Genomic DNA, 134499 nt, shown 5'->3' with positions numbered 1-134499 from the left:
CATTGGTATTATTTTCAGTAGTAGTAGTAGTAGTAGTAGTAGTAGTAGTGGTAGTAATAGTAACAAGAGAGGTCGTAGCAGCATTATCAGGAGCTATTAGTGTAAGTACTCTATTTCTTATATAATTTTTGTTGTTAATGTCCTAGTCAACATTGTAATTATCATCAGGGTGTCGGCGGTCGTCTCGGCATTAGCGTTTAATCCCTTAAAGGAGAATGGCTTCTTTATGAGCCTCTTCCTAATGAGAGTAAAGCAGCCCAGAAAAGTACGCTGTGAGGATGTGTGTGTGTGTGTGTGTGTGTGTGTGTGTGTGTGTGTGTGTGTGTGTGTGTGCGTGTGTGTGTGTGTGTGTGTGTCTCTCTCTCTCTCTCCCATCCCCCCGCGGCCAGCTGGTCCCTGCGAGGCGGCCACTTGTTGATAAAACACGCTTCCTGCACCGTCCACTAACACACCATTTTTTGGGCGTGCATTTTTTAACTCGCTATTTCGGGCCTGACCTATTTTACCACGTGTCCGCCGCCGCCTCCCGCCCGTCTGTGCAAAACATCCCCGCCGCTTCCTTTCGTCCGTCGCTGTTGCTTAGTAGCGAATGTGTTGCTTGTTTTCTAATCTTTTTTTAGAACCGACTTTATTTTCCGCTAGTTTTTTGCTTAGTTGTTGATGTTATTTGTGTCTCATGGTTCAGTTAATGCAGTTTTATCGTATTGCTGTTTTTTATATGTATGTGTTTTAATTTGAACGTTTGATGCTGCAGAGTTTTTTTATGGCACTGTATCTTATGTTTATTTCGGTGGAGGGCTCAGTTAATACAAGTTTCCGTTTTTTTCATAATATTATATACCTCACTTGCTAGAAATTGATCAAGTTATTAATTTATTCATTTTCCATTATGTGTTTATTGGGACAAATTTAAGTGTCTTTATTTCCTTCCTTTCACGTTCTACATCAGCTATTGTAAGCTTTGAAATAATGTTTTTCTTTGATTTACTGTTATTTTTAATTTTTATGGAGTTATTGTACCATGAGCACTTATTTTACTTCGGACACCTGCTGCTATAAATGTCTCGTGTAATTATTTTTTTTAGTCTGAGCGTCAGGCAATACAAGTTTCGTTTTCTTATCATAAGTACCCGATTTTACTTTGGATTCTATAAATAGCTCGTGTGATTATTTCCTCTGTGCTTTTGTCTCGTTTCATTAGTACTTTATATTTACTTCGGAACATGATACTATAAATACCTCGTGTAATTACTGTCTTTCGTCTGAGCGTCAGCTAATTCAAGTTTGTTTCATCAGTCCTGTTCCGGAGTAAGCCTGCCGCCCCTTCCTCATCCCCGCTGGCTGCTGGCTGGTCCGGCCCGCCTCAGCCTCCGCCTCCTCGCTAATATATCATAATGCCATTAAGGGTTTACTCCGCGGCCCCTATGGCCAGATAAGGTGGAGTCTCCTCTCAAGCTTCTCCATGTTCTATGATTTCTATTAATAATGTGAGTTTTGGGAGAAGTCTCGTGTTGGAAATAAATATTATAGGATAAAAATGTATGGTCAAAATGTTCCCTCTCGATGAAAAGTGAAGATTAATCGCTGGGTTACTTTCCCTATGATGCTAACTTTTCCTATGATGTTCCTACTGCATTGGCTACACTGACAAGGGTGGACCATAACCCTGTAAAGTCAGCCTCGCTACTACAATCCACTCCGCCTTCATTTCCGCGTCGCCTCACTCTCTTCTCCTTTATACAATATTCAAGACAAACATAAATATCCAACAGAGTCAAGAGTAGCCATATATACACAGCCGCCTTGGAGAACCCCGCCCAGGCAAACATTACACTGCTCTCTTATCGTCCCGGAGCCCCGCACACACACGCACACACACACACACGTACACACACACACACACACACACACACACACACACACACACACACACACACACACACACACACACACACTCCGCCACTCCAGCATCTTTCCTGCTATATATAATTCTATGCCTCCGCTGCCTCATCAGTACAATCTCTCCCTCGTGAATACACAGCGTGACCCGGCGCAGCCAAATCCCGGTTGTTAAACAGTCTAGTTTAATTAGCACACGGAAGTGAGGATGTGACCTGTCCCGGGTAATTAGATTAATTTGACATTCATTAGGAGAGATTATTTCCATACAACCCTGGAATAGCGGACTGCGGGGCTCCGTGTGTCTCTGCAGTACGAGGTGGGAAGGAGAGAAGGAGAGAGGGTTAAGGATGGGCAAGGATGTGAGGGAGGGATGAGACCGTGACCTTGGAGGGAAAGAGTAAAAAATGCTATAAAAAAAAATTGAAGGCCAAAGCAAAAAATATTCCAAGTACTTAAAGAGATAAAACAGCTAGCCAAAGGGTTATTGCAAGACTGTAGATAAGGGTTAAGGAGTGGTTTGGGCAAGGGTGTGAGGGAGGGATGAGTCAGTGACCTTGGAGGGAAAGGGTAAAAAGTGCTATAAAGAAACACTTGATGGTCCAAAGCAAAAAAATATTCCAAGTACTTAAAGGTAAAAAAATAGCTAGACTGAAGGTTAATGCAAGACTGTAGGTAAGGGTTAAGGGGTGGCTTGGGCAAGGGTGTGAGGCAGGGATGAGACCGTGACCTTGGAGAGGAAGGTAAAAAAAAAATGGTATATACGCTTGAGGGTCGAAAACAAAAAATATTCCAAGTACCTAAAAGGATAAAATTGCTAAAGAAGACGATTGAATGATTTGCAAGACTGTAGCTAAGGGTTAAGGAGTGGCTTGGGCAAGGGTGTGAGGGAGGGATGATGCGTCTGGGACCTTGGAGGGGAAGAGTAAAAAATATTATGAAGAAACGCTGAGGGACGAAGCAAGACCGACCCGAGATATTTAAAGAGAATGAATGGCAGGAGGATTGTTATTAGGGAACAAGACTAAAGAGGGCAATTGAACGGTCAAGAATGTTATAAAGAAACGCTGAGTCAGAGCTAAACCGATCCTCAGTACCTGAATAGAAATAAATTGACTAGGGAACTGCTATGGATGTACACTGAAGGCAAGACTGCAAAAGAGGACTGAGAGGGAGAAATTAAAGGCAAACGACACATCTAAATATACAAAGACAAACACGGAGACCCAGAGCAAAACCTATCCGGGGTACTTAAAGGAAAGAAAAGGCTAGATATTTGCTCTGAAGAAACACTCAAGGCTATTGCAAGACTGTAGAGGAAAATGAAAGGAAAATAGACGCCACCTACACATCTTAAACGGCTATAGAATTATTATGAAGGAACACTATAGAGTATTGCAAGACTGTAAAGGAGGGTTGTGAGGGAGAAATAAAACGCCAACCACACATCTTAATATACAACGGCTTGACTAGATGTATACTTCTTAAGGAATACTGAAAGGATGATAAAGACAACACTTGCTAATAGAAAAATGAGTCTTGGCAAGAGTATTCATTTCAGGAACACTCAAGAGATATAGCAAGATTGTCCTGAAGAGTTGAAAGGAAGGCAAAAAAAACAGCTAATACACATATGCGGCGGCTTGGCAAGGGAGGAGGAGGAGGAGGGAGCACGGATAGACACTTCCTAATATAAGTATGAGGGCTTGGCAAGAGTTATCCATTACAGGAACGCTCAAGAGGTATAGCAAGACTGTCCTGAAGAGTTGAAAGGGAGGGAAAAAATCACATATGCGACGGCTTGGCAAGGGAGAAGGAGGGAGGAGCACAGATAGACACTTCCTAATATAAGTATGAGGGCTTGGCAAGAGAGGAGGAGGGAGGAGCACGGATAGACGGGCAAGAAAAGTGGTGGTCAAGGACTCTACAACCCACAGCGACGGACATTTTTTTGTGTGTGTGTAAGGAATTGAAACTTAATGTAAAACCACGTGATTCGGTTACATATTCCTTCCCTCTTAGACCGTTCTTGATGTTGCTTTAGAAAATGAAGATTGGTATGGAGGACTGATGAGTTGATAGCTGGAGAAATGAAGACAAATTGCAAGACTCAACTCTCCGCCTAACATACATACTCTTTCACTCTTCGTCCGCTCTTGATCTTACGTTAGAGGCTGAAGACTGACATAGAGGAGAGATAGAGATAGAAACTGAGGGTCAAGATTGATATGGATGGAGGACAGGAAGACTTGAAAGTTAGAGAAATACGGTGAAGAAAAAATGGATTGCAAGACTCCACCTCACAGCCTCAAACACTCACTCCGTTTTTTATGTTACTATAGAGAGTGAAGATTGATATAGAGGAAAGCCAGAGTTAGAAGCTGAGGCTGAAGATTCATATGGACGGCGGAGAGGTTGAGTTAGAAGCTTTAGAAATACGACGAGAAAGAAAACGGATAGCAAGACTCCGGTTCCCCGCCTCAGCACTCCAGCGATATTGTCCCTCGCCGTTACGGGCTAGAAACTCAGCCAATAACCACGGCCTCGGCAGACTCCGCGCCCGCCAATAACTGGGAGACGAGCGCCGCCGAGACACTTTGATTCCTCTTATTGAATTATGATGAGTCTCCGCAGAAAAGTGCCATCTTTACCCACGACGGCACATTATATTGGCGCGGGAAACAGGAGAGTCTACCTATCGCCCGTTCTTTTCTCTCTCTCTCTCTTACACACACGCACACACAGAGACACAGACATACACGAGGCTCCACTACGCTGCCGGTCGTTCTGTCGTTGTGTTACGGAAGGAAAGTTTCATCAAAGCCCCCACAGAGATTTTCGCAACGTTAAATATCAGTCACATTCCGCGGCTCGGCAGGGCGTTGTAAATATGAAGAAGGCCATTCCGGCGTCTAATCATCTGGCGGTGGAGCCTAAACACGCCCCCAACGACACCCGCCGACAATATGCTCTATGAATTACGCCGGAGAGGAGGCAAAAAGTCCGCGAAAAATGGGGACATCACGGCGGCCGCAGACATAAATTTCTCTAATGAAAAACATAAATTTGATGCAACTGGGGCCTGAGCGGAGCGGCCACCTACTATCTGCTGGCAGTTTATGCTTTATGAGCGTCACCGGCTGCTACGCCCTCAGCTGTTGGGGAGTGGAAAAAAAATTAAATATATCTTACTGCCCATACGAAGCTAAACATAAAAAAAAGGTAAAATCAAAAGGGCAAGGAGTATTTCATTTCGCACAGAGAGGTAGGAAAAAAGTATAAGGATGTATGTACTATTTGAAGAGGGGAAAAAAAGACAAATAATTCCCATTCAAACCCATAATGCCCATAATGCCCATACAAGCCCTGGTATCAAAAAGGTAAAATCAAAAGAGCAAAAACTATTGTATATTGCAGAAAGAGGCAGCAAAGCGTAAAGAAATATGAGCCTTTTGATTGCGAAAAAAATATATACTTAAATATTTCTTACTGACCATACAAGCATTAGCATAAAAAAGGTAGGATCAAAAGAGCAAAAATTATTGTATATTGCAGAAAGAGGCAGCAATGTATAAGAAATATGAGCTTTTTGACTGCGAAAAAAAATATATACTTAAATATTTCTTACCGTCCATACAAACTTTGACATCAATAAACGGTGAGATCAAAGTAGTTATTTAATTTCACAGAGAGAGGAAGCAAAATATAAGAAAGCATCAGTCTGTTTGAAAGGGAAAACATACTTAATCATTCTTACTGCCCCTAAAAAATTATTACTCAGAAAAGTTAAAATCAAAAGAGCAAGGAGTATGTATTTCATTTCCCAGAGAGAGAGAGACGACAAAATCTGATGAAGTACCGTACGACCTTTTTGAGAGAGGAAAACACTTGATTACTTCTTACTTCCCTTACAAACCCTTCCACAAGAAACGTTAAAATCAAAAGAGCAAGGACTAGGTAGCTATTTCATTTCCCAGAGCGAGCGAAGGAGAGAGGCAACAAAATATAATGAAATGCGACCTTTTTGAGAGAGGAAACGTTAAAATCAAAAGAGCAAGGACTCGGTAGCTATTTCATTTCCCAGAGAGAGAGAGAGAGAGAGACAAAATCTGATGAAGTACCGTACGACCTTTTTGAGAGAGGAAAACACGATTACTTCTTACTTCCCTTACAAACCCTTCCACAAGAAACGTTAAAATCAAAAGAGCAAGGAGTACGCATTTCATTTCCCAGAGAGAGAGACGGTCGGGCGAAATATGAGGGAGCACGCGAGTGAATTATGAGAAGATCGTCCATAATACTATCAGGTCGGGGGTGACACTCGCTATGGCTATTAATACGAGCCCGGAGACAACACTTACATATATACCATTCCCGCTTCAGTGCAACATTAATACATTACCTGGCTTATTGCGAAGCACGGCACAATACTAGCGAGGCGGGGCGAGGCGAGGAGCTGCGTCTGTGCCTACTTGCTCTTACTCTGCTATCTGTCGCTTCCCACGTGTCCCTCACTATGGTAACTTAAGGGACAGTAGAGGATAGTGCGTGGATAGTGTAGCATAGTGGTATGGTAGTAGAGTAATGGTGTATAAAGATGGTGTGGTGTGTGTTTGAGGGAGAGGGGCTGTGTGTGTGTGTGTGTGTGTGTGTGTGTGTGTGTGTGTGTGTGTGTGTGTGTGTGTGTGTGTAAACGCGCACTTTCTGCTATATTGTTTCTACATGAACATATGAATACAAACATACATACATATACATACATCCAAGCAAACATACATACATACATACATACATGCATACGTACACAAGCATATAAAGCATAGGCAGATGTGTGTGTGTGTGTGTGTGTGTGTGTGTGTGTGTGTGTGTGTGTGTGTGTGTGTGTGTGTGTGTGTGTGTGTGTGCACGCGCGCAAGCTGCAGCAAGGCATAGCTTTGATATTCCCACGACGGATAAGTCAAACTGGCACCTGGAGAATGTTGTAGAAGGTGGGGGAAGGGAAGGGGGCAGGGGGAGGAGCAGGGAGGGAGAGGAAGGGGCCGAGGAGAGGCAGGGAGAGGCAAGGAGGGGCGGCCCATCACTCATCACAACCTCCCTCCGTCTCCCTCCCTCTCCTCCCTCTCGCCCAAGCACCCGCTCCGGCGTTTCTGCAGTGTTCCACGTTTATAATTCTAGCAATTGTCTAAGTACGTGATGCTCCGATTACTCCCAAGGCACGTTCATAATAGTCAGTTTATGCATTTTGTCACGCGCACGGATACGACGCATTGGCACGAGCTCCTATTCAATTACTTTTCACATTTTACTTATTTTCTGCTTGTTTCCTTGTGTGTTCTAGGTCGGTGTTGTAAGATGTGTTCGCTTCTTACATCAGCTATTTCTAAAGGTCAAAGAGGGGGGTCAGCCGAGTTCTAATAAGTCTTTCTTCAGGTTCATGGTACAGAAGAAGGGTCAAACTACCACTAGGGTCATAAAACTACTCCTGGAAATGCCCACAACTCTTACGACAGCCTTGTCAAATACGTATTCTTGGGCGGCGAAATATCTTTTAATACGACCCTACAAAAGCCCGTATTTTTAAACGTATCCGCGCCTCAGTTCGCCTGTTTTAAAAGCCGCTATTTGAAGTTGCTTGGGGGGGGGCGGAGGTTCATGGACTGTTTTGTGATGCCAGTGATAGTTCTACATGACTTCTGCACTTTGAGCGGGAATATCACCTATTAAAACCCGGTTATTCTTCTCTATGGCCTTGGAAAACTATTCGCAATGGGAGTCCGATACGTTTAATAATATGAACGTAAGTTATTTATTACCCCCTGCCCCTCTACTTCTATGATCTATGTTGTTTCGTCCTCTTTCTACTTCTCTCATCACTCACATTTATCATTCTCTCTCTATGATGAGGTCCTACGATAAGTCCTGCAGCGGGAGGCCTTCTTGTCATTGTTTTGCTTCTACGATAAACACTACTTTGATTTGCGTGTCACTTTCCGTTTGCGATCGAGTGTATGCCTTGTCTAGGATGAGGAAAAAACACATATTTCTGGCAATAATTACGCAATGATCTCTTATGCTCAGTCCTACAACCCGTTTTCATTACATTGGAGCCGACACACAAACATTCCAGTGTCATCAACATTCCGTTCGCAAGAGAAATTTATACTTTGTCTAAGAGCAGAAAAACACCCTCAGGAAATAATTACGCAATGATCTCTTATGCTCAGTCCAACAAGCCGTTTTCATTACATTGGAACCGACACCCAAACATTCCGGAGCCATCAACCTTCCGTTCGCAAGAGAAATTTATACTTTGTCTAGGAGCAAAAAAACACCCTCTGGAAATAATTACGCAATGATCTCTTATGCTCAGTCCGACAAGCCGTTTTCATTACATTAGGACCAACACACAAACGCATTCTGGTGCCAGCTGTCTTGCACAAATCAAAGGGTGTGGCACTAGAAACATTTCACGTCCATGGAGATCAAACCCAAACTATTCCTCCTGCTTCTTGGAATCTGCCAGGCTGCCACGAAGTGCTACCCAAGGCGGGGAAAAAATGTGCATCGCTATTGTAACGCTGCAGCTTCTCGAGTGATCAGGCCCCAGGCGCCTTTGAGGAAGAGAAAAGCTTGTCTCTCACTCCCTTGCTTACGTGAGGGAAACTGTGTTGCCTCTGTGCGTGTCTGGGGGTAGGGGGATTGAGTGTGTGTGTGTGTGTGTTTGGAGGGGGACGAGTGAGTGAGTGTGTGGTGGGTGGGTGAGTAAGTGTGTGAGGGGGGAGGGTGTGTGTGTGTGTGTGTGTGTGTGTGTGTGTGTGTGTGTGTGTGTGTGTGTGTTTGTGTGTGTGTGTGTGTGTGTGTGTGTGTGTGTGTGTGTGTGTGTGTGTGTGTGTGTGTGTGTCTGGGGGAGGGGGGAGGAGTGTGGGGGAGGGGGAGGAGTGTGCAAGGGGGGAGTTGAGTGTGTGTGTGTGTGTGTGTGTGTGTGTGTGTGTGTGTGTGTGTGTGTGTGTGTGTCTGGGGGGGGCGGGGGGGAGTGAGTGAGTGTGGGGGGGAGGGGGAGTGAGTGTGCAAAGGGGGGGTTAGGAGTTGAGTGTGTGTGTGTGTGTGTGTGTGTGTGTGGGTGCACACACACACACACACACACACACACACACACACACACACACACGCAAGGGAGGCGGCGGCGGCGCGGCGCTGAACGCTGTGCAAGTGTTGGCAAGTTGTGAGGCAAAGTTCAAGCGAAAAAATACCGTCTGGCTCTTTGTGATGGACTGGCATTAGGGTTGATAATAACAAAAAAATAAATAAAGCGCAACGATAATGATAAAATGTTAATGATGATGTCAATAACAATAATTACTACAGCAACACATACACCCACATAATGTTTATATTTATTATCATCATCAGTTGTATTAGTAGTAGTAGAAGTAGTAGCTACGATTATGATAAAATATTCATACTAATTACCAACGATTATATAATACTAATGATGCTGACAAAACTATTATTATTATTACTATTAGACTACTATTATTTTTATTTACTATTATCATTATTACTGTTTAGTATAATAATCATCAACATAATTTAGTCGTGTAAGGTAAGTCAGCTCTCTAGGGGTCCAGGTCAGGCAGCGTGTCCGGGACGTCCCATTACTGCTCATTACAACGTGCTGATCAATACCCAATAGTTACTAATCCCAGGGACGATCACAGTCTCGGATGGAGCTGCCGGTCGAGAGCAACAACAAAAACCACGTGTGCCCGCAGCCTCGACCTTGCTCTGCTCTGCTTCGCCGCATTTGCTATTATTGCACTTTTTTTCTCCCCCATCTTTAAAGCTCAGGTGAAATGCCACTCGCACGGCCGAGCCAAAAATACTTTCTGAAATCTCTTTTTCCCCGCCGCGCGCTCCGTGTCAGTGGGTCAAAATAAAACCGCCTTGTTGTCATTAGGAAAATTCGACGCCACTATTAAAACCGTTTAGCGAGGATCTTTTTCAGGGCGGAGCAGCGGCAGGCGGAACGCGATGTGATTTATACGCCACGCCGCGGACACTCATTCTTTGTTGGTGTTGTTTTGTGGTTGTGTTCGTAGTGGCGGGTCGCTGTTCGACGTAGTGGCCGCGTGTGGGGATGTTACCTGTTGTTTTTAAGGTGGTGGTCTATGTACAGGTGTATGGGCGGGAGGGTGTTGCGGCGTGAGGTAATAAAGTCTGCGGGGTTTTTACTCCCTATAATGAGGCGGAGCTGCATTGGTACACTTAACTGTGATTAGTGGATTGAAATTTTATCCTTTTTATGCTTCCTCTTCAGATGATTTCTTCAATTAACAAAGACTGAATAGTTTTGATATGTAAACTCCCACAACTATCAATTGTTGCTAAATATCTTAATGAAACTATTTCCTGTCTTGAAACTCTTAATAAAATTCAATGCAGACTTATTTCTGTCAACTAAATGCTGCCAACCGAACAGCCGTGCCATGCAGTATCCAAAAAAGATATTTAGCAGCTACAAAGGCAATTATCAGTAACAAGTTTATTTAGCATTTTGCATTCGAACTCATAGCAGCAAACTTAACACAAGAAACTGCAATGAAAAATATATATTACTGAGACAATAAATAAAACACAAATAGTAACTGAATATTTAAGTATATTTGTATGACTGAAATTTTCATGAGCTGCTAAAACGTCTAAAGCCTAACCCCCCAATAAAAGTAATTGATACCCTGAGAAAGATGATGCAGTTATTAAAGTAAAAAATACTCCTAAATAAATTGAAATACTCCTGAATACTACAAAATACTCCTAAATACTCATAAATGCTCCTAAATAAATTAAATTACATTAAATACTCCTAAATAAATTAAAATACTCCTAAATACTCGTAAATACTCATAAATATTCCTAAATACTCCTAAATAAATTAAATAAAAAAAATACTCCTAAGATTATTCAAAACAAAAATTTATATACCAATTAAATATTCTTGCCGCAAAAATTTAACCAACGAACAGCGCATGATAAATTTAGCACTGGACAGAAAGGAACATGACTTTCTTGCGTGTACTACAAAAAAAAATATTGATGGAGGCAAAACATACTCTAGGATAATTTTTTTTTTTATTACTTGAATCATCACGTAAAATCTAAATACTATCTCTTGTATACTTTATTTACTTGAGTCGATAGTCAATTAGGCAGCAATTTAATTCGTGCTTAAATTACTTCATTTGTTTTCATTTATTTGTGTATTTTTACCTATATATATTTTATTCATATATTTATTTATCCATTTTTATTTTTACTTATGTTTATAAAAGAAGTGACGTTATGAAAGGAGTAAGTGCGCGATGAAAGGCAAATGAGAGAGAGAGAGAGAGAGAGAGAGAGAGAGAGAGAGAGAGAGAGAGAGAGAGAGAGAGAGAGAGAGAGAGAGAGAGAGAGAGAGAGAGAGAGAGAGAGAGAGAGAGAGAGAGAGAGAGAGAGAGAGAGAGAGAGAGAGAGAGAGAGAGAGAGAGAGAGAGAGAGAGTAAGGTAAGGTAAGGTAAGGTGAGGTGAGGTGAGGTAAGGTAAGGTTAAGTTAAGTTAGGTTAGATAAGGTGAAGTGAGGTGAGGTTAGATTATGTCAGGTGAGGTGAGGAGAGGAGGGAGGGAGGCACAGGTAAGGTGAAGTGAGGTGAGGTGTGTCAGTCATCTCGGGAGGCACCAACTTACGTCACGGCAGTAAAACATCGCGAACCATAACTGTACTTGTTTGCGGCGCCGTGTGGAAGGTCAGCTCCACTTTACGCCATTTTTCGCCAGCATCAACTGACTATAATGAGACTCAGCCAGACTAGGTGGACGGGCGCTCTCCCTGCCTCCCTCTACCCTCCTCCCTCCCTCACTCGCTCACCTCTTGTCTGTTTTAATTCCTCAATCACTCCTTCACTCAATCAGTTCTTTGGCTCTCATTCATTCCCTCAGTCAGTTCTTTTCTCCCTTTTCCTTCCACACTCATCAGCCTTCCTCCCTTCCTTCCTTCCCCACTTAACTCTCCCTTCCTCATCCCTGCCGTCCCTCCCACACTCATTCATTCACCTCTCTCATACTCACTCACTCAGCTCTTCCTTTTCTTTTCCACTTATTCATTCACTCACATCTAACTCCCTTCCTCTCTCACTCACTCCCTCTCTCCCTCTTATGCTCCCTCAAGGTCATTCATATTTCTTCAGGAGTGTTTCAATATATTTTTTTTTTTTATTGTTCAGCCGCTACTCAGCATCTTGTATGTCTTATTGGCTATGAGACTAAAAATTTTGATGTGAGGGGCGTGGTCAAGCATAGGATTTGTTAGTGGGTTAGAATAGCATGTGATTAAAAATGGTGGTGGTAGTAGTAGTAGTAGTAGTAGTAGTAGTAGTAACAGTTGCATAATGATAAGAATAGCAACAATAATGGTAATAACAATAATAATAATAACAATAATAACAATAACAATAATGACAATAATCCTCCAATACTCCATACTATTATCACCATCACAATCTTATTCACGTAGAGACAATTGTATTTAGCGTGTATCCCTTTACATAACGCGTCGCAATACCAGAACACGACGGAACGGAGGCTGCTGAACACGAGATACTTTTTTCAAGGCAATATCCGCCACCCAGTATATGATGGCAAGAGGGATCGTATCAGGCATAGTTAAGCAAGCAATATATACCTAACACACACACACACACACACACACACACACACACACACACACACACACACACACACACAGAGAAGCCGTATAACACATCACAGTCCGCCGCGATTCTCTAACATATGAACCACTGCCTCGGGAACGCCGGCCTCGTACAGAGTGACTGAAAGCCTTAATTACAAAAGCAGAACATGACTCGCTACAAATAATGAACACTTTGCTACGGCTAATAGGAATGGATGGCGCGTCTTAGCTGTACAGAACACCTCCAGCGGGAAACACACAACACAACACACTCACCTCGGCCCAGCAACACGCCGGACAACACTCCCACCGAGAGAAAGCAACTCCCAGTCAGTTGAAAACATTCTTTCCACCCCCCCGTCACCCCGCCACCCATCTATCCATCCTGCTTTCTTCTTTACCCTTCAGGCCCCCAACCCTTCCTCCCCCTGTAAGCACTAACATGCCCACCCCAGGTAGTGCCTCTCCTCCTCCCTCCCTACATCCCTCCCTTCCTGTGGGAAATGCCCATATACCCAGGCAGTCCCTCCCTCCTGCCCTCCCTGTTGTCTGCCTGCCTCCCTCTCTCTCCCTCGGTTTTCCTTATCCCGTAAACAGTCGCCTCTTAACACAGTCGACGGTTGTTGTGCCCACAGGCCTGTTTCCCCGCGCTGCTCGCCCGCCCTGCCATATTTTAAACTATCACGTCGAGGCTTGAAGCTCAAATCTGTTCAAGCAGCGTTTTTCCATCCGCATCACGCCCCTGATTGTGCTTCTCCGGCCACCGCTGTGTTTGTTGCCTGCCTCCCGCCCTCCTCCTCCTCCTCCGTATTAGGTATGTGCGTGTATGTGCATAGTTTTGCGTTACATCTTCCTCGCTCGGTGGCAAAAGTTCATATTGCAACCAAAAAGAACAAGGTAAAAAAGATTCCCTGGTTTTGTGACACTTGCATCTCATTATACGGAATGCATGAATGTGCTGTACGATTAACCTAAAACCATTTCCTTGCTCTAGATGTTTGGGGCTTCTTGCATTCCGTTAGCTAGGAGAAAAATAGTATGTGAATGTGTGTGTTTTTATCATTCCATTCTCCTCACCTCTTAATACAATTTCCGCATTAATAAAACATGTGGGAGCCAACAAACCAGTCCGGGGTCCTTCCTACATAACTTCTGAATCAAAAGGACTTGAGCGATAAAGTTTTGTTTGTGCGAGTTTTTCCTTAGAGTTGATCACGACGGATGCGAAAAGTTGAGCTCCTGAGGATTTTACGCCAACCTCTGGCAGACGCGGCGGGAGGGCGAGCCAACTTGAGGCCTCGGTAACAGCAAAGTGGGACGATTGAGAGCTCTTTATGGGGTCCTGGGCGCTGCATCATCTCGTTGTTATTCATAGCTTTTTCACGGTCGTTGATTTCAGCTTAAAATAGAGAAAAAAATTGCCTCATATTGCCGAATTCATCTTAAAATATTGTCTGAGTAGGCGGTTTCGTGGTCTTCCTCTTCCTCTAGATACACCCATTTTTGTAATTCATGTCGTTGGTTTCAGCCTAAAATAAAATAAAAAGTAACATATCCCCGACTTCATCTTAAAATATGTCCGAATGTTCGGCTTCGTATTCTTCTTCTTCCTCCAAATTCACGCATTTTTGTCATCCACGTCATTGGTTTCAGCCTAAAATAAAAAAAAAGTGACTCATATCCCCGAATTCATCCTAAAATAATGTCTGAGTGGGCGGCTTCTTGGTCTTCCTCCGTTTTTTTATCATCGTCATTGGTTTTCAAATATAAATATAAAGTAAAAGCCATATTGCCAAAGTCATCTTAAAATAATGTCTGAGTGTTCGGCTTCGTGGTCTTCCTCCTCCTCCAGATTCACACACTTTTGTCATTCACGTCAACGCTGGAGGAAGATTTTTTTTTCTAAGTCCCACCGCGGTATTACACACGCCGAAGTTTGTAATGGGCCGCAATTATTTTCTTTTGGTTCCCCGTAAATTACAACCCCGTGCGGAGGAAGGCGTCGACAAATGATGCCATAAATATTTAACACGTGAAGGTGGGTAGGCAGGCAGGCGGGAACTAGATAACTTGATAGCGAATGTAGCCTTAGCATGACAAGCAGGTGTGACTCTCAGGTGTGTGTGTGGCTGTGTTTCCCCTTTCTTTTACTTCCTTCTTTCCCTTAATCTCACGCCAAACCGATATTCATCTACAAAAAAAAAATACGAGACATCCATCACGGCAGCCACTATAAAAAAAATTCGCCTGCTCCACTAACGAACTGGGGTCATCGAAGAGATCCCTAAGAGAGCCTACCAGGGCTATAGACAACACCTAAAAAAAAAACATTAAGTCACACATCTCGATTGCCACTATAAATAAAATTCGCCTGCTCCAATAACAGGCTGGGGTCGTCCAAGAGGCCCCTCAAGAAAACCTACCAGCGCTATGGACACCATCTAAAAAAACAAACAAAAAAAAGCACTCCACACACATAGCCGCTTGCCGTAGCCTCACTAACCATCGCATAACCTCTATGGCTATTAGTGCCAAATTACCACCGTCGGAGCGAGCGTCAATTCACTCGGATTACGCCAACAGGTGAGGTCGGGGCCAATTACGCCGCGGGAAAAATGACGCTACGGCGATGATCTTATTTTATCCCGTGCCCGACGCGCCTTGGAGTTTGCCCCGTGCCCGCTCCACCTCCTCCTCCGCTCCCGCCGCGCAAAACTCTACGGGGAAAAGCTCCTTGTGTCACAGGCGGCGATCAAAGGACTCGTCTATTATAAACACGAACTTTTGCTTCTGGCGCTGAGGCGGAGGAGGTGGCGGTGGTGGTGGTGGTGGTCGGGCCGCTAGATGCTCCGATGCCGCCCGCACCGACCGACACCGATGCCGATCCCCGCTATATTCTCTCACTCTCTATCTCTCACTCTCACTCTCTCTCTCTCTCTCTCTCTCTCTCTCTCTCTCTCTCTCTCTCTCTCTCTCACCCACACCCATACATACACCCACACACTCCTCCCTCACCACCTACACACACGCACACAGGCACGCACACACACACAGGTAGCCAGGTGAAAAGAAACTAATTAAAACATGTAATAAATAGGACAGCCGATGAGCGTGACGTCACTCGCGTGCATGACATTTAAAGCTGACCTGCCCGATGACGCCATAAGTAGCTCCGGCCAGCGAGTAGGCTCTTTTACCTGTGGCTTGTGTGTGTGTGTGTGTGTGTGTGTGTGTGTGTGTGTGTGTGTGTGTGTGTGTGTGTGTGTGTGTGTGTGTGTGTGTCTCTCTCTCTCTTTCTCTCTCAGCTGGTCATTTTCCGTTTTTGTCGGCCTGTTTGTCTGCATTTCCGCCTTCCTGTCTGTCTGTAATTATGTATGTATGTATGTATGTGTGTGTGTGTGTGTGTGTGTGTGTGTGTGTGTGTAAGTATGTATGTATTTATGAATGTACGTATGTATGTATGTGAATATGCAAAATTGAATAGATGAATGAAAAGAAGGATATCATTACTGCCTACTGTTGTTTACCTCTCTCTCTCTCTCTCTCTCTCTCTCTCTCTCTCTCTCTCTCGCCGCGGCAATGAGCACAGGCCTGGACCCAAGCACAAGGAGGCCAGGCTCATAACACACACGCACACACACTCGTCACCAACCTCAGCTCGGCGTCGTCCTCGCCTCCGCCGCCCTCGTCTCAGGCAACGCGATAGACAAAGCACCAGGGGAAAAAAATGGCGGGAATCTCGTTCAACTTGACGCTAAAATAATCCTCCGCCATTTGCACATCGTCAAGATCCCGTGCAAACGCCTCCGCCATTTCGCCGTCCTTCTTCAGGTGTGAATTTGGCGCGAATTCCTCCCAAAACGCTCGGTTAGGACCACAAGCACAACATGACTGCGTGTTAAAGGGCTGCCTGCCTTCATCATGCAAGCAGAAAGGGTTGAAGAGCGAGGGGGAGGGAGGGAGGTAGGGTAGAACAGGTTTTTATTGCCGGCGATCATTCAGTGGAGTGGGGACGGGGCGATGGGTGGTGGCCGCCCAGCTGCGTCTCACCCGCCTGCACGCTGCTCGCCGCCTCACCTCCTGCTTTCCCCGACGTCTACCTGGCCCTGTCACCTCCCGCGCCTCGGATCTTTGCCCCGTCGCGTCTCAGGAGGCGAGAACAGCCCCAAAAGAGCCCGGCGACTAACTGAGAGAGAAAGAAACACCATGAGGAGTGTAAGTCTGGCAGCAAGAGAGAGAGGGCCGGGAGACACCCCGCACAGGAGGGGACTGCAGGGAGAGAGAGAGAGAGCGAGGGAGAGCGAGAGAGGAAGAGAGAGGAACGATTCGAGTTTTTAATCCTCAGTTTTCTATTTTTCGTTCAGGCCAGCGTGCTTGGTTAGTGTAAGCTCAATTGCACGGGTTTAAGGCTTTTATTAGGGACTCAGTGGCTGGCCGATGCTTGTTTTTTATTGACTGCGCATACGACGACGAGGCGAGCATTAGTCACGAGCGTCCATACAATAAAATGAGGCTATCGATCCGGCGTGCGTGTGTGCGTGTGTGCGTGTGTGTGAATGCAACCGTGTGCGTGTGTGTGTGTGTGTGTGTGTGTGTGTGTGTGTGTGTGTCCCGTCGCTGTCTGATGAGAGGCTTTTATCAATCAACGTTTAGCCTTAATGTATTTCGCCGTATTGATCTCAGCATCCCGACCTCTCTTATTAAGCTTCTAAAGGATGCTCGAGGGGGGGACTCAAGGCGATGACGGTTCTTTTGCGAATACTTCCAACCACGCGGGGTAAAAAGTGCATAGTAGCCACGTGAACAAAAGAGGCAGGCGGTGGATCACTCGGGTGGAGGGGAGGGACCTCGCGCCGAAAGGGTGGATGGTTAGGGTGGAGAAGGCAAAAGGGGCGGAGAGAAGGGTGGAGAGTTGAGAAGGAAAGAGAGTGGGAGAAGAGAGAGAAGAGAGACACAAACAGACAGAGAGAGGGAGAGAGGAAAGGAGGGACGAGGGAAGGAAGGGAAGGGACCAGCAGCAGCAGCAGCAGTGAGAGATAGAAACGGGCCATGGACGGAGAGGAGGAGGAGGAAGCCGCTACTGCCGCTGCTGCCGAGTACAATAATAATCGATAATGTGCAGGAGGAGGAGGAAATTTGAAGACATAACAGACAGACCAGACGACGGCAGCCTCGGGTGTGTACACAGTTCACGAGGGAGACAAGCAGTGGAAAGTGTGCGACGATATTATTCCGGAAAGCGTCTCTCCTCCTCGAGTGTATATTGGCAGGCAAATGGGATTGGGCGGCGTCGGTGCTCCACCAGCCACTTCCCGCTGAGCCTCGCCTTACACAGCGCTGCCGGCGATGCTCACTGAAGACTTGGCGCGACGTGGAAAATAAATAGACATGCATATACGTATACGTGTAGAATATACGGCTGCAGCTCAACACGCTTAGTGGTCTAGAGTCGCTGAAAAATAAACGCATGTACGCAAACGTTTATATATCTAATTGCAGGATCTGGTGGTCTAGAGTCGATGAAAAATAAACGCATGTACGCAAACGTTTATATATCTAATTGCAGGATCTGGTGGTCTAGAGTCGATGAAAAATAAACGCATATACGTCTACATTTACATATCTAATTGGTGGTTCATAGAGGCTCTGTTGTCTACGCGTTTCGTCTTGAGGTTCATGTTAGTGGTGGACATAAATGACTCGACCAAATGAATGAACTGTGACGAGCCTCTGTAAATGGAAAGAAAGTAATGAATGTGTTTGTGTGTCTGTGTGCGCGTGTGAAATGGAGAAAATATTGCATCGTCTCGCAAGGCATATACAAAGCGAACTATGATGATACCAAACGAAGTAAAAGTATAAATAAATGATGTTTCCGCAAATAACAAAACCGCATCACATTCTTCCCTCGTCTATACATTTCCCTCCCTTCCGGAACCAAAGAAAAATCACGTGATCTCTCAATCTAGATCAAAATAGTTAGGACACAGCGGGAAAAAGAGCGACAGCCTCTAACTAATATAACATCACCATCACCTACTTCGCCTTTTCCGTCTCGCCTACAGAGAAAAAACAAGTCATCTCTCAGCGCATATTAAAAAATCGTTCGTTCCAACAGACAGCGGCGAAAAATAGTGAAGAACGATGTAGTTTCCTTCACTAACATAACTTCAGCATCATGTCTCCTCGCCTTTTCCTGCCTCGCCTTCAGAACGGAGAAAAAAATCCCAGTCTCTCCAGGCACATAAAACAACTATTTAGGAGAGACGGCGCACAAAAGAGAGAGGGACATAGTTTCATTCAGTAACATAACCTCAGCGACATGTTCCTTCGCCCTGCCCTTCCTTGCATCCAGAGCGAGGGAAAAAAAATCGCATCGTCTTTCCGAGCATCAAATAAAGAGCAATTCTGGTAAAGAGCGGAGAAAAAAGAAAATGTAGTCCGGTGCAGTCACATCACATAGGCATAATCTTCCTTCGCCTTCCTCCGCCTTGTCTCCAGAACTGTGCCTCCGTATTTTCAGACGCTTGCGACTCTCATTACCTATTTCCAAAGGCTGTAAAGGAGATCAATCGGGTTATAATGAGTGTTTTTGAGGTTCACGGTACAGAAGAAGAGTCATACTACCATCTGGGTCCTAAAACTACCCTTGGCAATGCTCACAACTCCTACGAAAGCGTAGAAATGTTTAAGAATATGAACACTGGCTGGGACTCGGGCGAAGGCGAAGACGAGGAGGTAGCGACGGGCCAACGCGGGGTAGGTAGCGGCTGGCGGCGGGTCGGCACACAGCGGACAGGACAGCCGATGACGTCACTTCTCAGCCGGCCATTATCGATTTTAATGACAACCACTTCCAGCCGCAAGTGACCGAGCCGCGGCTAATGCCCCACTCACACCGCCGCCGCGCCCTCCACACGCCGGCAAAAAAAATAACGCAAAAAAGCTGAGCGTCACGTGGCGGGCCTGCACGAGTCTTACATTTGATATCTTTTTTGCTCCGTTGTTTCCGCCGCGTCGGGCATCACTGAAGCTTCCCGCGCACTACCAAGCGACACGCGATGCTGCCGCTGCTTCTGTTGTTCTTGCTCCACACACACACACAAATTGGTAGTTTTTTTTGTGTAGCCTTTACGTGTGTGCGTGAGAGTATGTGTGTGCGTACGTGCATGCGACCTTTTGAAAACTATACGTCGAAATTAATTGATGTTTTTATGTGTTTATGAACTACACGCATACGCCGATTTAAATAAGTTACCCAAAATTATATATCCTTTGTTTTTTTTTTGTTTTTTAAGTGGCTGTTGCTCCACACACATGAATTGGTAGCGGGGTTTCTATTTTTTGTATATCCTTTACGTGTGTCTGTGTGTGTGTGTGTGTGTGTGTGTGTGTGTGTGTGTGTGTGTGCGACCTTTTTGAAACTGCCTTTCTAAATATTGCGTCAAAATTTAAGATTTTTTTCATATATAATTCTACGAACTGACTCAAATAAGTCCACCAATTCAAAAGTGTATAAATATTGTGTAGAAACTAATTGACGTTTTATACATTAGACGAACTACACACAAACAAACAAACAAACATCGATTCATATATGTCTCACCCAAAAAAAGAGATATACCAATTCTTTTCTTCCTTTCTTTCTTTTTCTTTTTTTCTTTTTTGACGTTATTTTATATTAGACGAAGTACACACAAACAAACAAACACCGATTCATATAAGCCCACCACCTCCCCCCAAAAAAGGTATACCAACACTTTTTCTCTTTTTTTCTTTTTCTTTTTTCACGTTATTATATTAGAAGAACAACACAAATAAACACCGATTCATATAAGTCCCCCACCCCCCCAAAAAAAGGTATATCAACTCTTTTTCTTTCTTTCTTTCTTTCTTTCTTTCTTTTTTCTTTTTTGACGTTATTATATATTAGACGAACTACACACGAACAAACAAACACCGATTCATACAAGTCCCCCCTCCAAACAATATACCAATTCTTTCTTTCTTTTTTTTCTTCTTTCTTTTAAGTGGTCCGCGGAACGCATAAGTCTGGCGCGCCGTCAAGATGAAGATTCGTATTTACGCGGCCGCTCGTTAAGTCGCCGTAACGAGCCGCGCCGCCCCGAGCCCGCGTCAGGGTCGGCGGTGTTTTGCTGCAGCTTAGTTAGTCGCCGTGCATTTGTTTGATACATAAACCCCAACTAAACCACAAACAACATCCGGGACTCTGTGCGTGTGAGAGGGGGAGGGGGGTGACGGTGGTGGTGGTGGTGGTGGTAGTGGTGGTGGCGATATCGAGGTGAGATGAGGCAACAATAACAACAACAACAACAACAACGACAACAACAACAACAACGACAACAACAACAACAACAACAACTAGTAAACCCCATCACCACCGCTACCACCACCACCACCACTACCACAAAAATCACCACCATATACAATGACATTTACATAAAAAAACACTAACACCACCACTATTACCACCACCACCACCACCACCACTACCACCACCACAAAAATCACCACCATAAACAGCAGTAACAACAACTATTAATATTACATCAAAAACATCACCACCACCACCACCACCATTACCACTTCAACCACCACCACCACCACCACCAACAACAACAACAACAACAACAGCAATAGTAACATACATCAGCCCCTCACCACTCGCATCCCCTAAGACCACTACCACCACCTCCGTCTCCTCAGCCCTTTCATCAGTCCATCCACAGAGTTTAAGTAGTCTCATCCTGACCAAAAATTTAAAGGTACCCCCACACGCCAAACTACACACAAAAAAACATCAAAAAAAATTAAGAAGTCGCCCAAATCCTTTTCCGAAACCCAATCCTTTTCCGACAACCAACCAACCCAATCCCTCTCCGTCGTAAATAAATCCCCCTTTTCGCCAACCCAAATACTAAATCCCTTTTACGTAACAAATTTAATTAGAGTTTGAGAACGTCTTACTTAGTCATTGCAAAATTCATCATAGGCAACACCTCCTCCTCTTCCTCTTGGTCACCCTCCACCTCCTGCTGCTGTCCCTCCTACTGGTCTTCCCCCTCCTCCTCCTCCTGCTGCTGCCTCCGGTCCTGCTACACTCCGGGCGGCACTAACAACCTTCGTGTGATGGCCGCCGCTGTCATGAGGTAGAGCGGGCCCCGGTGTAGCCTTTGTCTGCTGGCGCTCAGGTCTAACATTCATTACGGAAGCCCGACAGATGTTGCGTTCAGGCCGGGCGCAGTATCTGTGTCCAGGATCTATTGTGAATGCATGAAAGCAAGACTGTTCACTCACTCCCCAGCTGCTGAGGCCCAGGAAAGACATGTTCGGCCTAACGAAAATACTGGGGTTTTATTTTTCGTTGTCACTGTCAGTATAAAAAATGGTCAGAAATTCTCTTTTAGTTATTGCAAGTTGAAGGTTCGCTCATATTTTACATCTTCCTCTCCATAAAATATAATCTTTTTCATTTTTCCTTGTAATGTTGCTTCAAAATCACTCTAACTTCCTTGGTGTCTAAAGCTGAAGTTTCAATCCCTCTTTCTATCTGCATTAAAACATCTTTTTTTTTTCAATTAGCTACAAAGTCACTCAAACTCCCTTCCTAGTTATATCGAGTCTAACCTTCACACAGTCCCTTTCTATGCTTGAATACAAATCGTGTCCATCATTATATTTATTCCTTTCAATCACTAACATTGCATCGGATTCATTTAAACACCTCTAGTTATCATAAGTTCAAGGTTCATTCACACCTTCTCTTAACCTATACTCACCCGTACACACCTATATTCCCATACACCCCTCCATCGTCTCTTCATTTCATTCCGTCATTAACCATGTATCAAAATCACCTACACATATATCCTATTTACTTAAGTCAAAGGTTCACTCACTCTCACTCAACCCATACACACCTTCATCGTCTTTACATTCTATTCTGTTTCGTCACTAAAGTTGCATCAGAATCACCTACACATTCCTAGTTACTCAAGTCAAAGGTTCACCCACACCCTCACTCTACCTGCACATACCATCGTCTTTACATTTCATTCCGTTCCATAACTAAAGTTGCATCAGAATCACCTACACATTCCTAGTTACTCAAGTCAAAGGTTCACCCACACCCTCACTCTACATGTACATATTTGAGCCCCTCCATCATGCTTGTGCTATGTAACGTGAACTCATTAGTGAGGAAGCAACTTTGTCATTAATAAGGAAGCAATCTGACAGCTCCAACTTATGTGGCGCTTTGCATGATACGTGACTTCGATGTTTTTAGGGTTTTTTTTTTATGCCAACCTTAACGGAAGAGAGGAAAGGGAACGAAACTTAACAACTTCGAAACACAACTAACTTTTTATTGTTTTTCACGCCGTTATTTTGTTGCTATTATTATTCTTGATGTTATTTTTTTTTTGTTCTTCGTCGTCATCGTTCTTGTTATCGCTGTTATTACTGTTATTATTGCCGTTTCCGATGCATTAGCTGTTGATTTCACTAGAGTTGTTAATGTTCTGGTTGTACATAATGCTAATAATGATGATATGGATGTTACTAGTATATCCCCTAATCATATATCATCGCTCATTCATCATCATTCATCACTCATATTCATCGTTTAAATCATCATCATCACCATCATCTTAATCATCACCCTCATCATACTCACATAATCAGACTAAGTATTTCTCTCTCTTCTCTCTCTCTCCTCTCTCTCCGTCTCTCTTCCGCGCGTAAATAAGCGACGTTTTCATTCCGGGGAAGCAAAACAAAACAAGCAAAGCCGCGGCGATTATGCGCGCCAGAAATATGAGGCCGCGATTCATTGCCGTAATATGTGGGTCGCCGAGTGGGCCGGAGGTAAGCAGCGGTAGACACACACGGAGCGAGGCGATGTTTTGAAAAGGCCACGAGGCACAAATCACTGACTGCATAGAGACTTAACTTAGCATAAACATCCTCCCAGCAGTTACCAGTCAATGAGGTGCTTGTGGCTTGATGCAGAGGGTAATGTGATGCTCTTGTTTAGCTTTTGAAATTTGTGGATGAGAGGAATTTAATGTTTTTTGCTTAGTTGTTTATGATATTTCGCAAATGAGGTAAACTGAGTGGGGGATGTGATGTCCTTGTTTAGCTTTTGAAATTTGTGAATGAGAGGAATTTAATGTTTTTTGCTTAGATTTCATGAGATTTCGTGACTATAGGTAAAATGAGTGAAGAATTTGATGTTCTTGCTAAGCTTTTGAAATTTATGAATGAGGATAATTTAATGTATTTTGCTTAGTTTTTATGAGATTTCGCGACTATAGGTAAAATGAGTGAATAATTTGATGTTCTTTCTTAGCTTTTGAAATTTATGAATAAGGAGAATTTAATGTTTTATTGCTTAGCTTTTATGATATTTCGCGTCTGAGGTAAAATTATGTAGTGGATAATTTGATGTTTGTCTCTCAGTTTTTTTGGTATTTGTTAACTGAGGTAAAATGAGTGAAGAATTTGATGTTCTTGTTCAGCATTTGACATTTTAGTAATTGAAGTTTAATATGAGAAGAATTTGATATTTTTTCTCAGTTCTTAGTATTAGTTAACTTACGTAAAACAAGGAGAATTTTAATGTTCTTGCTTAATTCTCGACATTTAATAAAGAGGATAATTCAATGTCCCTGCTTAGCATTTGTGATATTTATTAACCAAGGATACAATACTTGCCACCCTCGATATATTTTAAGTCTTGTCTATTGTCGTCTAGCATAATTTCATACCTATCCATTTAATTATTACTATGTTTACTACTTAGAAACACAACTAACTTTTTACTGTTCTTCACGACTGTTGATTTCACTATAGTTTTTAATGTTCTGGTTGTACATATTTAATTTTTTATAACAAAGGAGACGGCTCAGGGGCAACAAAGAGAGTGTGGAAAAAAAAGCCCGCTACAACAGACGATGGTATAGAGGTCAAAACGAGAGGTCAATTACGGGTGGAGAGGTGACTTGATATACTGCTAATAATGACGATATGGATGTTAATAGTATACTTCCTAATGATATGTCATCGTTCGTTCATCATCATTCCTATTTATCGCTTATATCATCACCATCATCATCTTAATACTCATCTAGTTTAATTTACTTATGACATCTATATGAATTTAAATCGTGTCAATCATTATATTTATTCCTTTCAGTCACTAACATTGCAGCAGATTTCTTAGATTTGGTTATTTTTATCATTTACTTCCATTTAATTTATTTAGCTATTTATTTTACTTATTTCACTTAGTTTGTTTTATAACCAGTTTAGATTACTAGTTCAGTTTACCCTCGCCCTCAAATAACGCCTTTTCTAAGTATCAAACAGTTCCCAGAAAATTCCATATCGATAACTCCGAAAATTATACGTATCACATTCTCCTCAAAAACTGGCCTGATGTTTGTATAGCAACTCATTATTTGTTCTAAGTATGTTTCGTCATCTGCTGTTTATCCACTGACGATTAAATATACCAGGTAATATTATTTGCTGTAATTCGCTTCTTCACTATAATTGTCATCCCTTGCCTATAATTTCTATTAAACCTGTCATCAGTCACACTGGTTTATGATTTCCCTAATTGAACAAAATCCCTGAGTTCACGATTAGTTAAATGTCTATTATTGCAACTCCTTATATAACCTTTCCTGCAGCTTATTTGTAAGTGTTGAGGTGGTGAACCTAATTTGACACACGGCTTGGAGGCAACTGTTACATTTCACTGCCATTCTTGCAGAGATATTTATTAATTGATTGACTGATTGATTGTGGTGTGCAGTCATGGGCATATTGAGTGAAAATTCATCCTCTCAGCCCTTAGTGAGTTAGGTACAGAAAGCTTTTAATCCTGTTTTAAAAAGGTTAATATACACGAGAGATGTAAAAATTAGTACCAGATTTCAGAGGAGTATTAGGAAGAGAAAAAGGAGTGGAGGAGGAAAAGGATGATAAGCAGAAAGGGAAAGAGAATAAGGAGGAGGAGAAGGATAAGGAGGAAAAGGAGTAAGGAAGAAGAGGAAGGGTAGAAGGACTGAAGGAGGAAAATGGTGATAAGAAGTAGTAGAAAGAGGAGGAAAATGAAAAGGAAGAGGACAAGAATAAAAAGGAGAAAGAGAATTATGATAAGGAGTGGAGAAGGAAAATAATAATAATAATAATAATAATAATAATAATAATAATAATAATAATAATAATAATAATAATAATAATAATAATAATAATAATAATAATAATAATAATAATAATAATAATAATAATGAGAAAGAGAAGGAGGAGGAAGAGGATATGGATAAAACAGAGGAAGAAGAAGAAGAGAAAGATGATAAAGAGTGAAGGAGAAAAATTATTATAAGAAGGATAAAGAGAAGAAGGATATGGATAAAAAAAAAAGAGGAAGGGAAGTAAATGAGAAAAAAAAATTTATATAAAGCCTAAAATCACCTCACATATCAGGCTTCCAAAAAATAAATCTCTCCCTCACACCTGTTAATCAATGCAGTACCGGCCTCACCTCGACGAAAAAGATACCGGCCTGACACTCGCTCGAAAAAGATCCGCCCTACACCCAGGCCGCCAAGACAAGCCCTTTACTGATTCATTAGACTGATGGACGATTCGGCGCCGACAACGTCACCGGAAAAATCTTTATGTTCGTCCCTCAATTCTCGTCTGAAAAAAAATCATGCAGGTGAAGAGTTATATGGACGGTCTTGCCCCTCGCTCATCTATAAGTAAAGGAAAAAAAAAGCGTTAGAGGGAAAAGAGTGAATCCACTGTTCTGTTTTGCTCTTTGTAACTCAGACCTAACTCTTCTTCCTCCTCCTCCTTTTTTCTTCCTTTTTTCTCCATATGCTTCTCCTTCTTATTCTTTTTTTTCCCTCTTCTTCTTTTACAGTACCTCTTCCTCCTCCTCCTTTTTTCTTCCTTCTTTCTCCATATGCTTCTCCTTCTTATTCTTTTTTTTCCCTCTTCTTCTTTTACAGTACCTCTTCCTCCTCCTCCTTTTTTCTTCCTTTTTTCTCCATATGCTTCTCCTTCTTTTTTTTCCCTCTTCTTCTTTTACAGTACCTCTTCCTCCTCCTCCTTTTTTCTTCCTTCTTTCTCCATATGCTTCTCCTTCTTATTCTTTTTTTCCCTCGTCTTCTTTTATATTACCTCTTCCTCCTCCTCCTCCTCCTCCTCCATCTTCTTCGCGAATCCACTGCTTTGTTTTACTCTTATTAACTCCTAACTCTCTACTCTCCTACTTCCTCCTTCCTTCTTTCTCCTTTTCTTCTCCTAATCTTCCTCCTTATTCTTTTTTCCTCCCTCTTCTCCTTTTACACCTCCTCCTCCTCCTCCTCCTCCCACCTCCCAATTCCTCTCCTTCTTCCTCCTTCTTTCTCATTTTCTTCTCCTAATCTTCCTCCTTATACTTTTTTTCTCCCTCTTCTCCTTTTACGCCTCCTCCTCCTCCTCCTCCTCCCACCTCCCAATTCCTCTCCTTCTTCCTCCTTCTTTCTCATTTTCTTCTCCTAATCTTCCTCCTTATTCTTTCTCTCTCCCTCTTCTCCTTTTACGCCTCCTCCTCCTCCTGCTCCTCCCACCTCCCAACTCCTCTTCTTCTTCCTCCTTCTGTCTCCTTTTTTTTCTTTTCTTCCTTTCTTTCTAATTCCTTTTTTACTCCCTCTTCTTCTTTTGCGTCACCTCCTCCTCCTCCCACCTCCCACTCCTCTCCTTCTTCCTCCCTTCTTCCTCCTTTCTTTCTCCTTATCCTCTTCCTCCCTATTTTTTCTCCCCCTCTCTTTAACACCACCTCCTGCTCCTCCACCTCCTCCTACTCCTTACTATTACAAAGCCCCATATTCTCAGACATTCCAGGGCCTACACAGCCAAATTTGGACAAGCTTACGCAGAGGTTGTTGTGTATAGGTATTCCCTTGGGTAGTTTTATGAGCCTAGTAGCAGTTTGACAAGGCTTCCACACCAAGAATCTAAAAAACAATCCTGAGATCCAGTTCCTAATCACACCGAGAGTCAGTTTAACCTCATCACACTGCCTCTATTCACCCATCACATTGACAGTCTATTCCTCACAACAGTGTAGGGAGAGAGCTCATTCTTTGCCTCGACATATCAACACACACACACACACAGGTCCCTCTCACAGGACACGACGCCTTCGAGAGCACGGCTGAAGAGGCTCAACACACGCCCAACACGCGACACCCAAAGACCAAACCACCGGGAATGTTTGTCGCTCGCCTCTTCGTTGTGGTGAGAGCAGGCAATCAAAGGACCCACGAGCACCGACTGGGAGGATTGAGGAGGAGCAAAATAGCGTTGGAAAAGGAGTCTTGGATATCAGTAGAGGAGGAAAGACGTAAGGGATTTGTTTTATGGGGGACCAGAGAGCAATATTACGTTAGAAAATAGTCTTAGATATCAATAGAAGGAGAAGACATAAGGGATTAGTTTTATTGTGTATCAGAGAGCAAAATAGCGTTGAAAAAGTAGTCTTAGATATCAGTAGAGGAGGAAAGACATAAGGGAATTGTTTTATGGAGGATCAAAGACCAAAATTACGTTAGAAAATAGTCTTAGATATCAATAGAAGGCGAAGACATAAGGGATTAGTTTTATTGTGTATCAGAGAGCAAAAGAGCGTTAAAAAAGGAGTCTTAGAAGAGGAGAGACGTAAGGGAGTTCTTTTATGGAGGATCAGAGAGCAAAATTACGTTAGAAAATAGTCTTAGATATCAATAGAAAGAGAAGACATAAGGGATTAGTTTTTTGTGTATAAGAGAGCAAAATAGCGTTAGAAAAGGAGTCTTAGATATCAGTAGAAGAGGAAAGACGTTAGGGAAATGTTTTATGGGGGACCAGAGAGCAAAATTACGTTAGAAAATAGTCTTAGATATCAATAGAAAGAGAAGACATAAGGGATTAGTTTTATTGTGTATCAGAGAGCAAAAGAGCGTTAGAAAAGGAGTCTTAGGAGAGGAAAGCCGTAAGGAAATTGTTTTATGTAGGATCAGAGGGCAAAATAGCGTTAAAATTTAGTCTTAGATATCAATAGAAAGGGGACGACGTAAGGGATTAGTTTTATTGTGTATCTGAGAGCAAAAGAGCGTTAGAAAAGGAGTCTTAGGAGAGGAAAGCCGTAAGGGAATTGTTTTATGTAGGATCAGAGGGCAAAATAGCGTTAAAATTTAGTCTTAGATATCAATAGAAAGGGGACGACGTAAGGGAATTCTTTATCGCTTATCAAGGAGCGAATCAGCGTTAGAAAAAGTCTTAGATATCAATAAAAAGGGTAAAACTTAAAGGTATTGTTTTATGGAGTATCAGAGAGCAAAGTAGCGTTAGAAAAGACTTAGATATTAATAGAAAGAGAAAACGTAAAGGTAAAAGGGATCAGGGAGATAAATACCGTTGAAATCACCCTTAGACATAATTTAGAGAGTACGAATGCAAGTGTGTTATGCTATAGTGGTTCTAGGAGCATAATTAATATTGAAAACAGTCTTAGATACCATTTAGCAAGTAAGGGAAAGTAAGGTAACATACGAACACCTTTTGGGGTTTTTTTACGGTATTTTGTATTTCATTTTAGTTTACTTTTATTTGACTTTTTTGGCTAATATAGACAGTACGAATGCATGGGTGTTATGCTATAGTGGTTCAAGGAGCATAATTAACATTGAAAATAGTCTTAGATACCATTTAGCAAGTAAGGGAAAGTAAGGTGACATACGAATACCTTTTGGGGGGTTTCTTACGGTATTTTTTTATTTCATTTTATTTTACCTTTTTTTTTTACAGCAGAGGAAACAGCTCAAAGGCAAAAAAGGAAACAGTAATGAAAAAAAGACCGCTACTCGCTGCTCCTATAAAATATTTCAGAGTGGCGGAAAGATAGGTCAATTTCGGGAGGAGAGGCGTCATGATACCTGGTTATTTTTTTTATTTTTTCTACAACAAAGGAGACAGCTCTGTATGAAGTCTGTATGAAGTAAAAGTCCGCTAAATAATACTCGTAGGAGAAAAATAGAAAAACCTAAAGAAGAAATGTGGAAGTCATGTCAAAATTTCCACCACAGAGACACAAAGACACACACACAGACACACACACACACACACAGACACACACACACACGTCATTCCCATCATCCGTCAAAGGCTACAGATTCTCAACAACATGACTCAGGCAACAACAACAAGCAGCAACAACAAGAACCAGACAGCGAGCATCACCCCAGCACAGCGCGTCAGAGAGTAAGGCTTCCAAACGAGGGCTCTATAACCCTCTTACGACCTGCCCAGCTGACGGCGGGACAACCTGCTGTAACTGATAGTCTCCTTTGAACGCACGACACTGGGACCTATATACGCCAGCACCTACGTAAGCTAAAGCCACGCACAAGGGTAACTACCGCCCGTCGACACCAGGACACAGGCTTCTCTTGTCCCCTAAAACACTTGATCATATTAGAGAGTCTTAGAGGTACGGTAAAGGAAAGCTGCCCGCCATAATGAACATAAATCGCTACGGAATAGAAAAAATAGCACGGATACTTTTGTTTACGGGAAAATTATTAGATCGTCATATCAACAGGAAAGAAATATTGTCAGTCACAGTGAAAATAAATCGCAATACTTCAACGATTTCATTCATGTACAGTAAAAGGAAACGTCCAAAGGGCTAGAAGATTTAAAAATGTCCCAGGTTTTCAAAGTGTCCTATACAGAAGACGAGGTTCACAGTGTCCTATAGATATGAAGACAGGTTCCAAAACTGTTCTATAAAGGTGACGATAGGTTCCAAAACTGTCCTATAAAAATAAAAACAGGTTCCAAAGTGTCCTAAGATCACAAATTTATAATGAAACAAAACAAACCCACTTTCAGCGTAAAACAGATCAGGACCGTACCTTCAACACTCTACCAAAATATGTACTAGTCAGCAAGGGGAGGACCTGTGTTTCTCTAACTAACTCTATGCTCATTTTTCTCCCTCTTTACGGAAGGAACAAAAGCGTGATCCACACACCCCACGTAGAGACTATAGGGTCGTTTTATAAGACATTAGGCCGCCCAAGAACACATATTTGACAAGGCTTTCGCAGGCGTTGTGGGCATTTCCAGGAGTAGTTTTATGACCCTGGTGGTAATTTGACCCTTCTTCTGTAGCATGAACCTAAAACAAACACTCATTAGTACCCGATTGATCCCCCCTTTGACTTTTAGAAATTGCTGATGTGAAAAGCGAGTGTCTTGTAATACCAGCCTTAGTTTTGTATGAAGAAGCTCGTTACGTCTAATAGCAGTGCATGGCGTGATAATTATAAGCCGTAAGAATACACCGCCGAGGGACTGTATGATGAGAAGGTAGACACATGATACATACCCTGCTGTTATTAAGGGTACTCGACTCTACCTCATTTTTGTGACTGAAGAAGATATGAAAGCACGCAACCTCACACTGTCTACAATTACCTGTTTTCTTATGGTAGTTACTGGTAGATAGTTAGATAGTTAGTTAGTTAGTTAGTCAGTTTACTCTCCACACAGCAAACTTTACAGTAAAACTAGATAAAATTTGGTCCAGCACAGACGTGAACTTGAAACCTGGCAATATAATCATGTAAAAAATAGTTATTCAATAGTTAGTTAGTTAGTTAACCAGTTTACTTGGCACACATAAACCACAGCAAACAATATAGCGGGTTAGAATTTATTCCATCACAAATGTAGAAGTGAAAACTGAACACCCAATAACATACAAAACATTAGTCAGTTAGTCAGATAAACAGTTTACTCCACACAGAAAAAAGTACAGCAATAGAACAACGAATTAAAAACAGAAGTAGTGTTGTATATGGGAGGAATGAAACGAAGAAAGGAGAAGGAAGAGAGAATGAAAGGAGTGGGGAATGAAGGAGGAAGGAATGAAGGAGGGAGGAGGAAGAGACAGACAGAGGCACAGATCACGCGGCAGGAATGCATGAAAAGGAGGGCATTCAAGAACAAGAAAGAACATACCCCAAAAAACAGAAGCAATACAAAAAACTCAAAATCCAGTTACACCAAAAACACACATAACTCAAAATCACGACTACCACCTAACATGAGCACCCGCCTAAGATAGCTAACACGCACACAGGTGGAGGGCGGGTCCGTGCGTGCCCAGGTGAGCGGCGAGGCTTGTGTACACACCTGCTGATGCTGCATTCAGTGTCTTATGGCAGCTGAATATACATGAGTCACGCCACCTCACATCCCTTGCCGAGTGGAGGGCTGTGTGTGTCTGTCTCGATCTGTCTCTGTGTGTCTGTTTCTGTCTATGTTTGCCTTTTTCTCCTCTGTATCTGTCTTTCTATCTCTCTCTGTCTCTGTCTACCTCCTTCTCTGCCTCTTTTTATCTCTGTTTCTCTGTCTAAATATGTCTGTCTGTCTCTATCTCTGTCTCTGTGTCTGTTTCTGTCTATGTTTGCCTTTTTCTCCTCTGTATCTGTCTTTCTATCTCTGTCTGTCTCTGTCTACCTCTTTCTCTGTCTCTTTTTATCTCTGTTTCTCTGTCTAAATATGTCTATCTGTCTCTATCTCTGTCTCTGTGTCTGTTTCTGTCTGTGTTTGCCTCTTTCTCTTTCTCTGTCTGTCTTTATGTCTCTGTCTCTGTCTACCTCTTTCTCTGTCTCTCTATTTGTCTCTGCTTCTGTCTCTGTCTCTGTCTATCATCTCTATTATATCTATCTCTTTCTATTTATTTTCCTTATCTATTTCACGTGAACCTTAGCTAATTTCATGTCTCTCTCTTACCCCTCATTACCTCTCTTTCTCTCCCTTCCTCATGCTAGTCAACTTGCTTCGTGATCATTTCCCTCCTCGTCCTCCTCCTCTTCATACTGCCTCATGAGAACCTGTCTTAACCTCTTCTTCTTCTATTATTGACTCATGCATCCTTTCTTTCACCTCTCTCTTTCTCCGTCTCTTATGACCATCTCTCCTCTCTTTTATTTCTTCCTACAGCATGATCTCTCTTTCTATCGTCTCCATTCATTCAATTCTCGCACCTCCCTTCCTTTATTCTATCTCCCCTCTCCCTTCCTTCTTTCCTTCCTCCCTGATACACCACTCTTATCCTTCTTTCCTTCCACCTCCTTCATTCATCCCTTTCTCTTCCCCTTCATTCCTCTTCTCCTTCCTCTATTCCTCGCTTTCACCATCGCCTCGTCCTTCCATACACCTTCTCTTCCTCATGGCAATCCCCTTTCTCCTCTTCCTCCTCCTCCTCTTCCCCGTCCTCCCTCCCTACCTCATGACTACCACCTGCTCCCTCCCCCTCCCCTCTCATACCCCCTTGTTTAATCATGTGACAGCGCCTCCTACTAACGCCTGGGCCTAACAGGATTACCTAACTGCAGTTGGTGTAATTGGACATATTACCTCTAGTTACGAGCTCTCAGGGGAGACGCGACCCACTGGAGGTTCAAGTAAGGCTTAAATGGATCTGAACCGATGATCGTGGTATTAATTGATAATTAACTCCAAAAGCCATGTTATGTATATTTTTTGCCTCCCTCCTTCTCCCTCTCAATGTCGTGACAACGTAAATAGTTTTGAAGATTATTTGATTATGGATGTACGGAAAAACTAACCACCGATACCACGTTACTTTAGCCAGAGAGAAGAGAGAGAGCAGGAAGGGACGGTAAATAAAAGCTCTTGTTGACGCTTAAAGCAGGACAGGAACAGGAAAAGCTCTCACTGGAATTTCAAAGCAGGGTGAAAACAGAAAAAGCACTCATTGAACACTTAAGCCTACGAGGAAACAGAAAAATCTCTCCTTGAACGTTCAAAACAAATCATATATAAAAAAATTATCACTGAACGTTTAAAACAGAAATGAATATAATAAAAGCTCTCACTGAACGTTTTAAAGCTATAAGGAAGCAGAAAACGCTCTCATATGGGTTTCAAAGCAAGGAGAAAACAGAAAAAAAGCTTCTCATTGGACGTTTATAGAAGAGAAAACAGAAATAAGCTTTAATTCTACGTTTAAAGCAGAGAGAAAACAGAAAAATAAATCCCACGTAAATTTCAAAGCAGAATGAAAATAAAAAAAGAGCTTTCATTGGAGTTTCGAGGCAAGGAAGAAACAGAAGAAGCTCTCGTTGGACGTTTAAGAGCGGGATGGCAGCAGAAAAAATTATAATACGAGTTTCAAAGCAGAAATAAAAAACAGGAAAAAGCTCCCACGGAAATTTAAAAGCAAGATGAAAGGAAAAAAAAAAAGCTCTCATTGAACGTTTAAATCAAAGGGAAAAAACGGAAAAAGCTCTCATTGAACGTTCAGAGAAGCAAAAAAAAAACTATCATTAGAAGTTAGAGAAAAAAAAATATATTGACTTTAGAAGAGGAATTTTGCAGGACATATTTCCCGAACGTTCAGAGAAGCAAAACAAAAACAAAAAAAAACTATCATTAGAAGTTAGAGAAAAAAAATATACTGACCTTACAAGATCAATTTTTTAGGACATTTCCCCCTTATTTTCAGTTCTCGTTTTTATTCATTTTTACTTTTTTTACAATACAAAAGAAACGCCTCAACATTGCATACAAGGGAGGGGAGAAAAACAAATCAATCCCGGGCGCAGCATTTTCTCCCTGGCCGTGATGTCAACCCTCCAAGACAAGGCGATGCGTGGAGATTTTTTTCTGTCCCCCCAAAAAATGAATATGAAAACGTGAGGTGATGCTGGTCATATAGGAGGCGCGGATCAGGTGTGTCGAGGTGACGAGTAGATGTGTGGAGCAGGTGTGTGGTGACATGTGGAAGACGAGGTAGAGGCAGGTATGAGGCAGGGGGGCTTGAGTGAGTGAGAGGAAGATTAGATTGAATATGTGGAGGTGTGGAATAGGTGTGTGGTTTGTAGTGGAAGGAGTAATAGAGCTGCAGATATGAGACAGGTGGTTGGGAGTGTGAGGAATCTATCTATGTATCTATCCCTCTCTGTCTCTATCTATCTCTATTTTTATCTATCTTTCTTTTTATCTATTTTCTAATCTATTTTACGGGAACAAACCAACCTTAGCTAATTTCATGTCTCTCCCTCACCTCTCATCACCTCTCTCACTCTCTCCCTCATGCTAGTCTCCCTGAAAATGAGAAGTGAGATAGATATAAGGATGGCATGTGGCAGACGTGAAGTAGACAGGAGATAGATGAGGCAGGTATAGGTGGGTTTGAGTGTGAAAGGGATTGAACAGTGTGTAAGGAGATGCTGTCTAGAGGTAAAGTAAAATATAAATAAATAGAAAGTGCTTTACAAAATTGATAGGTTCAGTAGAGGAAGCAATAGATGAAATAAAATAGCATCCATCTTTGGGGGAATCTTATGAGAAATTAGGAATGATTATGAAGGCTAGGGACCAGTGAAATATTAGTTTTGCGATGTAAAGAACAGACATGAGAAGAGGAGTGGAGGTATTCGTAGCAAAACTTTTCATCCATGGCTTGATAAAAGTTCCATCCATTCAGTTTCAACTATACGTCCATCTTCCTATCTACCTTCCTCTCTAATAAAAAGATCAAGACCCAAAAGTTCATACATATACTTATATGACTCGTGCTTCGTTCTTCAAACTGAACACTTGAGGTCAATGTAATGACTATTGTCAGACCTTCGACATCCCCATGCAGGGCCGGACAAGAACCATGCTTCAAAAAAGACACGGAAACATCCTCCTCCACGGTGCTTCGCCCACGGCGCGAGAGTGAAGTGTGCCGTGTAAAACAGTACTTGTTGACATGAGGCCGTGCACCAGACAACACTTGAAAATGGATGAAAGTTGCCGTGATCCTCAAGGTTGGCCTGTGAACCCTCCAGCTGGCCTCGTGCAGGCACCGGAGGGCCGCCGGGACGCACCGCCAAATAAAGGTGCAGAGTCAACACTCACCGGTGTTGCGCACTCCGGCAAAATCCCCAGTTGATTTTGGAACTGAGTGTCACGAGTAAACTCTAATTTCCTCAACGCCGGGTCCGGGGCGCCGCGCAGAGCTTTGGCGGGGCCGCTGGGGGCGCCGCAACGTGTGTACCGCCGCCGCGGCCCGGCGCCACATTCATAGATTCCTTTCATCCTCAAGGTTACTTTACAGGAGCTTAATCAGATTCAGGGAAGTTAGAAGCCGACCGGAGCCACGGATGCAAATGGGAAAGGCTTCTCTAAGACTTTCAAGTCAGCCGCCCTCCCGCGTGCACGCCTCGCCCTGCCGCACGCCTTGGCACACTCCGCACCCAACACATTTCTGGGAGGCATTTCTTGTTGACCGGTACACAGATTGACACTGACACCAAGCCAATGAAACGAAAATTAAATATTTTTTTTTTACAACCCTTGCTTTCTTTACAGGACCAGTATGTAGCGGGGATTGTGATTTTTTTTTTCTCTCGCTCTCCATTGTTCAGTCATTCTTTTGCCAGTACTCAACACAAACAAAACATTGAAAGAAAAGTATCTAAAACCTTTATTACGGAAGCTAATGAGTGAGTTCACGCGCCCCGAAAGATACCAGTCATCACACTTTGGATGACCTAACTAACCTTCGTCTTCGTGAGTGATGCTGCTACACGAGAATATGAATAACTCATCGGAATACATAGAAATCAAAGGAAATTTAGGGAAGAGACGCTGAGCTGGCCGTGCTGTGCTGATCAAAGACGTTACGTTAAATACAGCGAATCACCTTTACTTTATTTTACTATTACAGGAGATTATGACGTTACAAATAAGGAAAATGGAAAACAAATGACCATCGCACACGTAACATCGGACCACATCTTCATTCATTCATTCATACATTCATTCATTTCCCATTCAAGTCCCCAAAATTTCGAGCCTCCACCTCACAGTTCAGGGCCCGGCAACTAGGGTCACTTTGTATCCCTGGGGCAGCCGTGGCCAGTCAAAAATGGGTGCAGCCCTGTCGCGTGCTCCATCTAATAAATTTCTTATTTTCTGTTCCGCCATTGGACAGTTTATTTGCTCCTCGTAACTTCCTCGGCCCGCATGCCCGCTTTCCTTTACGCCAAGTCTTCTCGCAAAGCCTCGCCTCCACGCCGCCCAGGGAGCCGTTCTCTATGTCTGCCTCTTTGGTTTCACTACACAACGGCATCTCTGACTTTTAAGAACGCAGGAGTGAATTAAGGAAGAGATGAAAGCAAGGAGAAAGAAAGCAGGGATTACAAGTCCATCAAAACTTACGACATGTAGTGCAGGAGACCCCATAACAACCAAGAGACAAGCTTCATGAAGGAGTTGGATACATTATAATTACAGCGGTCCTCTCTTGATTCGTTTCCTCACTCTAGCAACCATTAGTGTACGTTTTTAATCCGCCTCCTTTACATGCCATTCAGGTTGTCCTTACCTCTTTCTGACACCTTCATCCTCAGTTCTTAGCAACGTCTCGAGCTTACGATGATCCCCAACCGGCCTCTTGCAGACTCCTTACGTTCTTATGTTCTTTTCGATTTCGTCTTATCGCCACTGTCCGTGTAGACCTTTATGATTTAGCCACACTATAGCTCAGAGCAACGTTGCCAGATTATCGTACTCAGCCTCTTATATTTACCGATTTCCGACCCAAAAACTGTCTCCTGGGCCTCAATAACGAGATCCATTCATAGTTATCGTTAAAATAGTAAATTCCTGATGTTTCCTGGCAATAGTTATGCGTGAAAAAACGGTAAATACTATGATCTGAATACGATAATTTAACCACGCTTTAGCTCAGAGGTTCCCAACTTAGGGTAATTTGGTCTTTTCTGTGGGGTAATGAAGAAACTGAGGGAGACCAAGAAAAAAGATATAAGTAAAATCATGCCCACTGTGCTGAGCTTTAGATTGGAACAAGCTGAATCTGTCCTTTTCTGTCATTTTTATTCAGAAGTTATTTACTCATCTGCATAACATACCAAATACAAGTTTACTGATACATTTTCAAAGCATGGGCGAGCAATGAGAGGTAATGAATGATGGGAGGCGTGGGAAACAGAATTGACCTCTCTTTTGGCCACTCCTCTGAACCCTTTATATAGGAGCAGTGATTAGCGGGCTTTTTTTTCATTAGTTTCTTTTTTTTTGCCCTTGAGCTGTTTCCTTTGCTGTAAAAAAAATGTAAATAATGGTTGGGAGCCTTGCTTTGGACTCTCACGTGACCTTTTTAGACTCTCACGTGACCTTTTAAGTCCGTGTACTCAGACGCTCTCGGTTCTCACAACATTTCCCAAGACCTCAAAGGAGATTAGTCGGGTTCTCATAAATGTTTCTCACACTCGTGGTGAATACTAACTAACACTAAAACAACCTCTACGAAAGCCTTATCAAACTATCACTGGGCTCAAGAAAGTTACTACCCATGGAAATACTCACACAACCTCTACGAAAGCCTTATCAAACTATCACTGGGCTCAAGAAACTACCCATGGAAATACTAACACAACCTCTACGAAAGCCTTATCAAACTATCACTGGGCTCAAGAAACTACCCATGGAAATACTAACACAACCTCTACGAAAGCCTTATCAAACTCTCACTGGGCTCAAGAAAGTTACTACCCATGGAAATACTCACACAACCTCTACGAAAGCCTTATCAAACTATCACTGGGCTCAAGAAACTACCCATGGAAATACTAACACAACCTCTACGAAACCTTATCAAATGCAAGGTGTCAAATATGTAACGATCCACACTTTCTCTCTTCGTGTCATTATCCTCGCTAACATTTCCGAAAAACTTTATACTTAATCACCTCACACACTCCCGCTCCCACACTCCACCTTTCCCGTCCTCCAACGTTCCTCTCACTCTCCAACTTTATCGTCTTTGTAACCTCTCAAGACGTGCAATGTTTCCAGTTCTCACACTCGCAACACCGCCTCTGCAGCACCTCATATGCCTTACAGCTCCCACATCACAGCACCGTCTTCGTAATACCCCAAGACGTGTGTGATGCTTTTCGTTTCCTCTCTCTCAACCCCGCATCTTTTATCTCCACTTGCTTATTATCACGGTGTTAACTTGTACTGTCGTCGCAAAAAGACGTTAGCATGTATTACGTTAGGCCATTAATGTATACCAACTTCCTTTATCCCCAGTTGTAACTATGAGTTTGAATAATATATAGTACTATGGGATGGGCATCAGGAAATGGGGGAGTGGGTTGTTTTCGAGAGCAATTCAACACCTGACTTTAAGCACCTAAGACTTGCTTCTCACCTGCGCTACCTTTCCTCTCGCTACCTGTCTTATTAAAATGCCTTGACTCCCTATATTTTGCCTCTCGTTTCTTCTCTCTACCTAATCCCTTCTTACTATGCATGCCACTGAATAAGACCCCATACTGGCAGGCGAAAGATGGACTACTTTACCAAACAGTTCTATTCTTCCTTCAAGCCACATTAGATAGCGGCCGTGTCCACCGAAGCCACTAAGTAAATTGTATGTCTTTCGTCTGCCAGTGTGGGTTTCCTTCACATCAAGATCAAGTCAGTCTGCTCACCCCAGTCAGTCTATACATGTTCCTTGTGGCTGGCAATACTACATATGTTCTTCTTTTTCCCCTATTTCATACTATGTCTTTCTTTTCTCTCTGTATTTCACTGTATTTATTTTACCGTCTCATGCCTTGTAAATCATTTTCCTCGCTCATTATCACTACGTCACTATCTCTGAAACGCCTCAAGACTCCCAATAATCTCTATACTATCATTATTGTATTCTATATTATCATTATTGCGTTGTATTATTTGCCTGCTATTTAAGTCATACGTGCATTATAAAGAAGAAAAAAACAGCCTCTCGGTAGATCCCGGCTTTTGAGAATCCCGTCACCCTAACATTATTCATTACAACATTATTTAGAACGCGCCTAATGAAGTCTGCGGTAAAAACTTTAAGCTAACTTAATTTTCGCATAAGCAGGGATTAGTCTTGGCACACCTCCATAATCAAGTCGGCAACTTTTAATTAATTCCACCCCGAAGTCGTGTTCCCATGAAGCCGCCGACAAGTTGACCAAGTCCTCGGCGACCGCAGGAAAATAATATCATAATAGGAAATGTTAAAACGGCTCAGCCTCATCAATAATGCGAGCGAGCCGGCGATATTTCACCTTCATAATATATTTACATTCACTTAAGTCCGCGACAACCACGTGTGCAGAGGACGCGATGTTTCTTCACCCGAAATCATTACGCGTTCAATACCGAGTGTGTTCGTGACGTGACATCAAAGCCTCGGGAGCAGTCTTCAGGTCGTTAGGCGTCTTGGTAATTATTGCAGGAACTCGCCGTGAAATCACTTTATTTACCCAGCAAGCGAGAGAGGAGAGAGAGATTCACTTCTAAGGAGGGTGACTAATTAGGGTTCTTATCTGTGGTATAACTGAAGCAATTATTTCTACACAGACACTGATCAGAACAGAAAAGAAGACATAATACTAACTACATGTGGCACAGCAAGTTATGTCTGTATCCTGATGTTGTGAAGCAGGTAGATACGATTGACAGGTGTGTGTGTGGGGGGGAGGGCGTGGTGATGGTGATGGTAGTGGTGAAGGAGAGCAGCAGTGGTGGTTGTAGTGGTTATGGTGATGATGGTAGTGGTGATAATGGTGACAGTAAGGTGAAGGAGAGAGAAAGAGCAGTGGTTGTAGTGGTTATGGTGGTGGTGGTAGGGGTGTATGTCTGTTTGTGTGTGTGAGGGATGGGGGATATGAGTGTGTGTGTGTGTGTGTGTGTCCGTGCGTGCGTGCCCTCTGAGTTATATCACTTCGGGCAGGACACGGACAGGTGGCAGGGTGGGCAGGGAGGGCAGGGTGGGCAGGGGGCGACACGTGAAGGTAATGGTGATGAACGGAGTGGTCACAGCGGCGCTAGTTAAGATCTGGGCGCCGCGTCCCCAGCACTTAGGCTCCTGCTGCGGCCTGAAGGACGGGATGGGAACAAGGCCGCGTCGGGACACTAACAAATTCAGGTAAATTTATGGAGTGCGGCCAACTGGGATGAATTCTCCTCAGCGCTGGGAGGCGGCCATCAAATAAATCAGACAAGAGCGCGTGTGTTTTCATTTTGAGAACTTTGCCGCGTGTGTAAGTACAGGCGCTTGTATTTCAAAATTAATTGGAACTAAGAGCAATCCATTTGTTGAAATATCACCTTATATATCAGATTGCCAGTTAGGAATCCTCTTTGTTCTTGCTTTGTGAATATGAAGGATACAGTCAGAAAACCGCTTTGAATTCTAAGTCCATTTTTGCTGCCGCTCCGGCGATTATTTCCTGCAACACTCACGCCAGAGCGCCTGAGAAGGTTGCCGGGATGTGGGCGCGAGAAGGGCGGCGTGGGTTTGCCCGGCCCTAGTGAGTCTTGGTGCGCCCCGACCTCCCAGTGTGTGCCCCTTGGTGGTTCCGCTGCCGCCTGGACTGCTGAAGAGGGTCATGTGGTGCGGTTTTTTTTTTTTTTTTTTTTACATCAAAGGTCACGGCTCAAGGGCAACAAAAAGAGTACAATAAAAAGCCCTCTACTCGCTGTTGTTGTTTTCTATAATCACTCCTTGTGCTGGTTGGTTTTCCTTCGCTGTTAGATTTTCATTTCTTCCTCGCTTCCTTTTTTTTTCTTTCTTTCTTTTGGTCATTCCTTCTTTCCTTTCACTGTTGGCGATGTTGTTATTCTTGACGTTGTTATTCTTGATGTTGTTATCCTTGTGGTTGGTGCTGATGATGTTGATGTTGATAGCAGTGATACCGTCTCCGTTACATGACAAAGTACAGCCTGTTTATGAAGATACTACCGTTGTGTTCGTTTTAGCTTCCCCTGTTGTTGATGATGTTTCCTAGTCTCACTTTACCGTTGATGTTATTACTCTTGCTGATGTTCTCCTTGTGTTTGCTAATGATGGTGATGAATGTATTGCAGAAGTGGTGGAGGTGGGAGGAGACTATTTTTTTTTATAGTGGCGGTGATTCTAGTAATGGTAGTAGTATAACATCAACCCAACATTATTATGGGGGCGCGATGTCTCCAGCGTCCCAGCCAGGTATTGACCAGACGCCTGAAGATCGGAAATACATACTACGTTAGAAATTCACTGGCGACAGAGAGGAATAGAGAGTCCAGAGGCAAGCGAAGGAAAGGGAGAGAGAGAGTGTGTCCTTAGGCAAACGAAGGAGAGGAAGAGAGACAGTCCTTAGGCAAACGAAGGAGAGGAAGAGAAAGACAATCCTAATGCAAACGAAGGAGAGGAAGAGAGAGAGAGTCCAGAAGCAAGCGAAGGAGAGGAAAAGAGAGATAGAGTCCTATAAGGCAAACACACTTATACAACCCTCCAGATCTTCAACGAAACGAGTTCAACCTACTACGCTTTCAGACCAAACACACAAACCGGTCCATAGCATAAGCCTCTACCAAGCACACACACACACACACCAGCCCATATCACCCATACCCTCCATAGCATAGCATTAGTCACTATCAGACCGACCAGGCAGGATAGAGGAGCCCGGGTAGCCTGGAACACAATGCAGAGGCCCCGGGAGTCTACGAACAGCTTCCTGGCGGGTGCAGGTTAAGCCTCCCGCCGCTCCTCCGCCTCCCACTAAGCCCTCTGTTCACGATGGGTTTCAGGCACTAATTCTTCACCCCGGAGCGGTTCCCCGACTGCAGCTAAAGGAAGTTCTGCCTTTTAGCGGAATTAAATGTGGCCCTATATTTCAAAGCGAAGTATTCATTCTCCTGAACGTGCATGTATCTACGCAAACACACACACACGCACACACACACAAGTATCAGAGTGGTGGTGGTGGTGAGGGAGGGAGGGGAGGTGGGGGGAAGGGGGGTAGTGGTAAGTTCACATTCAAATAATTATTTATCGAAAGGAAAGCTGGAATCACACACAGACCAGAACGCAGGAGAAAGCCTCACTCTCTCTCTCTCTCTCTCTCTCTCTCTCTCTCTCTCTCTCTCTCTCTCTCTCTCTCTCTCTCTCTCTCTCTCTCTCTCTCTCTCTCTCTCTCTCTCTCTCTCTCTCTCTCTCTCTCTCTCTCTCTCTCTCTCTCTCTCTCTCTCTCTCTCTCTCTCTCTCTCTCTCTCTCGTTCCTGCCTTCCTTCCTTCCTTTTTTCCTTCCTTTCTTTTTTTTCCTTTTTCTTTCCTTCTTTTCTTTCTTTCTTTTATTCTCTCTCTCTCTCTCTCTCTCTCTCTCTCTCTCTCTCTCTCTCTCTCTCTCTCTCTCTCTCTCTCTCTCTCTCTCTCTCTCTCTCTCTCTCTCTCTCTCTCTCTCTCTCTCTCTCTCACGTTTTGTCAAGTTTTTGTTACTTCGTTTGTTTATTGTTAGTTAGTAGGTTGGTTAGTTAGTCTCTCTCTCTCTCTCTCTCTCTCTCTCTCTCTCTCTCTCTCTCTCTCTCTCTCTCTCTCTCTCTCTCTCTCTCTCTCTCTCTCTCTCTCTCTCTCTCTCTCTCTCTCTCTCTCTCTCGCCGCCGCCGCTGCAACAATATAATAAACTGACACACGATTAACTGGTCTTGTATAACGTCGGGCGTCTCTCACAAGTAATCAGACGCGTAACTCAACATGATCGTAAATATGTGGAAGCCCGAGTAATTACATGAACCTCTTTTTGTATATCCACTCCCACTCCACACCTTTCCCACCTGACTCCATTCCACCTTCATCATTCCCCCATTTCCACTTTACTCCCCCACTTCTCTCACTTCACCTTCCTTTCCATTCCAAACCACCTCCTTCCCCCACTTCACTTCCCTCCACTTTCCTTCTTCCATTTTCACTTCCCTCCACTTTGCTCCCCCCCCTCTCACTTCACCTTCCTTCCCCTCCCCCTCATTCCACCTTCCTCCACTTCACTTCCCTCCACTTTCCTTCTTCCATTTTCACTTCCCTCCACTTTACTCCCCCCCTCTCACTTCACCTTCCTTCCCCTCACCCTCATTCCACCTTCCTCCACTTCACTTCCCTCCACCTTCCTTCTTCCATTTCCACTTCACCTTCCTCCGCCTCCTTCCATTTCACTCCATCTTCTTCCTCTCATTCACTCCTCTCCCAAGTTAGACCATGCGCGGACCACTCTCCCCACGAACAAGAGATGGTGGAACGCCTCCCACCTTCCCATCCTTCCACCTAATATCCTTGGCTTCTTCTCCCTTCCACTATAATTCCCCACTTCCAAGGATAACGAAGTAACTCCTTACCTCCCTCTCCTTCCCCTCCCATTCCCCCTTCCATGAACCCCTTCTCACAGACGAGACAAGAGGAACGACCCCTTACCTTCATCTCCTTTCACATATTCCCTTTTCCGCGTCCCTCTCCTCCCCAGCCATTTCCCTATCCACGTAGATTTCCCACATATAACAAAACTAACAAGCACCTCCTTCCCTTCCCCTCTCCATTAGTCACCCCTTCCACGGACAGCAGAACTAATGACCCCCGCTTACCTCTCCCTCCCTTCCTCTCCCACGTACGTAAGAACATGCACACCGGCCACTCGCTACGAACAACAACGGAGCGAAACAAGTATGAGGCCAGGCACACGACCCACCCCGCCCCTTCCGTCCCTTCCCCACCGTGCCCCTGCCTCCCTCCCCGGCCGGCCCACCTGTCGGGGAAACAATTAACACAGGAGTGGTCTTGACGTCTCGCATTCAAGCTCCAAAGGCAGCCGGAGGGGTTCTCAGGCCCTGGAAATGTATAAATTGTGCATCTGATTCTCTTCTCACGAGCGGCTGTACCTGTTTACGCTGATTGGCTGGGTTGTTATTAAGGTAAGGTAAGGTGAGTGATCCAGGTATATGTCCCCCCGTGAAGGTTCCGTTTATTGTTGGGTTAATTGTCGAAGGAAAAATGGAGGTGTGTTGCGAAGAAGTTGTAACCTTTCATACATTTTGCAGAGTAATTATCTGAGGAAAAATGAAGTAAAGAAAAAGTGAGCTTGCAAATGTTGTAGGATAATAAGGAAGATAAAATAAGCGAGGAAAATGTTAGCTTTCATGTGTATTGTTTAGTGATAATTATCTGAGGAAAAATAAAGTTAAGAAAAAGTGAGCTTGCAGATGTTGTAGGGTAATAAGGAACATAAACTAAGCGAGGAAAATGTTAGCTTCCATGTGTATTGTTTAGTGATAATTATCTGAGGAAAAATAAAGTTAAGAAAAAGGAGCTTGCAGACCACTACCCAACGTGTACCTCCTTCACTATAACCACAACAATAACAACCATATTACAACCATAGCATTACAACCACCACCACTATGACTGCCCTCAACATCTCCACCCATATATAAACACAACAACCACCACTTTTTTTACAGTAAAGGAAGCAGCTCAAGGACAAAAATAAATAAACACAAAAAAGCCCTCTAGCAATAATCCTATAAAAGAGAAAGCATAGTGGCCAAAAGAGAGATCAATTTCGGATGGGGAGGTGTCTTGATATTGCCACCATTAATATTATGCTTGTGGAAGAAATGAGGAATGGGAACAGGAAACATGCAGCACCCAAGACCATTCTATACGAACCTCACCTGCGTATAAAAGCTTCAGAGAGTTTAGGTGCAGGCAAAAAAAGGGGGAGAGTTGTGGTGCTTACCTTCCCACCACGGCCAGCAGGAGCGGCGAAAAAAACAGGAGGCAGACGCGAATAATACGAACAGCAAAATAAAGCCACAACGATGCAGGAAAAAGAGATTACCGATACGTTTGTTGTGTACGAATAGGAGTGAGTATGTGTATGTGTATTTGTATGTATGTGTGTAAGCTTTCTGTTTTGTTTTTTTACGTTTGAATGACTTTGGGAAGCTGGTAAAGGCGTAGAGGTTTGCTTGGTAAGATATAAATCGTAGACTGGGGGAAGTGTTCTGTCTTTTAGTCTGTTATATGAAGAGCAGTGCGTATGTGAGATGTTATTGACGCAAAAACTCGTCCCATTCTACATTCACAAGGATAAACAAGAATATAAGAGGTGTTATTAACCCAAAAACTCGTCCCATTCTACATTCACAAGGATACACAAGGATAAAAGAGGTGTTATTCACAAGGATACACAAGGATATAAGAGGTGTTATTAACGCAAAAACACGTCCCATTCTACATTCACAAGGATACACAAAGATATAAGAGATGTTATTAATGCAAAAACTCGTCCCATTCTACATTCACAAGGATACACAAGGATATAAGGAGACTACAAGAAGCCATACGCCCTACACAAGGCAGCTCCTGAAGATGGGTGGCTCGTCAAAGTCCCTTCTAGTCTCTGTTTAAAGGTTTCAGTTGTGTTTGTCTCGACGCCATACCCACTAAGTTTGTTCCACTCATTCACCACCTTATTAGCGAGCAGTTACCCGTTACTGTTGTGTACGGAAGTCTACCAAACACATGATCGTCTTATGAGCTTCTTCCCAGGATGTCAGCAAGGTTAGCAAAGAAGAAATAGCATCATATATAATCCCTGGCTGTTGTACAAAGCAAAAAGACACGCCCGTTAACCATGCAAGCAACAAGAAAGCATCCTGAAGAACCAAACGAAAAAGTAGGAAAAAATCATGATAACATTTTTATACTGAATGTAAAGATAAAACTATACAGTAAAACTCATGGAAACTGACAGAATGAGTTGCCCCACAAATACCTAACATACTTTCAATACATTTTTTACTGAATTGACACAGGCTGCAATTTTTCCTATCAGTGACCTCATAGTCCTGATAAATCAACTCTTTTTAATGTCCAACAGGCAAGTACATACGTAGCTTTGAATCTTTAACAGGACTCTACTAATGTCACTGATGGATGTTTTCAATGATCGTAGAATTCCGTATTGATGCATATCCAGACAAAAGTTAGTGTTCTCTTTTGGCTACATGAGTGCGTGTGTGTGAGAGAGAAAAGTGGCGGCGCAAAGGGCGGTCTCTATCAGTCATAACGAAAGGTGAGATCAATCCGTGAGCAGCAACAAACGGCAGCATGCACACCGTCAAAGCCCGAGACATGAATGGGCAGATAACACGAAGAGCAGAAAGAGAGTATGACGGGGGGCGGTACGGTGGAGGGAGGGAGAAGAGGAGAGGAGGAAGAGTGGAGGAAAAGAAAGACGGGGGGAGGGAGAGAGGGAGAGACGGAGGGACACAGTGGGGGTCAAGGGAGGGGCTCGTAGTAAAAAGAGAGCTCATACACACACACACGCACACACAAACACACACTCACGCTCGGTCACTACATAAAACTGCATCGCTTCCGGAAAAGGTAAACTGTAATGACGGGAAATTTACTTTAATCAGGTGTGGTAAACAGGTGTGCAAGGCGGGCCAGGTAAGGACTTACGTTACCTGGTGCTCCTACGGCCACGGAGGAGAGGCGGGAGATGATGACAGCGGTGATTTATGATGATGCTCGGCTGGTGCTTAATGAGTGACGGATGAGACCTGGCAGCTTCCTTTGTTATTGTCTGACGTCACAGCCACGTCACGAGAGAAGTCAATATGGCCGCCGTTACTACGTTTTGCTCGCGTGCTGACTCGTTGGTTTTTTGTTTTTCCCGGCGGCGTTTCTTTTTAGTTTTACGCGCGTACGGGAGACTCGCCCCCCCATACCCCCGCTTCCCCCCCCGCCCCTTCTCCTCCCGTTGTCTCCCCCTCTCGGTAGTAAAATCTATGACCTCCTGTTGGTGGTTGCTCTCATGAGTCGCTCCCTCTGCATTACATTATCCCTTCCACAGCATCATAGCAATTCACCAACGAGCGTTTAACTCATCTATCTCCTCCTCTTTCTTTCCCTTGTTGATGGTACGTACTGATCATGTTACGTACTGACGCACTGCCCTTCGGAAATGTATTATAAATCAGCAGAGTCCAGCACCACTACCAAGCACTCCTCCCATCACTACGCTGACGCACTGCCCTTCGGAAATGTATTATAAATCAGCAGAGTCCAGCACCACTACCAAGCACTCCTCCCATCACTACGCTGACGCACTGCCCTTCGGAGATGTATTATAAATCAGCAGAGTCCAGCACCACTACCAAGCACCCCTCCCATCACTACGCTGACGCACTGCCCTTATAAAAATTGTTAAACCTCAGCAAAGAATCCAGCACCACGACCAAGTACTGTTCATATTACCTCCCTGACTCACTGATCTCCTAAAAGTTGTTATATATCAGCAAGTAATCCAGCACCACAGCCAAGCACTGTTCAAGTTATACACTGACGCACTCCCCTTCTAAAAATTGCTATAAATCAGCAAAGAATCCAGAATCCCAACCCTTGGATTCTCACGTGTAAGAGAAGGCTTCAATTTTTCAAGCTCTTTCCAATTAGCTGCAGCAGGAGGTCACGTGCCACGCCCACTCCCCCGCCAAGCCCGCGACACCGATCCGTCGTTGCGCAAATCTTACTTCACTGGAAACACGTTCATACACAATGACCATGATGACGACGACAAAGGCAACGACGGCGAAGTTGATAGTAATAATAATAATAATAATAATAATAATAATAATAATAATAATAATAATAATAATAATAATAATAATAATAATAATAATAATAATAGTAATAATAATAATAATAATAATAATAATAATAATAATAATAATAATAATAATAATAATAATAATAGCAATAGTAATAATAACGATATTGTATATTGTCACTGACCTTGTTCTTGCCGATGATGCAGTAATCCTTGCGGAGTCGCTGAAGGTTCTGCATGGTGCTGTCTCTCAAGACACTACACGAGGAGGCGAAGGCCTTGGGACTCCAGGTCTCCTGGGCGAAAACCAGGGTAAAGGTGTCTGGAGGCTTGCTGGATGAGACAGTATAGTCTGTCCATGCGTGTGGCGAGGACATTGTATCTTGGAAAATTTCGCATATATTGATAACGTAGAGCAGAACAACTGCGGATCTCGTCAAGAAGTCTTACGGCGGATCGGCTTGGCCCTACGTTATGGACTCGCTCTGCGCGAGTATATGGCGTTGTCGATACCTGTGCAGAACAAAGATCCGGATCTTCAAGTCGCTTGTGCTCCCTGTCTTACTCTCTATATATGGCTGCAAGACATGGACACTGCATAGAGGCGAACTGATGCCTTTGGCAATAAATGCTTATGCAGAATCATTGGATATCGCTGGAATGACTTTGTCAAATCGGCTATTACTCCGAGACCAAAGACTGGCACGCTACCAGGAGTGGCGGAAGCCAAGTGGACGCCCACAAAGTTCGTGACTTGAACAAGTCGATGAATCTTGCTATGAGGGATGAGAAAGGGGCCATGCAAGGAGACTTGCTTGAAGGAAGCCCCGGGTTTGGCGTCGTAGGGTGGGCGAGGCGACGTCCCCCTCCCCACGGGCGTATGCCCCGACTGATTGATTGTCAATAACATCCTAGCACCGGGTATATAAAATATGTAATATTTCTCGAACGGCAAATATAAATGAAAAAGTAATATATTATTATTCAGACAGGTTTAGCGAAGGAGTGGGAAGTAGAGGCAGCTGATGAAAGAGGTTTAGCATCAGGCAAAAAATTAGTGACTTAAAGAATAATACACAAACCTTGACTGAGAGCACTCCCCTTGCAACGCGATTGTGATGTATTGCAACAAGGCTGTGACCTGGAACCTGGACCTCGGGAGTCAGTGCAACACCATTGACGTGGCTTGCAGCCTCACGTCAGTCAGGCACACTCCTTGTTGCCGCACTGGTACAAGTCAACCCAGAAAGCCTTACCTGTTGAAAAATGAAAAGAAAAGTATGCATTAACACAAAATATTGACAGCAAAGTGAAGATATTTTGCTACATCAGTATCCTTACTGTTAATCTTATACAAATCATTCCAGAAACTAGAGAGTCATGCTGTATACCAGCTTCGTGTTAGTCTAGCTTAATCCTGTTGGCTGAAACTGTACGAAGAAAGCCAAGAATGAGTGACGCATCATACCAGTTTTTTTTGTTACTCGGGACATGATATACACAAACACATATTAGTGACGAGATATACGTATCCCTTTGTAATATTTTTTTCTTCTCTGTATGAAAATGTATCTGCCGCTCATCTCTACCTCCTTTTACACGCACAGTGCTTAGCGGGCATTTTTTTTATATTCATTCATGCTTACCTTTCAGCTACTTCCTTTACTGAAAAATAATGAACTGACCCTGCAGCATCGCCTCCACATGATCAGGACCTTTTTCGAGCATCACCAACCCTATATATTGTGTCGATGGCGATTGTCTAAAATGGGACCTTCTTGTATAGTCATTTTTTTTCTATACTGAAGTTGTCATGAGTTCCCTGCACACGGATTCTGATAATGGCTTGCCTAGAAATGTGAATAATGAGGAGAAAAATTATGGAAAGTAGAGAAAGATAAGAATGAAGAGAAATATGTATAATGTGAAGAGAAAAATAATAAAAAATGGAGACAGAAAAGGGTGAAGAGAAAGAGAAATAATGAGAAAAAAAACGATAGAAAATTGAGAAAGAGAGAAAAAGGGGGGAAGAAAAATGAATGAGCGTAAGTGCGTGTGCGTGTGCGTGTGTGTGTGTGTGTGTGTGTGTGTGTGTGTGTGTGTGTGTGTGTGTGTGCTTGCGTGCGCACTCCGGCAGCCTCGTGTGTTAAATGAGTTGCTCGTAATGGCCGTTAATTAACCTTTCTGAGGCTTCTTTAATTTTTCCTCCACTCTGAGGGCACGCCATCCCCCCCCCCTCCCCCCCCTAGCTGTGAGTGCAGGTCGTGGGATACTTACATTCTTAAACCCAAATAATAAAAAGGAAACATGAGTGAGGTGCGACTTATATTCTTTCTTACATTCTTACATTCTTTAACCCAAATTGACCCCTCTTTCGGCCACCTCTTTAGATTCTTTTTAGGAGCAGCGAGTAGCGGGCTTTTTTTATTATTGTTTCCTTTTCTTGTGCCCTTGAGCTGTCTCCTTTGTTGTAAAAATAATAATAATAATAATAATAATAATAATAATAATAATAATAATAATAATAATAATAATAATAATAATAATAATAATAAGGAAACATAACTAAGGTGGGACATACAACACACACACTCACGCACATTCATTCTCTTCCACCTTCCTCTATATATTTTCTTACAATTTTTCTTCTCAATATTCTACTCTTTACTTTTTATCTATCTTCCTATCTTCCTATTTTTCTATTTTTACTGTTTTCTTTCTCATTATATTCATCTTTATTGGCAGGTCACTATTATAATCTGTGTGCAGGGACCTCATGACTACTTCAGTACAAAATAATTCAATAACAACGTCCTCTCACTAATCACCATCGACACCCCTCCCTCCCTCCCTTCTTCCTCTACATCTCTCCCTCTCTACCTTCCTCTTCCTCCCAACCTTCTCTCTCTTCCTTTCAACCTTCTATCTCCATCTCTTCCTCCGTGCCTTCCATCTCTTCCTTCCAACCTTCTATCTCTTCCTTTCAACCTTCTATCTCCTTCTTCAAACCCTCCATCTCTTCCTCCGTGCCTTCCATCTCTTCCTTCCAGCCTTTCATTCAATATGTAAAGTTAGTAATGCATGGGAAAGGTCGCTGGATCATGTGGAGGCGATATAGATACATCTGCCTCTGAATAAGTCAATGGATAGCTACTCTCAATGCCTTGTAACGGAAAACCAAACATAAGTAATTCATGACACACAAAACAGGTCATTTTTCTCATAATTTCCTCACTGTGGGCCAATAGGTACTTACATTCTTAATTACGTATAAGAAAAAAGATATTGTAGCCCAAATAACACAGGTATCTTCCCTCGTACCTGTCTCTGATTAAGCCAATGGAGTCTAGTATTCTCGAGGATTCTTGCATTCTTAACTACGTATAAGAAAAAATAAATATTGTAGCCCAAATAACACAGGTATCTTCCCTCATACCTGTCTCTGATTAAGCCAATGGAGTCTAGTATTCTCGAGGACTGGATAGTGACCAAAAACAGATTCATATTTCCTTAAAACTACCTCCAAAAGTGCCAGTGGAGACCAAGAAATTCCTACTCCTTATGTCTAAAAGAAGATAACTAATACATTTTTATAGGCATATGCTACTTATGTATATTGAAGGCAAACTTGAAAATATGTGAGTTAGGGGTACAAATTTATATTCTCCAGCAACTTATTTCTCCTTAAATATATGGGGCAGGGCAAGAGATATGGATAAACAGATCAATGAAAACGGTACTTATTTTATAGTCATATGCTACTTGTGTATATTGAAGGCAAACTTGAAAATATGTTATGGGTTAGAGGTACAAATATATATTCTCCAGCAACTTATTTCACCTTAAATATATGGGGCAGGGCAAGAGATATGGATAAACAGATCAATGAAAACGGTACTTATTTTATAGTAGACAAGCAGTTCTGATGTTTTTGTTTTTGTTTTGTTTTTTACAGCAAGGGAGATAGACAGCTCAAAGGCAAAAAAAAAAACTGCAACAAAAAAGCTCGGTAATCTCAACTCTGTATGTCTAAAACCAAACATAATTAAGTATAGTAACAAAATAACACCGGTAACGTTACTTGTAGACGCCTTGGTGGAAATTGTGTTTTTTCTTAATAATCTTCTATGCTCTCATTTTCCTTTCTTTCTTCCTTTCTTTCTCGCCTATTCTCACTTCACCCTCTTCGTCTCACTTCCATCCTCCTTCCTTCATCTTCTTCCTTGTTCCCTACCATTCTCTTCTTCCTTCATCCTCTTCCTTCTCCCCTTCCATTCTCTTCCCAAATATCTTCTTCCTTGCCCCTTCTATTTTCTTTACTTTATCTTCTTCCAAGCGTGTCCCATTCCATTCCCTTTCCTTCATCTTCCTCCTCGTCTCCTTCCATCTTCTTCCCCTCATCTTCCTTCTTGTCCCCTTCTATCCTCTTCTTCCTTGTCCCCTTCCATTCTCCTTCCTTTATCTTCCTTATCCCCTTTTCATCATCCTTCCTACATCTTCTGCTTTGTCCCCTTCTATCCTCTCTCCTCCATCTTCCTCGTCCCCGTATATGTCCCTCCCAGCTTCTCATGACAACCCCCTGCCCTCAAACCACCGTCCAGCACCTAGGGGGAATGTGTGCGCCAGAGACAGAGACCCCCGGATAGCGAATAGCCGTCCACCGATGCCAAGGTCTGCTACAAGTTCCCTAAAGGAGGATTTCACGGTCACTGGTGTCAAAGGCCTCGCGAAGGTGAACGTGAGCCCCAGAGTTTGGCCGGACCGCGTCTCTCGGGGCTCCTGCGGCCGAGAGTGAAGTCGTTAAGGGAGGTGAGGAGTTCGTAGTGCAAATAGACTAGAGACGCTTTCAGTTTTAGTATTAAGAAGTTGAGTTAGTTGCTTGAGGTTAAACTGAGAAGTGAATTAGTTAGTGATAAGTGTGTCCGGGATATTTAAGGGCAGGAGGAGGTGTTAAGAGGAGTTCCCAAAAAGAATAGATACATTTTGAATTTTGATATTAAGAAGTTGAGTTGGATGTCTGAGGTTACATTGGAAGGTGGATTGGTTAGTGATAAGTGTCAGGGATATTTAATAAGAGAAAGAGGAGTTCCCAGTGCAAATAGACTAGCGACAATTTGAGTTTTATTATTACGAAGTTTTTGTTTTAAGAAGTTAAGTTCCCTGTCTTAGGTTATCTGAGTGTGGATTGGTCAGTGAGATGTGTCTGTGATATGCTAAGGTTAATCTAAGGACAGCCTCTCCAACCGATATTGAACCGATTTTGAATTTTGAATATCGATCTTCTAGTTTTCACTTTTCCGGAGCAGCGACACACCGGGCATATTCCTGTATCTATTCCTTTTTCCCTTGCGCAGCTTCCTTTGCTGGAAAATTATAACCAAGACAATGGCGAACAGTTACTTACTTCTCCACCAGTGTTCTATTAAGACATATTGTGGGTGTTAACATGAAGTCTGCAGGAAGAAATACTTAATGGTGAATTGGCTATGGCTGTACTGTACTAATATATGGTTACTCATTTCTGGCATCGTCGTCTGTCTATCTTAATGGAAGGATCGTGATGCAGATTTTTTTCCTACATAGTTTAATCTCTTGGTCAGTCTTCTTTAACAAAAAAATGCTATGGGTACCTGAGAATGCTGAAAAAAATAAACGTATGCTTTGCCTTCCGTTGTATTGAAGCATATTTTGTGCTAAGGAATCACAACACGATCATTCTTCATCCACATATGCCTCCTCAGTAATGAGTCTTTCTGTCTTACAAAGTGAGCTCTTCCTTGGTTGATTTTTACAATAAACTATTATATGTCTTGTGTGTGAAGAGACCTTTAACCTTACCTAGCTATAACCCAAACAGTACCTATATATATAGTTGTGTACTCAGTAAATTCATATATGTTTCCTGAGTAATAAGACTTTCTATCTAACTTGCACACTGGATCTTATTATCAGCATTTTAGTGCCCGTGGGTTCAACAATATATTTCAGCCTATTTTGAATTTCGAAACTATAACATTAAAACAGCGACCTAATATTTTTGGGCACTACTATCAAGTACTTGCACATTGGGTCTAATTATTAGCATCTTAGTGTCAGTATAGAGTCCAAAACACATATCAACCTACTTTGAATATTAAAACTATAACATTAAGACAGTGATCTAATATATTTGGGCACTACTATCAAGTACTTACACATTGAGTCTAATTATTAGCATCTTAGTGCCCGTATAGGACCCAAGACACATATCAACCTACTTTGAATTCTGAAACTATAACATTAAAACAGCGACCTAATATTTTTGGGCACTACTATCAAGTACTTGCACATTGGGTCTAATTATTAGCATCTTAGTGCCCGTATAGGATCCAAGACACATATCAACCTTCTTTGAATTCTGAAACTATAACATTAAAACAGTGACCTAATATTTCTGGCACTGCTATCAATTAAACAATCCGAAACAGCACTACTTTTTATGTGTGGTCTACCCAGGCGAGAGTATCAATATATTACTGATTTTCATGGCGAAGCGAAGAATAGCGCGGTAAAGACAAGACAGGCACATCATCCAGGCCGCCAGGTGTGCAGGCGCCAGGCGTGCCTTGAGTGGCAGGTGTCGGCGCCAGCCATGATAAACCCTAATTAATTAGTTGTGAACTACATAACATATTATTGAAATTTGCATTTTGCTGTGGCGTGTTGTGTGTGCCAGTAATTATTTCAGAATCAATACATCAAGCGTTCATTGTTTTCGCTTCAAAGACACATCAACACGGAAGATGCTCTGATATGTGGGAGCCATGAGCAACGGAAGGCGTCCCAACCTTGCTTGTGCTCCCCTTCCTTTCCCAAACATTACTCTCTTGGTGTACACTTAACTACATGACGAGCGTTTCTGGACACTTTTTATCACAGCTTGAGTGATGACATAATGAAGAGGTGGATCAATTTTCAATAGTAATATATGGGGACTTTTATGCCAGAGCATGGACCAAAACTGATAGTTGAACGGCACATGAGGGTGGTGGAAAATACATATGGAGAGACAGCACGGAGACCATTGACCTCCACAAGAAGAGCAAGCCAATTCCACTAAAGGAGGTGTCAGGCAACTTTCTTCTGAACGTATAAGTAATGAAGTTAAACACAATAACGCATGTCTCCTCTGTTCTCTATTGTTCTTCCTCTGCTCCTTGGTGGCCGTCATTGGTAACTTTACGGTGAACATCTTACACGGCCCAGGCCTTTCTTTAGTCGTTGTTTTAGTTAAAGTGAGTAATGATATTAATACGAATGAACAGAGCGTTGAAACAATAAATAATTATAATAATAGTAGCAATTATTATATTAATAATAATATCAGTTATGGTTATCATAAATACTGTTTATTTTTGCTATTATAATTTTATTATTATTATTATTATTATTATTATTATTATTATTATTATTATTATTATTATTATTATTATTTTTATCATTACCAATATAATTATTATTATTTTTATAATTATTATTATCACTATCTTATAATTATTATTATTATTATTATTATTATTATTATTATTATTATTACTATTATCAATATAACTATTATTACTGTTATTATTATTATTATTATTATTATTATTATTATTATTATTATTATTATTATTATTATTATTATTATTATCTTCATTATCAATTCCGTCATCACTATGGTTATTCCCCGAATAATTATCATATATATATATATATATATATATATATATATATATATATATATATATATATATATATATATATATATATATATATATATATATATATATATATATATATATATATATATATATATATATATATATATATATATATATATATATATATATATATATATATATATATATATATATATATATATATATATATATATATATATATATATATATATATATATATATATATATATATATATATATATATATATATATATATATATATATATATATATATATATATATATATATATATATATATATATATATATATATATATATATATATATATATATATATATATATATATATATATATATATATATATATATATATATATATATATATATATATATATATATATATATATATATATATATATTCGTATATCTCTCTGCCTTGGCTCAGTATTAAGGGCGGCGGGTGAGTGCGTCTGAAGGCCTTGCCGGCCGCCGGGCGTGCGTGGGGCGGAGCGTCGCGGGCCGTTCAGATGTGGTTCTGGAGATGCGGCTCAAAACTCTGCCTGATCAGAGCTTCTAACTAGGTGAGCGAGTGATCGTTATATTGAGGGATGGTAATAAGCAGTTCGGAATGTAATTTGGCTCTCTTGCTTGGTGCAGTCAACAACGTATTGCAGACTGGAGGCTGCGTCTGCCGGCCAGCACGCGCCCACGCTCCATTTCTTCCATTTTCTTTCGCCCTTCCTGCATTATGCTCCGTCCCAGGAGGCCGGCGTCTTGCAGGCCAGATCGGTGCCCCTGCAGGCCGCGTCCCCATCCTGGCGGCACCAACGGGCAGGATATTGGTCCCCAGCTGCAGGAGGGGCGGCGGGGAGGGCAGCCTAGCGGGTTATGAGGTAGAGGATGAGGATCACGAGTAATCCCGTTCTTGGGTGAGCGAGAGTCATTGCAATAATACCCGTGTGTTGCTCCCCGGCCCTCCGTCCCCTCAGCATTCTGTACTTCAAAGCGCTGTTACTTGCTTGCTCTGCTTTTCTCAGAATGCTTCGTTCCCTTCTGTTAACCTTCGCGCCGGACGGACATTTCGGCAGTGGAGAATTAAGGCATAGATTTGAGTTATCGGGTAATTCAGCGCCCTGCCTTGGTCTGCCTGTGCTGCCCTATAACTTCCGCACGAGCAATAATCTGGGCGCTGCATTTTACGAAGGTTCTAGGCGCGGATATTACAGCATTTCCAAGCCCGCCCGCGTAACAAGGTAGTTTCGGCCTCTCTTCTACATATCCAGCAGCGGTTATTATTACACGACTCCGGCAGAAGTGAGAACATTACGCGCAGGAGCCGGGAAGACTTTGAGCCGTCCGTCCGAGGCGCTGAAGCCCCGCCAAGTATCCTCTGTGAACAATTATTTACTGTGATTGAGCGAAATTATGTAGCTTCTCCCCTGCCGGACATTTGTATTACGGGGGAACGACGCGAGGTACCTTTGCATTCTGTTCCGTTTCAGTTTAGTTCAGGCGACTTCTCCTCCTCCTCCTCCTGGATACTGGATTCTCTTCCCGGAGCGAGGAAGGTCACATTATAAATCCTGGTTCCTCCCCAATACAGGCCGGGTATTGTGGCGGCCTCATCGCCCCCGCACGCCATCAAGAAGAACGTGAGCCTCGCCAAGGAAAAGATTGAATGATAATGTGTAAAAAAGCCAAGCACTGTGGTCGGAAGTACGGCTCAGACGCCTCACTCGGGTCCTCCGGGATGCTAAATGACTTCACGAACTTCTATCTATCTTCCAGCCTCGTTTTAAGGCCAGAAATTCGCCTCTGCACAACCCACGACACGAAATTTCCCCGGACGAAGATATCATTTCCCCAGGACCTTATATGTAGGGTCCAGACGGGTGACTCGGGTGCTCATGGAAGCTAAATGACTTCACGAACTTCTATCTATCTTCCAGCCTCGTTTGAAGCCTAAAATTCACCTCTCCACAACCCAAGGCAAGATATTTCCTCGGACCAAGATATAATATTCCCTGGAAGACCTCATACGTGCACCTCTCAAGACCCAACGCTTTAGAAATACTTCCGATTTTTTCGTCTTCCTTTAAATGTTCATCATGTTAGGCGTTTTTATCGTGCCTGTAAATTCAAAACCCTTATATTCCCTTAATTTGATATCACCCTACACCAAAGACACATACACATAAAGCTATATAATACAAACATCTCAGGGTGAAATTACAGACTGGATCAAACTTTATGAACCCAAGCAACTAGAAGAAGATATTAAGTGAAAAAAAAAACTGTATCTTTATTTTAATCCAAGACTCACCCATGTTAAAGGCTAAGTAACGAGAGAAAAAACACGCTGAAATTACATAAATGGACCGAACTTTATCCTCAACCCAAGAAAAGAAAAACTAACCCAAGAAACTAGAAGAAAACATACATTAACATTCTTTTTCTTTATTGTTTTGGTTTGTTTCTGCCCATCATGAGCTCTCGCCTATACCGTAATAAAAAAAAATAATAATAGAAATAAAATGGAAAAACTCAGTAATATTCTTTTTTCTCCTTTGTTTTCTTTTTTGTTGTTTTTTGGTTTGTTTGTTTGTTTGTTTGTGTTGTTTGTTTTTGCCCTTGAGCTGTTTCCTATACCGTAAAAAAAAAAAAAAAAATCTAACACAAATCCGTCTTCAACCAACCCCAAAAAAAGGAGAGGGGGAGAGAGGGGGGGACCGAGGGGGAGGGGGGGTAAGCCAACGAAACAAACCAAAGCCTTTAAAGCAATAACAAAAAATAAAGGAAAATCTAACATATCAGTCCGTCTTCAACCACCCCATTAAAAAGGAGGAGGGGTGGAGAGGGGGGAGCGAGGGATGGGGGGGAGCCAATGCAACAACGAGGCCTCTAAAACAATAACAAAAAAAAGGAAAATCTAACATGTCAGTCCGTCTTCAACCCCCCCCCCCATTAAAAAAGGAGAGGGGGGAGGGGTGGGGACCGAGGAGAGGGGGGGGGGGAGCCAGCGCAACAGAACGAAGCCTCTGAAACAATAAAGCTTTCGTCTCATATTCAAGACCTCATCGGAGAGCCGCACACGTCCCTCCATCGATTACCTCCAGGAAGCGGCTTTTAATTGATTCCTCTATAAAGAACAAGAGCCATCATTTATTGCCGCTGCTCTCTCGCGCCCTCACGCTGCCAAGGACCCTCAGAGAATATCCCGTGGCGTCCTATCACACTCCTCCTTTTCCCTTTGTCTCACATATCTTGGCTCTTCACCTCTCTCTCTCTCTCTCTCTATCTATCTCTCGAGCCTCGTCCGTCGCTCTTCAGAGGCTCGGCAAGACACCAGCACAGCGTCAAAACATCGAAGTAAACAACATCACCGAGGCACAGCGGCTCAGACGACGCCTCAGCCTCCCAACATGAGCACTCGACGGCTTGAGAACACTTCAGGTTTTCGCGAGGGAGGCCAGCCCGCTCGTATAAATATCTTAAGACAGGATGCAGTGTTCCCGAAATTGAATAAACATTGCTATTCATGAACTGCTTAGCGACTGTGACCGAAATGATACCGAGGGAAAAAATGGGCTTGGAAACTTGATCAAGACATCCAATCACACGATAGGAGGGGGCGGGGCCTCACGCGCGCCGCTCCCGCCTGCCACACACACCTGTCTGCACCTTTACCTGGCCTGTTTGCACGCACGGAGACTGACTAAAAACCCAGCAAAACACATTACCGTGCCCCGATATGCCGTCATAGGTACTTCAGGGTAAACAAAAGGGGACACTTCGGCCATATAAGGAAAAACAGACATATTCCCTAGCTGGTAACTGCGCGCCCAATCAGAGGGCAGCTGTAGGCCTAGTGACAGGGCTGAAACAGTGTACACAAAAACACTAGAGCATGTTGAGGCATTCTGTCAACCTAGCAGTACTTGTATCTGTGTAAGAAATTTATTGAGCAGTATCCATTATGAGGTGTTCATCTGCATAGCACCTTCTTCCTGCGCGGCGGCCAGACCAGTCGGGACCGAACCAGCGACAAAAACCCGGCGGGAGGGAGGGAGAGAGAGAGAGAGGGAGGAAGCCGGAGCGGGCGAGGCGAGGGGGAGCAGAGCCGCGCACTGCAACTTGCCGACGTGCACCAACTTCAAGAAAAACGCTCATCGGAACACTCTATTAACATTAAAGGATAACTTAATATAATTGGCGCTCTTTATCACAAGACTTCGTGATTATCCAGTACAGCAAGAACAGCAAATTAACACGACGCTGCTTAATTAACAACATCCAGACGCCCCCACCCAGCCAGCCAGCCAGCAGCGGACCAGGGACAAGAGACGCCACCTGATTACTTCCCCGAGCCGCTCCATGATTTTGACACAGCTGAGCCTCACATGACCTCCGCCGTGACGTCACATAAGACACGCCTCTGATTGGCCAGGTGTCCGCTAGAGGGAGGAAATCGGCAGGTGCAAGGGACGGAGGCGGCGGCGGCGGTGTCGGCGAAGGCCCCTCCCGCTGCCGCCCCGCCGCCGCCCGTCTTGCGCCTCCCCGCCGGCCGCTCCACGTCTCCTATATTCATTGCGACTTTTCTTCCCTGATAATTCCCGCACTATTTTTCTCGGCGTGTTTGGTTCAACAATGTATTCATGCATTCATGGTTTTATTCACTGACCTGAGTGTGTGTGTGTGTGTGTGTGTGTGTAAGAAACAAATAGAGAATATATCTATAATATGTATGAGTGTATGTATGTAGTATATTTGTTTGTTTGAATGGTGTGTGTGTGTGTGTGTGTGTGTGTGTGTGATATATATATATATATATATATATATATATATATATATATATATATATATATATATATATATATATATATATATATATATATATATATAGTTTAATAGTGAGAGCCAAGTAAGCACGTGCAATAAGGGAATGATCTTTGCTAACAATACTCGTAAAAACTCCTCCCATCTGATGGACACGTTTCATCCACTCCACTCACTCCCCGATACACTCGATGGACGGGGCTGTGCACACACTCCGCTGACGGAGTGGAGTGCATGTGTTTGGGTCACTTAGTCCATCGTGGGCGGGCGGCGGCCTACCCAAACACAACTTCCCTTTAAAGTCACGGCCAACAAGTGGCTCCCTTTAAAAAAAGAACCAAAATAACCAGCCCAACACGGCCCGCGTGGAGCAGCCTCGGCTGTTTACCAACACAGCCCGGCACGCCGCTGACGAGGACGACCAGGAATATAATGGATATCAAAACTGCGCTGCTGAACCCATTAGGAAATATTTATAGTTAATAAGACGCCTCAAGACACTCAGGTACACGTCGGTATCATTAGCAAGAAAGATGGCCTCAATAACAGGGGACATGAGGTTACCGGCGGCGTGTGTCCTCTCCTCCGCGGGGTTCATGACCTGATTTAAAGAAGCTAATGTGGAAGGGAAAAAATATGAAATCTGCCTGGCGCTCTCTTTTTAAAAACGAACGTTCCTTCCCCTTTAATGCCGTACTGTAATGACTCCCCCTCCCCCCTCACCCCCACCTCCCTTCTCTCTCCCCCTCCTCCCCCTCCTCCCCCTCTTTCCCCCCTCCCGTCCCCCGCTCCACCCTCACAACAGCTGACTGGCCGAAAGAAACAAAAATAAATATCTACTTCACAAGTGAGCTTTAAAAATCTCTCTCTCTCTCTCTCTCTCTCTCTCTCTCTCTCTCTCTCTCTCTCTCTCTCTCTCTCTCTCTCTCTCTCTCTCTCTCTCTCTCTCTCTAAAACTCTCTCTCTCTCTCTCTCTCTCTCTCTCTCATAATGCGACACTTCACGCCGTTCACTGTGCGTGTACGAAGGGAAGGGAGGGACTGCGCATGCGTGTGTGTGTGTGTGTGTGTGTGTGTGTGTTGACTGCAAAATATACAATCACGCAAGTCAATTAGAGTCAGCTGATGTAATTTCTTTCATTACTAGAGCAAATTTTCACTCCTCTTCCGCTTACTTCTAAAATTGTCGTACACTTCCTTGTTCTTAAGGCATAGCAAATAAACCTCAAACAAGTAGAACAGAAAAATTAATGCTAAGTCTTTTTGGGTGTGTTTATTTATTTATACATTTATTAATCCATCTATATCTTATCTAGTATGTTATCCTATCTCATTTTATTTTATTTTTATTTTTCTACTCAATCCAAAAGTCAGAGATCCCTTAATGGAGATAATTATAAGATGCTGTTTACCTGCCCCACACCTGTAGTTTCTTCTATATAACTAATACACGGTAACCTGAGATCCCTTAATGGAGATAATTATAAGATGCTGTTTACCTGCTCCACACCTGTAGTTTCGTCTATTTAATACACGGTAACCTGAGATCCCTTGATGGAGATAATTATAAGATGCTGTTTACCTGCCCCACACCTGTAGTTTCGTTAATCTAATACACGGTAACCTGCTAACCCCTTCTATATCAGAGCTCACGCAGTCGTTTTGCATCACGTTATAGAGAGACAGACGTGGCAGCTGCTTCGAAGGGTGACTGTGAAATTATCTTAACCCGGTAGCTGCGGGGATCATGTATCTTAAAGGCCCCTCGAAGCGAATTAATGAGAAAAATCATCACTCACGCAAACCATTTCATAATATATACCAACGCATTTGTGGTCAGTTTATGTATCATCTATTTTGGGGGGTTTATATCATGGCAAAAATTTGGCCCATCGCTGGTACACGGTAAACCCACAAATTTGGCCCGTCGCTGCTACCAGGTTCAAGAGTTTCGTATATGTACAATTTTCCAGACTGATTATATAGGTACCAAGGCTATAGGACTACAACCATATCAGCTACCATAGGAATTAGTAGCAGTGAAGGTAGTGATGGTGATATTGATGATAGTGATTGTATATTATTATTTTCATTATCATCATTTCCCATATCATTATACCGATACTCTCCACAGTTTTCAAAATCCTCGTTCTTACTAAAATCCCTCCCTTTCAAACCCCTTTCCTCGCACCACAACGACAGATTGACAAGGCAGACAGACAGGATGGAGAGCGGGAAGGAGGAAGGAGGCGGGCAGTGGGAGGCGAGAGGATACTTAGAACAGGATGCAGAAGCTGGTTTGAAGAGAAAGAGGTAGGTATTCTCAGACGCTTCCGCCTCCACATGCATCAACTATTTCCAAAGGCCAAGAAGGAGATCAGTCGGGTTGTACTGAGTGTGTTTTGAGGTTGATGATACAGAAGAAGCGTCAGGCTACCACATGGGTCATAAAACTACCCCTGGAAGTACATACAACTCCCAGGAATACCTTGTCAAATATGTGTGTGGGTTATTTTGAGGTTCACGATATAGAAGAAAATTTAAAATACCACTAGAAGCTTAAAACATACCCCTGGAAATGCTCACAACGCCTACGAAAACCTTGTCAAATATGTCTGTATGGGCTATTTGAGGTTCATGGTATAGAAGAAGGCTCAAACTACCACTAGAAGCATAAAATTACCCCTGGAAATGCCCACAACTCCTATAAGAAAACCTTGTCAAATATGTATGTATGTTTTTTTTTTTTTTTTTAGATTCATGGTACAAAAGAAACCTCAAACTACCACTAGAGTCATAAAACTACTCTTGGAAATGCCCACAACTCCAAGAAAAACTTTGTCAGATATGTGTGTATGGGTTATTTTGAGGTTCATGGTACAAAAGAAGCTTCAGACTACCACTAGAAGCATAAAACTACCCTGGAAATGCATACAACTCCAAGGAAAACCTTGTCAAACATGTAGGCTATGTATGTTGTTGTTTTTTGAGGTTCATGGTACAAAAGAAGCCTCAAACTACCACTAGAGGCATAAAACTACTCTTGGAAATGCCCACAGCTTCTAGGAAAACCTTGTGCATATGGGAGACGAAAAGTTTAAGAATATATGACCCGGAGAGAGAAAGACCGAGACTGAGAGAGAGGAAGGCGCGGCACAAAACTCCCCCGAACAGTTAAGTATTGGTGCCTGCAGCTTTCCTCGAGGCTTGAAAGATCCGCCTTTTCCGTGGTGGCTCCCGAGACCCCGCAGGGAAAATTCCGCGGGAGGCTCCTGGCTGCAAAAGGCTTTGTCATTACTGAGAACGAACCGGGAATTCCTAAGTGAAAATAAAGATTCAAATTACACAAGAAGAGAAAAAACTGGCCAGTACCTACACTCCCCCTCCTCCTCTTGATCCTCCTCCTCCTCCTCCTGCTTCCTTCCTTCCCTCTCCTGCCTTACCCTTTCTCTCGCTACCTCCCTCCCTCTTGGTCCCTCTCCCCGTCCTTCCCTTCTTTCCACCGGTCCCATCCTCCTGCTTGCACTAACACCTGCATCCCTTCTCCCTTTTTCCTCCGTCCCTCCCTCCCTCTACCCCGCCTGAACCTTTTCCCCCGCGTCAATCTGGCTGCATCACTAGACTGCATTGCGTGATCCCTCCTCGCCGCCGCCGCTGCTGCCCGGCCTGAGAGCGTTCGTTACTTGCTTGGGAAGAATGTTGGAGATGTTATGATTTGGGTGTTTCTTTTATACTTATAGGCGAGGGAGTGTTTTGCGGCTTTCTTTGGCTCAAGTTTGGATGAGGTTGTTTTTCTGGTGTTTTTTTTCATTTGTTTGTTTTTCTTTTTCTTCTTCTCTTACTTCTCCTATTTCTTTTCCTCCTCTTCTTTCTCCTCCTTCTTTTTCATCTTCCTGTTTTATTTTCTTCTTTTCCTTCTTTTTATTTCGTTTCTTCCTACTTTTCCTCACCTTCTTCATCCTCCTCCTTCTCTCCCTCCTCCTTCTCCTCTTCTTCTGCCTCCTCTTCCTCTTCCTTTTTCATCTTCCTCTTAATCTTGTTTTCTTCCTCTTTCTTTATCTCGTCGTCCTCCTCCTCCTCCTCCTTCTCTCTCATACATTTCTTCTTCTTCTTCTTCTTCTTCTTCCAATTCTTATACTGCTATTTCTACTTCTTTTTCCATTTCTTCTACTGCTAATTCTGCTTCCTCCTCCTCCTCCTCCTCCTCCGCACACACCTTCACAAGGGCCGCAGAATCGTAATGTTTGTATTCGTGCATCAATTTATGGGACCTTCACCCCAACGGCTCCGGCGGCGGGCGGGGAGGAGCGATGACAAAAAAACTAATCTATCTGCCCCTCGTCTCTCTCTCTCTCTCTCTCTCTCTCTCTCTCTCTCTCTCTCTCTCTCTCTCTCTCTCTCTCTCTCTCTCTCTCTCTCTCTCTCTCTCTCTCTCTCTCTCTCTCTCTCGTTCCTGCCTTCCTTCCTTCCTGCCTGCCTTTTTTCTTTATTTCCTTTCTTTCTTTTCTTTATTTCTTTTATTCTTTCTTTCTTTCTTTCTTCCATCTCTCTCTCTCTCTCTCTCTCTCTCTCTCTCTCTCTCTCTCTCTCTCTCTCTCTCTCTCTCTCTCTCTCTCTCTCTCTCTCTCTCTCTCTCTCTCTCTGTATCTATCTTTCTTTGCATTTATCTATTTATTTATCTATCTATCCATCTAGTTACCTCACTATCATTACCTCCATTATCACTGTCATCCCCCATCATCATCACCATCATCAGTATAAACGCGTATCACTTACTATTCTCACCGTCGTCATTATCACCAGCTCCATTATTACTCTTATTCCTCCAAGGCTCTCAACACCAGCAGGAAGCCAACGTAATGACACACACAATGGAGAACGTGTTGCTGGTGCCTTGGTGCTGGGCGTAGAGGAAGGGGCAGGGAGCGAGGTGGGAAAAGGGGCACTGGGAGGGGATGCATTAAGGGGGTCTTCTAGCCAGCCTCCACACAGCCACATCAACAGAGCAACGGTATACTTCAAATAGGTTTAGGCTCTTTCATCTACGTTGCCTTTTTTAGATCGTGGTTGAGAGTGAATTGCTTAAGATGTGTTTTGTATTTTTGTTTGTCAGGTTGTTAGTCAGTCAGGTTGTCAGTCAGTCAGTCATCCCCCTTTAAGTCAGTCAGTCAGTCAGTCACTCAGTTAGCTATTAAGTCAGTCAGGCAGTCGCTTAATTAGTACCCTGTCAGTCAGTTTACTCAGTCAGGAAGTCAGTCAGTCAACCGCTTAATCAGTACATTGTCAGTCTGTTAGTCATTTAGTCAGTCACTCAGGTAGTCAGTCAATCGTTTAATCAGCACATTGTCAGTCAGTCAGTCAGTCAGTTAGCCAGTCATCTAGTCATTTATTTAGCTTATATCTTTCAACATCATTCACTAGTTAATTACCCTCTCTTCTCTGTTTATATATCAATTTATATATTCATTTATCTATTTAGTCTTTGTTGCAAGTTATCGCCATGGGAGTAACACTTGTTTAATCTAATTACTAACCAAAACCTCACTCACGGCATTATACTTAAGGGTGTCACAATCAACAACACAACAGATGAGACGAACTTGCATGCTTTCTTTCTTTACGTCTATACCGGTGGTTCAGTTACCTGGCCGGACGGTATACGGTAACACAGGGTAGGTGGGTAGGTGGGTAGGTGGGTGGCACGTGGAAGAAAGCATAACGAGAAAACGACGGAACTTGCGCCAAAACTCAGTTACCGATTCTTTTCAACAGGGATTCAAGGCAGATGTCCACGCCGGCCCCGCACTTTCGACGTCTATATAATAAAGGAATTTTCATATGCAGCGTTTTTTTGTGGCAGAAGTCCCATAAGCATAGTTTTCCGCTGGCTGGGAAGTGGGATATTGAGCACGGGGGTAAAAAGACGCCTAACATATGAAAAGCATCGAAATTGAATCTGTGAGCGGCGGAAAAAGATGAGAGACACAAGACTTTTGGCGCCATGAAGTCTGCAATATGCCTTCCCGAGCCCCGGTCTGATCAGCGACGGGACACTTGTAACATAATATTGCTGGAGTTGAGGAGGTAATTCAACCGAGCGAAAAAATAATAATAGCGATAAAAATAGAAATGGAAATGTTTGTTGAGAGTAAGCTGTGAGAAATGAAGAGAGAGACATCAAGAGAGATAATGTTATATTTAATCCAGACTTTAATCCAGACGAAAAATATGTTTGATAAATGTGAAGTATATATGAAGAATGAGTGATGAAGCTACACGCGCACACACACACACACACACACACACACAACCTCCCCCCCACACACACCTCACATAAGCCAATAAACAGTGCACCTAATCGACCCATCCATGCACGCACTAAATACCACACAAACAAAAACACCCAAAAAAACACATATATAATCAATAATAAGAAAGCAAAAGTTCGCACGAGAGACACTCCAGCAAATCTTCCTCTCTTCAGTAATGGAAGTGGATGCAAAAATGGACCAAATCCCAGAATCCAACAATCGCTCGATGCTGCAATGTTTTTCCTAGGCACCAGAGGGCAGCACCGGGACCCCCAGGAGGACACGAAACACAAGCCTCTCTCTATACATTAACATCCACTCGTGTTCTCCCTTACCCTGCACACCTATCGCAGTGCTTACGCCAAGGGCAGATTTTTCACCCCCGGCGGAAGCGAAGATAAAAATGCGTCATGTAAAGCTCACGGGCTGAAGCAAGGCGGGCCAAGAGGAGGAGGAGGAAGGGGTAGCGAGGGTAAAGAGGCTTAGAGCGCGCCTCTCTGCTGAATAATTCACCTTCAATAATGGCGGCAGGAGAGGCGGCGGACAGAAACGTGAACAATAAATTGACAGGTAGAGAAGAGACGTAGAGAGACGAGAGAGAGAGAGAGAGAGAGAGAGAGAGAGAGAGAGAGAGAGAGAGAGAGAGAGAGAGAGAGAGAGAGAGAGAGAGAGAGAGAGAGAGAGAGAGAGAGAGAGAGAGAGAGAGAGAGAGAGAGAGAGAGAGAGAGAGAGAGAGAGAGAGAGAGAGAGAGAGAATGTAAAGAAAAAGAGAAACACAGACAAACAGGAAGAAAGTGGAGAAAAAAATAGACACAAAGAAAGAAAAAGAAAGAAAGACAGAAAAAGAAAGTAAGAAAAAATAGAAAAACAGAGACAGACAAACAGGAATAAGATAAACACCGATAGGCAGATGAGAGAAAGTAATTAAGCAAAAGAAAAATAACATCACTAACAAATTAAGTCACGCGAAGCCGTATAACAATAACATCAAGCAAACAACATCCATTACAATATATATAACACTGCCCAGTCCACTCGAAGTCCACTCTAGTCCACAGTCGGCCAGTCACAAAACTCACGACCGCCAACCCTCGGGAGATCACGCCACGCACTCTGTCCTGAAAGAGCACAATGTATATATATTTCGTTCGACACTAAGACCTCACTCTACTGTTTTCGATGATTTCAGTCATGGCAAGCAAACAAGCAAGCACTGTTCGTTCATTCGTTCGTTCGCCTTGTCCCCGGTGAAAGTTTAGGGAAATGCATGAAGCTCTGATACTCTTCCTCTCATGCAGGCCCTTCATTGCCTCTCCTAACAATACCACAGCGGTAGAAAATATACTCCTTATCATTCTACAGCTTCTTCCTCACAGTATACCATAACAACTGATTTCTTATTCCTTCTCAATCCTTCACAGCCACCCCCAAAAACATCACTGTAGTAGAAAGTGAAATATGTTTGCTGTTTATCATCTTAAAGGAACACACCAGTAGAATAACCTCTTACTCTTCCTCTCACCCTCTCACAAAGCATCTCCCAGCAGCATCACAGCGATAGAAAGTGATCTCCTTATACTGTTTATCTCCCTCTTACAGGTTCTCCCCATGCACAGTACCACACCAGCAAGCCGATATGTTGTTCTCTCTCACCTTCTCATGGCTCCTTCCCATAGTACCACAGCAACTGACTGATCTCTTATACTCGTTCTAACCCTCCCACAGTCTCTCCACACAGTATCACAGCAGCAAGGACATAATCACATCACATGCAGCCTTTGCCAGCATCAAGACAAAAGAAGAAACAGATCAGCCTTAAAGTATTGTACAGCTGCAGACTGATCTCTCTTACCCCCTCACATCATCCCAACATATCCCTCACAGTAATAAAGCAGCAAAGACGTATAACTTCACATCTGCCTCACAACATCAACATCAACAGGTCCCTCACTCCTCACTCAGCCCCTCCCAGCCACTCTCCACAACAACTCAGACACAGACACGGATCACTAATACATCACTGCACTTTCAAGACTCAGGCACCGACAGGAAGTGGTTTTAAGCAAGGGGTTAGATTACACGAAGGGGATGTTACGCCTCTGCAGATTCTGGACAAGTATATAATGGATGGAAAGTTCAGTCTTGTTTAATATCAACGACTCAGCGACAGATAAAAGGAAGTTTAATATTTTCCTTTTTACTTTTAGGTCTCCTGCTTCACGACCCTTTGCTGTTACGAAGGGAAAGAAGAATGGACACGACACCTCAAGCCTCAACACTGCATGGTGGAGGAAGACATGGATGCCCTTATGACCAAACCAAACTGGGAGGATCTTACAGACATTCAGGAGAGTAATTTCACCACCACCACCACCACCACCACTACCCACACAAATATATCCGTCATACTAATGCAAAAAAGTTAACCAGTATACTCTCACTCATTCATCCATCTCACTGGCATACACTTTAGAAGCCTCCCTGATATTGTTTTCCTATACGAGATGTCATTTATTACCAACTCAAAAAACAACGTCACCTTCTAAACTGTTTTCACCTCCTAGTTGCACATAATTCCCTTCCCGTTACTAATTTTTCTTGACACACTTACGCCACGCTATTCCTAACAGAGAGAATGAATGTTGAATATAGTCATAAGCCCAGTTACTTATACGCCATGCTATTACTTATAACAGAGAAAATGAATGTTGGATGTAGTCATTAGCCCACAGAAAGGGTTCACAAAAAGCTCGAAGGGAAAAAGATATGAAATTGGGTCGTATTTTAAAACATTTCGTCGCCCAAGTTCACATATTTGGCAAGGCTTTCGCAGGAGTTTTGAACATTTCCAGGGGTAGTTATATAACCCTGATGGTAGCTTGACCCTTCTTCAGTAGCATGAACCTAACAAAACACTCATTAGAACCTGACTGACCCCCTCTTTGACCTTTAGAAATAGCTGATGTGAGAACCCAAAGTGCCTTATAATACCGGCCATTGTTAGAACCGATGCTAAAGGAAAGAATATTGTTAGAACTGATACGAAGGGAATGGATTAGAGTTTATAATATGGGTTTTAGGATATTTCATGGAGTGTTGCTATCCACCTTAAGCTAACAAATCTCTTCTCAAGGTAAATTTAATCATGTCAGGCGTCATCCTCAGTGTCTTGGTCTTTTTAATGGCGCAGCGTGTTTTGGTCATTTTTCCTTCACCCTGTTTATCCCTCGGAGCGTCTGATGAACCACAAAAAGAAACGGCCTTGTAAAATTCTTCACTTCCCTTGTACTTTTTTTTTTTTAGGAGCAGCATGTCGCGAGCGTTTCTTTTCGTCCTTTCCTTTCCCTCTCGATCTGCCACCTTTTCCACACACACACACACACACACACACACACACACACACACCTATACACGCCCTGCACAACACAGCCTCGCCAGCCATTACGACGCCAACGCACAGTCGCCATCGTATCTCCGGCGCTGAATATTCATCGAGTAATTGGAAGGATTATATAGATGGACAATGGAGGAATAGAATCGTTCGGGCGGGGATCACGGAACTGCCAACCCCGCATCCGTCTTCAGAAGAACGAGGAAGCAGTCGCATGAGGATTATCCACAACAGTAAGAGATAAACAAAACGAGTACAGTGTGTCTTCCCGGTTACCTTAGCAGCGAAGAAAAGGTGGAAGCATTGCATGTCTAGTGTCTTGCGTCTAAGCCTGGTCTCTTGTTACAGGTGGGAGCATTGTTCACCTGGTAATTAAAGTTTGAAGGAGTAGAATTTGAGTTAATAAGAGTGAGTGTCTTGCGTCATTGTCTGGTAGCTAATGACAGGTGGGAGCATTGTTCACCTGGTAATTAAAGCCTGAAGGAGTGGAATTTGAGCTAAAAAGAAAAGGTGAAAGTCTTGTTTAGTTTCTTGCGTTTGTATCTGGTCCTTAATTACAGGTGGCAGCATTGTTCACCTGGTAATTAAAGTCTGAAGGAGTGGAATTTGAGCTAATAAGAAAATGTGAAAGTCTTGTTTAGTGAGTGTCTTGCGTCTTAGCCTGGTCTCTTGTTACAGGTAGGAGCATTGTTCACCTAATAATTGAAGTCTAAAGGAGCGGAATTTGTAATTAAGAGATGAAATATGGTCTAATAGTATACCACGTAAGATGTCCGCCTCTTTTTACTTAGGATCCCAAACTCTTACACTCCCCTTCCTTAAGTAATGAAGCAGTAGTAGCAGGAGCTTAAACTCTTTCAACAATATGTATGGCTGTCTTTATTAGGACTTCCCTTCCTAAACCAGTAAAGCAAAAACTGCAGAAAATAACTTCCCTCTCCCGTCTTTTAACATCGCTACCTGTCAACAACCTGTCCCCTCAACAGTACCCTTGAATAGCGGTGGAAGGCAGTGACGCAGTGACGGAGAGAAGGGAATCCAACGCCCTAACCTAACCTCAACCATACTTAACATATCCCTTAACAGTGTCGTACATGGAAGGCAGTGACGGAGGGAAGGGAATCCAGTACCCTAACCTAACCTCAACCATACTTAGCATATCCCTTAACATTGTCGTAGATGGAAGGCAGTGACGGAGTGAAGGGAATCCAGTACCCTAACCTAACCTCAACCATCCCTCAACAGTGTCCTCGATGGAATTCAATGACAGAAGGACTAAGCGAAGGGAATCCAGTGTCACCATGCAGCCTTCCAAGCCCCAACAAAATCCCTAACTTGGCCCATCACGGCAGCCACAACTCAAGAACACGAAGAAAGAAATCGGCGCACGGCATTAGGCGCAGCAGATACACGCCGCCGCGATGTATAGATTCGCACTTTGCAGGGAAAAACGCCGCAACTTTCCGGATTATGTTGACCTTTTGTTGGCCACACGCTGCGTTCGTCTGGACAGTTCGCGCGGGAAAGTCACTCCGGCTAAGGTTGTGGTAAACTTTGTCGCGGTTTTTATTTCGCACGGAACATTAGCCCAAAAAGTTGGTTCCTTGCTGGTGGTCTGGAGTGGCAAGGAAAGTGGAGGTGGTGGCGGCGGTGCTGGTGATGCAGTGGTGATGATGATGATGATGATGATGGTGAGGAGGAGGAGGAGAAGGAGGAGGAAGAGGAGGAGGATGGTGGCGATGGTGGCAGTAATCACACCTAATAAATTTCTAGTATTCCTTTTTTTGTGATGTTTTCCTTCTCTCTTTCCCTACAGAGTAATAATAATCGTTACCATACCAACCTAATCAATGTCCAGTATTTTATTATTATTTTTATTTTCTCTTTTCCTATTGAGTAAAGACTGAATTTCCATCACTTGTTTTACCTCTGGCCTGTTACCATCTGTGTAAATAAAAATACTTAAACCGTAAGACAGCGTTTCTTATAACCACAGGGGCCGAAACTAATCTTAGGCTGGTAATAGACTTCACCAGAACAGTTAACGAACCTACATCATACAACTGTACACTCCTGTCTTTCCTTACCCACCTGTACCTTCACCACTAACCCACTTCCTCTTCTTACTATACCATTGATAAAAAAAATATATACTTCAATCAGGCACAATGATGTATGTTATTTGGACACTCTATACTAATCGCTATATATATGAGAGCAACAGTTACCGGGATTATTTTATTTTTTTACATCTTCTTTTTGTTGCCTTGAGTTGCTCTATGTGCTGTAAAAAAAAAAAAAAAAAAAAAAAAAAAGTAGTTTATATTTATCCATGGCGTCGCTTCAGGAGGCGTGACTTTCTGAAGTATATCATAAAGGTAAAGTTGGGGGCATATACGCTATAGCTGCTCATGGCCTTGGTGCTCATCTCCGTCTCACTAGCCCATCAGCCTATTGCCAATACATTATTATATTTTGCTGATTGATGAGGTCATAGATCACTTATTTCTACGGAATGAACAAAGCTAATCATCAAGCATCATTATCTTATACTTATGGGGCTCCAGCACATGTAGTATTTGTGACTAAATTATAGGGGACGCTGATCAACCTAACGCTGATTCAATGGGTGATGGACTGCTAACACCTCAGTCAGTGTCTCTTAACCTGGAGTGCTAGAACCTCCAGGGGGTGCTGAAACCAAATTGAGGGGTGCTGGGAAATGCTGCGTGTATGGCGGCACAATGGCAGTGTTCCTAGTAAGGCATAATGGATATGGGGCAACAGTCTCGAAAGGGCGGATTTTCCATGCTCTTTACCCCTCTCTTGGAATAATTAACAAAATCAATTATCAGGCAGTCCTTCACATTACTAACCGTCCCGTTTCTGGCTCCAATCGTGAGGCAGTTCGCGCAGATGTCACACGGTTCCACTCCAAAGACTTAACATCAGGTTCTTTGTTTTCCCACGTAGTAGTGTCACACCTGTAGTACCTGTATCTAGATGGTAGCTAGACTTAGAGCTGCTGAACTGCCTAGAGACCGAACTACAGGGGGTGCTGAGTTCGGAAGAGATAAGAGATGCTGACCTAAGTACAGAGGCGATGACGTTAGATAAGGTCAAGAGATACTGGGCTAGAAGGTGGAAGCCTCTCAGAAGTTCACTCAGAGGCTACCAAGGCAAGGCTGCACTCTCTCCCGCAGTGACAGACGAGGAGCAGCTGTCCGCCACGCAGGCCGGAGACAGACAGAGACGGGTCGCTGCGTCATGCAACACGGGACAATCAGTTCAAGGCCGCCGGACAGGTTTCTCGCCCTGTCAAACAACACCATTCAGCCCCGCCAGACGCGCCATAACCCGCCGCTGATTGTCTGGCCTCAGGAGGGGAAGGGATGCGGGGCGAGGAAGAGAAGGGAAGGGCACGACGCTCACCACCACCACGACTAGGGCGCTAGGTCTCTACCCCTTCAAACTGTGGTGTTCTTATAAGGAATGATGTGTTTCTTAGTACTGAGAAGGGGAAGGGATGCTGGCCGAGGAAGTGAAGGGAAGGGAAGGGTACGGTAACTAAGGCGCCCTACACTCAGCTGTCTCTCTGACCCTTCATACTGAGCTGTTCTTATAAGGAATGATGTGTTTCTTAGTACTCAGAAGGGGAAGGGATGTTGGACGAGGAAAAGGAAGGGAAGGGAAGGGAAGGGCATTACCACCACCACTATCACCACCACCACCACCACCACTATCACCACCCACACCACTACCCTAGCTTCACAACCACCACCAATAACAACACCCATCTTCATCACCCACACCACCACCACCATGGGCTCAACACCATCAGACTCAGTGCAATGTGTGTGTGTGTGTGTGTGTGTGTGTGTGTGTGTGTGTGTGTGTGTGTGTGTGTGTGTGTGTGTGCTTCCTCTCGCCCCTCCCTGTCTCTCTTCATCGGGTGGTGCATTATTTCTTGAATGCATCTCTCCCCTACCTTCCTACCTTCCACCCTTGCCTCCCCTACCCTTCCCTTCCCTCTTGCATCTCCCCTATACCTGCTATGGGTAGGGGCGACCCATATACCCATTCAGAAGCCTTGTGGTCAGTGCGTGTCCGGCTGGCCTTGGGAGGGAGTGCAAGAGGGGAGGAAAGAAGGGATCGGAGACACAGAAGGGACAACTCTTGCTACCTCGCCCAGTCCTCGCCGCAGCCTCCGCCTCACCACTACCACCGCCACGGCCACTGCATGCATCCTCGTTCGATTAGTCCAAGATTTACGAGTACGATGATAGATTTACGAGTACAGTGATAGTTACCAGTACAATTATAGATTTACGAGTACAATTATAGATTTACGAGTACAATGATAGATCACTTATAGATTTACGAGTACAATGAAAGATTTACGAGTCCAATGAGAGATTTACGAGTACAATGATAGATTACAGTGATATATCTACGAGTCCACTGATAGATTTACGAGTGCAATGATATATTACGATGATGGATTTACGAGTCCAGTGATAGATTTACGAGAACAATGATAGATTACCATGATGGATTTACGAGTCCAATAATAGATTTACAAATACAATGATATGCTGTGATCCAGGGGCCATATCTGCGTTAATTCATCTTTCCATATTACCTAATCGTCAAAAAATGTATTCTGTTGATGTTGTTTTTGAAGTTTGAATATAACAACTTCGTCTTCTCACCATTTAAAGCAGTGATATGAATTGCTCTCAGACCCCATCGCTGCAAACACACACACACACACACACACACACACACACACACACACACACACACACACACACACACACATAGATAGATATATAGATAGAGATAAATTGATATAAATGGTGTATGTGTGTGTGTACGTATATATGTGTGTATGTATGTATGTATGTATAAGTGAAAGTGGTATATACACAACACAGAAGGTTACCATTATAGTGATTACCATGAATAGCAAATACATGTTTCATTACTCGGCGCGGGGCAATGATGGCGGGAAACACGAGCACGCGAAGGAGAGAGGCGGAGAGCCGGGGAGAGAATATGTGTTGGTGAATAAAACAATGTAATACCGGCGCGCTTGAAGCAGCCCTGCCGAGCCCTGCCGGGAGCCGCGCAACATTCCCCTCCGCCAAGGCTCGCCCCTAACAAGCATGTCCTATTAACGTCCCTTGAGAGAGGCAGGATATTCTTCCCAACCTCCCGGCGGCCGAGGCAGTGGCGTGCTCCCCCCTCTATTCCCCCCCCCCCCCTGCTCTTGCTACCGCTCCTCCCTCCCCTCCTCCTCCTCTTCCCTGCTCCCACTTGGCCCTCTTCCTCTTTCCCTGCTCTCTTCCGCTGACCATCGCCTCTCACACCTCCTCCTCCTCCTCCTCCTCTTGCCTGATTCCTCCCTCCCTCCTTTCTCTCCTGCCTGCAAGAGGACTTCCTTATACAATGAATAGTTTCGTTCGATTTTTTTTTTTTTTTTTTTTTTTTTTAGTTACGGCGATGTTTTGATCTTGTAGGTAATTGTGAATATATATGTATAACTCTCTCTCTCTCTCTCTCTCTCTCTCTCTCTCTCTCTCTCTCTCTCTCTCTCTCTCTCTCTCTCTCTCTCTCTCTCTCTCTCTCTCTCTCTCTCTCTCTCCACAATCCCATTACACTCACTCTGCTTCTCCGATGTATTTCAGAGCTCCGACCTCCCCCACCTCTCTCTCTCTCTCTCTCTCTCTCTCTCTCTCTCTCTCTCTCTCTCTCTCTCTCTCTCGTCGCTGCCTTGCCTCCCTCCCTCCTCTTTCCCACCACAGCTAAAGGCACGCTAATCCTATATGCCTTTCTCGTGCTTCCATGTCGCGTCTCATTCTGCCAGTTTCCCATCTCTCTCTCTCTCTCTCTCTCTCTCTCTCTCTCTCTCTCTCTCTCTCTCTCTCTCTCGACCCATTTTTCCCCTTCTAACGTCTACTTTATTAAATTCTATACACTCCTGTTTTGTTTTTTTGCTTATTTTTAGTCTTCCTTAAAATTTAGGTGCTCTCATATCCACTTCGTTATATTAAAATTAAGGTCCTTCACTTTTTTTTTTCCCTTTATGTTGACAGTATCTTCCGCCTCCATCTCTTTCTTTCTTGGGTAATTTACTTTCTCATATATTTTTTTCCTTGGCCCGAGTCTTGTTTTCCTCTTCTCTCTTCAACCTTTCCTTAAAAATTTACACCTAAGCCGAGTTGTTGTTTTTTTTGCATCTTTTGACCGCCTTTCATTTTTTGTCCCTCATATCCACTTTTTTTTACTTCCTCCTTCGTGTGAAACCATAATTACACGTCTCCGTTCTTTCAGCCTACTCCTCTTTTTCTTTCTTTACCTTTATGTGCATAGTTCATTATCTATTCTCCTATTTCCTATTTCCCATCGTTCTTATCACCCATCATGCTCTTCCCTACTGCTCGCTCTCTCTCTCTCTCTCTCTCTCTCTCCTAAGAATGCATGTCCCCCCCTTCTCCCCTACGCCTCCCCGCCCCTCTTGACAAACCCTGTAGGCAACTTCCCCAACCATATTGATTGATGCAAGCTGATCACTCGCTCCCCCCCCCCTCTCTCTCTCTCTCTCTCTCTCTCTCTCTCTCTCTTCCACTTGGCTTCTTTTCCTCATCCCCCACTTCACCCCTCCTCCTCCTCCTCCTCTCCTACCCCCCTTTTTTCTCTCCCCCTTCCCCCTTGCAAGCTCAGGAGGGTGAGTGACCGCGGGACAGTGAATAACCCCATCAGGCAACCCATCAAAACATCCCCAGCTATGAATGTCCATCATCAACATCTCGGTCGTCATAACATCGCCTTTTGGAGTCTCGTCAGGGAAAAGAGAAATGTCCATATTCTTAAACGTATCGGACTCCCAGCCCATTACGACTATTTTCCAAGGCCACAGAGGATTAACCGGGTCTTCGTGGGTGATTTTCCCGTTCAGGATGCAGCAGAAGTGTAAATTTTGAAGGAAAGGTTGAAGAGAGAAGAGGAAAACAACACCCGGGCCAATGAAAAAATATATAGGAAAAGTAAATTACCTAAGAAAGAAAGAGATGGAGGCGGAAGATACTGTCAACAAAAAGGAAAAAAAAAAGTGAAGGACCTTAATTTTAATATAACCACAAAACAGTCCATGAAAACCACAGAGACTTCTACGAGAGGCTTTTCAATCAGGCCTCCCACCCCATTACGACTATTTTCCAAGGCCACACAGAAGATTAACCGGGTCTTCCTGTGTGCAAAAGTCTGGTAAAACTATCACCGTGGTCACAAAACAGTCCATGAAAAAAACAGCGACTTCTACAAGAGGCTTTTCAGAGAGACGAACTGAGGCGCCGAGACATCTAGCCTAATAAGAATACGGGGCAAAGATGTGAAGATGCCCCGAGTAACTACCCATCCGTCCGTCTCATCAAAGGTTGTTACGTGTGTTCTTTTTTCGTATAATTAGAGAACAATGGGGTTTCTCTATCGCTGCCTCGGTAGTGATGATACAAAGGGACATCACAGGAGGAACTTGAGTGCCCTTACATCAAACGGTTCTAATGGAGAAGGTATACTAAGAGCCGTATGAAAGGGGGGGGGGGGCGGGTATTACAGTGACAACCTCCCATCCCACTCCCTTCCCCCTCGGAAATACTACTTGGTCTGAGGTGGACTTTGGGTATAATTTGTTCATTACCGACCACAGTCTCAAGGGCCAAAAAAGTCGGAGCACCCCATTTTTTTTTCTTCTATCTTTAATTAATAGACGCCATCTTAAGTAATACGCTGAACTAGACAAGAATATGAACCACAAGAAATCTATATGTGCGTCCGTGTATTCCTGTTCTTGTGTGAATTTAGTAAGCGAACAATGTATTTCCTCCACCTATTTATTCTTTCTTCAGTGAATTTACGAAGATGCCTCAAAAAGAATACTGCAGTAGCCTTCCAGCAAACTTCCATACCACAAATGTCAATATTCCAGTTCGTGTGTGATTTTAGAAAGAGAACAACGTATTTCCTCCATCTATCTATTCTTTCTTCAGTGAATTTACGAAGATGCCTCAATAAGAATACTGCAGTAGCCTCCCAGCAAACTTCCATACCACAAAATGTAATGTCAATATTCCATTTCGTATGTGATTTTAGTAAGCGAACAGTGTATTTCCTCCATCTATCTATTCTTTCTTCAGTGAATTTACGAAGATGCCTCAATAAGAATACTGCAATAGCCTTCCAGCAAACTTTCATACCACACAAGTCAAGTTCTATAAGTACAATTAGCAAGACACACTAGACCGAGCTGTATCGATATACTTTTGTGTGTTGAAAAGGTGGGGGAGCGGATACTTCGATACTTGTTCCCCCTAAAAGATCACTCGTTTTCTACCAGCACACCAGTCACTTCTGTTTTCTATGTAATACAGTTCATGATATACTACGGCGTTTGTGTACATATATCATTATTATTATTATTATTTTAAGATAGACTATTGAAATTAATCGTAACAAGACATCTCCACCCGAAATTGACCTCTGTCACCTCTCGCTTGCCCACTCAGCTATTCACTTTTTTTATATAGGGGCAGTGATTGGCAGGCTTTTATTTATCTTTTTTTTCACCCTTGAACTGCTTCCTTTACTGTAAAATAAATAAATAAAAATAAAAGAATCCGGCAAAATGAGAGGACCAAGCAACACGCCTTCAAATGGAAAGCCTAGTTAACTTATAACCAATAAAATAACGATCAAAACAAAAAAACGACTGTGAAAGCGGCCCATAGTCACCACAGCCTCAGCCCCGTGTTGTTTGAGTCCCTAGACACGAGCAAATGTGTATTTCTGCAACCCTACAATATACAAAGATCAGGCAGTGACAGGCGTGCATATAATGACGCAAGATCAATTGTTACTTTCGATGAGAGCAACTAAAAAAAAAAATAGTAGGCTACGAGTAGAATCAATATATGACGCGATTTTCGAATGCGTTGATATATTCTGCAAACGTATAGCCAAAATAATTATGGGCTAGGCTATATGTAATGCCTCGGATTTATAATAAGCGTAACGTATCATTTATGATGCAGGAAATATCATATAAGCATTCTCCAAATGAGGTTACATAGTGGAATCGTGTTTTTTTTTTCATATCGTGTTGTATTACAGAAACTTAATTATCTATAATAACTACGGTAATGACTGTTTCGGGGCACAGCACGGAAGGGAGGAAGCAGAGGAGGATGACGCGGAGGATTGCACCACGTTATGAAAAACAATCACACCACATTACATCATTTTAAAACACAACTATAATATGTCCTGCAAGATTGATACTTTAGGATAATAATAAAACCGGGGCATCACATACATTCACCTACTGCGGTACCCTGCCATTTATCTTTAGAAAGCATCACGGCAGTAGCATCACACAGTCAACAGTAATGCCCAATGCTGTGTTATGCTGCGACAAAGCTCTGTAAACTAACCAACGAATCAAGAGAGTTAATTAGGGAGTGACAGCATATTACTGTTGCCAAAAAAAGTAGTAAATAATGGCGTGTAGTGACGAGACGAAAAAAATAATCAATCCCATGAGTCATTTTTTAACATTTCGATCAGCGCCCAAAACATATATTTGACAAGGCTTTCGTAGGAGTTTGAGGCATTCCCAGAGGTACTTTAATGACCCTGGTGTATAGTTTGACCTTTCCTCTGTACCATGAACGTGAAAAAAACACTCAAGAAAACCCTATTAATCTCCTTTTTGGCCTTTGGAAATAGTTCATGTGAGAGGAGGAAGCGTACGTGTCTGATCAGTGAGAGTACCATATCCCACGAGTCCACGGAATAAATCACAGCTCCCCTTCCTTCCCTTTCCTCGCATTTACACACCACAACGAGAAATGTCAAACCAGGAATCTCCACTGCACTGATAAAGCCAAATAAAGCGACCATTTACCTTATTCCATGGGGTGACATGACATCCTCTTGACAGCAGACAACCTCGACCTTGGATCACCACTTCAGAAATCACACTGTCTTCTGGAAATCTTCCTTTGTTTCTTGTATTTCCTTTGCCTCCTGGAGTTGACACACGACACACACGCAGTACACTTTTCAATAATACTTAGTTCAAAAAGTTAGACGTTTTCCTGGAGTCTGCGTTGACACACGACACACTTTTCAATAATACATAGTTAAAAAGTTAGACGTTTTCCTGGAGTCTGCACCTTAAACAACAACGTAAACACACTGACTGACGTACTTCTGTGGCAATTTTCCCTTATTTCCTGTATTTCCTTTGCCTCCTGGAGTTGACACACGACACACACGCAGTACACTTTTCAATAATACTTAGTTCAAAAAGTTAGACGTTTTCCTGGAGTCTGCACCTTAAACAACAACGTAAACACACTGACTGACGTACTTCTGTGGCAATTTTCCTTTATTTCCTGTATTTCCTTTGCCTCCTGGAGTTGACACACGACACACACATAGTACACTTTTCCATAATACAGTTCAAAAGTTAGACGTTTTCCTGGAGTCTGCACTTAAACAACAACGTAAATTTCCTTTCCTTTGCCTCCTGGAGTTGACACACGACACACACATAGTACACTTTTCCATAATACAGTTCAAAAAGTTACCGCCGTTTTCCTAGTCCCTGTACAAGTCTTTCTGCAAGGGTAACAACAAAAACAACAGGTGGTTGGTTCAGGCTCTTTAACGGCTCCCTCAGGTCAAAGGAGGTGAACTTGGGTCAGACCTAAAATAAATCAAGACAAGGCTGTTAATACCGAGATGAAGAGCATTTTGATATATCTTTGCAGCTGTGGAAGATATAATATGGCATGTATGGTGTGTAGAATGAGGCTACATTCATTTTTCTCCCCGTTACAGGAGTGCCAAAATCAAGGCTTGCATGTCAATGGGTTATCTATGGAGTCATTATCAAGATTAAAATCATACATAAAACCTTCCCTTGAATATTTGGTTACTTGTATGCCGCTAATATATGGCAGGTGAGGTGTACAGAATGAATTAAGTTGCATGCATTTCTTTTATTTCCCACACAGGACTGAATATTAATGGGTCACCTGTTTCTTCAGTACCAAAATTAAGCTAACACACCTTTCCTTTAATATTTGTTACTCCTAGGCCGATAATGATAACCCTGAACTGATTTATAATTCATTTTGGCGGGCAGGGATCAGCTGATGATGACGATGGTGTGACGTCACGTTAGAATATTCTCTCATTATTATAAATTCTAACCGAAGGGGGGCTTGTGAACATCCCCAAATATTTAAACATGAAAAAACACCATTATTACTTTATTATTCAGCGCTGAAAAGTAAAATATGGGAATGAAAGATGAGGAAAATAACAAAATAAAAAGCGGGTACATTTGGCGGGGCTTCATCAGTCACGTTCAAAAGCGCTCCCGTGATCTCCTCTTAATTACGTCCATTAGTGAGCTTAATTTGGGTGACTTTGCCGTTAATCTTCTCGTATATAATAGCAAGAAACTCCTCAGCGGCATAGTAGAGAAAACAAAAGCTCAGAAAAGAGGTAAAATGGGGGTGGTGAGAGAGGGGTGTGGCTGGAGTGACTGGAAGATGTGACCTGAAGGGGGTGTGACCTGAAGAGGGTGTGACTTATAGTGGTTTGACCTGAAGGGGGTGGTGACCTGGAGTGGCTTAACCTGAAAGGGGTGTGGCTGGAGTAACTTGAAGGGGGTGACCTGGAGTGGCCTGAAGGGGGTGTGATCTGGAGTGGGGGTGACCTGAAGGAGTGGCTAATAGAGTGACCTACAGTGACTTGAAAGGGGTGACCTAGACTGGCTTGAAGTGGTGTGACCTGAAGAAGTGGGTGAAGGGGATATGGTCAACAAGTAGGTGAAGGGGATATGGTCAACAAGTGGGTGAAGGGGATATGGTCAACAAGTGGGTGAAGGGGATATGGTCAACAAGTAGGTGAAGGGGATATGGTCAACAAGTGGGTGAAGGGGATATGGTCAACAAGTGGGTGAAGGGGATATGGTCAACAAGTGGGTGAAGGGGATATGGTCAACAAGTGGGTGAAGGGGATATGGTCAGAACAAGTGGCTGAAGGAGTTATTTACCTCTGATAATGGGGGTCAGGACACATGCGGGTCTCATTAGGTTACAGACACACCATCATATCCGTTAATTAATTAGTTTGTGTTGTTACTGAAGTTTCGTCCTTAAAGCTGCATGATTGTTTACCAAAAATGTGGTAGTGGCTGAAAATCGAAGGGTGTTGTTTATCAAAAATTTAATGCTTGGACTCTCTGGGGGCAAGTTTGGGGTGATGCTCATTTCCACATGCTTGATCAGACCCATTGTGGATTTTAAATACCTCAATCTTCAAAATTCCAAGTTCATTGTTGTAGTTTCACAAGAGCTTCCAAAATTCAGCTGGTTGATGATCCTTCCTTTAAGAATAAAAGAGCCTGAAAGATTTCTGAGGCAGTGCATGAACCGAGCCATCTACTATAAAGCCAAGTGGGTTCTCGGTCTTCTAACAGGATTGGAATGTTACTTGTACCTTAGTGTCGAGCTCCTTCATCATGTGTCATATTGATTTTTCTCCTTTTTTTTCAGAGTCTGGGGTTAAGGTTCTTACTGCTTCAGCATGGGATCAGAAACAGACCTTCAGAGTATTAGTGAGGCTATTTTCAGGAATGACCTCACTTCACCAAGATCTGCATCACCCTGTATGCCCCATGTAGTCAGGGTACAATGGGAACCTGATGACCATCTTGCAGAACTATGTCACATGTTGCAGGGTATGTGCTGGAAGATGAGATTGCAAAGGAACAAAATTATAAAAAAAATATTATAGATGGAGCTAAGCACACAGGAGCTGCCTAGTGTAGGCCAGCTAATCTCTTGGTCTCCTTATGTCACATCTTCATTTCTCCCACCTTTTAGTTAATACTGAAGCATGTACTTTAGCTATTTTCATCATATGTAATATGTTACCAGAATACTACCTTTGTAACTGATTGACATTTTAATCTTGTTCATTGGAGAAAGGAGTGCAGATTCCATGAAAGCTCTTCAGTCTTTGGTGCAGCTCCAAGGAAGAACAGAGTGATCAGTGAACATTGTCACACCAGCTAGATCATTTTTAGGATGTAAATGACAAAATTTGTTGTGATATATGCGTGTAATAGGCAGGAATCAGTCGTCAGTACCTATCTATATCCTCTCTTATCATCATCATCATCATTTCATCGACGCCTGCTCCTAGGAGCTCCCACCAGGGGATGGCCACGGCAGAAGAGCTTCCAACTTTCTCTATCCAGACACTCCCTCCTTGCCTGCTCAAAGTTTCTCAAAGATCTCCCTCCATTTCGCTGGAGGTCGTCCTCTAGCATTCCCTCCCTCTATCTCACTCACATACACCTTTCTGGTCATCTTACTCTCCTCCATTCGCTCCATGTGGCCAAATCACTTTAAGGTCTGTTGCTTCACTTCTTCCACCACTCCACACCTCTTTCCTTCACCCCTGTGACACATTCCAAAATGCTTTTACACACTTTTCATTACTCATTCCATCCATTCTACTCACACCAGAAGCACTCCTCAAATAACTCATTTCCACTGCCTGCACTCTAGACCTCTGACTTTCATTCCAGGCCCACGTTTCAATTGCATATGTGAGGGTTGGTACTATTATTGTATTTCTCAAATCCCCCTTTACTTCCATGCTCACACTTCTGCCATTCATGATTCGTCCCAAAGACCCTACCATCCTTCTTCCTTGCAATGCCCTTTCTCTTATCTCACCCTCCATACCACCATGCTTACACATAACTGATCCAAGGTACTTAAACTCACTGACCTCCTCCATTTCTTCACCATTCAAAATTATTTTGCATTCTTTTTCACATTCAATTCCCACTCTATATGGGCATACAAAATCTTTACACATTTAAATTGTCAATCATAATGTTCCAAGTAGAATGCAGTAACCTGTCTTTACAGGTGCTGCAGCAGAGAATGTAGAGAGCCAGCTGGTGCAGTACGTAGAAAACAAAATAGAACCAACCGGCTGGAAAGCTGTGTGGACAGTTCCACCCAACCTACCAAATTCTTCATTCAACTTGAAACAGGAGGCGTGTGTTTATGTCGATGTAAGAAGAAAGGACTTACTCAACCACGTTTATTATTTTCACTGTTGTGGCTTTAGAGATACGTACAAAAGATTTAGGAGTCAAAAAGTATGTCCTGCGTTATGTAAAACGTTTTGAGTAAAATCAAATTTAGGTGTTGGCCAAGTCACTAACCTTAGCCTCTTGTATTGCAGGAGCTACATTCCTCTCAGTCACACAGTAAAATACAATACAATATTTTCAGTAGCAATGCCTCAGATTGTTTTATGTCAGCTAATGCAAATTTGTTTCAGAAGTTTATGGATAGTATATCACCTTGAAAGTTTATAATAAAGACACTTAGCAAGTTATTATTTTTATTTTACAGGTCATTGATGTCAGCCGGGAGAAGCTGACAGCAGCAGTGAAGGTGCTGAAGCCAGTTGGCAACATGCTAAAGGGAGACTTGCACCTGATTGAAGAGGCCAAAAACAAGGTGGTAAGTCATATGGATGTTCACAGAGGCAAGCTTGGGGTGTCTATAAAGGCCTCAGACATGACCATTTTGACCAGCATTCTGAGGTAGAAAAAAATTAATACAGCCCAGTTACTTATCATTCAGTATCACAGGAGCCAAGTCCTTCCTCATTGCCTCTTTTGACAATGGAAGACAAAGACATGTTTCAAAATATTTTTGTCTTATTGAAATTACTAAATAAGAGGAAATTGGATCATCAGGTATGACCAGGAACAATTTTTTTCCCCACAAGTCCAGCTGCTCAGGAAGAGTGAAAACAGATGTTAAACGAAATGATGATGACAAAGAGACAAGAAAATTAACAAAATTACAAATATTTAACCGTATATTATTTGAAGGTGAACTTTACTAATACAAGAAGAGTTCAAAATTAGATTAACTTCATATGTGAATAAGTGTTTTCATATTAAAAGATTATTTTCATATCCTATGACAGTTCCAAGTCCCACTGATCGAGCTGTCAGTACTTGCAGACCAAGAGAATGGAGCGCTGGACATGGTCAACACTGCAGAAGTCATCTGCCAGATAAAGTAAGTATACAAGTTCTTACTGAAAAGAAATTGGCTATAATTCTGCAAGGTGGAAGTTTTAGAGAGTCACTATGAAAAGTCATGAAGCTGCTTGCACTGTACCCAAAACAATGTTTGACTTTTTTGCAGATTTTTCTATGAACATATTTGGCAACCCTGGGACCTGGAGGAAGAGAACACTGCCTTTACCCACGCTGTCGTCACTTCTCGGCTGAAGCTGTTAGTGGTTATTGCCTATTTCTGATTTAGAAGGCTTGGCTTTCCATCTAATATTAATTTTACTTGATTTTTAATCATGAAATAGTAATTATGATTTCATTACAACATGGGGGACAAAATATTGAGACTGATTTTTTTTTGTCAGGTTTTCATTACTTAAATTTCTGGAGAGAGCTTACCTGGATGAAGGTTTGGCAAGAGGAAAGTCAGGGTTATAAACCCTTACAGAGCTTTACTGATGTTAAGGTTTTAAGCCAATGCACCAAGCTTGTCATCACTTCATGCATGTGCTGTCAATATTACCATAAGTTGAAAATAACCAGAGCTCAGTGTGTTTACTGGACTGAAGTTATAAATTCTTTTCAGGTACCAGGACATACAGGATGGCCTCATTCCATCATCAGTGGCTGCCCATCTTAAAGCCATTATCAGAGAAGCTTGTGCTACACTGAAGGAGTTACAGAATATTGAATCAAGAAATGAAGCAAAAGGTTTAGATTTTGAAATGGATGAAAAAGATGTTGCTCATCTCTTCAAGCTCCATAAGCAACTGGAAAACCTAAAGGCTCAATTTGAATTGTTGAAAAACCCTATCCTAAGGTTTGATTTGTCAGCTAATTTTTGTCAAAACAAAGGGATGACAGCTGTGCTTCAACTACTCTATTCTCCACTGAAATAAAACATCTGCCAATCTTACCAATCACTCTTATAGGATACTTACAGCCATGCAATACATAACTTGTCCCCAAATTCTGTTTCCATGAATACATAACTGCTCAGTAACAATTTATCTTCAATGTTTCAGGGAACTTTCAATTTTCCCGACACAGGAGGAAGAGATGCATGTTAAAAAACCTTATTCCAAGGTGAAGATAGTGGCCCATGGCCTTACTACATCACAAATGTTGAAGCAAATGGCTATGCTGCCAGAACTCATTAAGTCTCTGACTCAGGTAAGGAGCAGTGTTTCACCTGGACTAATTTCTTGTTAGGAACACTTGTCAAAATTGTTATGTACCCTTTTTGACCTCAATCTGCCTTTGCAAGTTTTCCTGGACCAGTCACTGATAATGATGATACTGACTCGAGTCTCAGAGTACATTTGTTTAGTCAGTTTTATCTAGATTTATATTACTTATTTTATAATACTGTTTTTAAGAGCACAAGCCTGTTGCTTAGTGATCATTCCTTGCTCTGAGAGGACCAAGTGGTGTTATTGTAACGCTAGTTAATTGTTAATATCTCAGATTACTGATGAAGACTTGTGGCAGACCTGCTCCACCCTGCAGGACGCCATTCATGCAGCTCACGAAGGAGATGTGATCATCTTGCTCCCTGGGCAGCACACACTCTGTCAGCTAGGATTTTTATTTGCTAAATGCGGAACACTTATTGGTGAGTCCTGCTTAGGGGAGACTTTAAAATGTCTTCACCTCCATCTTATCATAGCAATGTAGATGGACTAAGGAGTAATGGAAAATAATAAAAATATAAGTACTAAGATGATATGGTTAGTTCATGAGTGATTTTCATATATTTCAGGGCTTGGAGAAGGTGTGGTGGTGGAGGGCAAAAGTGAGAATGGCGATGTGTTGATGGATATAACCGGCAATTTCACCATTCAGAACATTGTCTTGAAGCCTGGCCCCGGACAGATTGGAGTTGTAGTACACAATGGCCTGACAATCATGCAGAAGGTTACAATTATGGGTAAATATTTTAATATATTACTGTTCAACATGCAGACAGTCAATAACTTAAGAGCCCCATGATTCTGCATTACTTTCTGCCTCCAAACCACTATGTACATCATATATAGGTAGATAGATTGATATACACAGATGTGTTAAGTCATGTGGCCCTTTTAAGTAAGTGGTCTTTCCATGTTTATGCATATCTGTTTTTGTTCATGTGTTTGAGGCCACCTGCTCTGCCATGCTTGACATGGAAAGTGAGATATATTGATCTTAATTTCTTAACAGCCATTCTTGCAATTTCCCTTACTTTCCAGGTGGAAAATGGGGTGTGCTTGGTCTGAAAGAAACACAGATGGATATGAACCAAGTATCTGTCCAGAATTGTAGTTCTGGAGGGATTGATTTCAGGGATGGAGCTGCTGCCAGCATTTCTTCATCAACTATTAAGAACTGTAGAATTGGCATTCAGTTTGAGGAAGGAGCAAAGGTAGGTCTAGATTATATTGCTCATCATGTGATCACAAAATACCTCATGGTTATTGTCATCATCATATAAAGTCCAGAAGGGAGTCAAAATCACCATTTACACTTGAATTAAAGGAATGTTCTATGCAAAAAAAAAGAAATATAAAAATAGTTAAGAGGGGAGCCAGTGATGAATCTGAAACTCTTGTATCAGAGGAGCTCTGTCCCTTTCAGTCATATTCTGGGACCCTTGGCGGAGTGTAGAAAAGCCGTTCTTAATTTCCATGATCTTACTAGAATACTAACCACTATGTAACTGTCTGTGTGCATTTTACCACCACATTCATCATAAAGGCTGCCACTGACCATTAATAATTAGATAATTTCCTTGTTTATATATTTTTTTTTTATTTAATTTTTTTATTTTTTTATTTTTTCCAGGTATCATTGTCCAGTACAAGGGTTGAGCACAATGAAAAGTATGGCATGGTGAAGCTACTGCCTGAAGGAAAGGAATGTTCAGCACAGGAAACACCAGCTGAGGCAAAATTAGCATGGTATGTTCATTTGAATTTGAGGTACAAAAGTTATAAAAGTTGAGTGTTGCTAGTTTCATTGGGCAATCATTCCTCTTCTACTTTTGTGTATTTTTCGGTTTCTTGAGACAACCCCTCCTATTACTATATACAAAATATGAGATCAGTGATGTTCATACTTTTTTCTTTCTCCAGTTTGTTGCAGAATGATACAGAAAACACAGTGGAGCAGAATGGTGAAAATGTTGCAGTACTTTCAGCTGCCCTTATTTCTCCAAAAAATTAGAGGAGACGCTGTTGTCTCATTCCCAAAATACTCCAACAATGATGGGCTGCATGCCTCACACAGTGCTGCAGCTGCAACTATATAAAAGCTGTATATAAATGATTTGTAAGTGGTAAGCATATTTTTATATAATCACAGTTTTTTTTAAATAGATATGATTGTATTTGATTCAAGCTTTGTTTAGTCTATTAAGAATGCAATATAGAAAAAAGTATAATATATATGTATCAATTATCAGTTTTTTTATAGCTTCATTCATTTTAGTCATACCGTAATAGATTTATGGCTTACCTGTGCTTAGTGAATCACACCCTAAGTGAGCACATGCAACAAAGTTGTCATTCAAGTACAGACAATTCAGTGCTGTATTTCCATGCCCAGCAACATGGAAGCGTAGTAACCAAATTTTTTCTAAAAGAAAAGTTTCATTAAGTGTATTATTAATGCCACAAGTGAAAGAAAAGCAGATTGGGAAAATAAAATATATATAGTCAAAGCTCATACAAACATTTTAACAAGTAATTAATATGACTAGGCTTATTTTATGATCATTATATTAATAAAATGTATAATTTTACTTTTAAAATACTGAGCCTAACCACTACGATGATACATTAAAGTTATATTTACGTTAAAGTCAGCAGCATAAATCAAATTCCACAGGCACTTGCCATTATGTGGCAGGGTTGTTCCTATAAACTCTTTACAGTTAAGTGAACAGGTTTTCCAATATAATTCACTCACCTCTCATGCACTACATAGCACTGTGTACTGAGCTACTGAATCTGCTTGCACCCAGTTCTTAAATTCCTTTTCCTCTAGCTTCTACCTAAATGCTTGCCATTATCACATACTGCACATTCCCTCGTCCTCTAGAGGGTTAACCCTACTGGTATCCCTCCCTCTCTCATTTGATTCACTCATCCTTCTTTAGCTTTTTATTATATTATAATAAACCAAAACAAATGGTGATTTTCATAATGGTTTTCCTTATCATGATTGAATTCCTATCACCAGAAGGCAAATAAACAAAATATTGAGCCACAATTATGTGCAAAATCATTGGCCCCATCACAACCATTCCTGTATTACTCTAATTACTACCAAGCAGAACAGCTTGATAAAATCAACAGTACCCAAGATTGCAGATAAATTTTTACCTAAACTTCACCGAGTGTTACCTACCAGGGAAGGTGATCATATTCAGCACTAAATGCTTTATACAACCCAGACTTTGCTTCTCTCAAAAAGCCAGTACTAAAGTATTCCTTATGGCCTGAGGATGAGAACTCGTATATGGTAGTGCATGACCCTTACAGACCAAGTTGCAAGTGATCTTGGCCCTTGCAAGTTTCATGGCATTAATGAAGCCGAAACTTTACCAAAATTACAATTAAGGTGCAGACCCGTTGGAAACCTGTCAATAAAGGCAAGGTTATAATCACAGGTTGAGCTTTGCATTGTCTGTGCTCCCTTTGGGTGATCTTTCAAGATTTCAATCAGGTTCCTGCTGTCCATAGCAAATGAACTGCATGTAATGAAAAACATTCAGTGAAATGTTTAAATTATGTTTACAAGCCTCAAAATGAGTTTGAAGTCTTGAGCAATTTTTAAAACCTGCACCATTGTTGCTCTATCATTTTTAGGTAAAAAATTATACATCTACATCTTCAAATTAGTGCATCACTTCCTGATACTTTGAAATACAAGATTTTTAAGTTCCAGACCCCCACTATGATAATGTAATGGGCATGAAAACTGATGAAAAGGATTCTTTATTGGGATGTATGAGTCATGATCTGATGGATGATAAAAGATGAACTGTTTGTCTATTATTCTCTTTTGTAAGAATTTGAGGGTTCTAAAGAGAACCCAGGGATAGGGTAGGATTATTGGTTGGGAAGGACAGGATTGGATGGGAAGGACAGAGGATTGGATGGGATGGGATAAGTGGGACTTGTAAAAAAAGGAATGGGTAGGATGAGTAGGTTAAGGAATCAGGGCAGGTAAAGGATGGAGATCATAAAAGGCATCAGGACAGGGGAGGGTAAACAATACAAGGGGAATATAAAAAGGTAACACTAACATTTGCACATAATATCAAGCACTCTTTGGTTCACTCATAAGAACATTTGAGTCTAGACACAGACATCCCTTCTTTCACACTTTCATACTTATACATTTACCTATTTTGTCACATTCTCACAACTTACATCTATTCTTTTTGCACAGCATGTTCGCAAATATCATTGAGTTTAAGTTTTGAGATGTTAGATTTAGCAGATGAATGGAATGGTATTAGAAAACAGAAGTGATCAGAACTAGAAAGGAAAACTTTAGGGAATTTAAAACTTGAATATGACTTCAATTATAGCTGAGGGCCTAAGGATGAGAGTTACTGCTTGAATAACAATGAGGGCAACAACCCTATGGATGGATCAAGGATGAAGGTCAGGGGTAAGACTACAAAGAGGTCTCATGATGAGAACTCCAATCACACCTGCATCAGGTACATCTTTTAACTTAAAATATTTTAAATTTTTTTGCTAATGCTTTTTGTTGTTGAATATCTCTTGAAATAGATCTCTTTGTACCATAACCAATGGTGATATCTTAGGATTTTGCCACATTTGGCAAACAATCTGATTTAAGAGTGGAGGAGAGTTGAAGCTGATGGCAGTATCACAGACATGTAATCTTCAATTCTCCTTGAAGGTGTCTGTTAGTGATGACAGTAGCAGAGAGGAAGATAATTGCACCTGAAGGTTCTTTTGAGTTCCTCTGTACTACCGTCACCCCATGCTGACACCAAGGGCGTGTTAGTGTTTCTTTTTATCTTCCTGTAACCGGTTGGAGTCAGGCTTGTCCTCATGCATGGGACACTACAAAACAGCGACACTTAACGCTAAGCAACAGGCGTCACGTCCTCAGGTGTAGGAAGCCCTCAGACTTTGTGACATGTGGCACTCTGCCCATTGTGGTCAGCACGTGCAACAATACAATCTTCTTTAACACAACCCATGTACTGGCACAGCCACAAGGAAACACTTGTGTGAATACCTGTGATATGGGAAGTGTTTACAAAGTGACTGCTCTCATTAAAAACCAAACTGTGATATGCTTTCACAAAAAATCCAACTATCTTGACATGAGGTAGAGCTAAGTATCAATGGGTACTAACACCACTTGGGCACTTGTAAATTGAGATGGTGATTAATAGCTTTGGTTCATAATAGAGTACATTGTTAGACCTCACTGCTCTTGCTGAAGTGAAAGTCTGCTGAGATCTCGGTATCAAGAGCCTCCCTTACAAAATACTTTCACCAACTAGATATGGCCACACCAAAGTTATTGTGCCTATGGATGGAGGACATAAAATCTCCTGTCATCCTACCAGAGGTCTCCAACCCTTCAGCTCAGCATCATATCTCGTAACCCTTAAAACTAAATAATAGCTCATGTTTGTAGCCTCGGTTGTGCCACTTACACAGCTTATCCTACATTCGACCAAAACTCCTGAGCATTGTGCAGTTGTCCATCATAAAACACTTCAAGCTGTAGAGTTCAGGAATCCAACCCCAAGGGATTTGTACTGTGGGGGTTGATCCCATTAAACACTGGAATGTGGATCCAGGTGGTCTGTCATTATTAGAATAGCTCATCTGAGATCACACTCCCGTAACATAATTTACTTGGGCTTGTACAACACAATGCAAATGTTCGAGACAGAACTTTCAATGATAAATAATTCAATACACCGGCAAGCAGTACAGGCCCGTGGCGCGTAACAAATCCAAGTACCACGTAACATACATGGCATCCACATTAACCTGGTTCCAGACCAATACCTTTGGATCAATTAAATTGTATAATATATAAAGAAATAAGCAACCGGTTACAGGAGAATACTGATAAAAAACTGGTATAATAAAAATAGTCTATACAAATTCTGTAGGTTGGAGAGTGGCAGGTTGGGCCTCAAGACTAGAGTACTGTGGTACACCGTATATCACGGAGGATTCCCACCGCCAACCCTCACAGTGCGCTGAAACACTAACCCTCGCCGCTCACAACAACTAATTATCTTGTGGACACTGGCAGGGTCAACGTGACTCAAAGCCATAAAAAAAGTGACCGCTCAATGAATAAATTTGATAGTCTAAATTACCAAGTGAAAAAATATGAACCATTAAAACATTTTAAAATATAAATGAAGAAGCAAATACCTTTACTGGCATGTATCGTCCACAAAATAATTATAATAAAATATTAGCATCTAAATACTATTTCTGTCTGAGATATCTCAGACAATAGGACACTAAATGAGCACTGCTGATTGACTACAAACAATCAAAGCTTTTTTCTCAGACACATTCTGCCTGACAGTATTTTATAGCATTGACATTTACAAAAATTTCATTCTTAAACAAAACACCAGTTTAGAGCCATTAATAGCATGATTGTTTGTAATATTGTGGAAATGCTGTTAAGTTGCAAAACTTAGCTTTACTTTAAAAAGTTATTTCCAAATTATTGGAATTTTGAGTTGACCAAATAAAATTTCTTCCCACAAAGGCAACAAAAGTCCAATTTAATGTAAATCCTCCGAAAACAGAAAAGGATGGAAATTTTAACAAGTCCACAATGCAGCATGTGATTCTACTAATATACAGGACATTGGGTTGCTTGCTCATGATGATCCCAGTTATTGCTGGCTAGGACACATCATCACGCAGTGGGAACAACAACAGTGATTTCACTTTGCGTGACACGGACAGTAAAGCCAGTAAGCACTACCAGTATCACAGAACAAGAACATTGTAGTTACCAGTTCACAATATGATCAACTTTTGACTTCACCAAATAGTACTTGCACAGTTTCGCGAGGAAACTGGCACAGACAGTGGTGCAGAGGGTGCAGCCTGGTGGAGAGAGCAGATAACAGTACTGACTGCGGCCCTGCTTCCTCCTCCACCATCCAGTGACCCCGCCACCCTGCCCTACAAGCTGCTCAGCTTCCCAGCACCACTAAGCAGTTACCAATATACCCGAGGTGGTCAGATGGCTTAGTAGCGACTTTGTAATTGCACGGCAATGCTGGGACGTGCCCTTCTCCTCTGCGGCCATCCAGTGCATGGGTGGCATGGGCAGCATGGATGGGCAGGGTGGTTCAGCTGACACACGAGGCACTGCAAGCTGAGATGGACTGACAGAGCCACTGCAGGACTCAGATCGAGGTTGTCCTGCCGTGATGGTAACAGTACAAATAGCAGTGTTTGTAACCCCTGGGGCAGAAATGATAGTGGGAGGACTCTGTCTGTTAGCAGATGGTCGTTGTTTAGCCCTTGGGGATTTGCTCTCACTGCGTGCAGTCACTGGAGACACTGAGGCCTGGTGTCTGCGCTTGCCTGGCCGCATAGTTGTCTAGAAAAGCAATGTATGTATATAGCAAAAGAGGAAAAATACATTCTAAAATCATCAGCTCATCTAAAAGAACACTCCTATATACCTATATAATAATGCTATATTCTACAATGACAACCACAATGATCAATTGTACCCTACAAAAATTTCTAAATAATTCAGTTTTCACATTCCTATTACAATAAATTACACTTCGAGAGGGTTTCTGTCCCTAGTGTGCCACTGTTAAAGTTATAAACAGACCTGTTGGAACAATGCAATAGATGGAACATCCATCCCTCCTACATCCTTAGCCCTTAGCCCCTTTTAGCTGCTTTTTTTTATACATGGTGTTTTAAGTCCTTTATCATTTTCTCATTTCTAATAGCTATTGCATTCCACATTGGGTGGTCTTTGTAAAGAACAAGAAGCAGCAAACATCTGAGGAAACCAATAAATAGTGCAATCTAACATGATAGGCATAGCCACAGCTAATGACACATTTAGGTACTTGGGTGATCATGATTTGACAGAAGCATAAAACTGCAAAACTAAGGGGGACCTATATAAAGTGAGCTTGCATGACCTTCTATAAGAAAATAACTATATTGTAAGTGCCATGGTCCCTAAGCAGACACAAAAGCCGATACCTTACAATGCATGATTATTTTTCATGTATATTTTTTTAACCATAGATAGATTAGAGAAAGGAATAACATTATCCCTTCCTCATTGCCTAAGCAAATTCATGAATCTCAAATTAGCAGAAGGATCTAGCAATGCCATAAGACTAATTAATACCTCAAAATGCATCACCAACATACAACCGGAAGCAACACCTTCACCAGGGAGACTTATCTCTACCAAGGATGCCATGAAGGGAAACACCAAAGCCATCATATGCACATCGAGTTCCAAACACAATAACTGAAACACACCTATCCACAGCACTAGTCACAGTACACAAGTCTGAAGCATGTCCAATTTCATGAAAAATATAGGATAGCTGACATAAGAACATAGGGAGACTGCAAGAGGCCGAATGGCCTACACAAGGCAGCTCCAGTAGGAAACTGTTGTCAGTTTCAGTAACATCCAGGTAACAATGACAAATACCATCCATTATAGTCGAGCTTAAAATTATTAATACTGTTGCAGACAGCTGTTTTGTTAATTCATAAAGTTGCTGGTAATTTTTAAACACCCCTGGCATTGCCCTGCCCTGCCAAGAAGTCAGGGCTGTTTAATAATTATAAGCAACTTCTTTATAAATTAACAATGCAGCTGTCTGCAACAGTACTGTAATCTGAAACTCAAAATTAACTGTGACGAATTGTTCCAAGTTGCATGCATATTAATGACACTGACAAATTTCTCCCACATTATAGGCTATCCTATATTATCCATGAAATCAGACATGCTCTGTAGCAGCAGGTTGCCAGACCACAATAAGGCACACCCGACTCGTGCGACGCAACCATAGTAAGAAAAACAGTGCCAGACAGACAAAGCAAGACAAGACAAACAACAATGAACTCTTCTCAGACTAAAACAGCCATACCCAGACTCGTGGCAAGTAATTGAAGTGCTAATGCCCACCTTGTTACCTTCTGCCTGGATGACAACCCCCCAGTGTGCCTGTGGTCTGCCTCACACTAACCCAACACCTGATGCTGCCCTGCCCAACATCACCATGCTGAAGGCTGCTCAACTGACTATGCCTCGAGGCCCTGCTGAAGGAGATACATCAGCCCTCTTAAGTGAGTTCTTTTAATGACCAAAGAGTGCTATATTGTTTGAAATTGACTATTTCAAAGAATTTCTTGATGCACAATCACCTGTATACATAATATACAAGAATGCTATAAGCTTCATGCATTTATCACCATTCGTATGTTGAATACTGGCACGACTAGACCACTAAAGGGCTTAGAACTCGGAATACCCAAATAAGTTATATTTCTTAAGTCCATGAGGAGGAAAAACTCATCAGCTAATGATTGTGAAAAGTAAATATTAGTAATTATGAAAATAACTGATTGATCTGGAATGGTAATAGTGAATAAATTGGCATAGTGTAAATCCGAATTACTTGTGGGTAAATATGGCAAATATATTTTTAAATAATAACCCTCTTATAAAAAGGGGATTAACATGGAGAGAGAGAGAGAGAGAGAGAAAGCCTACGCCTCTCGGTATGGTGCAAGAGGATGCTATATAGAAGGGGGTGAGGGGGGGTTACCTGCTGCTGCGTGGTGCTGTCAGCCTCCAGGTGCTTCTGGCTGTGCCCTTTGGGAGAGCGGGGGGCCGAGGTGGTGGTGGCCGCGGTGATCTTCGCCCCTGCCATGGTGGTGGTGGTGGTGCTGGCGGTGCTACGGGGCTGCCGAGTTCTTGTGCCTCCAGTCCAGGTCACCGGTTGTCGCTGTCTTGGGTAGTATCACTGGCTGCTTGTTCTTCATGTGCGGTTTTAAAAAAATACGTTGTACACTTCAGTACTGGGAACGGTGATGCCTGCGCCCTGTATATCCCGCCTGGGTCACAAGATGGCGTCGCGGGCAGGTAGTTGTAGTACCATCAGGGGAGCCTTTCCCTCGCTCGCCACGGCCAAGCTCTTCCTACAAGCTTCCTCCTGTGCATCCAACACCGGCTGTGAGGTGTATACGCGGCGTTTGCCCGCCGAACCCAGTGCAAAACTGTACAACTCGAGCAAAATGCAAGAGCAACAGAGCAACACCTCCTCCCTCTCTAGTCTCTCCTCTTCCATTGACTCAACAAAGGGATGGGAGCCGCTCTGACCTCACGACCGCCGCCAGCCAATCACCGCCCGCTCCCCATCGCCTTCCTCTGACGTCATTACTAGCAGCCAATGACCGCGGAGTCCACAGAGCAGCGGTGCCACATTTATCGTACTCATCGCGCGTAGTTTCTGACCGATAACTATTGTAAAAAGAAAGAAAAACATCCATTTTTAACAGTTTCAACGATGACTTTAATAGACTATTGTTATTTATGAAGGTAGAAAGTTTTGAGCTTGACAACGATAATGCAAAGTTCTGAGTAAGATGATTTGGCATAGTTGCTTTTGAGCCTCTCCGTTGACGCAATGGATGCTGGCCAATCAACGCTCGACTTTTCGCTACTTTCACCTTGTCAAGATATTGTGCTCCGAATTTTTTTATGCGTTCTAATAATAAATTTCGAGTATATAGATGGATTTGAGTTTCAATTATTACATGTTAACACAAAAAAGACGTTGAATACGGTATGGCTGGAGTGAAGTCTCAAGGCTGGAGGAATATTCAAAGATGGCATCGACCTTTGTCATTCATCGGGTGCTGTCGGTTACGCTCGGGCCTCGTCGGGTTAAGCAGGGGAAGGAGGAAGGGGGAGGGGTGACTACTTCCCTTCCAAGAGCCACGGACCGAAAAGAAAAAAAAGAAATCCACCAGCTGGGGTTTTGTACCCACTGACTCTCTCTCTCTCTCTCTCTCTCTCTCTCTCTCTCATTTGAAAACACTAATACCCTATGGACTGAGCAGACTTATGAAAACCTTATAAAATTAGCATTCTTATGGTTAGCACGACCAATCCTAGGGCCAGGGTTCGAATCCCGGCCTGGACAATCGGCATACAGGCGGCCCACACAGCTGTTTATTCTCCATTTCAGGCTGGTCGATAAATGGGTACCGTGATAATTCTAGTCATTTTCTATTCTAGGGTCACAGACCATTAACTGAGACGGAGATGAACACCGTGGCCACGCGCGCAGTTATAGTGTATATATGTTTCCAACTTAACCTTTAACCTTACTTAGCATATCTGACTCAACTATGAAAATTTTCCTTCCTAAGTTAGCCATCGCCGTTAATAGCCTTATCAATTCATATATTAGTGTACTAAAGTGGATAAAACGTACGGAGACTTCCTGTCTCTTTGTTTTCTTTATTCATTTTTACATCTTACATAGTGCAATGCTCTCTCTCTCTCTCTCTCTCTCTCTCTCTCTCTCTCTCTCTCTCTCTCTCTCTCTCTCTCTCTCGTCAATCTTCTTTGTTTTCTCTTTCTCCCTCAACGTGCATATTTCGCAATTTTTCCCATGCGCCTCGGTCTCTTACACCCACACCCAGAGTTACTAAAGCGTCGTACGATCACAAGGATATTAGTCAACCAAAAAGTCACTCACTATCACCCAAGCCACTCCTCGATCACACTATCAGCCAACCCCTTAATATATATCAGTCAAAGGAATTGCGTATATACCGAACATGTCTCACGTAGGCAGTTTTAGCGTATGTCACTACCCTCTGACAGTCTGACTTGTCTCTTCGTTAGGTAGTATATATGACCTCCCATTAGCTATAAATATATATAAATTCTACCTGAAGCAAATATAGATGATAAACAAAAGGAGCAATAACAAATATACTTCATGGCGATACATACAAGTAGAAAGATCTAAAAAAGAAATACCGAAGTTCAGATTATCTTAACACATCCATGGGAGGAGAGGGAAACAAGCACAAAAAAGTATTAAACAGGTTTGGTGTCCAAGGAGCAAACATACGTATACACACTTCCCCCACCTCATTCCCCTCCCACTTACTCCCTCCATCCCGTCCGCCTGGCAACACCCTCCACGTTACCCTCCAGTCCCTCCCTCCCTCAGAGTCCCTTTTTCTCCCTCCCGCCTGCCTGGTCACGTGTCGAGCGTTTCCCTTCTCCCTGACTCCGTCCTCTCCAGAAATCTCTCTCGCCCTCTCTCTCTCTCTCTCTCTCTCTCTTCGTTTTTCTCTATGGTAGTCGCAGAACAATCAAAGCCCAACCTCAACATTTCCATGTATATACTTTGCTAAAATCACTGCAGGGAAGTACGCAATAATGTCGTAATAATGATGACACACACACATACACACACACCGGTAGGGTTAGCACGCTCGTCTCACAGCCCCTCACAAGAGGCCCCGGGTTCGATTCCCGGCCGGTGCAGAGACGGATGAGCAGTCATCTTTAATTCGTACCCCGGCCCTGTTCACCCAGCAATGAATGGGTAGCGGGCCTAGCGGGTGACAGTCGGAGATTGTGTCGGTTCCCGGGGGAATGAGGGTGTAAACTGTAAAGTGAGGTTCCAGCCATACCCAACGATTCGTCACTTGAGCCAGCTGATTCGAGGAGGTATTGGCTGGCGGTCGCGAGTCAAGCGCATGATCGATCATGGTGAATGACACACGCATGTTTCTGCCTTGATGTGGCTGTGAGGGACGCACGAGGGTGGATACCAAGGAGACTTCATTTATTATTGTCCCCTTGCTTGTGTCACAACAGGTATAGCTTCGGGACATCACCGCTGATTCAAAGTCATATCAACCAAACAACGAACCTCTCTGGCTTATCTCCTTATCTTATTTTTTTTTCTTCTTCTAATTTGATGTTTCTGTTGTTTTCAGTGCAGGGTCACATATCTATCGAGCAAGGGCATGGGCCACAATGAGCAGTGGTATACGTGACACGTGACAATGTCCTAATACCTCTACTGACATTGAACTAAGGTCATAGAGCTCTTTGTCCCATTTGGTAACCTTGAAACGATAACTCTTTTAAATTAACGCACTTTACTATTGTACTAAAACTATTTAAAGATTCCCTTAAAACTACTGAGCTGATACAACCTGCTAACAACAAAAGATTTTAAGGGTAAGGCTTTTACGCTCTTTGTCGCATTTGGTAACCTAGAAACGACAACTTTTAAATTAACGCACTTTACTATTGAACTACAACTATTAAAGGAAGATCCTCTTTTTAAACAGGTTCCCTTAAAACTACTGAACTGATACAACCTGCTATAACAACAAAAGATTTTAGGGGTTAGGCTTCTACCTTGAAGGAGGGAGTTGGCAGGTTTGCAAGTATTTGAGAGCCAGAGGCACTGTTTGGGGGGACTTTTTATACGGGAGGGAGCAAGGGGGAGGCGGTAAACAGGTAGGGAGAGGAGGGGAGGAGATTCAGAAGGACGACCTCTCGCGAAGCCAAGCCGAGGGTGTTGGGTGGAGGCCGAGAGTCAGGCAAGAAGTAATTTCCCATTCCCAAGTGAATGATTACTCTCGAGGACTATGAGGCAGCTACGTATTGAGAGGGAGAGAGATCCCCTGCTGAAGTCTTGAAATGCATAGTAATTTTCAGGGATATCGCATCACAAGCTTAAATGCAGAGGGTGGTGGTGATGAAGTTTTCTAGTGGCTACGTGAGAAGTGAGGGTGCGTGAGGCAAGGCTTGGCATCACTCGCCCGTCACTTCCTCTGCCGCAGCAACGCCACTGACGTCACACGCCCTCCTCGGGTCGCCCAGCTACGGCGTATATTCCCCACGTACACGCTCTCTTCCCAAAACTAACAATGATGCCTTTCGCTCTGTGGATGAATAAGCGTGTGGCTATTTCTAGAATCTTTGCGGGAATTACCCAGAGATTTCCAGGACGGGTTGTTTTCTCTTGACGTATAAAGATGGATATTTGTTGCTGTACGAGTATGTGTGTCGTTGGTGAAAGTTGTCACTCCCTGTGCGTAACATTAGGCTTATAGGAACGAACACCTAGCAGGGAATAAACTTGATTGCCCTAACGTATATCACTTGAATAGATATGCTTAATATAGATTTGCATATATCAAATACACTTATAACCAGCCAAAGCAATGTTGAAACCTGTTTATAAGCCTTATATAGCGACACGGATACAAGGAGGAAAAGGGAGATTTTTAAATAAGCACACTATCTCCCATCTATTAAGAACCCTATTGGAGATAAACAAGTGCATCCTGGATAACCTTGAAGCGTCCAACGATACCAACGGCCACCCACCCAAGCACCCACCCACCCCTCCAGCCCCCGCCTCGACCTCCTCACATCCTCTTGCACGTCATCGATCCCCGGCCAGCTTGCGAGGACGGGCCGGGGAGTCACATTTGTCAGGGATTTTGAAGGGGTACCGAGCATTTCCAGAGATACATTTATGACCCTGGAGATGGATTGACCCCTCTTCTGTGCCTTAAACGTGAAAAACAACCATGAAAACCCGATTAATCTCTCCATTTAGGCCTTTGGAAATAGATGAGAGGTGGTGAGAATACCGTCTATGCTGGGGAGTGTCAAGTGCCGTATTTTTAGTCGCTTGCTCATTATTTCGGGAGCAGTAGCAAGCAGTAGTAATGATTGTCTTTGTGTGATGTTGCAGTGTATGAATGGGGTGTGTCCCGTGGAGGTTTAAAGGAGATAAAGGGATGGATTTGTGTTATTGCAATCACACTTTAATCCTCTAATGTTGGAGGTTGCTCTCTCTCTCTCTCTCTCTCTCTCTCATAGAATCATACATACACGGATGAATGAGCAAGTGTTACATCAAGATACATTTCCCTTTATATCCTCTCTCTCTCTCTCTCTCTCTCTCTCTCTCTCATAGAATCATACATACACGGATGAAAGAACAAGTGTTACATTAAAGACACATTTCCTTGTATATCCCATCTCCTCTCTCTCTCAAATGGTCAACGGGGGAGAGGTTACACGGAAGCAAAGTATTACACATATGACAATACATTATGCTGTTGGAAAGCGCCACGTATCATACAAGTAGACTATATATATACTCTTATGAATAATGCCTTCCGCCTACAGTTAGTGGTTTACAAAGGTTAGTATAGACATTACAGCCACGGAAATCATCATCAGCATTAAAATTGACTTCCACTGCAGTGAGAGAGCATACGGAAGGTAAACGAACGCGGATGCGGAAACGCGAAGAGAAGAGGAGAGGGAGGCCATGGCGGGGCAGAGAGCGGCAGGGCGGAAGAGGGAAGGGATGGGAAAGAGAGAGAGAGAAATGGATGGGATATAAAAGGGAAATGTAGCTGAGAGAGAGAGACAGAGAGTTACGCACAGAGCTCGATCCTCCCAACATCTTATCACCAATCGACTATAAAGACATATATCGGGCAATGATATATACATACCTCGATTAACCATGCAACGCTTTCACAAATTACAAATGTTACAGTCGTAGCAGAAGGTGTGGATGAATGAATAAACGGAGAAATAGCGGTACTTAGTATATAGTCTGCTGGAGATGGCTTATGAGATGAGCTGATGAAACATTTAAAAGTCAAAGAGTGAACGGGATGGGTCAGGATCTCTCTAGACTCCTTGGGTGAGGCTGTGAAAGGAGAAGGAAGCAACAGGATGGCAGCACACGTAGGCCAAGCTCTGAAGAAGTACATTTATGACGCGGTGAAGTGCTCGTGGTGAGGTATAATCAGAGGAGGCAAAGTACTAAATAAAAATGAGATGGTATAGCTCACATAGGCTTAGGTATATATGGTAAAGTATGATGACTAAGCTGATAAAAAGTGGTGAAAGATGAAGCAGTCTGAGAGGAGAATGAGAAAGTTGGGTATCAAAAAAGCACAATTATATATCCTTCAGCAATAAATACAGTATGGAAATGTATGTAAAAGAAGGGGTATGGTAGCACACGTAGACTTCAGATGTGAGGTACATATATAGGCAGAGGATGCAAGAGGAGAGAAGGGGAAGTGAGTAATTATATACAAGTGGCCATGATAAAGCATTCGGAGGCAAAGTCCATTCATGGAGGTCACTCGGGACGCAGACTTGGGAACGATGTTACTATGTATTGTTTTATGGATTTATATTGTTCAGATCGTCTCTATACTTAGTTAAATGCAGAAATGAAAAATACGTATGAAAGTAGAGTTTATTTTTCTTGTTTTCTATTATCATATTAGTGATATTACGTATCTTATAATTTACTTTACTACATAATGATATATTGTACACATGTTTCTTGTATTACTGCAAATCACTATGTATTGCCCGGGAGTTGGGATGACAGGTTCTCTCCCTCTCCTTTATTGTGTACTGTTGCAACAATAAACCGTCAATCAATCCATGTATAATTTCTAAGACTATATAATAATACTTGTGTTAGATGTATTCTTTGGATACAGGAAGAAAAATAATGTAAATAAACCGCCTGCAGTATAACGTAGTGCTCATAATTCACATGACTGAAAACCTAATACAAAAGCAGAGCTGGAGGATTTTAATATACTGGCAGGTGGTGAATGTGAAAGTGACTGTTCATGTTTTATAATGGTAGAAAAAATAGCTTTATTCATGAAACTAGATGAAGGGAAAAATATTGCACTAATTCAAGCAGAGGTGTATGTATGCCAGCTGCCACTGCTAATGCTTGGATACTGCAAGAGTGTATGAATGAGGCCTTAGTATATAGTATTTGACACGAAAATACATAATAACGCTAAAAAATAAATACAACGTTGATTAATTCAAGAAAATGAATCTTAAATTAATCAAGAAAACAGATCATATCATTATTAGTAGTTTCCTAATGCTTGTTTGTGTCAACTACTGTGAGGGTATGTATTTCCTTTTGCCTGAACATCAAATGTATTGAAGAACTTTATTGTGAAACGTGTGTATGTTAATTAAGATGACTGCATGACTGCATTATAAGGTGAAGTGAATGATACCTGTGATAGTGATTGTGTGAGTGGCTCAGTGAAGGGAGATGGTGGCTGGTGGGCAGTTAATAGATAATGATGGACTGCTGCAGCTGCTGACATTGATGGCTAAGTGGCAGCTATTGTATGGGCAAGGGACTGACCCACTTGCTGCAAATAAAGATGGATGTGGACCCCAAGAGGCTACCGGTGCTCTGAACATCTCACACAACTACTACGTGAATTTTAGATTTCTGTTTACCACCAGGAACTACAATCAATGCTTAATATTATGTTTGGAGTTAATTAAACTACTGTGAATAGTACTCTTTACAGGTATGTAAAAAAATAAGTTGTGTAAAAAAATGAACCATATCTCATGCATTACAAATCTTGAGATGACTGGTTACAGGGGCGTGGAGAGGTAGAATAAGTCTCTTTAGTGTCTACACAGCAGTTTTTTTGAGCCAACCAATGAAGAGCTGTCAGAGAAAGTTTTGTTTCCATAAGTAAAGTCTTTGTGTACCTGTTGCCTAAAGGGTATAAATATGGATAAATATCCATGAAATTTGGAATGCAGGTGCCTTTATCATTCTACAATATACTAACACCCCCCAAAAATAAATCAGAGTTAGTTTGATGCCCACAAAATCAAAATATGTAAATCTAACTTTTCAGAGGGCTCTTTAATTCATCACAACTGTGAGGTGTTGAATATATATTTCAGGCAAAACTAATTCTATGACTGCAAAATTGTGCATGAATAAAGGATAAACCTTCCTCTGATGGAAAACAATATGTCTTTTGTTCTTACCTCAAGACGCACAGGTGGCACAGGTGATCCTGCAGTGGCGGGGGCAAGTGTACCTCTGGCAGGTCGCACAGGTGACCCTGGACATCACGATGGAGGAACTGGGGCACAGATAACACCTCATACACTTCTTGGAGCCTTCTTGTAGACCAGGTGCAGGCTCCTTTGGGCTGTGGTTTTGTAGTCCAGGTGCAGGCTCCTCTGGACTGTGGTATTGTGGTCCAGGTGCAGGCTCCTCTGGACTGTGGTATTGTAGTCCAGGTGCAGGCTCCTCTGGACTGTGGTATTGTGGTCCAGGTGCAGGCTCCTCTGGACTGTGGTATTGTAGTCCAGGTGCAGGCTCCTTTGGGCTGTGGTCGCTTATCATGCCATTCATGCCATACACCGACCCTATGAGGTACCTCAGCTCACATGGTAAAGTTGCTGTCTGGAGTCTCTTCAACGCCCAGGGTTTACAAAGCTCCTCTGCCAACTTCATACCAAACTCCCGCCTTGTCATAGTCTTCCTGCCTCGATTTTGGACTTGGTGAAGGATGTAAGCATTGGTGTAGGCCAGGTTGATAATGCCAAAGAAGAAGCAGAGTGACCACCTATTTGTCATCCTGCTGCAGGAGGTTTTGGTACAGAGCTGGTCAAACATGTCAACCCCACCCTTGGTTGCATTATAGAACATCTGTACATCAGTTTTGACCTCCTCTACTACTGTTGGGTTGTGGTGGATGGTGCTCAGGAGTTGTACCTTCTCCGTCTCATTGGTCCGGTGACACACCAGTGTTACTTTCTTGTTGTAGTTGAACGCAGCTACAGTCTCCCCGTCCTTCAATTTCTCATCTAACACAGCTTTCGGCAGGCATGGCTCTGGCTTAATGGTCCCCACAAACTCAAGCCCTCTGTCACGTAGTCTCAAAGCTCCTGACAGGGTACTGAAATGATTGTCTGCCGTGACCGTACGCCCCCGACGTAGGAATCGCTGTGTCAACTCTGTCATGTAATACTCCCCATAGATCTTGATGTCTTTGGGCAGTGTGACAGTCCCCTTCCCCAGGTATGGCATGGCATTACACATGAAATTTGTCTCTGAGTCGCACAGCATCATGATCTTGAGTCCATACCTGTAACAATTAAAGAGATAAGGGTAATTGATAATCACATCACACAGGTATACAATACTGGAAGTACAAGGTAATTATACAGTAAAATGGCAAGTAAATACATTATCAATGGTCAAATCAGTACTTCATACATAACAGGTAAGTATATCTAATGACTGGTATGTATACTGTAAAATGACAAAGCAGTACATTGCAAAACCCAGATCAGTACATTATACATGACAGGTAAGTATATAATGGAATGATAGGTAAGAAGGACTACTTACTCTGCAGGCTTATTGGTAATGTTTGTGCTGAAGGAACAGTTCCCCCTGAAGGGGAGGAATTGCTCGCCGATTGTGAAGTGAGGTCCTGGCACATAGCAGCTCCAGCAGGATGCCACACATGCATCCCAGAGTGACCTGATGGGTGCCAGTTTGTCCTCGAGTAGCCTCTGAGATCGTGTGTCAGAATTATCGAAGCGGAGGGCACTCAGTAGGAAGCAAAATCTTGCATTTGTCATGGTACTTCGATAGAGGGGGCACCCCTCAAACGGAGACCACATCTGGGCTGTCTCTGCATGATTGTCCCCCTTGATACCAGAAGCTATGAGGATACCCAACAATGCCTTGAGTTCCATGACAGTCACCGGCTCTATGGTTAAGGAATCCTGTTGCCTGAACTTGGGCCTCAGTGAGTCAATCTTCTTGCAGGTGTGGTAATTGATGTCAGCCAACTCAGTGTCAGGAATGAACACCTCAAACAATTCCTCCGGTCGCCTTCTTCCATCTATAGAGCTTGCGAGTTGTCCAGCTGGCAGTTGCTGTGAGGCAGACTTTTTTGCTAAATTAGGGTTAGGGTCACGATGCCACATACTGCCATCCTCACTCATGACACTTTGAGATTGGAGCTTTATTATAGGGGTGCCACCAGTGTCTGTAATGGGCCCTTTAGCTCTCTTTTGACTCTTCACTTCCGCTAAGGATTTGAGAGCTGGAGCGGTGGGTGGTGTATGGTCATGTTCCTGGGGCCTCATGGGTCTCATGGGGGAATGGTCGGGTTCTCTGCTCCTGCTTGAAGGTTCTGGGTCAGAGGAAGATCCTGGTAAAATATTTCAATTGCATAAAATGACCCTAAAGTGTATTTTTTTGTGCCTATTACTTATTAGATGTGAGATTTTACTGTAGTTTGGTTGGTAGGGCTGAAATGAATGGTCCATATTTTCTTTGTTAGTGGCACTGTGATGGAGGAGGGGGAATAAGTGGGGCAGTGGGAGAGGGAGGGTGACTGGAGGGAATCAGCATGTTCAGTTAAAAAATACAACTGGAAAAAAATGTGACAGTGAATGTTGGTGTTCATTTAAAGGCAAAGGATGGAAGTTGGATGTAATGCACTGAACAGAACGCACCACCAGCCTAGTCTGGAATGCACCAACTTTGTAGTCCGATTGTAGTAATCAATGGAAGTCTCGTTCACCACACAGTGTTAGTTACCAAGAGTGTAACAGTAAATTAATACAAGCATCATACAGCAAGTCTTTATTATTCTTTATTATGATTTTAAAATGCTGCAATGCCCTGTTACACAGTTAAAAAGAATGATTGTCATACAGTATCAGTTATTGTTTACGAGCTGTAATGGTGTCTGGAAGATCATTGATGAAATGTTCCAATAAAATGTAAGTTACCAGAATGTAGCAATAAATAAAGAGAATCATCATAGAGCAAGTCTTTATTATTATTCTTTATTACTATGGTACTGTATTTTAACCCTCTTGCACACAATGATGCGTTTCGCGTCATCAAAAGGTAAATGGTCCTGGCGCACGATGGCATGTAACGCGTCATAAAAGTTAAAAAAATTTATTAAAAATTAAGTTTTCAGTGGAAGTGCGTTAAATTTGGAGCGTCATTTGTTGGGATAAGTTTCTTAATGGTAACATATGGTAACCTATCTAAGGAGCGTAGATGAGCGTGGAGCGATTTTTATTTGTTAACCTACTCTGACGGGAGAGGAAAAAAACATAGTTTTCTTGATGTAACTCAGGAACTAAAAGGCGTATGAGGATTTTGAGGATACCATAAGAATACTCACTAAATTTTGCTTCGGAACATATATTTGGCTAAAAAAGTTGGCCCACAAAATTTCAAGATAGCGAGTGGGGAAGAGTTGGTACTTAAGATTTATTCTCTACAATACTCAATACGGAGACTTGAAACGAGTTTCTATTGTTTATATATATATTTTCCTCTATTTTTATTTGCGCATGTTCTAGTACAAGTCTTTATGAAGCCATTGATACCAAATTTATTGGGGTACTATATATCTGTGAGGGTAAAATACGTCCGGGAATGTAGAGTATCGCGGCGGCAAAAAAAGGGCCGGTTGGGCCTGAGTGGAACAGAAACTTATTGGAAACTTACTGTGCACGAGAGGGTTAAAATACTGCAGTGCCCTGTTTCACAGTTAAAAAGTACAACTGTCATATCCAAGTTTGAATACTGTCAGTCAAGTGAGGTTTTTAATGAACAATGATAATTACAAAAGTTACTGGTGCACAGTAGGATATTTAATCTTCTCCATGGTCTGCTAATTTGCTACATTTCCTCAGGTACAGGTAACTCTCGATTTACGCGAGTATTGTGTCCTTGAAGAGGTCATGTAAATCAAAAACAATGTAAATCAAATAAGAGGTAGGTTTCTATCGAAAAATAAATATTCACTTCATTCAGTGGAGAGAGAGAGAGAGAGAGAGAGAGAGAGAGAGAGAGAGAGAGAATATCCATATCACCGAGATATCCACTCTGGCACTTAGTCTCAGCCTCACTAGTGTGAAGAAGAAATTAGGGACACCATGAGCGACTGGCTAGTATTAGTACCGGTACCAAGCAGTCTAGTACCGGTACCTGCCCACCCCTATTGTTGAGTAGCGTGGCAGCGTGGGTACTGTATTGTTGTTCAAGTGGCGTGCGGGAAGAACTGAGCTTAGCTGTGTTGCCGCGGCGCCATGTAAGTCCAGTTGCGTGTGACATCTGATGGCCACTCCAAAAAATATCGCGTATAAGTGAAAAAACGTGTAAATTAAACATTTATTTGGATTTTCGACCCCGCTGCTTAGAGTGGGTTTTCTTACTCTGGATCCTACATATTTTCTTCTGTTTGATCAGCCTTACTTGTAGAGAGAGCAACTTTGTCTCGTCATAAAGTGTATTTATTAGTAGGTAGAGGTTCATCCTTTTAGTGGGGGAGTTGTGATTTAGACGATGGTGCCAACCCTCAACTTCAATATTCGTCCTCACTACCCTCTTGTATGTTGACCAGGTAGAAGGTGGACATGATGCGCTGGTTATCCACGTCTCTTCAAGGTAGTTGAGGAGTTTATGGAGCTTCTGTGCTTGAGCAGCCTGAACCTGAGGGCATCTGTCTTTCAGCTGGTAAAAAGCATTATTGATATGGGAGGCTGGAAGGTTGGGCAGTGCCATCAAATCTTGTATGTAATTACGGAAAGGAAGTTGGTGAACATATGCTGGGCGTAGTCCATATTCCTTAATTCTGTTGTACACAGCTTGTGCCCAGTGAGACCAGCACCCAAACACAGGAACATCCGGTAGAGACTTATGAAGAGCACTCCACAAAGCCCGTTCAAAATCTACTACAATCTCTTCAACCATGATGTTGGATGGGAGGAGTTCCATAATAGCATCCAGGATAGCCGTGTAATCTGTGGTCTTTCGTCGGGACATAACTACAAATAATAGTGGAGCTTGCTTTGTGCAGTCACCAAACTTGATGTAGCTGTGAATGCTGACAAGCTGTACAAATGGCTCCCTGACATCTTTAAAAGTTCTATCAATGAACCAAATCTTGGACTTGCTAAGGAAGGAAAGCTGGAGAGGAGAAGCAAATATCAAGTGACGATGACCTTCATGGTGAATATCTTGTTGAAGAAAATCACTTGGGATATGAGCAATAGCAATCTCGAATTCTAAATCAGTTGGATGCTTTGGTCGCAGCTGTTGTCGGGCACGGTTGGCAGTTCTCTGCAGGTTGGATACTTTTGGCAGTTGAACTTTGTCAGTTGCGAGTGTCAATAGTGTATCTGTAACAATCTTCCCAGAAGATTTATAGAGATCTTCCCTGGCTGCTGCTTTAACCACAGATATGGCTTGTGCTCGAAGTTGTGCCCCTGGGTTGCCTCTGTGGTTGTGTTCCTTGGGACCTCTGGTGAAGATATTACCTTGCTGAGTGACACTAGCAAAACACCTGTTCTTCTTTGTACGGATGCTGCAGATCCATGATGTTGATACCGACGTTACCCGCTTTTTGACGTACTGGAATCCAAGGCTATCTGTGAGAAGATCACCTCCTTTTCTTGAACCTTCTCCCACTACATGGTAGGATGTTGGGGCATCCACCATTATGTCAGTGGGAATTGGTTCGGTGGTAAGGGGTGTTTCGATCCACAGCTTGACTGACCTCTTCCACAGGCAGGCTGACATTGAAAAAAGGCAATGGGCTTGGTGGGGTTAACTCCTCTGAAGGGTCATCTATGGTTGATGTACTTGGTGGTGTTATTGTTAAGTCCTCTGAAGGGTTACATGCAACTGAGATTTCTGTGAAGCTATCAGAGCTCATTTCTTGTACGTTGTTGAGCGAACACACAGGCAACTCTTCTTCTCTCTTGTTCAGTTTCCTGTAGAATTCTCTTGTGATACCTGAAGCAAAAATGCACAGTCAGTTCAACTTCATAAACTGCCTATTTCATTACCACCATACCACACTCTGCCCCTCCACCACCACAGTGGAGGCTGGATTTAGAATAATGAAACGCAAACAAAACAACAAGGCATGGAATACCAAATACATATTGTCCAAGTGTATGCAAACCACAGTTATGGTGAAGCTGGATTGTTTATACTCCATAAATTTAAAGTATGTGGTTGGTATATAATTATACACAACACTGAAAACTTCACTATACCACCAGCCATACACCTGGCACTGTCTGGCACCATCCTTTGAGGAGGGAAGTAGACAGGCTGCTTCAGGGCTACTGGGGTTCGTGAAATGCACCTAACTTTAGGGAGAAATAGTACTTTCATTCTTGTTATTACAGTATAGTCAAGAGGTAAAAAAAAAAAAAAAGGGGGGGGGGAGGGGGGTAATTTGGGGTAAAAATAGTGACCCCTCTGCAGTTTGATCAAGCAGATGAAAATTTTTTCTTGGTACCCTACACACACCTGTTATATGACTCTCTCTACCCTCCACACACCTGCCATGACCCTCTGTACCCTCCACACACCTGTTATATGACTCTACCCTCCACACACCAGCCATGACCCTCTGTACCCTCCACACACCTGTTATATGACTCTCTCTACCCTCCACACACCAGCCATGACCCTCTGTACCCTCCACACACCTGTTATATGACCCTCTTTACCCTCCACACACCTGCCATGATCCTCTGTACCCTCCACACACCTGTCACGACCCTCTTTACCCTCCACACACCTGCCATGACCCTCTGTACCCTCCACACACCTGTCACAACCCTCTTTACCCTCCACACACCTGTCATGAGTCCCCTCTTTACCCTCCACACACCTGCCATGACCCTCTGTAATCTCCTAACATTCATTTACTGCACAAAGGTAAAGTGAGGGGTCACATTTTTTTTTTTACCCCATCTAAGCACTTTTTTGAACCCACAAAAGGGGTAAAGATTTCCTTTCATATTTACATTACTCAGTTGTCATTAATTAGTTTTTGTTTTCTGAAGGTCTGTAGTATTGGCACTGTCATACTCTTCAAGCACATAGGTTGAAGTTCTCAAAGCATGTTTTTGGCAGTAAATATGGGCAACTTTATCAAAAAACACTTTTTTTTATCCCTCTTGACTATACCATTTTAAAAAATGCTATCTTACAAACCCGAGTTACAAGTTCTGTGCTGCCAAGCTTTTCAGCTATCACATTGCATGGCTTCCTGGCGTGGTCTTACGTCCCCTTCACACACTACACATGGAAAGTGAATCCAGTCCTTAGGTCTTTTGGTATTCATTGTAAATGGCTTAAAGGCTTGGAGATGTCTTCTCTGTACTCCCAGAATTGTGAGTGACTGAAGGCACTGTGTTGATACTGTCTCCTAAACTACTGGTAAACACACTACCAGTAAACAGGCAGTTAGGCCTATTATGTCAGTTGAGACTGTGGAAACAAGCTGTTTTTTTATAAACAATTCCTAAACCATTAGTAAACAAGTAATTATGGGAGCTAAAATGTAAAATATCAACTGGCCTTAGGTCGGTGCACTGGAACCATAAAGGGTGGTTATGGGAGCTAAAATGTAAAATATCAACTGGCCTTAGGTCAGTGCATTGGAACCATAAAGGGTGGTGCATTCAGACTGGGAGTGGTGCATTAGTACCAGGCATGTGGTACATTGGAACCTTATATGTGGTGCATTCAGACCAAGGGTTGGTGCATTCAGGCAGTGGTGCATAAGACCATAATTTGCAATATGATATATTTGTTAAAGCAAATTTTCATGTGTGAATGTTCGTGGAGCAGGTGGGAAAAGAAGTGGTTATGATACAGAATGCTTAACCCCAAAGAAACTAATTTAATGAGAGATTAGATACTTCCAGTTTGTTTTTTCCATCACAAAAGGTAGAAAATATACTTACCCCAATCGATGACAGCCACATTTTCGTAGAGTTCAGGTTCATCCTTCACTTTGGTTTTTGGGGCAGACTCAGGAGAGCAGGAGCGAGAAAGGGCCCTCTTCTCTCCCCGCCTGGCAGTCATTCTGGACTCCTCAGTCTTTGGTGTATCCTCCTTCATCTCCACATCTTCTTCTTTAATCTCAATATCTTCCTCTTTGATGTTCAAGTCCATCAAATCAACTTTCTCACTCCTATCATCTGTTGAGCAAAAAGTAACCTAATCAATACCCGATACAGTACAACCTCTATTTTGTGTGCTTTTTATTTAGGATCTTCCATATAAAACATAAGAACAGAGAAACAAGTGCTGAAAATATAGAATAAAACAATCAGCAACATTGACTTTATTCACTATTAGTTACGGACCCAGCTTATGTAAATGGACTATACTTATTGCACTACATTGAGACCTAAATACCTCACATAATGATAAGTTTTAACCTCAAGTGATTAGTCAAAAAATCAATATTATCCAAAGATGATTCATGTTTATTGAGATAACATTGGAGTAAAAATACACCAGGCATATAGGAGTAAAAACTAAAAAGACATTCCAGCACATAGTGGGGTGAGTATGGGCAAACACTGTAATAATACCGAATAATACCCCAATACTCGAAACATCCAGTCCAGTCCAGTAGTAGGAGTGGGATTGCCTTTGTAACGGCTCCCACTTATAGTCCTTATTCTTGATTGACGTTGTTGAGTCTTTTAGTTTTGGTGAATTTTTTTTTCTGATCCAAATTTTTGTGATATAATTTTTTCTGTCTTCAATTTCTTCCAGTGATAATGGTTGAAACACTAATAAACATTCTACTTAGTATTTGGACGTGAAGAGGTGTAGCTATAGCTCCTGCCTCACCTGCTGGCTTCAACATAGTGGGAATATCCAGCAGCTCCTTTTCCCTTTCAGTGTCCAACTCCAGGGTGCGTGTCTGCAGCTCTGCGCGTAGCTCGGCCACCTTCAGATTGCTCAGCGGGTCCCCTTGATCGCTCATCTCCAAAGGGCTATCCCGTAACAAAGCTTCTTGATGGGAAATTTATGTCGTTGTTGTTGAAGGGATGTTATTTAGAAGACACACAACGATTCCCGCGGCTAAGTTCGAGGTCTTCGGGAGGAACACTTTGGTCGGGAATATTTACCGCCTTTCTAACGGCACTCAAATCCCTACTTTTTTTTTCTCTCTCTCCATTTGTGTTCTCTATATGTCCAAAATTCGTGTATTGTTCTTTTGTTGTTCATTTTCCATAGATATTATTAGGCAGACTTGCAGAAGTAATCCCTCCCCTGGTGACATATATAGCGAGACACCCTGTATATATGTAACACAGGAAGTGATTGATTGATGATTGATTGATAGTTTATTGTTGCAAGTAAAACAACAAAGGAGAAGGGAGGAGCATGCCATCCCAACCCCCAGGCAGTACAGAGTGTGATTATACAACTTATAAGGATACATGTGTAAGTAGCACCAGGAAACTAAAAAGATACAGTTAACTTACCCTTAATACCTCCATGTACTTACCTGAGTTTGGGAGATGAAGTGTTGGCACTGCTCCATGCTTGAATTTTATGTTGTTTGGAGGCACAGGTAACCCAAGCAATTCGTACTTTATGTTGCGTTCAAAAGCTGAATTTTCAAAGTGACGACTACACACATACCCAATAGAATCTGCTCGAGAATAACAGTCTTTTATATCACATATTTCCATCCATTTCCTTCTAAGTTCTTGATCTTTTGGCAGCCGATGAAACCGTATTTTATTGTTTCCTCTCACATAAACTGCCCGACAACCGCGCACAATACAACTAGTTGGCATATTGAAAAACACACTTTAGCTAAGTTTCCTGCTGAGTGAGTGAGGAGCTCATGTCGAGAGGCTGGTGCGCGCGAGACTGACTTCTCTTCCATGGCCGGACCCCTCAGTCATATTTCACGTGACGTACTTCATGCGCAGAAGAGACAAATTTAGGTAGTACGCCGCCCCCCCCCTGGTGAACATAGCTTCTATTCTCTTTACCTTGTACGGTACATAGAACGTGACGAGGAATAGCTATGCCCCACCTGCTGACTTCAACATAGTGAGAATATCCTTTACCTCCTCGCCCTCTTCAGTATCCAGCAGGTCGCGTGTCTACAGCTCTACTTGATCGTTCTCGTAGCTCGGCCATTCAGTTTCCTCAGCGGGTCCCCTTGATCACCTATCCTCAACAAACTATCCTATAATAAAGCTTCTTGATAGGAAATTTATGTTGTTGTTGTTGAATGGATGTTATTTAGAAGATAAGGACAGCGATTCTTCTTCCCCGCAGCTGAGTTCAAGGGTTGTTGCCAGATTATCGTGCTCAGAGCATAGTATTTACCGGTTTCTGATGCTTAACTATTACCAAGAAACATCAGGAATTAACTATTTTAACTATAAATATAAATAGATCTCGTTATCGGGGCCCAGGAGACAGTTTTTTGGGTCGGAAGTCGGTAAATATAAGAGGCTGAGTACGAGAATCGCATCGAGGTCGGGTTATTTACCGCCTTTCTAACGGCACTCTAATGTATGCAAGTCTTATTTTCCTTCTTTTATTTCCATGTGTTCTCTTTATGTCAAAAATTTATGTATTGTTATTTTTTCTCCATTTTTCTAGAGATATGATTAGATGGAGACGGCTAAATGCAATGGTCTGAGGATGCTGCCGATGCCATAGTTTGTTTACAAGAAGAAGAAGAAGAAAACTGCTGGAATTCTGTCCCTCTAAAACACTCCAGAAGGTAGGACACATAAACATAACGGGACTCACTAGCAAGTAGGCTCCATTATTAGGCTTAGTATACGGTATGTAGTGGTATATAGCACTAGGACAGCACGGGTTCAGGAAAAGAAGGTCTTGCCTCTCAGCTACTGCACCATCACGCCAACCAATATCCTGGAGGCTGTGAGCACCGGGAAGAATGTTGATGTGGTCTACCTGGACTTAACAAAAGCGTTTGATAAGGTAGACCACGGAGTGCTGCTACACAAACTCAGAAAGATGGGCATCACTGGCAAACTGGGCATCTGGCTCCACGAGTTCCTACACGAGCGGAATCAAGCAGTGGTGGTGGAAAGCACACTCAAAAGGCACAGGTGTTATCAGTGGCGTGCCACAAGGCTCAGCGCTGGGGCCACTGCTCTTCTTGACCATGATTGGTGACACCGACCAAAATGCTAAAACCTCCAGAGTAACTTCATTTGCGGACGGCACAAGAATCTCCTGACAAATAACTAGAGAGGAAGATGCAGAAGAACTACAGAAGGACCTGGAGGGAATCTACAAATGGTCAAGGGAGAACAATATGGTGTTCAACAACAAGAAAATTGAGTTGATGAAATAAGGCACAAAGGAACATCTAAAGCAGTTCCAGTACAAAGTGGACAATGAAGAAATAGAGGTGAAGCACACACTCAGAGACCTGGGAGTGTGGATGAGTGATGACGGCAAGTTTGGGCCACACATTAGCCACAACACAAAAACAGCTCGACAGCTGAGTGGCTGGATCCTCCGCAGCTTCCAGACCAGGCAACTTCAACACCTCCTCCCTCTGTGGAAGACCCTAGTTGTATCAAGGTTGGAATATATCTGCCAGCTCTGGTCCCCACATAGAGTAAAGGGCATCCAAGACCTTGAACAGGTTCAAATTAAGGGTGTTCACAAGGAGGCTGGTCGGGGAATCCCTAAACTACTGGGAGAGGCTAAAACGCCTCAGGCTGTACTCTCTGCAGAGATGAAGAGAGCGCTACATTGCTATTTACGTCTGGAAAATCCTTGAGGGCATGGTACCAAATCCAACACACAACGAGAAGGGTTGTATATTAGGTCAACACCACCCAAGGTTTGGAAGGTCCTGCACAAGGAGGTCACTGAACTGCCACTCTCAGAGGACCCAGACAATACAGGCAGAAAGCTTCATCTGTGCTGGACCCAGGCTGTTCAACTGTCTGCCAAGGGACATCAGAGACCTGACAGGTGCCAGCACAGAAACTTTCAAAAAGAGGCTGGACAAATTCCTGGCAATGATACCAGATGAGCCTCCAGTCCCACACAGCCCAACTTCAAGAGGAGCAGCGGCCAACTCCATCATCGACCAGCTGCAATACTTGAAGATGGAGCAGAGGTGTGGAGGCGGCAGGTCCCCAGACTGCCGTGGTGATGACACCTAAATCTACGACAACTACAATTACAACTAAGCACTTATATCACTTGTATGCAGTCGTGAGTAAGCCATCAAGTCCACCCTGCACACTTATCTGATATACTTTCTGATTTCCCAAACACAAGTACACTGCTTATGGCACATCCTTCTAGTCTATATAGTCATGCGTAGCGATTTATCAATTTATGGGCTGGCGTGCAAGCAGTTCTTAGGCCCACATAACTTTTCCTACTATATTTCCTCGTCATGCTATAGAGAATGGATGGACCAACCAGGTGAGTCATTGGCAGCTGTGGGCAACATTTTTGACTTTGGGACACTCACGATTACTTGATGTTTAGAGGCCAAGCTTCAGAGTCCTGGTCCACCACTGCTCCCCAGTCTAGTGTCCCTCTTCTTTAGGTCCAGGATTGAGTTTGAGCCTGACCCATTGAGGTGTGTGTAGCCCCATACTAAAGGCTTGTCTGGTAGGTTGCTTAGGAAAATGTCTAACTTTTCTTCTGGGCGGGCGGTTAAGTTTTGTATTTTTTTTGGAGGCAATTGAATATATTTGGTCCCTGGATGCTGAAGCTGGCCGACAGTTGTAAGTGGGCATTAGATGTTTCAGGGGCACTTTTCACTCTTTAGTTCATTATTTGTAGCTTTTGCAAGTTCATAGGTCTGTCCCTTAACCCCCCCACCTCCCCCTAAATATCAGATGATGTTTATATAATGTATGAATTTTATTGCAGCAAAATGTGACACCTTGGATTTCTTTCAGAGCGCTATCAAAGGCTGCAAAATGGCTGATGATTGGAAGTCATGGAGTTTCCGGCAGAAGGTGATCATGCAGATGGAGGAGATCATTCGACAAAGTCCGGCACCAGGCCAAAGAAATGCCCAGGATATTGAGCTGCAGGTACATGCTTTGAACACTATTTATTTGATATTGTCAAATAGCATGTCATCAGATCCAATGTTGTTTCAGGGGATAGCCTTAGCAACGGTCCCCCCAATATAGATAGCTCTTTTCACTTTCACTCATTGCTGGTCTGAAGTGCATATTTAAGAGTATACTATTTGGATTATATAAAAACTATGAATAATTAGCCATTTTCTAGTGCATAATAATTATTCTAATTTGAATTTTACAGGTGTTTCAGAGAGCCACCAAGAAGGAGGAGTATGTGACACTCATGACTCGAATCATGATGCACATGCAAGATGTGGCCCAGAGCAACACACAGGCTAACAATAACCCTCACATTCCTGAAATTCTTCCTCGTCATCCTGGGCCTTCACAAATGAATAACCCCAACCCTCCAATAATGAATACTACAATGAATATGCAGGGCTCTCCCAGAATTGGGCAGCCTATGCCAGCTAACCTCCCAACACAGGGCGGTGAGATGGGTAACTGGACAACTAACAACCGGCGGATCAATGAGATGCAAATCTCTGGGGTTGGTAAGAAACAACCAATTTTAACCATGTCCCAGCTGGGTGGCCAACAGCCCAAAATGACACAGATTCAGATGACTATGGCTGCCCAGCCCAGTGGTGCCACACCAATCGGTCAGGTGGTTGGACGTGGGGGTGCCACCATGCAGCCTCGGGTACCTTCACCTGGGTTTCCGCGGCAGGGGACACCAACGCCCACCAGTGCCTCCCCCGCACCCTCGTTATCAGCACCAAACAATCAGCCATCTCCTGCTTTTGTTAGTCCCTCACCATCCTCAGGCATGGTTCCTTCTCCTGCTGGTGGTGGCACTGGAGGGGGCATGGGTCGAGGAGCAAGTCATCTAGGGGCCCCATCTCCTGGGGGAATGATAAACACTCCAGGACAAACACAGCAGCCCTCTCCAGCACCGTCAGCCATGTCCAACAGCCAGGTGGAGGAAGCTGCCTACATGGAAAAACTACGACGACTCAAGAAATATGTTGCTCCTCTCGGCCGCATGCTCCAGCGCATGGGTAATGATGACGGTGAAAAGTCTAAAAAGATGAAACAGCTGTACGACATGCTACAGAACCCCACACGACGCATGCCCATAGAAACCCTTATAAAGTGTGAGAAAGTTCTAGAACGCCTTGAAATTCCACGTGAGAATGAAGCGGAGGCGCCTGTCCCCCCCAGCATGGAGACCTGCACAGCTGCCCTGGAAGAGGTACTCACCACAGTGCTCAAGTCACCATGTGCAGCTCACACTCTCCACCGCACACTCTCTCCAGCCCTTTCTGTGCTGCTGGGGCCAACGTATTCCACCAACCCAGCTACCCTAACTCCTGCCAGTCGACCCCTCCAGCCACCTCCTGAGACTCCTGACATTAGTGACATAGTGCAGGGAGAGGTGGCTCGACTCAATGCCCGGTTTAGGATCAACTTGGACTGTCAAATGCCCCCAGGCAGTGATGAACTGACTCTTATTTGCCAGCTAGATGATCCTAACTTGCCGTGTGTCCCCCCAATCACTCTCACTGTACCAGCCTCATACCCTGACAAACCTCCCCGCTGCCACCTCTTGGCTGTTGACTATGAGAGCACCGAGTTCTTGCGTAGCATTCGTGAGAGTATGAGTGAGCGTCTGCAGAGTATGCCCCCACACTGTTCCCTCACCATGATGCTGCACAGCTGGGAGATGAGTGTGCGCCAGGCCTGCTCACCACAGCCTGCTCTCACATCAGCTATTGCCTCTGCCTTGGCCCTTACCTCTGCCGTCTAGTGAGGGTTAGTTACTGGATGTGGCAGAGGTGGGAAAAAGCAAAGGGTTTAAAATGTGGAACCAGAACTTCTTTAACTTAATGGGGTTTGGGTCAATTTGTATAATCTTTGGACACAGAAACCATTTAGAAGCTCTAATGGACATGGGCTAGGGATGTATATTGATCAGTATAGGCTTACCAGAGGCATCTAAGTGAGAGCTCTAAAATCAGCACCCAAGAACTTGAAGAGAAGAAGGAACTCTACATTAATTTGATAAGGAGGATGAAGTGTAGGCTGGCCATGGCTTCTGCTGAATATTGTTATGATATTCATGTGTATGTACAATACTGGATTATTTATAACCTATATAAATGCTTACATTGATAGAATACTTTGAATATCATGAAATAACTTGCATGACTGCATTCTAAGAATTACTTGTGGTAAGTATAAGATCTTTCTTTATTTTTTCATATCTCCCAGTAAAGTTAGGCAGCCCTAATATGCTCCCAGCCCTCCCACTGTCAACTGATTATTACCATTTGTATGTAAAATATATTGATCTGAGTGTACATGATGAGGAAGAAATATTTATTAAACTGAATTAGATTTATTCAGATCTAGTTTTTTACATTTCCTAGTTGTTACATAACTAGAAACAACAATTTATGTATATATTAATAAAGGCTAGACTTTACAAGAAGTTGGATAACAAATATATCAACCTACTTATTAAACTTACAAATACCTGTAGCAGTTGGAAAGTTTACCTTCCAGCCATGATCACCACACCTTAGAATACTTCTGTCTGGCATAACATCCTGTAAAGCAATTAAGGTGCTTTGAATCTCCTTGCAGAGAAGTGTTTGGAAATATGTGCATAAAGCATATGAAATGTTGCGTCACTTGATTTTACTTCTGCAAGTTAGTCTGCTACACAATGCCCATCCTGTTATCTTGTTCCCTTAGTTCACCAGCCTAGCATTCTAAGTGGATGCAAATTTTGTAGTTTTTATTTATTTATTTATTTATTTATTTTTCTTCAAGCTCAGTGACCACACCACAGCTGCATATTTTGCTCAGTCTTATCATAGATGGTATCAACTTTCTTATCATATCATCCATGTAATTGAATGCCACTTTATATTTGTCATCAACCAGTTATCTTGTTGGTAAGCTTCGGAGGCAAGGTGGTTCTGTACAGTCACTCCCAGATCTCGTTCATCCTTTGCTTTACCAAGGGCCTCTCCACCTAGAATATTATGCTTCCATTTGGGTCTTCCTCCGGTTTCTCATTTCTATAACCTGACACTTTTCAGCATTAAACTCCATTTCCTGTGCTTATGTAATTCATTAAAAGCCTTTGTAGCTCTTTATAACACTGTCTCTTATTGGGTCCATGAATTTTGCATCATTTGTAAACAGATAATATGCAAGTGTGTGTCTATGTGTGTGTGTTTGTGTGTGTGTGTCAGGGTTTTATATTTTTTGTTGAGAAACATTGGGTATCCTGACGGTGTGATCACAGAAGAGTTGAAGACTACCATGGACAGCTATGTTATATAAATGAAGCTTGAGGAATGATTCATTTTATGTCGTGTGCTACAAAATTTGCCACATTGCCAGTGTCCTGGTATTGAATAACAGCAACAAGCCAAGACTGGTGAAGCATACAGTAAGCAATTCACAAAAGAGAGGGACAGGTAATGAAATCTGGAAAATTTATGGCTTGGAGTGAAACTCAGAAATCTCAAACTTAACTAACTGCTGCAAGTCAAAGGGCAGGCGGTCCTGTAGTTTTCTTTCCTTAACAGTATATTCAATCTGTTTAGGAAGATATTGACATTCTGGATATATATAAATGCAGTTTTATTAAATCCAGAGACAAACAGGCTGATGAAATTTGTTACGGTATTTACCATTTTCTTTAAAATATTGTATTATAAATATATGGAACTTATCAACAAGCATATGATAAGTTTGTTATCACAAATATCACTTAAATTTTTTTATAGTGCTATTCTCTCTCTCTCTCTCTCTCTCTCTCTCTCTCTCTCTCTCTCTCTCTCTCTCTCTCTCTCTCTCTCTCTCTCTCTCTCTCTCTCTCTCATACCCATGCATGCCTGCACAAATATATACAAATTTTTCCAGCCATCAGTCACACACATACACCTGGGACAACACACGCTTAGCTCAAATTTTATACCATAACTAGGTAAACACACACACACACACACACACAACAAACACCACACACACACAAACAACACACACACACACACACACACACACAAACACCACACACACACAAACAACAAACACCACACACACACAAACAACACACACACACACACACACACACACACAAACAACACACACACACACACACACACACAAACACCACACACACACACATAAAAAACGTTTTCCATGTAGACAAACTGAACGATGAAATGTCTTAGGCAATCCAGTCAGAAACAATTTAAAGACAAGTTTAGTGGATTGAGATAAAGAGATAAGACCTCAGGAACAATAAACACCCACAAACACATGTATACAGAGACATGGAAACTCTCTCTCTCTCATTGCTTTAATTTGATCAGAAACTACTATCATGAATATTGCCTATTTGGCTTGCAGATTTTCTCAGTTATTATTAATTTATATTTCTTTCTCTTCAATCAATCCTTTCACATCATAAGCTGCAAATTTCAATTTCTCTGCATAGGATCTGTATCTGGTCAACCAAAATGAGTTTCTTTTGGCATCAACAATAATGTGTATGTATTCATGGTAATATTTCTAGCAGCTCCTGACTCAGCACAGTTGACTGATTTGAAAAAAAAATCAATAAAAGTTACCAATGACATTAAAACACCTTCAACCAGACTGAACATTTTGTAATGACTCCTGCACAGTGTTAAGCAGATACTACCTCACAGCATTCCTCAGTCTGCATTGTTTCTCCTGTGATCCAAGAGCACTTTTCTCTCGGCAAGTTATCTGAAACCATGAGGCAAAACAACCTACGAGACAACCTCCAACAATAATTAGGTAGTCAGGAGATAAGGATTAAACCATTACATTCATCTTTCTCACAACATCACCACATTCAGTTGGAGAATCTTGACACAACACAACATGAAAAAAAAAGTAAAATATAACAAAATAAAAAAGAATACTTGAGTAGCTCTAAACTACCCCATTGGTTCACTGTGTTCCTCTGAATCCAACATGTGTGCTCATCCTGTGGAATATAATCTGGCCACTTGGCCTTTGCATCTCCCTAATGTAGGGTGGCAAGTTAGGGCATTTTGTACCTACTTAATGTTTTATCTATGAACTCTTAAGAAGAGTTCATAACCGTATGGTTGGTGTAAAAATTCAACATTAAAAAATAGGCTTTTTTTATTATGTTTGAAGTAAAGGATAAAATGTACCTCACTATCAGGTTCTCTGGGCCTGTGTTCCAGTAACTTCAAATACTACAAGTACACAGTCTTCTGCTAAGAACACACCCACACTATTGAAGCACACAGCCTTACCTTCTCTGGTCAACACCATCATGTGCTGTGAGTCCCATGGTTCCTAGATGCCTGCCTCACAGTGACAGCTGTTTGCAGCTGACAGATTTGAGGTGTAGGTTGTTCTGACTTATCTTTACTAGCATTCTTTCTCAATGAAGTCAAAGATATGACGCCAAGACTGTAGGTGCCGGGGCTTGTGATCAGCACACGAACAGGGACTTTACTGTTGCCCCATGGCGAGAGAGAGATCTTGCGGACAGCTCCTCCCACATACATAAGTTGAGTGCTTGCTTGTGGTGAGTACATGTGGCTGCTTGATCCAGAATTACTGTAAAGAACATGGAAAATCATCATACAGATGACTGACATAACAAAAAATTCAATATGTAATATCATGGGAGAGGCTTGGACTTCTTGTACTGAAGATGAACAGGAGACCAATCAAAGAGGCTGCTCAGGCAAATGCTGCTTTTCCACCATCAGCAAATGACAAATTTATGGCCTTTATCACTGACATATATTTACAAATGATGTACATATGTTTGGCTGTTCACAAGGGCACATGTAACCAAAGTACTAGAAAATGTTGATTTACACCAAAACTACAAACTTGAAAGCTACAATATTATACCAAGGTGCTTACCTTCCAGGAAAACCTTCTGGAGAGAGGTTGAGATACGTTGAAAGATGACATGCACTGCAGTTGTGTAGATAAAGCTCAAATTCCAGAGAACATAGCCTGGAAAACAAAATCACTTGACAGAACAGGAAGATATATAAAAAAGGAAGGCCATCAAATGATGCCTAGACCCATTATTTCATATTTCTAAAGTACACTGGGATGGCCTCCAATTCTGATTTATTATGAAGCAACGGAGGCACAGTCAATGTTAAGTACCTTTGTTAATGTACTATGATTTCCCTACTTGTTTTTCCACTGTCTTCAGTATTCCCATACGCTTAGAGAGGTGAATACAATTGTGAAAGTGATCATGTTGATGAAGAAGGGGTAAGAAATCTTTCACAATCATACTCACTTGTTGCTGATAAAGTCATGCTCCATAGAACCTGGAAACTGAGCAGAAACCTTCACCATATGCTTTTGTTTGGATCCAGGAGGGAGGGTTGTGGGCACCAGCTGTAGTGGGGTTTCTGGAATGATTCTGATGGGTGGCTTCTCTTCCTCTCCAGCTTGGCTTATTGGGGACACAGGGAAACTGATGCTATCCCCCAGAGACTTGAGGTGAACACTGTGTTGGCCCCAAGTTTCACGTCCTCCTCTCTCCCCCTGAAAGAGTTATTCATTACCATTAGGTGCCATTCAAATATGTAATGCAGAAGGGGGTAGGGGTGTTGGTCTTGGTGCTACAGTGTTATATATAAGGGAGGGTACTACATAACACATCACCACAAGGAGATAACAGAGTGGTCCCTAACTCCTCCACTGGTATTTTTATGTGGTCCCTAACTCTTCCTATTGTGGTCCCTAACTGGTATTTTATGTGGTCCCTAACTGGTATTTTTTTGTGGTCCCTAACTCCACCACTGGTATTTTTTTGTGGTCCCTAACTCCTCTTAACTCCTCCACTGGTATTTTTTTGTGGTACCTAACTCCTCCACTGGTATTTTTTTGTGGTCCCTAACTCCTCCTAACTCCTCCACTGGTATTTTTTGTGGTCCCTAACTCCACCACTGGTATTTTTTTGTGGTCCCTAACTCCTCCTAACTCCTCCACTGGTATTTTTTGTGGTCCCTAACTCCTCGTAACTCCTCCACTGGTATTTTTTTGTGGTCCCTAACTCCTCGTAACTCCTCCACTGGTATTTTTTTGTGGTCCCTAACTCCTCGTAACTCCTCCACTGGTATTTTTTTGTGGTCCCTAACTCCTCCTAACTCCTCCACTGGTATTTTTTGTGGTCCCTAACTCCTCCTTTTGTGGTCCCTAACTTCTCCTAACTCCTCCACTGGTATTTTTTGTGGTCCCTAACTTCTCCTAACTCCTCCACTGGTATTTTTTGTGGTCCCTAACTTCTCCTAACTCCTCCACTGGTATTTTTTGTGGTCCCTAACTCCTCCTTTTGTGGTCCCTAACTCCTCGTAACTCCTCCACTGGTATTTTTTGTGGTCCCTAACTTCTCCTAACTCCTCCACTGGTATTTTTTGGTGGTCCCTAACTCCTCCTAACTCCTCCACTGGTATTTTTTGTGGTCCCTAACTCCTCCATTGGTATTTTTTTGTCATTTTCTTGTCAGGGAAGAGAGTGGACGATCCAACTCCATGCGTGAAAATAAGAATATCAAACCAAAAGAAGAAGAAAATAGGAAGGAGAAGGAGAGATTTGACTTTTTTCGCTTACTCCGAAGAAATACTTAAAGAGTACCACATTTCCTCTTCAACTCTTTCCATTTTCCGAAACTTTCTCTCTCTTTGCCACACATTTCATTGCTGATTAAGGATAATTTCAATCTACATCAAGTCCTGGAACCTCACTCTTTTATATTCAATGCAAATATGTCCATCATATACCAGCCCACCTTCCATACAGCTGTCACAACCATGTCAAGCGTGTTGGCCGCCAGAATGTGCGCTGTATCCATCTGGTCTACGGTGGGGGGTGGAGGAATGTGGTCTGCTGTTGGGTTTGCAGATGGCACGTCAGCCAGAAGGTCTAGGAGGGCAATGCGTTCCCTTAGTGAAAAGCGCCACCATGAGTTTAGAGGAACCTGAAGATAGGGAGAAAGTAGAGATGTTAATGGATTAAAATATGTTGTCTACAGTCGGTTCCATGAGAGCTGGCAGGCCTAGTCCTTCAGGGTGGGCTCGCCAACTTAGTATCATTGCTTGGGTGATACCGATTTAAAGAGGTAGAAGAGAGCAAGAGATAGTAGGCTATGTTACGGCAGGGTAGATCTGGTAAACAACAGCCAATGAGCGGTGCAGAGAACGTCACCCAAGCAATGGTGCCAAGTCCGCGAGTCCACCCCTGAAGGATTAGGCACACCAGCTCTAGTGAAACCGACTATATTATTTAGCTACTTTAGAGTATCCTCAAATATTCCAATCACTGGGTTTTAGAGATGATATTGATTTGTATGTGAAAACAAATGAAATATAAGACAAAAACTTAATATGTGGATTTGTAATGGGGGAAAAACACTACTTTGAAAGGTAATAATAAAGAGTGGATGTCTCATAAAAAAATAGCATCTGCAATATAACTCTATATTCAAAAGATATAATGCTTTGTTTTGCTTTCAATCTCAATTACACATATTTAAATTGAATGATCATTGCAAATAATTTATAAACAGATGATACATAAAATCAAGGGTTGCCTGACAAACAGAAAAAAGGTGAAGAATCTATGAAGTCAGCAGACCATGAGAATTCTGAAACTCACCTGAGAGTCGCTAAACGGGAGCTGGGACAGGACCAGCTTACTCGCGTCTGGGTTCAGGTACTGTACACACTTGACACACAGGTGGCATGACTCTCCAGTGTTCAGAGTTTGTCCTATATACAAAATTGAAAGGTGTAAATTTTCAGTACGAACATATAATCTTATTACAATTATATCCATTATCCTCTGTCTTGTTAATCCCATATAAAAATTAGATACTATTGGAGCTCCACAAAACACTCATCCTGATCCCACACCAAGAGGACTGCCATTCCGTCACCTTCGTAAACAAACCGCCTAAGTCATTATTTTCTACTTTTCAGGAAATCAGAAAAGAACTGCCATTATCTCATTTGGCTTAAGATTTAGGCAGAAATCAAAAGGCCAATTCTAAAACACTCAAACCCTGAATAAAGAAGGCAACTATACAAAAAAGTTAAAAAATTGATGTAAACAAAAACCTGGAAATCGCTGAAAAATGACTTAGGTGATTATTTTATGAGGGTAACGATTCCCTGTGTGGCATGAAGACACACACACAGGACCTTAGCTTAAGTTTGTTGGTTGTAATAACTCTCTATACTGACCTTGCAAAGTGGAATGAGGAACAACTGCCCAGTTTTTACTGTTACTGCTCAGTCCTACAATTGTGTAGGAACAACAACTGCTGTCAACCTGTGACAAAATTACATTAATGAAACTGATATAAGGCATTAGTGAAGTGGCAGAGGCAACCCCCAACCTGTACTAAACCATATTTAACTAATTCAGTATCAACATTTGTGTATTTTTTTTACTCCCTGATCTTAATTCACAACCACATTTCTAGTTTAATGTACAATTAGCAAGGACAGTCCTTACCTCAGCATTATTGATGACTTCTACAAGGAGGTTGGAGGTGTAGCTGCAAGATCCTGGGCGATCATTTGTCTCCTTGAGGGATTCTTGTAAGTTCTGACTTACTGTGGATGACACCTTCAAACTCAAGCTTCTTTCAAGGTATATACTACTGTGGTGGCGCAACAATCTGTACCTGAAAGTGAGAGTATTCAGTGGGGGCATTGTTAGTACACAGACACTTCATTTTTATCAACAACCAATCATTTTCTTCGAGTCTGAAGGCAACATAATATAAAAATTCAAATGAAGTTCATTACTGTAATTCATGACTGTTTAATTATCACACTTACTTCTTCTTGCCAGTAAAATCACTAGTTTCATAGGAGAAGAGCAGCTCTACATCAAATGCTCCTGGTTGCAAGGGTGCATGCAGCCAAAGCTTGGCCTGTATGCTCTCACCGGGGTTGACAGTAGCACCGTCTGCTATTAATGACGCTATCCGGCCAGTTATTTTGCTATCGGCTGCCTCACTTTCATTCAGAACACACACATGCTTCTTTGGCAAGGAAGTATCATTAATTTCCATATATACATGATTTGGATCTGACACAGCCAACCTGAGTTTGCTTATCGGCCTTGGCCCAATGTTTGTGATTACAGCATCAGCACTACACAATTCTCCACAACTCATGATCTGGGGAATTTCCTGGAAAGCTACACTTAGTCTTGCCATGGGTGGTAGAACGGTGATGTCCAGCCTTTTATCTTTGGCGTACACTTCACTACACTTTTCTGTCTGTGTGTTGTTTAACCTTGGACCCCGGACTTCAATCATCTGTTGTCCCTCGATTATCACAGGAGCTGAGCTTGAACCAGAGGGTGGGACAGAGGCATCAGGTGGGAGGGAGAATTTGTACCTGACTCCCTTCACTAGTATTCTTCCTGGAGTTGCTGGTACTAACTCTAACTTAATAGGCTCTTTGGCACCAGCTGCTAATGTACATCCAGGGTGTGTGGAATGCTTGACAGATGTATCAGCTGACTCTTCTTCACCTGTTGGTTCAAATGTGAAAACTAGTCTGACGTCGCTGATCATGAGATTTACCGAGAGTGGGTTGACCATCACTACTTCAACAAGAATTGGCTCATTTACGGGAACAACAGGGCTTTCAGTGTTTGGAGTATCCCTGGTGAGGAGCTGCAGGTTGGGCCTGAACGTCATGACATTGAAACTATAGAATATTTGAACCAATTCCCTCTCTAGTGCAAACCACCGAGCATTGTTAGACGGCGCAGCATCCAGTGACAGGTGAGACGCTGCTATCCAGTCACTGCTTGTTGGAGGGTCCTGCGGAGCTCCAAGCAAGACTCTCGTTGCCTGAGACTCAATCAGCGGTAGAGGAAGACAAGGAGCACCAAGAGATGAGTTCCATTCCTGTTCAGTGTACTGGTGGAAGATATTAATGAACTCCCTCACATAAGTTATCTGTTGAGAGGCGGACTGTTGACTGGAGGCGTTCTTCTTGGGTTTCTGGTCGACTAGCTGAGTATAGGCTTGAAGGCCCTCTGTCAGCTGTTTTAGATGGTGAGCTTGTTTGCCCAGGGTGAAGTGGATGTGATCTTCTGCGAGCACCCATCCATGCGTGGCGTAGACCTATTAGATAAAATTAATTAGCCAAAAGAAAGGAAATCAGACAAATTATATACTCTAAGATAGGAAATGTTAACTTCTAACCATGATTAAACCCTCCAACCCTTTTTTGTTTGGTTCTAGGAGATTATCATTAAAACAATAATATAATAATGAAAAAGTAGTACGAACAGAAATAAAGCTTTAAAGAAGATATACTGAAAGAAAGCAAATATTGTATGGAATTTCAAATCTTCATATATTTTTTAAAACATTCACAGATCAAAGTCCTGTCATTGCTATTGCATTCATTACTTTCTTTCTATATTTTTTCACCTGGTCTTCCACAACACTCTGCTATCCAAGCAACCAAAACAAAAAAAACAGGACCAACATTTTAGGCACGAAGGCAAAGCTCAATCTTTTAGAAGAAATATTTGACAGAATTCCTCTATAATATTATATACATGCTATAAAGTGACTAAAATCTTCTCCTCACCTGAAAGGCTTGCTTGTACGCCCTTAGAGAGTGCGATCGCTGGCCAGCCTTACTGAACCGGTGTCCTGCAAGAGTCATGTGGAAAGCATACTTCCTTGGCAGTGGTCTCTGGGAGTTGATGAAGCAGTGAGCTGCCTGCTCCAGCATGAGGGCTGACAAGAGGTCACTTTCTTCTGACGTCAGCTTAATGAACATCATGGCAGCCTCTCCGAACTCCCCACAGTGCTTTAATACTTCAGTGCTCAGAAGTGTGGAGCGGATTGCAAAGTTATAAACCTGAAAGACATCAAATGCAGTCAGTACGATTTAAGAAACGTCTATTGTCATCACATGAGGATTATGAACAGAAATTAGAAATGACACAAACTGCACATATATATTTGCTTACCTTACAGACATTGAGGTAGGTTTGCAAACTATTTTCCAAATATCTTTTAGGATAATCTGAACTATTCTGCATAAAAGCAGCAAGGGCAGCCATTTCCTGTGCACCAGCAAAATATAGCCATGCTTGGTCACTTTTAAAGTCATTCTTGGCAGTGAGATAATAAGTGTTTGCAACCTCATACAGCCCGAACATAAAGCACAGGTCTCCCAGCCTTCTGGTCTGCAATTCCGTGGCTTCAGGACTATAGATCACAGAGTTAGTGGCACTGCCCGGGCTCTTGTTCCCCACCAGCCAGCGCCTCGTGGCACTAAGGAGAGATTTTGAACGAGATCTGTTGGTCACAACCTCGTTCAAGTATCGTATCTGTTTCTCCACATGTGGGATCAGTGACCTCACACAAAATTCATGGATAAAGATGCGTATGCGGTCCACATCAGATGAGGTAAGGCAGCCCCCGTGGTGCTGGGCAGTACCGGCTGGTAGGTTAGGTCTGTTGACCATCACAGGCACGTCAGAGGATATCTCCACTCCAGGCATCATGTCAAAAGCTCCATTTTTCTCATCCATGGGGGGTAAGGTTGGAGACAGCGGGTGTATTGGCTCCATGTTGTCGGCGGTGTCTCCCTCAGACACGCGGGAGGGAAGGCCACTTACATCCTCCCGTGGCGTGCCAGTGCCACTGCTGGTTTCAGAGCTGCTTCCTCCACTTCTGAAATAACAAAACAATTATGTAACATGGGCATTCAGAGATCACAAACATCTGCCAAGGTGTGGCTTTCATATGCTTGATAAAGAGAATTGGTAAACCTGTATCCAGTAAACTGTGGAGTGACTAGGAGTCTACCTCCCCTAAGAGAAGAGTAACTCACGCGTCACAGGTTGCTCGCTGCAGGAGGAACTGACTCCAGGGGTCTGGCAGGTTAACATCTGTTTGGTTGGTTTCTCGAGAGTTGATCTGAAGAAGGTGGCAGTTGCTGCTTCCATATGAAGTCACCATGTGTTCAAAGATCTGCTCTGATCTGCAAATGAAAAAAAAAAAAAAAAAATTACAATTACAAAAGCTATGAATAGATTCAAATACATTGGCTACTACTGAAGTGATGAAAAGAGTTGGGTAGTACATTTTTTAATACTTCATTACACTGAAAAACATCTCCAGCAGTTCTTGTACCTGAACTTTTGCGACCAATCTCTGTTTAACTTACCTGCTGAGATCCCCGACTGTGACATCATGAAGCAACACACAAAACTTGAGGATGTTGGGAGAAAACCATTTGGGAAAGCGTGCAGGTGTCTGGTGTAGCTGTTGGTGCAGGTACTGGGATAACCTGTTCAGCTGGTCCAAAGGGCTCTCACTGGTAGAGGCCACAACCTGAAGAAAAAATATATAGCAAGAAAACCATTAACTTTGGAGACAAATTACATATCTATCTAATATGTAAAACCTACTGTAGTATTGAGAGGCACAGACCCTTCCATAAAATGATAGTTTATACACATCTAAGTTTAATACCAAAGCAAAAAAATAATACAGCCAAACCAGGAAGTACATAAACTGTCAGAGTACTATTATTATCATTATCATTATTATCATTATAGGAGATGAAACAGGTAGAGAGGAAAGAGTGCAGACACTATATATAAGCTACCTGTTCAGTGCCCCCATACACCTGACATGCGGAGAAAGAAAAACGGAAAGTGAAAGCAACGAGAGGGAGAAAGAGGACGCAAGAATATGGAAGATTATAAAAACGGAGGGATAGACAAGTAGGGTCATAAATATCTTAAAATACATAACAAACAAACAAACAACCATGTCATGTGACAGTGACTGCAGAATTAGGGAAAATGTGAACTTACCACAATGCAGGCAATGTAGTGCTTGGTGAACTCATGGTCTGAAGGGTACTGGACATGGAGGAAGGTGTCTCGCCAAGTTTCGAACCAAGGTGTGGTCGGCTGCAGCTCCAGATCAAGAACCTCACGCGTGCCTGAAGCTCCGACGGTTCTGTGTGCAATAAAAGTATTTCAATTTTTATTCTTGTTACTTTACTTTCACTGTTTTATTTTTTGCATCCATGTCTGTTCATTGAGGGGAGGCTGTTTAGGTTGATTCTTTGAATTGAATTGGGTTAACTCATTCTTTTTTATATTTCCTTGATGCCCTTTCATGGATCTCAATACTACTACTACTACTACTACTACTACTATTAACTGCTTCCTGTACATTATGAGAAACTTTTGCGATTTTTCATTTCTTCTCAAAGCATCCTAGAAACTTAAAAACATATGGCAACACTAATATAATGATAATAAACTTCTGTGTCATCTGTACCATCATGACTGTGCAGAGCTGGTGTTACTAACCTTGTGCCTGGCCTGTCCCACGGTGTTGTGCTCACCACCTCACTCAACAGCTTCTTGCCTAGGGTGGGCTGCGGTGGCCTCCTGTTCATGTCCTCAAACACCACCCGCAAGTTTCTGATTGGCACCGTGTTCCCAGCTGGATCAGCAATGCGGACTGTGGACCCAAAAAGGTATGTGAAGTTACTATTTTAGGAGCAGTAGGTTGTTATCAGTTAGGTTAAGAGAGGGGGGAGTTCAATTGGTTTATAAATGGTTCTTGACTAAGTGGTGATAGGTTACTATTTTACCAGCTCTAAGTTATTATCAGTTAGGCTGAGGGCAGTGTTCTATTGGTTTATTAATAATTCTTAACTAACCAGAGATAGGTTACAGTACTATTTTAGTAGCCACAGATTATTGAAAAATGTGTTAGAGGTGGAGGTTCTGTTGGTGTACTAATAATTCTTGACTGAGTGACAACAGGTTACAATTTAGCAGTGATGGTTTACTATTTTACTGATGAAAGGTTACTATCCTTAGCAGCAAAAGTTCTTTGTCCATGAAATTAAAGTGGGGTTCCTTATCTTTGCAATACTGATACTGTTTTTAGGATAGTCAGAGGAAAAAAGTTAAAATATGCTGGTAAACAAAAATACATTAGGAAGCAGATCATAGTTGTATTAAAGTCTTGTGTATTTCTTTGACCTGCTCCATAAGGCTAAACAAAGTAAAAATATATAATTGATGGGTAAATAAAAATAATAATAATAATGATTGAGATCCCATGATATAAGCAAACTACAGTATCGCTGGGGATAAACTCACACTGTTGTCTAATAGGTTATAAAAATATATAACTTGGGCAAATAATAATAATAAAAAAATAATAACAGAGGTGACAGTCATGATACACCTAAGTCAACTAAAGCAATGCTGTGGATAAATGCACCCACACTATTGCCTCTTAATACATAACCACTCAAACATAGAACCAGCACACCAAAATAGTAATAATAATAATAATAATAAAAATAATAATAATGACTAGGTGACAGTCATGATGTATGTACGTATGTCAACCAAAGGACTACTGTGGGTGAACTTAATATATAGCCAACCAAATACAGAACAATTATCCACCATAGTAGCAATAATGATAATAATAATAATAACATGGGTGACAGTCATGATATATATATATACCTACGTCAACTAAAGAACTACTGTGGGTGAACTTAATATATAGCCAACCAAATATAGAACAATTATCCACCATAGTAGCAATAATGATAATAATAATAATAATAACATAGGTGACAGCCATGATATATATACCTACGTCAACTAAAGAACTACTGTGGGTGAACTTAATATATAGCCAACCAAATATAGAACAATTACCCATCATAGCAGTGGTAACAATAATAACAAGAACAATAATAACAATAATAATAATAACATAGGTGAGTCATATATATATACCTGAGTCAACCAAAGTGCTACCGTGGATGAACTTAATATATAGCAAAGCGAATATAGAGCAAATAACCACCATGATCGCCTCACCTTCACTATTGAGGCGGCAGAAGGGCTGAATCAACTCCACAAATCGTAAATTGTTCTTGAGGCAAAGGTTGTCCGCGTCCTCACTGCACAGAACGGCCACTTGCGGGGAAAAGGAGCTCTGGATGTACTCGTGCGGGGTGAGCTTGCACTGCGCCATGGTTCAGGAGTCCCTCTGAGCTTCATGGACTGGTAAAAACACCGAGAAACACTCAAAATAGGGACGCAAAGCAAGACATCCCAGGCGGCCTCCTTCCTCCTCCTTGTAAACAGTGCTATCAGGTGGTGGCCCTCCCCCCTGGCCCCCTCACCTCCCCCTCCCCTGTCAGATTATCGTACTCTCTTGCTCTTGGTCTTGGTTCGGGAGGTAGTTGTCCTTTCACAGCCTCGTATTTACCGGTTTCTAAGCCATTTTAACGCTAACTATATTTGAAGGTAATTATTAGTGACGAGGAGGTTGTTTTGGGGTCGGAAATCGGCAGACATACGAGGCTGAGTACGACAATCTGGCACTCACCTCCCCACACGTTACCAGATTGTACTTAAAACATCGTATTTTTTTATGCTTCTGGACTCATAAGTATATTAAAAAAATAAAATACGGTGATACTTTAACGTGTAGTCCACCCAAAATGACCTGACCTGTCTCCCGGCCGTACGTGACCTCATCTGATGTTGTGTTGTTACCTGAGTGCTGCTGACCTGAGTAATGACCTGACCACCAAGCGCAGAGGGGGAACAATCATAAAACAACAGCCTACGTCACTGTCCTCCTTACATTGTGAGTTATTATTGAGTTATTGGTGTGGCTACGATAGTTTTTGGTTCTGATCGGAGTACGATAATATCTCAGGTCACTCCTCCCATCCCCTCCATTAGTTAACAGCAGAGCATCAAACAGCAGCACTAAGACACTTTACAGCTGTTTTAATATAGGTTTTTAATAAGCACCATGAGGCTGCAGCTGCCATATATGAGGAAAACTCGAATACCAT

At 42.6% G+C, this 134499-nt stretch overlaps 5 protein-coding genes and 2 long non-coding RNA genes across 12 annotated transcripts; 3 read left to right on the top strand and 4 right to left on the bottom strand.

Annotated features, from left to right (window-relative positions):
- The first annotated feature begins 13206 nt into the window (after nt 1–13206).
- LOC127002189 (uncharacterized) lies at nt 13207–72149 on the top strand. Its single transcript, XR_007755855.1, has 3 exons — nt 13207–13439; nt 69293–70709; nt 71722–72149. It is a non-coding gene; the product is annotated as an uncharacterized LOC127002189 (long non-coding RNA).
- On the bottom strand, nt 49308–80631 carry LOC127002190 (uncharacterized). The gene is made up of 3 exons (XR_007755856.1): nt 80441–80631; nt 68095–68203; nt 49308–49475 (listed from the first exon to the last, which is right to left on the bottom strand). It is a non-coding gene; the product is annotated as an uncharacterized LOC127002190 (long non-coding RNA).
- Nucleotides 80632–81883: 1252 nt separating this feature from the next.
- On the top strand, nt 81884–89304 carry LOC127002188 (SHC SH2 domain-binding protein 1 homolog B-like). Of its 3 annotated transcripts, none has more exons than XM_050867880.1 (13): nt 81884–81954; nt 83109–83293; nt 84498–84646; nt 84993–85103; nt 85579–85673; nt 85803–85892; nt 86259–86492; nt 86698–86845; nt 87140–87287; nt 87435–87602; nt 87904–88076; nt 88496–88611; nt 88786–89304. In XM_050867880.1, the coding sequence occupies exons 2-13, from the start codon at nt 83140–83142 to the stop codon at nt 88874–88876; spliced, it is 1677 nt and encodes a 558-aa protein (XP_050723837.1). In that variant the 5' UTR covers nt 81884–81954; nt 83109–83139; the 3' UTR covers nt 88877–89304. The 3 variants fall into 3 exon arrangements, with proteins under 3 accessions (XP_050723837.1, XP_050723836.1, XP_050723838.1); XM_050867879.1 differs by having other exon boundaries at nt 81885–82053; XM_050867881.1 differs by lacking the exon at nt 81884–81954 and adding an exon at nt 82114–82132.
- Nucleotides 89305–102185: 12881 nt separating this feature from the next.
- LOC127002185 (uncharacterized) lies at nt 102186–114774 on the bottom strand. Of its 3 annotated transcripts, none has more exons than XM_050867873.1 (5): nt 113965–114774; nt 112400–112636; nt 105999–106812; nt 104624–105732; nt 102186–104291 (listed from the first exon to the last, which is right to left on the bottom strand). In XM_050867873.1, the coding sequence occupies exons 1-4, from the start codon at nt 114257–114259 to the stop codon at nt 104625–104627; spliced, it is 2454 nt and encodes an 817-aa protein (XP_050723830.1). In that variant the 5' UTR covers nt 114260–114774; the 3' UTR covers nt 102186–104291; nt 104624. The 3 variants fall into 3 exon arrangements, with proteins under 3 accessions (XP_050723830.1, XP_050723831.1, XP_050723832.1); XM_050867874.1 differs by having other exon boundaries at nt 105999–106794; nt 113965–114769; XM_050867875.1 differs by lacking the exon at nt 113965–114774 and adding an exon at nt 113301–113930.
- LOC127002187 (uncharacterized) lies at nt 106820–112388 on the bottom strand. Its single transcript, XM_050867877.1, has 2 exons — nt 111645–112388; nt 106820–110426 (listed from the first exon to the last, which is right to left on the bottom strand). Exon 2 carries the CDS (start codon nt 110208–110210, stop codon nt 108801–108803), a length of 1410 nt encoding a protein of 469 aa, XP_050723834.1. The 5' UTR covers nt 110211–110426; nt 111645–112388; the 3' UTR covers nt 106820–108800.
- Nucleotides 114775–115048: 274 nt separating the features above from the next.
- LOC127002186 (mediator of RNA polymerase II transcription subunit 15-like) lies at nt 115049–119924 on the top strand. Its single transcript, XM_050867876.1, has 3 exons — nt 115049–115206; nt 117389–117526; nt 117762–119924. Exons 2-3 carry the CDS (start codon nt 117410–117412, stop codon nt 119328–119330), a joined length of 1686 nt encoding a protein of 561 aa, XP_050723833.1. The 5' UTR covers nt 115049–115206; nt 117389–117409; the 3' UTR covers nt 119331–119924.
- LOC127002184 (trafficking protein particle complex subunit 8-like) lies at nt 119902–133794 on the bottom strand. Of its 2 annotated transcripts, none has more exons than XM_050867871.1 (16): nt 133508–133794; nt 131963–132116; nt 131456–131603; nt 130801–130967; nt 130465–130614; nt 129596–130304; nt 129208–129483; nt 127429–128732; nt 127100–127271; nt 126826–126913; nt 126239–126351; nt 125373–125561; nt 123876–124126; nt 123482–123577; nt 122857–123166; nt 119902–120132 (listed from the first exon to the last, which is right to left on the bottom strand). In XM_050867871.1, the coding sequence occupies exons 1-15, from the start codon at nt 133662–133664 to the stop codon at nt 122875–122877; spliced, it is 4266 nt and encodes a 1421-aa protein (XP_050723828.1). In that variant the 5' UTR covers nt 133665–133794; the 3' UTR covers nt 119902–120132; nt 122857–122874. The 2 variants fall into 2 exon arrangements, with proteins under 2 accessions (XP_050723828.1, XP_050723829.1); XM_050867872.1 differs by lacking the exon at nt 119902–120132 and adding an exon at nt 120807–121135.
- Between the last annotated feature and the right edge of the window lie 705 nt (nt 133795–134499).

Source organism: Eriocheir sinensis, chromosome 22 (genome assembly GCF_024679095.1).
Source record: "Eriocheir sinensis breed Jianghai 21 chromosome 22, ASM2467909v1, whole genome shotgun sequence".
NCBI classification, from domain to species: Eukaryota; Metazoa; Arthropoda; class Malacostraca; order Decapoda; family Varunidae; genus Eriocheir; species Eriocheir sinensis.
The sequence above is the reverse complement of the archived record's forward strand: the minus strand, read 5'-3'. Positions and strand labels throughout refer to the sequence as shown.

Excerpts from the sequence above, each read along its gene's own strand:
- LOC127002184 (XM_050867871.1), bottom strand. The coding sequence starts at position 133,664 with ATGGCGCAGTGCAAGCTCACCCCGCACGAGTACATCCAGAGCTCCTTT. Across the intron at positions 125,562-126,238 it reads TCCCGTTTAGCGACTCTCAG|GTTCCTCTAAACTCATGGTG; the intron begins GTGAGTTTCAGA and ends CCCTATCTTCAG. Across the intron at positions 124,127-125,372 it reads TTGTGACAGCTGTATGGAAG|GGGGAGAGAGGAGGACGTGA; the intron begins GTGGGCTGGTAT and ends TAACTCTTTCAG.
- LOC127002188 (XM_050867880.1), top strand. The coding sequence starts at position 83,140 with ATGGGATCAGAAACAGACCTTCAGAGTATTAGTGAGGCTATTTTCAGG. Across the intron at positions 86,493-86,697 it reads TTGAAAAACCCTATCCTAAG|GGAACTTTCAATTTTCCCGA; the intron begins GTTTGATTTGTC and ends TCAATGTTTCAG. Across the intron at positions 87,603-87,903 it reads GCAGAAGGTTACAATTATGG|GTGGAAAATGGGGTGTGCTT; the intron begins GTAAATATTTTA and ends CTTACTTTCCAG.
- LOC127002186 (XM_050867876.1), top strand. The coding sequence starts at position 117,410 with ATGGCTGATGATTGGAAGTCATGGAGTTTCCGGCAGAAGGTGATCATG. Across the intron at positions 117,527-117,761 it reads CCCAGGATATTGAGCTGCAG|GTGTTTCAGAGAGCCACCAA; the intron begins GTACATGCTTTG and ends TGAATTTTACAG.
- LOC127002185 (XM_050867873.1), bottom strand. The coding sequence starts at position 114,259 with ATGCCAACTAGTTGTATTGTGCGCGGTTGTCGGGCAGTTTATGTGAGA. Across the intron at positions 112,637-113,964 it reads ACTTCATCTCCCAAACTCAG|ATGATAGGAGTGAGAAAGTT; the intron begins GTAAGTACATGG and ends TTTGCTCAACAG. Across the intron at positions 105,733-105,998 it reads ATTACCAATAAGCCTGCAGA|GTATGGACTCAAGATCATGA; the intron begins GTAAGTAGTCCT and ends TAATTGTTACAG.
- LOC127002187 (XM_050867877.1), bottom strand. The coding sequence starts at position 110,210 with ATGTCAGCCTGCCTGTGGAAGAGGTCAGTCAAGCTGTGGATCGAAACA.